Source organism: Ochlerotatus camptorhynchus, unplaced genomic scaffold, assembly GCF_037179485.1.
Source record: "Ochlerotatus camptorhynchus isolate MF236.1 unplaced genomic scaffold, CSIRO-AGI_Acam_v1.1 ptg000383l, whole genome shotgun sequence".
Classification (NCBI taxonomy): domain Eukaryota; kingdom Metazoa; phylum Arthropoda; class Insecta; order Diptera; family Culicidae; genus Ochlerotatus; species Ochlerotatus camptorhynchus.
The window spans coordinates 2,709,770-2,853,948 of record NW_027040870.1 but is presented as its reverse complement, the minus strand read 5'-3'; the positions used below and the strand labels follow the sequence as shown (position 1 = coordinate 2,853,948).

At 40.2% G+C, this 144,179-nt stretch overlaps 1 protein-coding gene and 2 non-coding genes across 4 annotated transcripts; 1 reads left to right on the top strand and 2 right to left on the bottom strand.

The window, feature by feature from the left end:
* Positions 1-27,762: 27,762 nt before the first annotated feature.
* dmrt99B (doublesex-Mab related 99B) lies at positions 27,763-126,559 on the top strand. 2 transcript variants are annotated; one of them, XM_065233046.1, is made up of 7 exons: positions 27,763-27,920; positions 50,845-50,946; positions 51,024-51,225; positions 51,326-51,403; positions 120,500-120,902; positions 125,841-125,960; positions 126,026-126,559. In XM_065233046.1, exons 1-7 carry the CDS (start codon positions 27,774-27,776, stop codon positions 126,312-126,314), a joined length of 1,341 nt encoding a protein of 446 aa, XP_065089118.1. In that variant the 5' UTR covers positions 27,763-27,773; the 3' UTR covers positions 126,315-126,559. The 2 variants fall into 2 exon arrangements, with proteins under 2 accessions (XP_065089118.1, XP_065089117.1); XM_065233045.1 differs by having other exon boundaries at positions 50,845-50,958.
* On the bottom strand, positions 85,562-85,633 carry TRNAH-GUG (transfer RNA histidin (anticodon GUG)). The gene has a single exon. It is a non-coding gene; the product is annotated as a tRNA-His (tRNA).
* TRNAH-GUG (transfer RNA histidin (anticodon GUG)) lies at positions 86,099-86,170 on the bottom strand. The gene has a single exon. It is a non-coding gene; the product is annotated as a tRNA-His (tRNA).
* Positions 126,560-144,179: the final 17,620 nt, after the last annotated feature.

The following is a 144,179-nucleotide window of genomic DNA, read 5'->3' as shown; positions in this document are numbered from 1 at the left end:
TTTCTATATTGATTGATGTTTACCTAGTGAATTTAGCATGCGGCTAGGGGAAATGGCTTGCAAAGGGTTTTTATTGTTGCTAAATAGCTTTTGTTGTAGCTTTCAAATGGTTCCCAATGCGTTCGTCATACAACCTTTTGCAGTAAATCAAGCTTGAAGAGCTTCGAGAATACACCCTTGAAAACCTTCTCCAGGGTGGGCCAACTAGACATATTCTAGTCTCAATGAGGTTTTGGTGGATGCATTAATGACAAAATAGCCTTGACCAGAGTTTTATGAATGTCGTTTTATAGTTGCTTTGTAGTATTTAATAAAACTTAAAATGTTACTTGGGTATGTGCCTCATTTTATCAGTGACTAGAATGTGCGCTATAGCAAAATCAATATACACCGCGTCTACTTGCCTTCTTTGTTCAATTTCACGAGACAGTTTGGTGACGTAACACATCAGATTTGTTGTTGTAGACCGATGTTTCATGAACCCGTGCTGGCTCTCCGAGATAATCGAGGAAGAGGCATTATACAAGACCTTGTGGACCAACTTTTCCAAAACCTTGCTTAGGCAGCAAAGTTTAGACACCCCACGATAATTATCCACGCGATTACAGTTGCCAGATTTATGGATTGGTACCATCGATGCCGTTTTCCACGCAGTTGGAAAAGTCCTGTCCTGCAGCGAACGGTTGAGCAATCGAGCGATTGGAGATTGGAGTTTGGACGAACATTTTTTCAAATACAGTAGAGGAAAGCCGTCTGTCCCAGGCCCTTTGTTTGTTTCTACAAATTCAAAAGATTTTTGAATTTGCTCTGAAGAAAACTGGACAACAGGAAGCGTGATGTTATGTGTACAGGTGACACATTAGTGAACACACTCTCGAAGAACGTCGCAAATAGGTCAGCAGCTTCAGCGTTGGTGCAAGCATGAGTTCCGTCGTAATGAACGTTACATGGAATCCGGGTGGAAGATTTCTGTGTCCTAACAAAATCCCAGAAAGAAGCAGGGTTTTGTTTCACACAAGATTCAATTCCCGATTCATAGTTTCTTTATGACGAGAAAAGAAGTTCCTTGTACGACGTTTCCACTTCGCGGAAGTTAACTTTGTCGCTATCAGTCCTTGTTAAGAAGAACCGTTTGCGTGATTTCCTGAGATTATTCCGGAGATGTCTCAGCTCGGTACTCCACCATGGTTTACTGAAAACTGAGGTAATGCCTTTTCCGAGGTACATGCTCGATAAAAACTTCGTACAGCTTTTCATACAAAACTGCAAGTGTTTCGTCCACTGTTCTGTTCTGCAGTAGAAGATCCCAGTCGATACCAGCAAACGCGTTGTTTAGGAGATCGTAGTCGCATGCTTTAAATCGAAGTTGAAACTCTCGTCTTGGTCGTCCATTGCAGCCAGATCGTCGCTGCTCTCGTCGAGTAGTAAAATGAATGGTTTCGTGATGATTGTCAACGGGTAACATTGGAGTAGAGGGTGCGATGACGTCTAGATGCTCAGGTAGGTTGACGAACACGAGATCGAGAAGTCTACCGTTCATGTTGACGAAACTGTTTATCTGCTGGAAGCCGTTAACAAACATATTTTCGATGAGGAATTGTTCGTGTTCCGAAGAAACGTTTGAGGGAATGCAATCATTTATATCACCATCCAAATGCCAGCGCAAATTCGACAGGTTAAAGTCACCCAGTGATAGATTAATGTCACCTTCTGAAGAACGGATTGACATATGCTGAACTGCTTTTGCATGAGCTGAATATAAGTCGGAGCATGAATTCGGCGCGGAAGGTAAATGGTAACAATGTAAAGCGAACGATGCCCCAACCTTACGCAAACTGCCACTTGTTCCAGTTGGTCGCAGTTCGGCAAAGTGACAGGTTCACAAACGATGTTGTTTTTGACCGCGACGAGCACTCCTTCTCCACGCGAGTACTGACTGGTCAATTCACTGCGGTCACATCTGAATAAGGTGTAATCCGAAAAGATTTCAGCGCTGCCGATGTCTTCTCGTAGCCAAGTCTCTGTGAAAACTAGCACGTCATAATCACAGTCAGACAGTAGTAAGCGTAGCTGAACAATTTTGGTCCGTAAGCCTCTGACGTTCTGATAATAAATAGAGATGAACTGTTCAGACGGATTTGGTTTTGATTTGATTCCAAGCGATGCAATTTGTTGATCGAGTTGACTCCGAATGGTGTTAGTTTGGATATGGATTTCCGTAATGCTTCCGTCACTTGAGCCGGTCAAACTTGATGGAATGTCAGTGGCGTTGCTGTTTAGAAACGTTCCAACGCCATCTAAATTTACATTAATTTTTCTATGTGTGTACTTTGAAAATCCATACCTCGTGAACCAAGTTATTCGGTCATATATCAAAAACGGTAAAAGACACTACTCCTAGGGGTATCCCACTGTAAAATTCGTATTTTTTGCGATAGTTCATACTTATATCTAAGATACCTATGTTTATTTTCTTCAAATACTTAAATATACTTAAGATATATCAAGTGTTAGTTAGTTTTTTGGTTGCTACACAAACTTCATTTGTTTGTTTAGCTGATGTCTGTGATTTTGTGTGAATATTTACAGTGATTTCAGATATTAATAGCGAAAACACTCTTCGAAATTCGCATATCCGGCTGACTTTCAGTGGTTATCGCTATTTGAGTCGAAATCCGAGCTACCAGCGAAACGTAAAATGTATCCTTCAGGTCTTACTGGTGCAGTACCTACATCGGTACCGTACAACTTATGCACCATCAAGAAGGTCACTCTTTGATCTGCAATCACAAGATTCTAAGAAAACAGGACTGCTTGTAACCAGAGCCCAATCTAGAACTGTCAATCGTGTGAAAGCATTGATCTAAATTCAACAGGAGAAACAACATTTGGACAACGGATGTTACAACTTACGAACCGTCGCACCGCCTTTACAGCATCACTGTGGAGAGCCGACCAGTTCGTTTCAAAGTACCAAGCCGATCGAGACCAAGCTCAGGTGCAGCTACGCATCGAGAACCTAAACGACGTGTGGACGGAACTGGAGGATGTTCAGTCGAAAATTGAAGATGAAGAGACCACCAATGAAGGTAGGGAACAGAACAACCAAACCCGTTACAAATTCGAATCCCTATACTTTAAAGTAATGGCTGCTCTGCGATCCTCCTTACCCGCCAATCCTATACCGACTCAAAGCGCAATCCCTGCCCCTGCTGGGTTATCTGGCATCAAGCTTCCCACCATTTCGTTGCCAGAGTTCGATGGCTACTACAATCAATGGCTGGCTTTCCATGCTACTTTTGTTGCCCTAGTTCACGCCAACATTGATGTCCCCGACGTACAAAAGTTTCATAACCTCCGTGCTGCCGTTAAGGGTGAAGCGGCACAATTAATCGAATCGATCTCCATCTGTTCTGCCAACTATTCCATCGCTTGGCAGACGCTGACTTCACGCTACGCAAACGACTACTTGCTCAAAAAACGTCACTTGCAAGCGATTTTGGATTGCCCTCGCATGAAAAGGGAATCTGCCGAGGCTTTACATAGCTTAGTGGATGAATTTGAACGATTCTTGAGCACCTACTGTGCATTCGCCTTGACGATGGAACCCTCAAAGCATGGGAAGATCACGCCACTACCGTCGATGATCCTAATTACGCTTGCCTCGTACAATTTCTCCAACGTAGGATCCGAGAACTTCAGTCGATGTCAGTCAACCACCAGTCGCAGAATTCTCACACACCAGTGAATCAGTTCCTTTCTAATAGGAGTAGGATGAGTATTCCTGACCGTCTAAGACTAATCGATACCAACCGTTTGTGCCAAAATTGTTTCCGCCACGATCACTTTGCCCGAAATTGCCAATCCACATACTCTTGCCGACACTGCCAGAGAAGACACCATACCATGCTGCACACCACCAATAACTACAACGAAGCTCCTAGCCACTCGTCTGCTCAACGCCCTAACAACTAAGTTCTTCATCCGTCTAGGCCATCATCGAATCGAAACCACGCTCCAGTCACCTCTACCACCTACACATGCACGAACTCCATCCCCAGTCAACAACTCAGCAACCCCACACCACTTTCCAATCGAATGTTTTGCTGTCCACCGTCGTACTTTTGGTCGTCGATTCAAACGGTGATACGCACCCTGCACGTGCATTGTTACAGCGAATTCGTTTATTATCGGGGTTGGAACCAGTTCCAACCCAGTGCGAAACCGAACTTTTTGTCAGTGCGACCTCAACCTGAGCTAGGTTTTAAAAACAAACGAGCAAACTGACGTTTGTCAGAAAACAAGCAGACCCAATCTTGATACCCGATCCAGGTTGGAACTGAATAATAAACGAATTCGCTATTAGATAGTGGCTCTCAGTCTAACATAATGAGCGAGAGATTCTGTCAGCTTTTGAAGCTAAGGCGCCGAAATGTGAACGTTCCCGTTCACGGTGTTGGTGAAGCGTCGTCCAACGTGAATCATAGCGTTCATTCTTCCATTCGCTCAAGGAAAAATGATTTTGAAATCGACCTCGACTTCCTCGTTCTACCTCGCATCACGATAGACTTGCCTGCTGTGACGATTCCAGCTAGAAACTGGCGTATTCCACAAGATCTATTCCTTGCCGATCCCAGCTTCAATAAGACTGGAGCAATCGATCTGCTCCTAGGAGCAGAGCAATTTTACACCTTTGTCAATCCTGGTACCAAAATTGAACAGGATCAGAAGCACATGCTCGTCGAGAGTGTATTCGGTTGGATTGTTGTTGGGAGGAATCAGATGCCAACGTCAGTTTCACCTGTCACGTGTCCATTTCAGATCCGCTTCAAGACGCCGTCGAACGTTTCTGGAAAATGGAAGCAGTTAGCAACACACCAAACCTTTCTGTTGAAGAACAACAATGCGAGTCGCATTTTGTTTCCAACGTCACCCGCACACACGATGGTAGATATATGGTTCGCTTACCACGTCACCCCGATTTTGATCCAATGCTGGGTGAGTCGAAAACAGTCGCCTTGCGTCAGTTCATGTCGCTTGAAAAACGTCTAGATCGAGAACCTGATTTGAAAATGGAGTACCAGAATTTCCTTTCCGAATACCAATCCTTGGGCCACTTGCGAATCGTTCCAAGCAGCGAGCCCGAGCCTTCTCAGGCATTCTACATTCCTCACCACCCTGTCGTGAAGGAATCAAGCACGACAACGAAAGTGCGCGTTGTTTTCAATGGATCGATACATTCATCATCTGGATACTCCTTGAATGATGCTCTCTTGGTATGGCCAGTAGTGCAAGACGAACTACTAGCCCTCATCCTTCGTTTCCGCAAGTACCCAATTGCATTTGTCGCAGACATTGAAAAAATGTACCGCCAAATTTTAGTCGATCCTAAAGACACTACCCTGCAGAGAATATTCTGGCGCTTTGTCCTTGGTGGTCCCATCCAAATATGTGAACTGCTTACGGTGACCTACGGTTTGGCATCTTCATCATTTCTCGCCACTCGTACCCTCAAGCAACTTTACGAAGACGAAGGGCAGAATTATCCACTAGGAGGACCCGCATTGCTCAAGAACTTCTACGTCGACGATTACATAGGAGGCGCCCAAACCATCGAAGAAGCAATCCAGACTAGGAAGGAACTGGACGAATTACTGGCGAAAGGTGGATTTAAGCTACGAAAATGGTCCTCGAGCAACCCGCAAGTTTTGGAAGATCTCGATCCGTCCCAAGTTGAAACTCAAGTTTTCCTGAAATTCGATCCCGAGAAACCAATCAAAGCTCTTGGTGTCAGTTGGGAACCCCGAACCGACCAACTTCGGTTTGACTCCACTCCCATCGAAAACAAAATTCATCCAACGAAACGTTCCATTTTATCCGATGTTTCCAAGCATTTCGATCCCCTCGGCCTTACCGCTCCAGTCGTTATTCGTGCTAAGATGCTCCTGCAAGAGTTATGGCTACACCCATGTGGATGGGATGACCAGGTTTCCGACAGCAGCTTATTGCTCCGATTTGCCGAAGCTATCCTCCTACGCAGTAAGCCGATGTGTGTTTCTCTCTAACACTACTGTGCAACTTTTTTTTTTTTTTTTTTCTTTTTTTTTTGTGATGTGCAACTACACACCTTTGCTGATGCATCCGAGCAAGCTTACGGTGCATGCACTTACGCCAGATCAACTTTACCCAATGGCCAAGTACACGTCCAGCTGCTCTCCGCAAAATCCAGTCCAGAGTTTCTCCACTTAAACGCCTATCGATACCACGGTTGGAACTTTCAGCTGCTGTACTAGCTGCCCAGCTGCACGCAAAGATTGTCGAAGCGCTCGATATGCCAATTTCTTCGTCTTATTTTTGGTCCGATTCCACAGTTACCCTCGAATGGCTTCGCCACACGTTTGGAAAACTTTCATCGCTAATCGTGTGTCCGAAATCCAAACCACCACCCAAGGATCGCAGTGGAACCATATCGCAGGAATCCAGAACCCGGCCGACCTGATAACGAGAGGAATGAAAGTGAATGAGTTTTTAGGCAGTGATCTGTGGCATAACGGTCCATATTGGCTTCGTCTCTCACAGGGAAAGTGGCCAACGTCAACAATAGAGTTGAAAACTTCTGACGAGATTTTGGAACGACGAGTAACGGTGGCGGCCCTTCAGAACACACCCAACGTGAACGAAATATTCCAGCGTATATCATCGTACCAGCGACTGAAACGTGTAACAGCGTACTGCTTACGGTTCATCAACGCATGTCAGCAGCGAGAGTCATCTGATCGACCAGCAAGCAGCAGCATACTCACCGTGGAAGAATTATCGCAGTCTCGCCTAAAACTTGTGAAATTGGCCCAGGAGGATTCGTTCACCGAAGAAATCAGGAGTTTGAGAGCAGGGAACCCAGTTTCCAAACGATCAACTTTGCGCTTGTTTAGTCCATTCCTCGATTCTTATGGCATTCTCCGAGTCGGAGGCAGACTAAATCTTTCTGAGCAGCCTTACCTTACCAAGCACCCCATCCTACTCCCCAGTTTCCATCCGTTCACACGTTCTGTTGCTACCGATTACCACCTCAAACTGTTGCACGGTGGCGGCCGTGCAACGTTAGCAACAATGCGACAAGAATATTGGCCAATTAACGGGCGACGATTGTTGAACAGCATTATGCGCAACTGTTTTCGATGCACGCGCGCATCTCCTACGCCAGCCACACAACAAACAGGGCAGCTACCACACCGAAGGATCACACCGATTCGACCTTTCACCGTCACTGGCATCGACTATGCTGGACCGGTGTATCTAAAACCACCCCACAAAAGAGCATCGACAATCAAAGCATACGTCAGCATATTTGTTTGCTTTGCAACGAAAGCGGTTCACATAGAACTAGTTAGCAACCTCTCTACAGTCGCATTCCTTGCCGCTCTACGGCGATTCATCTCACGTCGTGGACGTCCGACCCACATATACTCCGACAACGGAAAGAATTTCGAAGGGGCACGAAATGAACTGCAACAACTCCACCAACTACTGCACCGTGAGCAATCATCCGCAGAAATTGCTACATTCTGCGCGACAGACGGGATCCAGGGCACATGATACCGCCGAGAGCACCACATTTCGGTGGGCTATGGGAAGCGGCTGTTAAAACAGCGAAGAAACACCTCTACCGACAACTTGGGAACATCACTCTTTCTTTTGAGGCATGTCAACAATCCTAACACAGATCGAGGCTTGTATGAATTCGAGGCCTCTTACCCCGATGACTGAAAACCCGGACGATTTGGCAATTCTTATTCCAGCTCATTTCCTCGTTGGATCTTCGCTCTCTGCTCTGCCCGAAGCTGATGTCACTGTGGTTCCTCTCAATCGACTCGATCATTATCAGAAGCTTCAGGAACGAGTTCAAACATTCTGGCATCTGTGGCGGACGGATTATCTACAGGAACTGCAGAGAGAAGGCAAGCGAACAACACCGAACTATGCTTTCCAAACAGGAAAAATGGTTATCGTCGTCGATGAATTCCTTCCACCCGTTCGATGGCCGCTGGCACGAATCACCGAAGCACATCCAGGGAGCGACGGACTGATCCGCGTCGTTACACTTCGCACCAGCAAAGGAATCATCCGAAGACCGATCACCAAGGTTTGCCTACTACCCTACGACGACATTGAGCCTGAAGATTAAGAAAATATTTGAGTATTTTATGGAAGCACGAATTAAATTAGCATAAGATTATGCAATCTCGTTGAACTATGTAAACATTCAATCCAGTTTGACAGGAGGTAGAACAGTTGAAATTAGCAATTTCAGGTGGCGGCGATGTTTGTTCTCAACCAGTTCGCGCCGAACCCACCATTCTGGTACTACAAATGAGTGCTATACAAATGTAGTAGTATTGGAAATAATTAGAGTAAAAATTAATTACGTTAGTAGTAGTAGCAAATTAGGTTAAGAGTTAATTGAATTATTAGTAATAAATCATTCCAAAACGAGCCATGCAAAAAACCAGACCTAAAGTGTATCCCAAGTTAATAGTTTAATAAATCCAAATCCAAAAGAAGAAGTGACTCCTAGTAGCATAATTACAGTGCACATTTGATTTTCCCGCTGGTTAAATTTTTAACGGAAATCACGAACCTGCCCCAACACATATAATGTTATATTGTTTTTTTCTTTTATGCAAATGCATTAAATAATTAACTTTTGTGAAGAAACATACCGGTTTAAGCTTCAGATTTTAAAAATATTGTTGAAAAAAACGAAAAAACGGCAATTTTTTAACTTTATTATCTCCCAAAGCGCAAAAAATCGTAACCTGACATTTTCAGCAAAAATGAAGCTATACTCGATAAACAAAATATCAAAATTTGAGAGAGGTATATTTTGGTGTTTTTGATATTTCTTCATTTCAGTGGAACATGTTTTTGTTTTATTAAACATTTTTTAATGCATTGGAATGGCAAAGACTTGACGACTTTGGAAAATTTGTTAATCTTGATAAAATAAACAACTCTTCTTAAGACGTATAAACTCGTTAACCTATTGTTTTCAAATTCAAAAAGCTATTTAGAATTTTCATGCTGGCTAAAAAAATCTAAAAGAGTGAACACATACGAACGTTTCTCAAAAATATGTACATTTCACAAGATTGCACTCGAAAAAAATGCAACACTTTCTTTTGTGCTTAACTTTTTATTGCATGGGTAAAAATTGAACGAAATTTTGAGAAAAAACTACTTTAGAGTGTAATGTTTACATGTGCAAAATTTCGTCACAATTTGTCTAAATGTTATCAAGCGCAATCCGAACCTTTCGATTCGGAAGGTGGCCAAGAAGGTAAATTCTTCCGTCTGGTTCGTCCAGCAGACAATGAAGCGGACCGGACTTCATGTCTTCAAGGTAAGGAAGGCACCTAATCGAACCAATAAACAGGAAGCTGTACCGCGAGTGGTTGGTGCAGCCGAAATGTATCGTAATGGACGACGAGACGTACATTGAAGTGGACGCCAAGCAGATCCTCGGCCTGGAGTTTTCGTTGGCACGTCCCGCCTGGATGTTCTGGAAGAAGAAGGTCGACAAATTTGCCAAGAAGTACTTAGTGTGACAGGCGATCTGTGTAGGCGGCAAATTCAGCAAGCTGTACATAACGACCGGCACCATCAATGGCCTAATATATAAAGAAGAATGCCTCCTGAAGCACCTGCTGTCCTTCCTCCGGTCTCACGAAGGTGACACTCAGTTTTGGCCGGATCCAACGATGTTGTTTTAGTGCCGAAGGAGGCAAATCCGCCAAATTCGCCAGAACTTCGCCCAATAGAAACATTCTGGGCGATTATGAAGGGCAAGTTTCGGAAAACAGGGAAGGTCTTCAAAAACGGCAAGGATTTGAAGAAAGTGTGGATGAAAATGTGTAAGAAAGATGGCGCAAGTGTTGCACAGAATTTGATGGGTAGCGTTAAGTCCGAGGTGTAGGCATTTAGCCTAGAAGAGGAGGTTGAATAAACCAATTTTGCAAAAACATAGCTAATATGTATTTCTTTATTCATTTTCAAAAATATCCGAATAAAAATAAGTTTTTGGTGATCATTTTTGTCTGTTGCATTTTTCTCTAGAACAGTCTTTAAATATCACCATAACATTTTCTTGCGTCTAGACGAACTTTGTGTGAACTTACCTTAAAAAACTGCTCAGAATTACGATAGACCAAGGAGGGATCACGTATCGCCGGGGATGCTGGGTTTGAGCTTAGAACTTATATCTCTTTTTTTATTTTTTTTTCGTCGATCATGTTTTCCGTGCTGAGCACCAATGCTACTGACGCCAGGGAGGCAACTCCCACACCTGGACCCTACCTATCGACTCATCAACTCATGAACCGGGGACCAACGGCTTTACTTTCTTTCCAAAAAAAGGCGTGATCAGAGATGTTATGCCTCAGTACATCCCAGCGGCGCCGACTGGGATTGAACCCAGGCCTGCTGGAGTGAGGGGAAATCATGCTTACCACTACATCACCAGCGCCGCTGACTTATTTATCATGTAAGGACAATATTCAAAGCTCAATTTACTGTTTCAACTGTTCAAGATACAGGGTTGGTGTCTTAGACAGAGTTGTAGAAAATTTATTCATAAACAACTTTGTTCAAGACGCTTAATTAATATCTTTTTTACTTTTCAACATTTATTGCCAACGGTCCCTCAAAAATGGTTTTTTCATCATAACTTTTTGGTCTACATTTTTACGGCTTTGCCATGTTCTAGTAAGTTGTAGATAATAATAAAATACACTATATTGTAGAACACCGCATTGCAGTATCTTCTGTAGAAAAAAAGTTATTGAAGTTTTTGTAGATTTTTAGACCATAATTTATGAACTTTAACTTAGCAGGGGGCAAAATGGGGCAAAGTACCAATGGTGCATCTGAAACTTTAAGAAATTTACTTCAAAATGATAGCAATCATCTGTGAATGTAAGCTTTTAAAAGGTATGTTTCGTGTTAAAACTTTTTCTTCGTTATAGTAAAAAAATACGGCCCGCTAATTGGGTTCAATTTATTTTAGTTAAATTTAACTGATAATAAAAGTTATTCAACATGTATATTTCATGAAACGCTGCCGTCTTTTGGTTTCGTTGTCGTTCTCGTTGTCATTCTCAATATCGTAAGAAAAACTTTTCAAAAGGCTTTTCGCGTCCTCCGATAGCGATTTTTCGATTTTCTTCGGCCATCCTCGAATACCTGTGATGCAATCTCATTACTGAAATGCAGTCTCATTCTCTTTACGCTGTCGAATTTTGTCTATATCATTCATTTCTGTAGGCTTTGCTAGGCAGACAAAACACCTTTGGGACGTGTGAAAAATGATTGAAGTCTTGGGTCATGGCTTACTTGATATCAACAGTAGCATTATAACGTATACAAGATATCTCTAACACTAGGTGCGGCAATTCTGATGAAAAAGCATGCACATTTAGGCACTGCTATCACTATTTTGTTTAAATCATAGTTTACCAACAATCGCTTACATTCGCAGATGTTTACTATCATTTTGAAGTAAATTTTTTAAAGTTTCAGATGCACCATGGTTACTTTGCCCCATTTTACCCCCTGCTAAGTTACAAGTTCATAAATTATAGTGTAAAAATCTACAAAAACTTCAATAACTTTTTTTTTCTACAGAAGATACTGCAATCGATGCTGTACAATATAGTGTATTTTGTTATTATCTACAACTTACTAGAATATGGCAAAGCCGTAAAAATATAGACCAAAAAGTTATGATGAGAAAACCATTTTTGAGGGACCGTCGGCAATAAACGTCACATATCTTGAAAAGTAAAAAAGATATTAATAAGCGTCTTACGCAAAGTTGTTTGCGAATAAATTTTCTACAACTTTGTCGAAGACACCAACCCTGTATCTTAAATAGTTGAAAAAATAAATTTTCTATCTCACTTTTAGAGGGATTAATCTTTTAACTGAAAACATCAAAAGAAGCGCAGTAACATATTGAAACACTTCTCTCAAGACATCACTTCTCTTAATTTCATGATAAAGGAGCTATTAATTAAGCGCACGAAAATGCCGATTTCAACCACGCACTGTGCAGTGGAATGATTCTTACTGAAACATCTGATGAATTTATGAGTAAAGTATTAAATTTTGATAGCAATAGAAGAATGCTCAGTCAAAAAACTAAAGCACACTTACGAGCAATAAAGGAAAAAACTTATGTCAAAATTGCCGCTGTAGCTAGAAGTTTAAAGAAGTTTATTAGAGGATAGCTAAAAATCTCAATAATAAAGTTAAAAATAGTTTCACATTGTTTCATTTCACATTGTTTTATTATTCACTTCAATTGGTTTCTATTTTATAAAACGTGAAAATTAAATATGCTTACTAACTAGTACACCTCTTCATATCGAATCGAATAAATCGTTGGTCAACCCCGTCGGTAAAATGTACCAATCGCCGAACGGAACATCCGTCAGATCTCTCTCAGGCAGATAACATTTTACATCCCGCATGTTGCCACTCCTTGAAAAATTGTTAAATTGTATGTACTTTTCTTATAGGTCCCCTTTTTTTGGGCATGACCTCCGTGGTGCATGAAAGCATTGCCATCGAAAACAGCGCATCAGAATTTCCCAAAACTTTACGTTCCGTGTGTACCTACTACATCCACCGTTAGGTTCCATTTCCACTGAACTCGGAATACATAGCGAGGCTCTCGTTTCGGAGAAGTTTGCGAGAACTATGAAACTTTACAAAGTTTATTGCAACACAGTTTTCCCTAGCGTGGATGGAGAAACCTGCTGCCCTGCTCGGTGCTCGAGAAAGCTGCAACTATGCACAGTTGAACACAACACAGTATATATTTCTTCGATTAGAAATATACTGTTCCGTTTCGTTTATATCTTTCTTCACCACGTAGCAATCCAGTGTTGCTGCCGAGGATGTACCCATGAAAGCACTAAACTGCCAGTCGGAGATCATGCGCAGTACCACGTGGCCGTTTCCGACGAAGCGCGCGCATTCCTTGAAGAGCGTCTCCTCTGCCGCACTACTTCCGAGCCCAAGATTTAACAAGCACGTGTGAGTTGGTGGAGCTCTAAAACTGGTTAAAATGTATTCTTTATTATCACTCTGCGGTGTGCAATTTCTCGTTGCCAGAAACGGTCGAAACACTGGTTGTCTCGCTCGCTCTCACCAAGTTAGATATCATAGTTGTGCTATTTCACATGTTCTGTTGAAAGCATAATCTTCCATTGCTTTTTGCTCAATGTTTTTGGTTAAGGTCCCGGAAGGGAAAGCGGGAAGGGTGGGACTGGTAAATCCAATGTTATAACAGTTGGTCTTTTGGTCCTATGTATTTGTAATGAAACGATTCACTCTTCGGTTGGGTAAATGCGATGATGATGATATAATGTAAGCAGCAAACGATACGAACTGGTCCATGGAATCAGGAGCAGCATCAGGGAAAAAATACTAAGCTTCGCCAACCAAGGTGATGGGAAGGGGATTTGAAAGTTGTAGCTTCGAGCAGTATCAGTCTCTTCAGTGTATTCAGTGGAACAATTAGAAACAATCTGTACGATTTTCGCAGGGTTGAACTGACGTAGGTTAGATATATCGGCGATTTATGCTAAAATATTGAGAGTTACGGTGAAGACTGAGGGAATCTCTTATAGAAAGCGCATGCAGCGTAAAACACGCACGAACACTAATTTAAGCATTCACCCTTTCACAATAACAGCTACACAACACAGATTTACACATCGGCAGCGTAAGATTCCCAGTAATTGGTACAAGGATTATTAAAAAATATTCCAATCTCTTACAAACTTCCATGCCAGAAAAGAACAACATTTTTCAAGATAACGGTATTCTTCGACAACATTACATCGATTTCTGCGCAGTTCATCTTCCTGACCGGCATAAGTAGGGTTACCATATCAAAAGCTTGAAAAAGAGGACATTTCATTTGAGGTTTGGAGATTAAGGAGGACAATGATTCCTTTTCTTAACATTAAAGGAGGGCAATGAGTTTTTATCAAACGATTTAATAATATGTGCGCTATCACAAAATTCATGATTTGCAAAGGTTCAATTGAGATGGTTCATAACTTGTAGTCGTTACCAATTCAATTCATCTTCTCATTATACTTCTGAAAAAACCATCAAGACTAGCATTATTCATTTTTGATCCTTGATATTATCTAGTCTAGCTGATTTGCATGAAAACTACAGCTTACAGCCTTAAAACCATCCCAACTCATGTACAAAAATCAGGAAACATGTCTTCGCTGATTGAAACTAACATGGAACATCTAAGAACCTGTTAATTTTATCATTGATTCAGCATAGGACTCTAGGCCGCTGCCATATTTAGTGGGAGCGAAGAAGCGCGCTAAGCGTTCTATACAAAAGAATTCCTATAATTGATATTATTCCTTACATTCCGATTTCATGCTTCGCGTTCGTCTTCGCTCTCAGTATGGCAGCGGTCTAAACAAATCAAGCGTAACTATTCAGACCGACGTATCTGTTTTTGTAAACAATCTCTTCAATCGACGATTTGTCTTAACTGCTAACTCACCCACGCAAACAAACGCCATCATCAGGTAGGGGAAACTTTCGCCTAATAGCTGATGTTGTTAGTTTCTGTGAGTGAGCTTGCAGTTGTCACAAATCGTCGGTTGAAGTGATTGTTTACAAAATCAGATACGTCGATTGGGCATATAGTCTAGATACTGCGCAACACTGAGCTGTCAGACGACAGCTCACACAGAAATAAGAAGAAGAAGAAGAAACGTCGATTTGAATAGTTATGCTTGAAATACCTAAAATTCCATAGAACCAGAAAGTCAAAATCGAATACATGTTGGATTCAATCTAAATGTAGCGGGTTGACAGCTGTAGTATACTCCTAGTCCCACCATTGAATGACATTTGCTAGATAAGATGAGGTTGTGACGTTATTAAACAAATAAGCTAATTTTATGTATATGTTACTTGAAAAAATGCAAGGATTAAAAAGGAGGACATTTTCGGGCAAAAGGAGGATGTAGAAAAAATATTGAAAAAGGAGGACATGTCCTCCTTTAGGATACCATATGGTATCCCTAGGCATAAGGCTCTCGATCAGCCGTCTCGGTGTTAATCACGCGATCACATAGCCGGTTGAAACTGTTCCCAAGCAGCACACCTCCATTGAAATAAGTTACTCCAAGTAGATTGTGACTGGAATATGTTGCACACAAGTTACCACAATTTTTCAGTGGAAAGTGTGCTGCTAGGGTTGTTTTAGTGTGTGCTTTGTACATTTCCTGCATTTTCCCCCGTTGTATGCAAACAATTTGATCATGAAGTACACACTACGAAAATGTCAAAAATGTCAAAAAAAAATCAATCCTTTGTCGAACCTCTTAACAGAATCCCTTTATGAAGAACTGGGTTGGTTTCTTCTTCTTCTTCTTCTTCTTCTTCTTCTTCTTCTTCTTCGCATTTCAAGCTTATTGCATATCACATATTAGCTTATTGCGTGCTCTCAACTTATTGTTCTAGATGCACTTCCACAGTTATTAATTGAGAGCTTTCGATGCCTATACCATTTATGCATTAGTATAGATGTGTGGCAAGTCCAATCATACTTCTATGCCCAGGGAAGTCGAGAAATTTTCCAACTCGAAAAATTCCTAGACCGGACCGGGAATTGAATCCAGCCACCTCCAGCATGGTCTTGCTTTGTAGCTGCGCCTTTACCGACTGAGCTAAGGGAGGCCCCAAACTGGGTTGGTTTATTTTCTTATTGCTCATCTTTTGACAGATACGCGTATTTCGTCTACTACTTGCAGACTTCATCAGTGCCAAGTACTCAACACTGATGAAGTCTGTTGAGTACTTGGCACTGATGAAGTCTGCAAGTAGTAGAAGAAATACGCGTATCTGTCAAAAAATAAGCAATTATAACGGAATTTAAAGGAAATAACCAACCCACTCAAAGCTCTTCACATAAGAATCAGTTGAAAGAAACGGGAAAATCAATTCAATCAAACGTTCTCTTCATCGACTTGTGTACACACAAAATCACGGCCTCCCTGTTCGGTAATTTTTTACTGGGTTTTTGAACAGCTGAAAAAGTCAGTAAACTTAAAAAAATTGTAAAAAATTGTATAAAAGTGATTTTTTCTAGAAATTTATACAGACTGTGTTCTTATTACATTTATTTGATGATAAAAATAAAATATGTTAAAATTGTTCGTTGCATTACGTGTCACCGTTATTTTCAGTTTACTGACTTTCTCAGCTGTTTGAAAACCCAGTAAAAAATTACTGACCCCAGTAAAATAATCTCTGTGTGTATGTTTCGGTTTAAGAACAATTAATTTTACATGAAATGATGGTTTACGTTCCATGTTTTACGTTCAATATGGATTACGTCTCGTGTAAAAGTAGTTATTTCGAAGTGTGTAGAGGAAAGGGATGTTATGTAGGCCTAAATACCCCTAATTTGGGCCCATACATAAATTAAAAATCGACTAAATTTCCAGCGACCAAAAATATCCATTAGTACCGGCCCAATGACGAGTTCATCTAGAGAAAAAAGGTAAATAGCAGATTTTCAGCAATGGGCCCAATCTTAGATCCATGGCCAATATTAGTGCACATATTAATAACGCTAGATTTGCGTAATTTTTACACGATATGTCATATAAATTTAAGCTCAATATCTGCAGTATTGTATGCAAGCTTGTAAGCAATTAAGTTGTTTATGCCAACTATAGCTCAAAATCAAACGAGAGAAGATTTTACGCGACAGTTAAAATTCAGTAGTTTTTTCTGTGTTGACCATCCATAAATGACAGAGCATATTTTTGACCAATTTTTGACCCCCCTCGCCTTTCGTTGGGGATTTTTGCTATACTAATACATGGTCGGTGACAAAGTATGAATCCTCCTCCTCCCCCTAAAATGCTTCGTCATTTATGTTTGTTCCCTGATAGAAAGGCAGTGAAGATACATCCCAACAAACAATTCAAAGTCACAAATAAACATACATATGCGTAAATGTTGTTTAATAGTGTACAATGCTGAATAAAACGAGTTGTCGAATTATGTACTGAAAACAAATCGATAGATGCATCTTTATTCCACTGTTCTCTTTTATCTGATTAGTTTTTATTTAAAGCTATATAAACGTTGATTGTCTTCCCAATTCAACACCAGAAGTTTGATCTAATAACAAACTGAATAGGCGTAATTTGCACATACATTGACGCTTTAATTCGACTGTTTTCAATTGATTTAATAAAATGCTTTATTCGACGTCTAATAACTGTTTTCTAGCTCCATTAATATATTCCATTTCCGTGCCGATTCAAATTTCGGACACTTAAACTCGAATTTCGGACACTTTTAAAAGTTGATTATCTCGGTCGAATATGATCCACATGTCTTGTAAATTTTAAATTTTTTTGACTAGTGCCCTCCACGATTATCTAACATTATTACTTTGTTTCTAACTGGATGTAATATTTAATTAAAAATGAAAGTGTCCGAAATTTGAATCGGAACGGTACATGGCTTAACAATATTGCTGAATAAAGGAGTCAGCAAAATAGCTCTTATTCCACTATGCGTCCATGTTTTAATTGAATGCTTTGTAAATGCATTATTAACGACGTACTTACCTTACCAATCAGGCTAAGGCCTTGTTGTCCTCTGCTGTCCGAAGAAGTCGTCTCCACTCAACTCGATCCATGGCTACAGTTCGCCAGCCTCGTAGTCTGCGAAGGGTCCACAGGTCACCTTCTACTTGGTCGATCCACCTTGCCCGCTGCGCGCCTCTTCTTCTTGTTCCTGTTGGGTCACTTTCTAGAACAATTTTCACTGGGTCGTCGTGCGGCATTCTTACGACGTGCCCAGCCCACCGTAGTCGCCCAATTTTTGCAATGTGGACGATGGATGGTTCTCCCAGCAGCTGGTACAATTCGTGGTTCATTCGCCTCCTCCACGTTCCGTCATCCATCTGCACTCCACCGTAGATGGTACGCAACACCTTCCGTTCGAAAACACCAAAGGCGCGTTGGTCCTCCGCGAGCATAGTTCAGGTCTCGTGGCCGTAGAGGACCACCGATCTAATCAGCGTCTTGTAGACAGTCAACTTCGTGCGGCGGCTAATTTTATTCGACCGGAGCGTCCTCTGGTGTCCAAAGTAGGTACGATTCCCTGCCATATTTTGAATTTCTCTGCTGGTATCATTTTCGGCGGTCACCAGTGAGCCCAAATACACGAACTCATCGACCACCTCGATTTCGTCACCGTCAATCTGAACTCGGGGTGGGAGGCTAACATTGTCTTCCCTAGAACCTCTTCCTTTCATGTATTTTGTCTTTGTCGCGTTGATGGCAAGTCCAATCCGTCTAGCTTCAGCCTTCAGTCTGTTGTACGTTTCCGCCATCATCTCAAAGTTCCGTGCCATAATGTCAATGTCATCGGCGAAACCAAGGAGCTGGATGGACTTCCTGAATATCGTGCCACTCGTGTCTATCCCAGCTCTTCTGATCACACCTTCTAACGCGATGTTGAACAGCATACACGAAAGTCCAACACCTTGCCTTAAGCCCGCTCGAGATTCAAAGGGACTCGAGAGTGTCCCCGATACTCGAACAACGCACATCACTCGATCCATCGTCGCCTTGACCAATCGCGTCATCGTGCATAATCTGCCATAGCTGATCTCGATCGATTGTGGCGTATGCGGATTTGAAATCGATGAACAAATGATGTGTGGGCACGTTGTATTTGCGTTATTTCTGCAGAACCTGCCGAAACGCGAAAATTTGGTCCGTGGTAGCGCGGGCACCCTTGCATCCCGCCTGGTATTTCCCCACGAACTCTCTTACAAATGGTGACTGGCGGCTGCATAGAATTTGGGAGAGTACCTTGTAGGCGGCGCTCAGCAGTGTGATCGCGCGGTAGTTGCAGCAATCCAACTTGTCGCCCTTTTTGTATATTGGGCATACGACACCTTCCATCCACTCCTCCGGTAATATCTCCTCCTCTCAAATCTTGGAAATTACCCAGTGCAGCGCTCTAGCCAGTGCTTCACCACCGTATTTTAATTGCTCACTTGGTAGTTGATCTACACCAGTTGCTTTGTTGTTCTTCAGCCAACCGATCTCCTCCTCAACTTCTTGAAGATCAGGGGCCGGTAGCCTGTCGTCTTCTGAGCATGCTCCAAGGTCTGTTGCCGTGCCACCTTCGTTTTCTGCTGCTTCACCGTTGAGGTGCTCATCATAGTACTGCTTCCACCTCTCAATAACCTCACACTCGATCGTGAGAAGGTTACCGTCCAAGTCCTTGCACATATCGGCTTGCGGCACGTAGCCTTTGCGCGAACTATTTAGCTTCTCATAGAACTTCCGTGTGTCGTTTAGGCGGTACAGATTTTCCATCGTCTCGCAATCTCGGTCTTCCTGCTGACGCTTCTTCCTTCGGAAAACCGAGTTTTGTCTGTTCCGCCCTTGTCTGTATCGCTCCACATTCAATCTCGTGCGGTGTGTGACGTATTAGATTCATTATTCCACAACAATGGATCGGTTTAACAACAAGACGAAATCAATAGAGTAGTGGTTACGCTTTTCAAGTAGATGGTCGCGAGTTCAATCCCAAGCTCTCAACATTGCTTTCTGTTCTAAATTGTAATCATCGATCACATCTATCACGACAACAAATTCATTGATTTATTCTAATATATAACCCAGCATCCTTTCCTTGGAAATTGGAGAGGTAGAATTGGTCTCATGTAAAACAACGATAAATGAATTAATGATTCCCTCCCCCTTGGGATGATCGAGAGTGCTGATAGGCATTCAGTTTCAAGCAAGCATTTATTGAATATTAAGCAGCCCATATGATGTATTCTAGCATAGCTCAGATGGCAAGGCAAGCGGTTGGTGATCGGAAGATACATGGTTCGAAACCCATGCAACGGACATGTATATGTATAACATAAATTTTCTAGTACCTGTGTGGTGCGTGCTTCGTCAGAAATAATGAAAACAATTATTAAACAAATCTGTCGGTCTCTACCGTTCATTATTTTCGGATTGATTTCCCTGCAGTTGAATAATCGTTTAATAAATGTAATAATAGTGTCCAGGGTTGCTTCCACTCACTTGCTATAAAATATTGTTTTTCGGAATTATGAAATCATTAGATGTTATATTGGTAATTTGTATAGTAGGTTACAAGAACAGGTCATGAAGCATGTGTTTGACACATAAAACCTGTCAATATTGCTTTCAGTGCGTCACAATCAGCGATTTCACGATTCGTGAGCGCTCACTCTGAATGAACGCTCACGAATCATAAGATCGCTGATTGTGACGCTCTGAAAGCGGAATTGACAGGTTTTAAGAGTCAAACTCACACTTTACACCTTCTTCTTGTTACTTGCAAGTACAATATATCATTATATCATCCAATGATTTCAAAATTCCGAAAAACAATTGTTTATAGCAAGTGAGTGGAAGCAACCCTAATAGTGTATAATTTGAACGTTACTTTTCACATATGATACTCAAGCTTATACGTCATCACTGTTTAAGGAATCAAAGATGTCCTAAACACTGATTAATAAAAAAATTGATCGAGTAAGTTCTGTTACAACTCATGGAAGTCGAATAAAAGCTTCTCGACATACCTTAACCAACACCATATTGTGATTGAAAATTCTCCAACAGAACTTATTATTAAAAATTGTACAAGTATTATTAAGCATGCAGTTGAATAAAATCGTCCAGAAGTCGTTTCTTCAATAGGCCATTGTTTGTTGGGTCATTCTTGGCCCTCTGTGTAGTGGTAGTAAAGCGGTTTAATCATTAACGGATCGGAACAATCGACACAGACCTACGTGACGAAACAAGGACTACGGTTGGAAACTTGGAACATGGAACTAAAAATCGATCGGCTTCCCGGGCTGCGATAGGTTAATCTATGACGAACTTCAACCACGCAACTTCGAAGTCGTAGCACTGCAGGAACTTTGCTGGACGGGACAAAAGGTATAGAAAAGTGGGCATTGAGCGGCTACTTTCTACCAGAGCTGTGGCACCACCAACGAGCTGGGAACCGGCTTTGTAGTGCTTGGTAAGATGCGCCAACGCGTGATTGGTTGGCAGCCAATCAACGCGAGGATGTGCAAGTTGAGAATTAAGGGCCGTTTCTTCAACTACTGCATCATCAACGTGCACTGCCCACACGAAGGGAGACCCGACGACGAGAAAGAAGCGTTCTATGCGCAGCTCGAGCAGGTGTACGACGGCTATTCGCAACGGGACGTCAAAATCGTCATCGGTAACATGAACGCTCAGGTAGGACGGTAGGCAATGTATAGACCGGCAATCGGGCCAAACAGCCTGCATGCCGTATCGAACGACAACGGCCAACGATGCGTGAACCTTGCAGCCTCTTGGGGTATGGTAGTTCGAAGTACCTTTTTCCCCCGCAAGGATATCCACAAAGCCACCTGGAGATTTACCTGAGCACAGAAAACTAAATCGATCACGTTCTAATCGACGTGAAATTCTTCTCCGACATTATCAATGTCCGCACGTACCGCAGTGTGAACATAGATTCGGACCACTACCTAGTTGCAGTATGCATGCGCTCAAAACTCTCGACGGTGCATAACACACGTCGAAGTCGAACGCCACGACCCAACATTGAGCAACAATGGGACGCCGGAGTAGCCCAGGACTACGCGCAGCAGCTGGAAGTTGCACTACCCACGTAAGAGCAGCTTGGCGCAGCTTCTCTTGAAGATGGCTGGAAAGACATCCGTTCAGCCATGGTAGTTCTGCTGCAGTGGCACTAGGTACTGCAATCCCGGACCAAAGAAATGACTTGTTTGACGGCGAATGCAAACTGTTACTGGAGGAGAAGAATGCAGCACGGGCGAGAATGCTGCAACACCACACGAGATTGAATGTGAAGCGATACAGACAAGCTCGGAACTGACAAAACTCGGTTTTCCGAAGGAAGAAGCGTCAGCAGGAAGACCGAGATCGTGAGGTGCTGGAAAATCTGTACCGCGTAAACGACACAGGAAAGTTCTACGAGAAGCTAAATAGTTCGCGCAAAGGCTACGTGCCGCAAGCCAATATGTGCAAGCGCTTGGACGGTAACCTTCTCTCGAACGAGTGTGAGGTGATTGAGAGGTGGAAGCAGTACTATGACGAGCACCTCAACGGTGAAGCAGCAGAAAAAGAACGTGGCACGGCAACAGATCTTGAAGCACGTGCAGAAGGCGACAGGCTACCGGCACCTGATCTTCAAGAAGTTGAGGAGGAAATCGGTTGGCTAATGAACAACAAAGCAACTGGTGGAGATCAACTACCAAGTGAGCTATTAAAATACTAGGCAAGGTACTCTCCCAAATTCTATGACGCCGCCTGTCACCATTTGCAAGAGAGTTCGTGGGGCAATACCAGGCGGGATTCATGGGTGCCCGCGCTACCACGGACCAAATTTTCGCGATTCGGCAGGTTCTGCAGAAATGCCGCGAATACAACGTGCTCACACATCATTTGATCATCGATTTCAAATGTGCATACAACACAATCGATCGAGATCAGCTACGGCAGATTATGCACGAGTACGGATAAACTGACGCGATTGGTCAAGGCGACGATTAATCGAATATAATAAGCCGTTGCACGAAGTTGACTGTCTACAAGACGCTGATTAGACCGGTGGTCCTCTATGGCCACGAGATCTGGACTATGCTCGTGGAGTGCAGATGGATGACGGAACGTGGAGGAGGCGAATGAACCACGAATTGCACCAGTAGCCGGCATAAAGTTGGCTAGCCGAAATCGGTCTACTAGAGTGTTCCGTGAATTGGTTTTTAAACAAATGGCTTAAGCGCCACCTCCATAGAGGACCACTTGTCGTTTCGGATGCCCGGTAAACTCAAAACCCCAGGGCGAGTTCAGTCTAATGCAAACGATTGGAACGCGCTAGTAGACGTTAAGTACTTGGGATTCAAAAGAAAACACTAAATCCAACCGAATGAAAACTAACCAGAAACCGTCTTTCTACCGGAGCGAATGCACTGGACGACCTGTTCTCATCACAGGTCAAGCTCTTCCCCAAACACAAAATCTACGCGCTTCAGGACAGAAATGGTGGACTGAGATTCCCAAGCAGTCCGAGTTGGAGTAAAACCAAACAACGAAAACTACAACAACGAACGAAACATGAGAAACTTCTTCAGATCAGTGCACTCATTGAACGGGAAATTCTAACCTTACAATCAACACAATTATTAAGAAGAATCAAAAAAACATTTATATAAAAAAAAAAAACTAATAGAACGAAAATTTTATTCCTTAAACATTTTTATTCGGGAACCCTGCTCTTCTTCTCTTCACTCTCTCTAATTCCCTACCTAACTGTGCGGATTTCTAAACGGCTATTTATAACTGGCGCTTCATCCAGATTTAATGCATGCATGCGGACATTGTACGGTTCTACTCACGCTTCTGCTTTACCGACTGCTCCTCACCATCGTCTGTCGCCATTGCGACGCTCGCTGCACGGAATACAAAAGACTCACCTAATTGGGTGCGAGTCTTGATTCGCTAATTCACCAACTGTTTTCCGTGGTGATATCCTGGTGGGAAAACTGCTCACCTGGAGCGCGATATTGACGGCGCAGCTCCCTTCTAACTCCGGCCGAAGTTAGGTCCTTTAATACCGACGCGTGGGGTCAGGGTAGTGGTAATAACGAGGGGGCGCGGTATGCCGAGCGGAAGGTGGGACGAAACTAGAGACAAAAATCCGTCAAACGGCTGGATGAGCGCATTGTTGCAAAACCGCATAGCAAATCATTTACCTTTTTGTTGAAACTTAAATCACGCACAGTACCGCACTAGCCTACTAAACTTATTCAGTAGTAGCTACACCTCTACAAACACACCGCGAAACTATACAAAAAAACTTCACAGTCCTGCCTCTTCCACGGGTTGGATTAAAGTCGACGAGAAAGAACTTGGGATTCCTCAGAAGGGCCGCTAAAACAATTCTTGGCCTTCGTTCCGGAAACCGAAAAAACGATCTTATCAAAAGGCGATCTCCGATTACCTTCCGATTCGATCAGAGATACTATCTCTTTTCCTCCCAAGTATCCCACACATCTGCCTAGCTCATTCCAATCTTTAACCTAAAGTGTTTTTCTTATTATTAAATTTCCGACGACAAGTAATCCTACTGGGAGATTATACTCAATCCCACGGATCAAATTTCATGCCACCTCAAATAAGAAAACTTACGCGCCTAGTGAGCGGATGAACAAATAATGAGTGAAATTTCATGCAGCGACCCCGGCGTAGTGGTTAGCATCCATACCTCTCACGCCAAAGTCACGAGTTCACATCTCACCCCGGACAAGTCACGAATGACCCAGAAGCGTTAAAGTGACTATAATAAAAAAAAAATAAAAAAATACTCTTGATATGAGTTTACCAGTTGCATACAAGTAAATTGGGATAGTGCGTGTCGTTTCGAATAGTAACAGTGAACATTTGTAGCATTTGAACATCATGCTACATTAATTTAATATCTAATTAGAATACCGCTACAAACATTGCAAAAAATGGGCGACTACGGCTGGGCACGTCGTAAGAATGCCGCACGACGACCCAGGGAAAATGGTTCTAGAAAGCGACCCAACAGGAACAAGAAGAAGAGGCGCGCAGCGGGCAAGGTGGATCAACCAAGTAGAAGGCGACCTGCGGACCCTTCGCAGACTACGAGGCTGGCGAAGTGTGGCCATGGATCGAGTAGAGTGGAGACGATTTCTTCGGACAGCAGAGGACAACAAGGCCTTAGCCTGATTGGTAAGTCCGTTGTCCGATGCGAAAATGAGCTTCGATACGACATCGTTCTTAACTTAAATCTCATCCCATCGATCGACTCTCCACAAATCAAGCATAAAAATGCATTTAGTCCTAAGTAACATTAACAGATTCTCTCCGTCAAATTTCTCTTTGCATCCTCACGGCCATGTTAAGACATTCGCAGCTATTTTCAGCACATAGATCGATGCAAGAAGCTATTATCTAGCTTCTAATACGACAAACACGATAAGAAACGGTTCTGTACCCAAGTTATTAACGAAGGAGAAGGTTGATGAAGAGAATCGGTCAATTTTACCTAGGAACTAATGCATGGTTTAGCTTGAAACGAGAGAGCGAGATAAATATAGAAAACCGCCAGCCGGATTGGATAATATCGAGTAGGTGCGGATTAAGCTTAATGCAAAAAAGCTCGTTAAATAGGGAAGTCCTTCTACCCAACCGCTGGTTGTCAAGGTTATCCATTCATCGCACGACAGCAGAGGAAAAAATCCACCTTTTACCACTGACTTGCTCCTGGTACCACTCACCACACCGTCCGAAGCGAAAATGAGCGGAAGCACGACCAGTGATGCCACATTTTTTTGAACTTCAATCTGTATTTTCATCGAAAAAAATCTTTTCAATATGTATATGGCTGACAAAAATCTGTAAAAAATATCTGTGTATGGCTGACAAGAATCTGCAAAAAAATCTGTATAATTTATTTATTATGGTCTCAGTGTGAATTAACCTAAATCTTCATTGACTTTATTCATCGTTCAGAAGGAGTTTATTCAATGTTTAGAATGTTGAAAACTGACTAAAGTTTTCTTTTTAAAGAATTTGTCTTTTTTTTTTAAATCTAGAAATCGTAGGATCTTGATTTTTTAAAGTGATTCGTATCTTTTCTACAAGTCTGAAATTACAAAACATTAAGTTCCAGTAGTAGTGAGAGACAAATCAGCTTCCGACTGAATATTTCCTGGGTTTGTTTATTTTTTGTCAAATCGGTAAACAAGTTTAAGTTCAAGTAAAGTTTACTGATTTGTAAAAAAATATTGTTAATTAAGTATCGTACCTGTCACCATGTGACATGGTTAATTAAACAAAAAGAAAGGGAAACTAATATCCCTTGCAACGAGAAATCAGACCACAAGAATATCAGAAGTCCATTAAGGGGGGAAATACAAGTAACACGTCAAAAACTCGACGATTTTAGGAATTTTTTGTGAGCAAATAAAACAACGCAAACGTTTGGGGTTTTGCATTAAATTGCTTGAATCTTCCTCTACATTTGAGATTTTTTTCATTGGTGAAAAATACGTTTGCTCAAAAAGAAGAAACAATTATTTATCAAAAAAAAAAAAAAAAAAAAAAAAAAATGATTTTTATATTCATGTTCTTCTTACTTGAATAATCTGTATATTTAAAAAAAAAAAAATCTGTAATCTGATATCTGTATCAAAATATTGAAAAAAATCTGTATGTTTACAGATAAATCACTGGGCACGACAGCAGCGTTCTTTTATAACTTGTACGGTTCAAGCAGAATGATTTGCCACCAAGTGGTACTTGATTATGACGACTGGGTTTGGAGAAAACGTTTATTTTATGAAAACAGTGATAATTATTATCACTTTTTACTTGCACATCTGTTTTAATTGTTTAATTTTTAATTTTTTGAAAATTGTAAAAGCATTTATTTAAGCAAATTTGACGAGTTATTTCCTATCAATTGGTGTTTTTGGATTTTATTTTCTTCTATAAATAACAAAGTTCTAAGCATTCAAAACCTAGCACCTTTTCGTGACGGTTGCATAAACTATACATGCCGCGTGTCAGCACTTTAGAAATACAACCCTGTACAACAACAGTTTCATGCATCCGCTTTCAAGAGACTTGTTCGAACTTCGATCCGCTGGAGCGACAAAGGCACGTCATTGCATTTATGAGTAGATATATCTACATCTGTTTTCCTCCAGTCTGATTCTGTCCGAAAAATTCAACCATCCGACCAAGCTCCATACCTACACTCTGTTCAACGCCAGAGCAGCTGCTTCTGCCGCAACGTAATCCATATGGATCCACCATTCGTATGGCACCTTCACCGGTCGGCTGAGGCAGGACCGGAGGAAAGCCCCGGCAGAGGTCGATGTTATTTCCAATTTGGTTAGATTTGGTTGGCTGAGTTGTATCATTGTATTTCATTTATGTACATGACGAGGTGGTGGTGGTTTTCGGGTCTCTTCCGTCCTGTTCGGTGGGTTTGCATCTCTCTCGTTCTGGCATCCGTGTGGTCGGGTAGCTCGGAAAGGACCATGCAAACCGCCCCTTCGGTTTGTGCGTGTATTATTTTTTGTTGCTGCCTGTTGGGTGAGTGAGATACAACTATGATGTAGCATACAGTATCCGAGCGGGAAGATGGAAATTGTTAAAACATTTTGAATCAGTAGCATTTGATGATTTGGCCGGTTATGACGTTGAGGGGATGTGAGCATATCGGATTTTTGGCTTTCAATTCGCGAGAATACCTATTTATTTGCGTGTGGTAACCCGGACCAGGTGGTTCGAGTGGTTTCCTGGACAACGGTAGATTCCTGTGTTGAGATAATGTTTCAGTTTGTTTCAAGTGGAACCACAAGTGTGAATTGATATTTTGTTTTATGGAAAGCTGAAGTATTTCGTTGGTTGCGCGTTCGTGAATAGAAGCGTGAAAAAGGATCATTGTAGTGCAAAGATTAGGGAAACTGCTGGTTTTATCTGTTTCATTGGTGTAAACATTGTTGTTGAAGTGGTCAAAAGATTGAAGTGATTGGACGAAATTTGTCAAAGGTGCGTTTGAGTGCAGAGTAAAGTGAAGTGAAAATGAGTTTACCCAGCGGCGTTGATATGTCTAATCTGATGCAACAGCACCCGGTTCTGGGGGCGTTGCCACCAGCATTCTTCCTACGGGCGGCATCGGAACGATATCAGAGGACACCAAAATGTGCACGTTGTCGGAATCATGGCGTGGTGAGTTTGTATCAATAGTAGTGCATGAGATAAACCTTCATAGGATGATTTTTAAGTCACAGATCATTTGGGGAAATACACTTTGTTCGAAAATGAAGCTAATATAAAAATTACAAAATTGTTAAAAAAAACCTTCGGACGACCACTTTACAGAATCTGTTCATGCGATGAAGCATGACAAATTCTGCATGCTTTGTGTGCAAACCTCTAATAGAATCTTACATTTTACAGCTGGGTAACGGGTCTGTGGTATGGTCTGTTATCCATAGATGGACGTTGTTCAAAACCATTATGGACCATAATTTAAAAAAAAATACCATTAGCGAACGAAAACCCAAATAATAAAACTATTCCACAAATTGTTAGGATGATACCCCAAACACGTCGCTAAGCAAAATAATCACACAAAAACGTTGGAAAATATAAATACAAACAATTTGCTATCTTCATTCATACAGCCAAATGCTGTATTCGAGCGCTACGTGATATGAGGCCAAATTTACTGAACCTCTTTTTTTTTAAAACTCTAGCTAGCTTTGGTTTTTGGAATAATTTTTTACCCTACACTCGCCGACACTTCTATACAGCTGTTTTGCGTGTGTCTAAATGCACCTCAATTCCATGCAGCCTGTGTGGGTTTAGTGGTGGATGAAGGATATGCTTGCATTACCCGGAGTGCTCTCGTGATTTGATGGAGGCTTAGTGATCTAATAAAACTATGATCACTTATCTTATCTTACTATGAAGTAAGGTAATCTATTGTTCAAAGACGTAAATAGGAAAGACTAATGTTGTTATAAATAAACTCGTACACACTGTGAAAAGTCTCACCGCATCTTCCATTGCTCTTGAGTCATCTGGATAATGTGATAACATAAAATTGATTGATAACGCGTCATTGCTAACGTCTACAATGTTTCAGCTTCAATAACGATGCGAAAATTTCACTATTCGTGCTAATGTCGTCATCAACGAAGAAGTGACGATTGGTTCCATTTGTTTTTTTTTTTCGATGAAATGTCTAGTCTCACCGTGGAGGGAAAAATCTGCGCTGCATTACTGGAAATTAAATGGAACAGGAATTGATAGTTTTCAACACAGCTTCCGTGTATTTATCGTGGTTTTTCCTATTTCGAAATGGTTAACAAGTAAATAGTAGGTATAAATTTCCTTGTGCAATTGTGAATCTTGAAAATTTAATCGCATTATCTTTTTCTCCTTCACGAAAGAGCTACGATGTCACTGTCGCTGCTAAATATGCTGTCTCTGTTAGTAAGAAAATTAGAAGAAAACGTACCCGATCCGGTAGACGGCCACAGTGGTTTGTAGTGAAGTAAGGAGCTCGGTGGCCTAGTGGCGACCGTTTTTGCGTACTGAGTAGAAGAGTTGCAAAGTTTTGTATGGGGAAATGAGTGCGAAACGGAATGAAGCTATTCATTTGCTTGTCAAAAATATAGAAATTGTCAAAACTGGACGTGGATACACCCGAGTAGAATAAAGTATCTAACCAATAGCAAATTTTGATATTAAAAATCCTGGTTTGAGCAATATATGAGCATGAGCATGAGCATTGACGACCATACATTTCAGTAGTTGTTACTCCGTGATTGACCAGATTTAGTGAAATTTGCACAAATAACCATATGAATGGGGCTTGGGACTAGCAATCCATTATCAGTGTACAAAATCCGGAAAATCCATATTTTTTAAGTCAATAACGGCACCGGTCACGTCCTTACGGTCATCGGGGAGGGCAAGGATTGTTATTTCAACAACCGTTGCTACTGGAGACCGAGTATACCTCTGCTTCTCCACGGTTGTCACAGGAAGGATGTTTTTGTTAGTGGGAAGGGTAAATTAGATCTGGATTCACATTGGAAAGCGATGCGATCTTTTAAAACCTGTTAAGCAAATGACGCGACCCTATCAACTCAGTAACTTGGGTTTTAACCCACGATCTTCTGCTCAGTAAACAAAAACGGTCGCTCTAAGGCCACCGTTCCCCTTACATCACAACAAGCTACGACCGACGATCGTTCATTATCGGTTACAAGAAGCTATTACAATAAAATAAAACCATCCAAAGTAGTTAACAATGTCTTCCGAACCGATTCAGGCGCACATCACCTTTGTTTAAATATACTTATTACTTTTCTGAATCGTTCCTCCAATTTCTGTTGTTAACGATTTTCTACAATGGAGGCCTGGATATATGAACTTAGTAATGTAATGAATCTTGGGTTCTAACCCATGATCTTCTACTCATTAAGCAAAAACAGTTGCTCTATAGCCACCGTGCCCCTTACATTACCACAATGTACGACCGACTCAACAAAAAGTTATTCAAATGAAGCAATGCCTCTGAAAGCAGCCAACAATGTCTTCCAAACTGGATCACGCATACACCCTTTCCGAAATACATGGTTTAAACTATTGAACTTTTGGTTATTAACTGCGCTTTATGCTTTCGGAACCCAACGGTGGTGGTTTATTCTGTTGAAATATACTAACGGTACTGCCTACGGAGACTTCGACGGCGATTACGACCACGACTATGACGGCGAATACGACGACGCCTACGACGACGACAACAGCGAATTTGTAACTTACCATTTATCTAGGATATAACACATTCGCCCGGCACCTCTACGATTTTTTTTCAATATAGGCCTGGGTAGATCAACTCAGTAGTGCAACAAGGCTTGCACGGAGACGAAAAACGACCCAAAATTAAGTACTTTTCCCTCATTTGAGTAAATCGCATATAGTAGTTTCCATTTAACACTACTTTTAAGTATATTCCACCCAAAATTAAGTTTAATTCACGTAAATTTGAGAACATGCAATTTACTCAAAAGTAACTTATTGGGCTGAACTATATCGTTGGGTCGAATCTCTTGTTCCTTTTTTGACAACAATAAGTCAATATTAAGTAAAAAGAACTCAAACTTTGGGTAGTATTTTTTCTCCGTGTGGGCACGAATACACCCTTTCCGAAATTTTAAACTCAACATTCGCATCTAATCGCAACAACCGAACTCTTAAAACAAATTCTGGTTTGAGCGATATAAGAGATAAACTAACGAAAATAATATCATAAAACCTATGGGCTAGTAACTGAGTAATAGCAAAATAAGTTGTATGCATATTTCGTGAAAAGTCCCCAAGAAGGAGGATCCTACTGTATGCGACAACTGGCGAGGCATCATGTTACTGTGTATTGTTCTCAAAGTTCTGGGTAAAGTTATCCTCGGTCGGATACAGGAGAAGATCGACGCGACTCTCCGACGACAGCAGGTAAGATTCCGTGCGGGAAGATCCTGTGTGGACCATATTGTCACGCTCCGCATCATCTCCCTGTACTTGGTATTCATTGACTAGGAAAAAGCTTTCGACCGACTAAACCACGAAAACTTGTGGGGCGCTCTGAGACGCAAGGGAGTTCCTGATAAGATCGTCCACCTCATCGAAGCGCAGTGCGAGGCTTTCTCATGCAGAGTTTTGCCCAACGGAGCTTTGTCTGACCCGAGTCGGGTAATCGCGGGTGTGAGGCAAAGATGTATATTACCACCGTTACTGTTCCTCATCGTAATAGACGAGATCATGGTTGGAGCCGTTGACCGTGTACCGAACCGGGGGTTGCTGTGGCAGCCTATTACTATGGAGCATCTCAACGACTTCGATTTGGCTGATGATGTTGCGTTATTAGCACAACGGCGCTCTCACATGCAGAGTAAGCCCGACGACATTGTGGAACGCTCCTCTGAAGCAGCTCTAACCATCAAGGTCAACAAGACCAAATCGTTGGATGTCAACATGGAAAACCGTTCCAATTTCACGGTAGCTGGGCAGGCAGTGGAGTAAGTCGAAAGCTTCCAATATCTTGGCAGCCAGATAGTGTCGGACGGCGGCACCAAGAGCGACATAGGTGCACGGATTAAGAAGGCGAGGGCTTCTTTTGCCAGCGAATCAGATCAGTCGACGCACCAAAATCCAAATTTTTAACTCGAACGTGAAGTCTGTGCTGTTATACGCCAGTGAAACATGATGTGTATAAGGAACACTCAGAAGCTGCAGGTGTTTATCAACCGATGCCTGCGGTACATAATTCGTACCTGGTGGCCCCACAATTGGATCTCAAATTCCGAGCTTCATCGTTTGTGCCATCAGAAGCCGATAGAGACAGAAATTCGTGAACGGAAGTGGGTCGGAAACGAAATCTGCAAGCAAGCATTGGACTGGAATCCAGCAGGACATCGCAGCAGAGGCAGACCCAGAGGCTCGTGGCGGCGGAGCCTAAACAGTGAAATTAAGAAAGTTGACCGAAATTTGACTTGGGCACAGGTCAAGGCCAAAGCTAGTAATCTCCCAGGATGGAAATCTTTCACAAAGGCCCTTTGCACCCCTGGAGGTGCGCTCAGAAATTGATGGTAAAATAAGATATTATTTTGTTCAGGTATTGTTGTTCCCCTCTACCCGGGTAGACATAGAGAATGGTAATTGTAATTAATTTGAATCAATGTACAATTATCAATAACGCAGTAGCAACTACGAAATGTATGGTCATCTAAGCTCAAGTTCAAGTTTGTCTAAAACTATACTTTTCTTACGGTCATGATTACAGGGCTGGTAGCAATCACTGCTGTTAAAAATAGTGATTTTAGTGACCATTTTTATGAAATAAGTGACCAAATAGTGACTTATAGTTGTACAAATAGTGACTAAAAAGTGACCCAAAAGTAAATTTTAATGGAAACTCTAAGGAATTTCTGAGGAGCTTCAGAGGAAAATTTCAAGGGCATTCTGAGCATAATTTCATAAAGTTTGTGGGAGAAAACGAATCCGGAGCATAAGTCCTTGAAATTGTTTTGAAAATCCTAAAGGAGGATTACAATTAAATCTGAAAATAACTCCAGGACATCTTCAAAGGAATTCGGAAAATGAATTAAGGAGAGTTTGCCAAACAAATTATGAGAAGAAATCTAAGTAACTTGTGAGGAGAAATGCCAACGAATTCTTAGGAGACTTTCAATGTGAGTAGAATTCTAAGGGACGGAGTGAGATTGAAAATTAAATCTGAAATGAATTCAATGAATATTCGGAGAATCTTTCGAAAGGGTTTCTTATTGTGGAGAATTCCAAGGAAAACTAAAAGAAAATTGAATTCGGAGGATAGCTTCACCAAAATTTTGAGGAATGTTTCAATGGAAATCTCCGTAGAATATGGAATGGACTAATCTGATGTTTTCAGAACTACTTGAAAGTTCCCAATTTTTTACTGAAGTTAATGAAACTGCCTTGAAATTCTTTTGTAGTTTGAGAAACTAGCGTGAGACTCACAATACTTATCATCAAATTCTTAAGCTTCCCTGAACTTTTTAGGACTTCCTAAAGTTTCCTGAATTTTTCAATGATCATGGATCTCCTTTAAACATTTCTAGATAGAGCTGGAATTAGGGCGTAACAGCTTTTGTAAACAATGACTTCTTTCGATGATTTCTCGAAAGACATGACCCTCCCTGGCAAATCAACATTACCATCGAATACCGATGGATATGTTGGTTTGTGTAGGCGTGCCTTGAGTTGCTAGCAATCAACGAGAGAAGTAATTGTTTACAAAAGCTGTTACGCCCTAATTCCAGCTCTATCTAGATTTAACAATTCGCTGAAGTTCTCTAAACTTCTTTAAAATTCATGTGATTTCTCTAATGTTAACGGAACTGCTCTGAGGTTCTTTGTTCTTTTCTGAAATTCTCAAAACTTCTCTAAAGTTTTAGCAGTTCTCATGAATCTTGTTGTATTGCGCTGAATTTAATTGAACCGCCCTAAAAATGTTTAAGCTTCAGTGAGCTTCTGAACGTATGCGAAGACCTCAATTAACTTTATAACGTCTCTGAAGTTATCTGAAAATCTGGGAACTGCATTACACTTCCCACTAATTTTCTGAAACTAAAGGAACTGGCCCCCCCAATGTTCATAAAAAATACTGAAGTTCGCGGATCACTCCTTAAGGTCCATAGATTTCTATAAAGTATTCGAAATGTTTGTGAAGACCACAGTCCTTCTGTGAAGTTTTCGAAGTTTTTCTAAATTTCTGGAACTTTTATGGTACCGCAATTTTCATGGAATAAGAACGAAATAATTAATATAGTTCTATGATTTTCATTGAAGTTCTCAAGATTTTTTTTAGAAGTTCACTTCCCTTAAATTATCGACACTTATTTGAAACTTCTTCAATAGTCTAGACTTTCCTGGTGGTATTTAAACTGCCTAAACGATTATTGAATTTCTTTAAAGTTCTCTAGACTGCCCGGAATTTTCAGTATTTTTTAAGAACCCACAACTTTACTGAAATTCAATTATTTGCCTTAAAGTTTCGACAATTTCCCTTAAGTATTATAACCCCAATTTTCCCTGAACTTATCAGTGGTTACCTGAAGTTCTCTTAATTTGTTTAATAATCCGGCAATTTGTTTGATATATATTCATAATTCCCGGACGCATCTAAATTCTCTGAGATTCTCGCAACTTCTTTAAGGTTTCTACAATTTCCTTGAAATGGTTTGAACTGCCCTTTGATTCTATCTGTCTTGATGTTCTCGAAGATTCCCTAAAACTTTCAATTCTATTGAAGATCTCGGTTCTTCTGCTCGGAAATAAATGGAATTTCCGTAAAAATCTTTAAATTTCCCTGAAATTCTCTGGATTTCTGCGAAGTTTATGAAATATTTCTGAATTTTTCATAAATTCTCTAAAAGATTCTGTACTTCCCTGAAATTCTCGGAACATCTTAAGGGTTCTCGATTTTTTTTCAGCACATCATGGAACTAACCTGAATTTTTCTAAATTTACGATCATAGATATTTAAACTGCTCCAAAGTCTGGAGTAAAGCTCCGGAAACTGCTCTTAAGGTCTGAAATTCCCCAAAAAATCTCTAGATCTAGCTTTTCTGAGGTACTTAGAGCTTCTTAAAAAATGCACCATCCCCGTCATGTTTTCTATATTTCTCAAGTTCGCTTGACACCTGCAACTTCATAAAAGTTCCCGAAAATTTTCGGATGCTAAAAGAACCGCTTTGTGGTTCTTAAAGAAATAGTGACTTTAGTGACTTGGCCTTAAAAAAAGAGACTTTTTAGTGACTGGTTTGAAAAAAATTAAAAAGTGACTCGCTATCAGCCCTGTGATTATGATCCCAATTTTGGGAAGCTACTCAGAACCCGATTTGAAACCGTTTGAGCGCTATGGAGCGGAAAATTTAAATTTTGTATTAGTATAATGGTTACACTAAGAGTATAAGATATTTAGTATATCCCATATTGGTAATAAAACTTGATCATGACTCCACAAAACCTTAAGGTCTGCTAAACTTCACCCCCGTACTAAGTGTATCATGAGCAAGGATGGACATGAGACATAGACAATGCACAAGGAGCGTAGTGAGATAAATCAGTGTTTACATTTCCCGGCCATTTTTGGCTTCCCGATAAACAGGATAAAGCTATGACTCTTCCCGGGAATTTCGAAATATTTTAGTTCAGATACCAGAAAACTATTAAGTTTCTTCCATCGGAAAAAAAATCCGAGCTGCCTCGCAATTTTCTTTTGACCCAGAAGTCATTTCCAAATTCTCCTAGAAGTATTTTCCAACTTCCCCAGAAATATATCATTTCATCGGAAGCTTCGTTCAGAAGTCCTTCTGACTTCTAAAATAGCGTTTTTTTTTCCATAGTTCATTGAACAGATATACATTAGTAGGTACTATGCTTATTGTAAGACCATTGTTTCAGTTTACCTTCTTACCACTAGGGTTACCATATCAAAAACTTGAAAAGGAGGACATTTCATTTGGGGTTTGGAGACTAAGGAGTACATTTTTTTTTCTTTATTATATAGATTTTTAGCCATAGGCTAGTTCATCTCTTACTAAGGAGTACAATGATTCCTTTTCTTAACATTAAATTAGGACAATGAGCTTTTATCAAACGTTTTAAAAATATGTGCGCTATCACAAAATTCATGAATTGTAAAGCTTCAATTGAGATTGTTCATAACTTTTAGTCGTTACCAATTAAATTCATCTTCTCGTTATACTTCTGAAAAATTCATCAAACTAGCCTTCATAATTCATTTTTGATACTTGGAAATGATTTAGTCTAGCTTATTTGCATTAAAACTACAGCTTTACAGCTTTAAAACCATCCCAAATTTTATGCGTTCTTTACAAAAGCATTCCCATTATTGATATTATTCCTTACATTCGATTTGCCTCTTTAGTCTCAATATGGTAGCGGCCTAAACAAAATACCTAAAATCCCATAGAACCAGAACGTCAAAATTGAACACATGTTAGATTCAATCTGTGTGGCTGTGTTCCATTTGGTGAATTTTAACTTAAATTTTACAGATATGAAATTTTCAAATAAACCTGCTTTTGTACCACGCTTATTTCTGGCAGACCAGGAATCAATTTTGACAAAAACCTTCTTGAAAATCACACTTTCGAACATTAAAATATATTTCCGAATTGTCAAATTTTAGTAAAATAAATTATAATGTTCGAAAATCCCTCTGTTGTTGGCCGATTTTAGTGAAATTGTTTGTCAAAATTAATTCCTGGTTTGTCTGAAATAAGTCGGGTAGAATAGCAGGATTATTTGAAAATTAACCATTTGTCAAATATAAATGTAGAGGGGTTAATAGTTGAAGTATACTCGTAGTCCCACCATCGAACGGCATTTGCCAGATAAGATGAGGTTGCGACATAATTAAATAAATAAGCTCTGCAAAAAACGCTCTTTGAAAACAATGTTATGAATATGTTATTAAAGAAAATGCAAGGCCTAAAAAGGAGGACATTTTCGGACATGTCCTCCTTTAGGATACCATATGGTAACCCTACTTACCACAGACCATTTGTCGAACTGTTCTTCGTACATGGCCCATCGTCTTTTGCCCTGCTCCCACTTGTTTGGCTTACAAATCCTATTTCCGCTTGAAATCCTTCAGGTCAATTGCAGTTCCACCCTTTTTCTTCAGTATGTGCTTCACAATTGACCAGTATCCCTCAATTGGTATTAGTTCCGCAGTATTGGCCAGGTTCATCTCCTTAGGAACCACTGTGACGCCATTTTCGCTGTACCCATGTTTGGTGGAATTAGAGTAGTGGCTTGCCAAGTTCAGCCAGATTAGGCAATCCTCCTCATCCTGCTGCAGAAAAGGCAGTAGTCTCTACCGTAGCACTTATCCTGGTAAACTTTCTGGTTCATGCTCCCATAAGTAATGAAAGTTTAGCTTTTCAGCCCACAACTGCAGATTGCTTTCCAGAAAAGGAACTTTTTGGGGAATTTTGACTTCTCTTTGATTTTACATTCTTCCGGAGAACTCTCCCGGTCAACCGAGGTATACAATTGCTGCCCAGGAATTTGACCGAAAACTGCCAGGAGTGGATAGACCGGGAATTTTGTTTCGAGCGTGCAGGATCGAATCGCAATGTGCTTGCTCTTGTAAAGCCATGTTGTAAACAAACGAACTTATCCTGTCAACCAATGCCTACACTGATAATCATATCGAATGATTAAAAATTAATACTCTCTTTTTAAAAAATAATCATCGGATATTAAACCTTGAGAGGGTCTAGTGATTTCTAGCAACACTGCTAATAATGCAATCAAGATAGGCGCTGCTCGATTGGCTTTGGCTTTAACAGTTCTTTTGGCTCAAAACCAGCCAGTCCGCTCCTTTCTTATACTAGACCCTCTCTAATTAAACCCACCCAAGTAATCAACAAGCCCGCTAATTCGCCTTTTTGCAATATAAGGCTAATATGCGGCTAATATAAAGCTTAGCATGCACTAAGTTAGCCTTGCACCATCCTTATATTGCAAAAAGGCGAATAAGCAGGCTTGTTGGTTACTCGGGCAGTTTAATCATGGTTGATTAGATTGAAATTCATCTTTTTTGAATAAATTTTAATTATTTTTCATACTATTTTAATAATTATTGATGGAATTTGAATCTTTTTTAATTATGTATTAACATTAAAAAGAATAAAATTTAAAACTGGCACGATTATTTCAAATATAATCATGCATTACTACTGCCGAAGTAATCATGGCCCGGACTCAATAAGGTGAAGCGGGAAACTGCATACTTTTTAAGCTTTTTTGATTTAATTTATCTTTGAGTGTACTGTTTTGAAAAAAATTATTAAAAAATGCCTTAATGGCAGCGTTTTTAATGTTTTTCGTGTTCAACCTTTAGTCTAATTTCTTCCGAAAGTTTGTTTATACTTTCATTGGATGTTCCTATTCAATCGTTTTGAATATCTCCAAAAACAATTTTGGCATCCCGGAAGTATCGTCCGACTTCCTTGATAAGTCTTTTCGCTAGGCATGGAAATGTTTTCTGATTTCCCAGGAAGTTCATCCGACAACTCCTGGAACATTATTTTTACTATCCTTAAAAGATCATCAGATTCCTCTGTAATTTGCTTATAAATTTCTCCTAGGAAGCTTATTTTTTATTAATCCGGTAAATTTCTTGTAACTTTCACTCAAGAATACTTCTAAAAATGTTTCCCGGGAAATTGGAACAGATTCCAGGTAATCAGGAAAAGTGAATTTCGGTAAATTTCCCGGGATGTCCCGGGTAGGAAACAATAAACTACATGGTTATACCAACCGGTGGAAACTAACGATTCAAAATTGGCTCACTCCTTGACTAGCCTCTTGGTTCCAAGCAAATCGATTAACGTACCCCATTCCAGTTGGAATTCTAGCACTACACTATGCTTTTTTTTATTCGCTTTGAAAGTTTGACAGATAAAATGAGGGGTTCGTGGATTTTCCTATGTTTCCAGGGGTGCTTCGATTAGCTTGGGACCGAAGAGAGTACCAGAGCTGAGCCAAAAAGTTGAGCACGTTTCTTCGGGACCTTTTGGTCTTAGAGTTACTTCTATGGTTATACCAAGTGGAGGAAGACCTAAAAAGTGTGGGACGCTCGAGAAACTTTAGACAAACAGCCATGAACAGAGTTGGTGCAACATCGTACAGCTGGTGAAATCATCAGAGACGTTAGACTAGCAAAAGTAAGTAAGAACGACTAGAACTTGATCGATTTGGTTTTCTCTGTGTTGGTCAGATGATCTGCAAGTGGCTGTGGGGCTGTGAGGGGGAAGAAAGTACTGCCGACTACCATTCCATGAAAGGCTACAAATTCCACACATTGTTGCCTGATGTCGGTCGACATGACATGCAGGCTGTTCGTCCCGATTACCGGTCTGTATATCGCCTCCCGAGCGTTCATGTTGCCGATGACGATTTTCACGTCCTGTTGAGGGCAGCCGTCTTACACTTGCTTCAGCTGCGCGTATAACGCTCCCTTCTCGTCATCAGCTCTTCCTTCTTGCGGGCAGTGCACGTTAATGATGTTGAACTTGAAGAAACGGCGATCATTGGCTTGTTGGTCCCGCTGGAGGACCATCATGTACAGCTCTGTTTAGAGTCCCACACTGGCACGAGGACGATGATCAGCCGCTCCTATCATGGATAGCAGGCGCTTGGACAGGCAGCGCCCTCTGAAGAAAGGAGTCCCCCTCGATCTTTCTTATGGTTACTCGTACCACAGCCGGCACCGCGAGGAGGTAGGAGTTACTAGACAAGAGGCTAAGAACCAAAATGGCGTATATTTTATACCTGCAGGTACGTGAAGGACGTTTCGCCGAAGGATGTTTCGCCGAAGGATGTTTCGCCGAAGGATGTTTCGCCGAAGGATGTTTCGCCGAAGGACGTTTCGTCGAAGGACGTTTCGCCGAAGGATGTTTCGCCGATGGGCGTTTCGCCGAAGGATGTTTCGCCGATGGGCATTTCGCCGAAGGACGAGATTGATGTCTGGAACACACTTGCAAAACGTGAAGCAAACAGTTCGCATTTGGTTTCTACAGAGGAAGCAGATTGATCATCCAAGCGCATGGTAGATGCAAGGCCGCTTTCGTTTCGTTTAGAATTTACAAAATTCCAGAACTGCTTCGGATGTCTGCGTAAAATGTTCTGAACACGTCTTACATACCGGCCGTACAAGTAACGGATATAGCTACGATAGCTGCGACTAACTTGGTTGAATGCAAGCTTTGTGATCTCTGCCAGCGCTTCAGCATCTTGGATCGAATAGTTCAGGTACAGTAAACGTGAGTTCGACCAAGCAGGCTTCTTGCGAGGTCTTGACAACGAAAGACAGTGTGTGAAACAATCGCGTAGTATGCCAATGATGTTGCTAATAGCATCATCTACGTTGCTACATTGGCAAACAGTGGATCAATCAACTTGCGAAAGCATAGAGTTGAGCGCGTTAGTAAAGTCACGATCATGTTTGTCAATGTCTTCAACGACTGGAGTTATCGTCGAAGAATACACCGTGAAAACGAGTGCTGGATGTTGAGGGTCAGTATCGACAACTGAATCTGGTGCCTCGTCAACTGTGTTGCATTCTGTGGTGAAATCATTCGAGAATATTAAATCAAGCGTTCTGTCCAAGTGATTGCGAATCACATTCCGCTGTCTCAACTATGTCCAGACTATTTGGATGCCTGCCGGTAATCAGCCCGTTTACTTTTTTTTCCTTGATTTGTTTTCCGTCGATCTTGTTTTCCGTGCTGAGCACCAATGCTACCGACGCAAGGGAGGCAGCTCCCACGCCTGGACCCTACCTATCGACCCATCAACTCATGAACCGGGGACCAACGGCTTTACTTCTAGTTACTATAACGTTTACTGTAGTTACTATAACAAAAACAAAATGTAGATACATCTATAAGAACCTACATAAAAAAAAACTTCAAATTGACGTTCTAATATAACGAATAGCTTATTTGGTTACGGAGTAATCTCTACTGAAACATATTTTTTGACGTACACCTAAAATTGCGACCGCCACAAAAAGGTGTAAGATTTTGAACGCTTATAACTCTGTCATTTATAGATGAAATTAAAATCCAAATACACCAATCGATTGGAAATACCTTTCATAAGCTGTTGCAATAAACGCTTTTTACGATTTTTTTTTATAAAAACTGTTTTAAAAATGGACAAATAAAAAGTGATAATTTTATCACTGTTTTCATGAAATAAACGTTCTCCCCAAACCCAGTCCTCATAATCAAGTACAATTTGGTTGCACATCGTGCTGCTTGAATCTGAAAAGCTATAAAACAGCAGTAGGAAGGCGGTTCCTGTCAAGCGCGCAGCGTTCGAGTTTTGCATCTCGAACTTTGCGCGTCGTTCCCTTCAAGATCACTGGCTGCTGGTAGCAGCATCGCCTCGATGGCGCAAGCTTCTTGGCTATAACTACAAATCTCGATTACTTTTCGAAATGACATATCAGCTTTTGTAAACAACGCATTTTATCGTCGGTTTGGCATAACTAATAGCTCGCCCCACATACTAACACCACTATAACAGGTAGGGGAAAATTTCATCTATCTCATGGTAGTGTTAGCATGCGTGGATGAGCTACCAGTTACGCCAAATCGACGATCAAATGCGTTGTTTACAAAAGCTGATACGTTCCTTCGAAAAAGTAATCGAGAAATACTTCTTGGGCTGTGTACCAATTGCCGAGTTTTTTATCGTGACATTTCGAAAGGTATTTTCAATGTTCGAAAATGCCGGAAATTGATCAGTTTTCAAACAGAGCTCAGCCACGGCTACCAAAATTGAACTTCTAGTCGGTCCGAAATAACCACGCTCATAAGCAGAGTTATTCGATAACTCATCTGTCACTTTTAACCACGAGATAAATTTAACTCGCCCATTGTGACACAGCCTTGGAAGTAAAATTTGGGCCATTCATAAATTACGTATACTGTTTTTTGACAAATTAACCCCCTTACCCCTCGGAGCGTGTTTTGCAATATACCTAATACATGGCCGATCCCAACTTATGAAACCCCTCTCCTCCCTCAACTACAGGGTGCGTGACGAATTTTTGCAGTAAATGGCATTTTTGAGAAAAAATACACCAGTTAGGGTAAATGTCGGCTTCGGCACCCATTGACTGTTTTCGTCAATCAAAATTTAAACGTTAATTTCACTATGTTTTACCATCAACACACTTCCCTGAATGTATCCAAATGATTCTTCAGTCTTTCAGCTTCAATCTGATTATATTTGTAGGACCGAGCAATCCTTTTATGCCAGATTTTTCTTCAAATGAAGCATACGTAATACAAAATGGGGCTGATTTCGAGTTGCCGATAATAGAACAGCTGGTTAACACGCAGTTCTAATGGGAAGGTTGCCGAAGAAAACGAGGCTGCCGACAATAGTCACACTCACCTGAGAAGTTTAGAGCGTTGTAAAAACGCTTTCAAACAGTTTTGAAGAATTCTGTCGATTGGAATGGATAGAGAAGCAAGCAGCAGATGAATGTTAACAAACAGACACGTCATATATGTGCGTGACGCTGTGAAAATGTCAATAGAAGTGCGGACGCTGCTTAGATTGACGAGAATACGTAAATTCCCCTAGTTATTCTAGCAATGAATTTTGTGCGATTTATTTTCTTTCGCAACATATGGAAGTTGTAAGTAAATTTATTCAAAAAAATTGCCTTCCCTTTCGACGACTGTTGTTAGACGCTTCCGGAAACTGCAGTATGCACGTTTTAAAATGTTTCGATCCATAGATGTCATCAATGCCTTGATTTTAGCTTTTAGCGACTTAAGTGTGGTGTGAGGGGTTCTATTGGTATTCCGTTGGACTATGTTTTATATATACAATAGGGCATTAATAATCCAACGGATTGATATCGGGACTGCTTGGGGGCCAAATTTCTTCCTCCCAAATTTACGAAATATTTTCCGTAAGCCATTTCTGTGCTTTATTAGCAGTATGAGCAGGTGCTCCGTCTTATAACTTTCCCAAGCCTTTTTTGATATTATACACTGTTCTTTCAGACACATTTACCGACCGAATTATTTCTTTCATGCATACTCCGGCGCGCAACAAAGCGACAACGGCTGACAGATTGCTCTCTTGTTTCGACATATTTACGTTTACTCAACATTGTTTGTTTAAATCTTACACCTAACAGTATAAGCTATCCAGTGCTGCCAAATATATCTAAATCATGACGCACAAGCATGAGAAATTACTAATTGAAATTTACTGCAAAAATTCGTCACGCACCCTGTACTACGTTATTTTTGAAAGTTCCCACTTAGCAACACTGAAAATCAGCAGCACACCACACAAAACGGGTTGGACAATTTCGGTATTGATCATCAATATTTCGTAGTCGGCGCCGGTGGTGTAGTGGTAAGCGTGATTACCTTTCACCCCAGCAGGCCTGGGTTCAATCCTAGTCGGCGCCACAGGGATGTTCTGATAACATCTCTGATCACGCCTTCCTTCGGAAGGGAAGTAAAGCCGTTGGTCCCCGGTTCATGAGTTGATGGGTCGATAGGTAGGGTCCAGGTGTGGGAGCTGCCTTCCCATTGGTGCTCAGCACGGAAAACAAGATCGACGGAAAACAAATCAAGGAAAAAAAATCAATATTTCGCGATCAGAAAATTTTAGCTTGAAATCCCTCCATTTAATTATCGGTAAATCTTTAATCTATTGATTGAATTAAAAAAAATCTTAATATGGTTTTTAAGATTTCGGGCGTTTTGTGAACGCACATTCATTATTTTGCATAAGAAAACAGGAACGGGGTGTTTTGTGGTGATGAGAAGGATTTTCCTACACAGATTGCAGTTTTCTGTTCCAAGCACTGAAATTATCAGACGGTACCTCTATTTATGCTTTTAGATTAGCTGTTTTTTTACTGATGGAGGCGAGGCATAGCCAGCCGTTCGATTGCATAATTCTTCAAGTAGGAGGGACTTGCAATGCTTATCTCTTAGCATAAATAGAGGTACCGTCGAGTTTTTTTCAGTGCACATCATTAGCTGCTTGAACGTCAAGCAGTACAGTTCGGTCTTTGCTCGCTCTGTCGAGTTGTTCGATTAACCTATAGTTTGTTACAAACGTTCGCAGATATACTGCACGTCGCGTCGTCAGTAGTGTCGGTCGCATAGCGTGATGGGAAGACAGCGCTCTCGGAGCAGACTTCGTGACCAAGCGGAGAAGAAGAACAGTGGTGAGGGTAGCTCGGTACCTACCTCAAATAGGTACGCTACTCTGCCCACCGATGTTGGAAATACCAACTCAGTCACGGTGAGGCGGACGAAAAAGAGGAAGAAGAATCAAGGACAGTCCGATGGTACGAGCGGACGCGACGATGTTACCGCGACGAACGCCAGCGACATCGGTGATTTCGGCGACGCCGTCGAAACCGAGAATTCTGCCGGCCCGAGTGCGGTGAAAATCAAGCTTCCTCCACTGGTGGTGAAGCAAGTACCACTCAACACGCTGATTGGCGATCTCTCATCGCTGGGCGTTGCCGCTGAGTTTAAGCTCGGCAGGATCGGCACCAAGGTGATGCTGCGAACAAAAGCGGAGTACGAAGTGGCCGTAAAATATCTGAAGGATTCCAAGGCGGAATTCTTCACGCACGACATCCCCGGTGAGAAGCCCTTCAAGGTAGTCATCAGGGGTCTACCAAATTTCGACCCCAAGATGGTCGAAGATGAAATCAACCGGTACAAGCTAGCCCCAATCGCTGTATTCCGAATGACAAGGAGAGACGAAAACGTGAAGACGTACCCGGATTGCCTCTTCCTGGTGCACTTCCAGAAAGGGACGGTGACTCTCAATGCGCTGCAAGCCATCCGATCGATCTACTCCATCATCGTACGATGGGAGCCATACCGTGGCGGCCATCGTGACGTAACGCAGTGCCAGCGGTGCCTCAATTTTGGTCACGGTACCCGCAACTGCAACATCAAGCCACGTTGCAGCAACTGCGCGCAAGAACACGCCACTTCCAACTGCCCTGCGGATGGAGCCGTGGCGTTAAAGTGCGCCAACTGTGGTGGTGCACATCAAGGTTCCGACAGACAGTGCTCCAAACGCGAGGACTTCAAACGCATCCGAAAACAGGTGGCAACTAACAACCAACCAGGAGGCAAGAAGGACAAAGTCCCGGCATTTCGGACGGAGGATTTCCCGCCTCTTCGTGCTCCTCAGCAAAGACAAGCGAATTCGCGGGTGCATCCCGCTCAAGCAACTTCCGGTGATTCTGCTGGCCAAAGCTCTCCATCCCCCCCTGGATTCTGGAGACAACCAACAGCGCAAAACAACAACCCCGATCTGTTCTCAGCGGATGAACTGATGGAAATTTTCGTCAACATGTCCGGTGCTCTTCGTAAGTGCCGCAATAAGCCCGAACAGATCCAAGTGCTCGGTAAGTTCATCATCCAGTATGGCGTCTAAACCGCTAACTATCGTCACCTGGAATGCTTGCTCCGTAAGAGCAAAAAAGATTGAGCTTGCCGACTTCCTCCGCAAGCACAGCATCGACGTGGGCCTTCTAACCGAGACCCATCTAAAGTCCGGCGACAGCTTCTGGTTGCCTGACCACAACATTATCCGGCTTGATCGCACCAGCTCCAGGGGGGGTGGTGTTGCGGTCGTCGTCAAGAAAGGAATAAAATACCACACTCTGTCCCATATCCGCACCTCTATCATCGAGGCTCTTGGTGTGGAGGTGGAGTCGTCGACTGGATACGTCCAGTTCATCGCCGTCTACTGCCCTCGACAGTGTGCCGCCAGCAGTGGACTAGCGGCTAAATTTAAGAAGGACCTGTCCACCATCACCCGTACCGGTTCCCGCTTCGTAGTTGGAGGAGATCTGAATGCTCGCCATGAGGCCTGGCGGAACTACCAGCAGAACCAGAACGGTCGTCTGCTGTTCGACCATTCACAGCATGGGCTGTACTCCATTTGGTTCTCGGACGAGCCAACATTCATCTCACCGGCAGGCAACCCATCGACGCTAGACCTGTTTCTTTCAAATACCGGCTTGTCCAAGCCGGTAGCCTTAAACGAACTCAGCTCCGACCACCAACCGGTGGTGGCTGAACTGGGCTGCAACGTGGCTCCTGCTTCAAGCCTGCGCAAGGACTACCATAGCGTAAACTGGGCCCAGTTTGGACGCGTGGTAGACAGGTACATCATCGACAACCCGCCGCTTGACACCGTGGAGGACATCGACCGAGCGTTGGAGGGACTCCACCAAGCCATAACCGTGGCTGACGAGGTGTGCGTCCGACGAGTTCCTGTGAGGGGTAAGTTTATTGCCATTGATTCCCACACCCAACTTTTGATTCGCCTGTCAAATGTTCGTAGACGCCAGTTTCAGAGGACTGGAGATCTGGGCAAAAAACGTGAAATGGCTGATCTGAACAGACATATTGCTTCCAGAATGGACTCACTCCGAAATGAAAGTTTCGGGCGTGTTGTCCAGAATCTGGACGACCGCTCCAGACCATTCTGGAAGGTAGCCAAGGTCCTGAAAACTCATCCCAAACCCATTCCACCTCTCAAAGTCGAAAATGATGACGATCGGCTTCTAATCACCCCACAGGAGAAAGCAAATGCGATTGGCGAGCATGTCGCTTCATCGCATTTGCTTGGCTCGAATATCCAAAGTCCGCTCGAAGATCAGGTTGCGCAATGCGTTCAAAACCTAGATGCCTCCCCTTGTGTCGTGCCTCCGGCGGATATGATTACAGTACAACAGATTTGCTCAGCGCTGAAATGCACCAAGAACATGAAGGCTCCCGGGTTTGACGGTATATTCAACTTGATCTTGAAGAGACTCAGCATGAAAGTGCAGTCTCTTCTAACCGCTATCTTCAACAGATGTTTGGAACTGCACTACTTTCCAAGCATCTGGAAAATAGCAAAAATCATACCAATCCGCAAACCCGGTAAGGATCCAACATTGTCTTCAAGCTACAGACCAATCAGCCTCCTTTCAGCGCTGAGCAAATTGTTCGAGAAACTCATTCTCAATCGTTTGCTCAAGTTTGTCGAGGAAAATAACATTCTCCTTCCGGAACAGTTTGGGTTCAGAAAGGGGCACTCCACCAATCACCAGCTAGTGCGGGTGATGAATAACATCCGAAGTAACAAAGCTGTATCCAAGTCCACAGCCATGGCATTGTTAGACGTTGAGAAAGCGTTTGATAATGTCTGGCACAATGGGCTTGTATACAAGCTTTGTAACTTCAACTTTCCATTACATCTGGTTAAAATCACCCGTAACTACCTCCAGCAAAGGTCGTTTAAGGTATCGTTGAATGGTTGTCTTTCCGACACGTTTTCCATCCCAGCAGGAGTCCCGCAAGGCAGTCTGCTGGGCCCCTTGCTTTACAGCATTTACACTTCCGACATTCCTCTCCTTGGAGACGGTTGCGTGTTTTTCCTGTTCGCAGATGATACCGCAATAGCCGTCAAAGGAAGGATGCCTCGCGAAATAACGAACAAACTTCAACGATGCCTTAACGCCTTTGCTGATTATGCCACCACGTGGAAAATCAAAATCAATGCCTCCAAAACACAAGCGATTATGTTCCTCCATCGGCAATCGCCCAAACTGAAACCGGCTCCATCTTGTACTGTAATCATGAATGGCACAAGGGTTGAGTGGTCTGCCGAAGTTACCTATCTCGGGATGTTGTTTGATGAAAAGCTCCTCTTCCGTGCGCATGTAGAGAAAACTGTAGTTAAGTGTTCTGCCTTGGTTAGGTGTCTGTATCCGCTGATTTGCCGCAGATCCCGCCTCTCAAGGGTGAACAAACTGGCCGTCTACAAACAAATCATAGCACCTGCGATCCTTTACGCAGCTCCGGTGTGGGAATCATGTGCACAGACTCACAGGAACAAAATCCAGGTCGCTCAGAATAGAGTGCTGAGGATGGTACTTGATCGTCCTTTTGACACTAGAATAACAAATTTACACGAAGAGGCAGGCATTGCCAAAATAGATTCCAGAATTAATGAAATTAAGACTAAATTTGCACAAAAATGTAATTTATCAGAACATGCTTTGATAAGCAATTTGTATATAGTAGATTAGGTGTATATAGTAGTTGTAGGTTAGTTGTAGTTGTAAATAGTATTTATAAGTAGTCTCCTTTTTCAAATTTTAAAACAAACCAATCCCACCAAGGTGGTCATTCTCTAAAACAGGCCCGATAGGACTAGGAACTGTAATTAATAATAATTGAAATTTCACAGGAACTAAAGTTGAAAAGACGCATCTGTGTCACTTGATAAGTTATACATGTAAACCACACAAATTCAAGAAATATAGATCATTTAAAGTCAAAGTCAAGTTTTTTCAGTGCTAGGTTCTGAAATTCGAAAGTGAGCGTTCAAAAGGGGCTACTTGTAATGTTCGATTCTCTTCATCGATTTTCTGTTTACATTGCTACAGCTAAGCGAAACAATTCAAGCTGAACATTGCATTAGGTCCTAAGTAACACTGACAAGATTCTCTTCATCGACTTTTTCCTTGAATCCACTCGGCCCAGGTATTTTCAGCACACATATCGATAAAAGAAGTTTTTATCTAGCATCTAATACGACAAACACAACAAGAAACGATCCTGTGCTCAAGTTATTAAGGCTGTGTTCCATTTGGTGAATGTTTACTTATATTTGACAGATGGAAAATTTTCAAATAAACCTGCCTATCCAGCAGACTTATTTCTGACAGACAAGGAATCAATTTTGACAGACGCTTTCTCGCAAATCGGCCGATGTACAACAGAGGGATTTTCGAACATCTTAATTTATTTTCGAAGTGTCAAATCTAAGTGAAAATTTTCCAAATGGAACACAGCCTTAGTATATTTTTTTTATTTGTTCAATCGGTAGATAAAAGATGTACCGAGAACTTTTTGGAGGGATTCATGGCTTATTGATATCCCGATCAACTATGAAATGTTGCATAACATTGTTGCGAAATTGTGCACTCCGTTTAGCGTTTTGAAGTTGAATTGCTGAGGAAACCTTATTTCTTATCAATCTCATTACCATATAAAAGTTTCAAGAGTACAGATATCAGCCCTCACAAAATTTATTACATAGAAACTGGAACTTTACGTTTGTTGCAGTTCAGTACACAAGAAGTTTCAATTTCATGAGTGATGTCACCGTCCAAGATTTGTGCCCTAGAAATCTTGAAGTGATAGGGAATATCAGCCATCATGACGGTCATTGTTGAACGCTTCAATGCATCACCTGAAGAAAGCCTTACTCATATCTGATTGTTATTTAGGAACCAAATTTAATAGAATATGTATTAGCATTTTTATGAGGTCCTGAATTTAACCAAGTTTTACTGAGTAGGAAATCCAAAATATGTACATAGGACCGAAATCATAGGTTACTTCTACTGTATTTTAAATCAATATCTATAAAAACGCACGAGAATTTCACTACACAGCTTAACGTAGTCTAAGTCAACCATGCGGTCGTGTCTTGTACACAACCCCACCATTTTTTTTTTTAAATCTCGAAAATCCAGGGTTGTAGCCCAGAAGGATCTAGGCCCTTTAGAGCAAGATCAAAAAAGCCGTTTGTTCAAAATGCCAAAATAAGCGTTTTGTCCAAGTTTGGCTCAAATCGGTGACATCGACTACAACTTTTAAAAATTCTGTACCCACTTCAGCTGCAATGATCCATATGGTAACTGTTATACTTACCCGTTTCTATTTAGATGCAGCGGAAGCAGGGCTGGTAACAGGTCACTTTTTAGTGACTTGGTCACTTTTTTCAAGTCAGTCACTAAAAAGTCACTTTTTTCATCAAAAAGTCGTTTTTTTAATATTAATTTACTAAGTTTTTTTTTATTTAAGTTTTTTTTCCTTAAAGTCAATTTAACTACCTACGACTTATTTTCGGATGTCATCCTGTGATCTGAGTGCTTTCGTGTTATGATATTTTGAAAAAACATAATCAATTTTTTTAATACGCCTTTTTCAAAAGTTACTGTAAAGAAAAAAAATCATATTTAAATGAAAAATGCAATCATTGGTAGCAGGAAACATATGAGTAATGTTTCATTCAAATCGGAAACACTGATGTCCAGTATTAGTATTAGTATCAGTTCCTGGAGGGCCAGATGTAGCAAAACAACGCGAAGGGGTATTGTCTATGAATGCGATGACGAGTGGAGGATATAAAACACAAATCTCACGGAATGACAATAATTTTAACACATCGGCTCAGAAAACAATCAACACAATACGAAAAATAGGCACTTCTCAATAGATGTCAAAAATTACACTGGGCAGCAAAAAAGATGGGTCGAAGCGAATCAGTATTGATGCAATCATAAGATGTTTTGCGTGCAGTGTATGCAACCTTGTCGTTGTGTCGGTGTGATTTTTATTGTTTGATAGAGTGAATTACGCCTTCATCAGTAGGAAAACTCTATTTCAAGCTTCGGTAAACCAAAATATTGCCGCAGGCTGTGAACCAATTGAACAGCCAACGAACGTTTCCTACAACTCTTTACCCATCAACATTCACTTCGCATTACGACTGTGAAATGGAAATTTCTTCAAAGTAGAATTTGAATCTTTTGAAACCTTTCCTGCCTCTATTGTTTCCCAGCTTTTCAAAGAATAAACTGCAAGAATTTCCTCACATTGTGCCGGCGTTTAATATGCAGTTAGGCAAAAAGAAAAGCCACGACAACGACGAAGCGACTCAGTGCCCCGTAAATTTGCCTCCCCTCAAATGCCATATAATGATTTAATTAAAATTAAAACAATTGAACCCATTGCGCCCTCTCTCGGTGGAGAGGTGAAGCGTGGCACTCTCGAGTGTGTGACCGTTGCCGTGGCCTCAACAAGGGCTAGGTGTTTTATTAAAACAGTTTTTCACTCTGTAGATTTCCACTTTTATGAAACAAGGATTCAAATTTCTTCTTTTTCTTGTTTTCGTCCTTCTACGACGCATTCTTTAGGTAAGCGCCCTCAAGGGTCACAAACGGTACTGCCGCTGGCGGGATTGCGTCTGTGCGAAATGTACTCTTATCGCCGAGAGGCAACGGGTCATGGCGGCTCAGGTAAGAATAAATGTGCGATTTCTGCTGATTTTAAAGTCGGTTCCATGTGGGAAACTAATTGCTTGTTTTCCTCCTAGGTGGCCCTCCGTCGGCAGCAAGCTCAGGAAGAGAACGAAGTGCGTGATTTGGGGCTTTTATATACCGGCGGAGTGCACAATGTAGGCCAACCGATTGCCGAATCCAATGGGCAGCCCAATGTGGGACAGTTTCACACAGGGATTCCTTCCCCACCGAATGATTCCGACGGTGGCAACCGAGGGGGCTACGGAGCAGCTGATGGTAAGTTACAGACATTTTTGTGCACTCAGTAAATTCTTTCGATGTCTTAGATCTCCGTTGGTTCTAATAAGTTCTCTTTTTCTACCTCCAAAAACCGCAGAAACAGACAATCCCCGACTCCGACCGGAGCGCATAAACTCCGCCTATTCACCCGAGCAGAGCGAACCGGACAGTCCTGGTAAGTACCGGTATTTATAACACTGCAGTGTAGTGTTGGTAAAACACAGTCGATGAATTTATTATTACACTTTCAAGCTTGTAATAACTTTTGATTAATGACACTCGATAAACACCAGCAGTGCACAGCACTGGCAGTTCGGCGAGCAACGTTTTCTCCCTGAAGTGGATGTTGCTCCGGAATGATTGTTGCTACTGCTGCTGCTGCTGCGCCCATGCCGAGGTTCGGTGGAATAATAAATGACGTTAATATTCTGGCACCGGTGTAAAATTGCTGAGCTCACCACTTTGTGCACTAGAGCAATGGTGACACACAGAGTTTTCAAGTGGTATTGGTTACTGTAAGCAGCACTTGAAGGGTCACAAACTTTATACATTGTAAGCGTTGAGTCGCTCGTTGATATTGTTGCAATTGACATATTTTACAATGAATGTTGCGAGCTTCGCTTGGATTGAGCTTGTGAAAAATTTGATTTTCATGAAGAAGTTCAAAGCATTTTTTTCAGCAATAAAAAATAATCTTTGATCTTGTTCGGATACTTCAAACCTGATTACTGATACCTGTTTAATAACTTTCATGTCATTTCTGGATAGAAATTGAAGAATTTGATGTTTAGGTGACTGTGTTTACATTTATTCAAATTTATGGAATGCAAAGTAGTTAAAAGCTTTAATTCTTCTTAAATAATTTGTTTGCAGTAATACAAGTGGAAATCAAAATTATTGGCATAGTATCTATTTATGTAATGTTTTGAGAGAATTATATCAGGATTTGCAGCAAGGTCCTGCTCACAGAAATAATTCAATGATTTGTTATGGTTTATCTAATAAAATTTCCATGAGAAAATAAAAGAGATCTTACAAGGCACAGCACAGTGGGCTAATGATTTTTTTTGTTTAAATCGTAACCAACATTCCCTTTTAAGAATTAGGCTGCTTCTCAATTCACACTTTGGTTTCAAAATGATGTATTAAAAAATCTTTTTTTTTAACCATCCTGAAGGTTCTGCCGTTTTATTTAAAATATATCATGTAAAGTTCACAATGATAGTGGCATCTTTTTCTGGGTCGTTGTCTATATTTGTTTTAATATAATTAACATTTAAGGCGCTCTACAATAAGACAACATCTAAACCCTAGTGACACAAACTTGAGCAAAATGTGGTCCATATATTTAGAAAGGTATGTGTGTGTATTAACAGTCTAACACCCACTGACTGACAGTGGCATTATGGATAGAACCCTCCTGCAACCATCTTTTATATAAATAATTGCAAGAAATCATTTTTCATACTGCCGTATTCTAACGGAACTATCCACTTACTCTCTTCTAAAAGATCATTCTCTAGCTAATAAATTATCACACTTAAGGGGGTATTCCCAATCTTTTGCCTTTTTTCGGCCTGTTTTTCAATTAATTTTTTTTCAAGGAAAATGAATAGTAATGCGCCTAACTCTTTGGGATTCTTGTTTATTGAACATTAAAGTTTACAAATAAATTTTTTTCGACATAAAAAAAGACATTATTGACGTCACAAAATGGTGGCAAACAGACCCCTGTTCGCCGCAAACGCCTGGACGGGCGAAGACTTTTCTCTGGAACGGCTTCATCTGAAACAGATTTCGTGATGAAATTATAATCTGCATAAGATTCTCTGGAGCTTCTCCCGTTGGCAGCAAAAAATCTTGCAAATTAACAAAATGGCGGCCATATGAAAAAACAGGCGATTTTTAGCCCGCTTTTTTGCAGCTTTAAGGTGCTTCAAACAATGTTAAATGTTAATATTTTTGGCTGAAAGTGGGAGAAGCTCCAAAGAATTTAATAAGGAACAAAATGCGCAAAGATTCAAGTCAATATCTCTTATAGTTTCTGAGAAAAATCTTCGCCCGATAAAAAAAATGTGGTTTCGAGAAAAACGCGTTTAAAGTTTTGACTTTAGTTAAAACCATTTGGGGGTTCTTACCATTAGTCAGCTATGCCTGGACACCGAATTCGCTGATCGGAAAACGGCTTGGGGGGATGAAAGTATATAGTCTAAAGTACAAAAAAACGTGAAAAAAAAAAATTTGATTTTTTGAAAAAAAAAGATCGGGAATACCCCCTTAAGCTTCATGTAAGCATTTCCAACCAACTCTGAATTGCAAGAAGCTTAAATCCGGGAGTTAGAAGGTGACAGTTCTATCGCAACTAAAAAAGCCCATTTCAAGAACGCAAGCATTCCGAAGCTATTTTCGTATACGATAAGCCCCGCTCCAGATACATTTCAATGTGGGAATCATTAATAATGTACCGGAACTTTCAATGAAGCTGTATTGCTTGATTGACGCGTAATAGTAATAGTACTCGGAAATTAAGTATGAAAATATTATAAAGGACAAAATGGAACGAATTCGCCAAATCTGGCCAAGTGAACCCAACAAGCTGGCCTGATGTGTTAGAAGGGAACTCGCAATTCTAGACGGTTCGCTTTATTACCCCGTGAACGGTTTGTGGTAGAGCTTGCACGGAATGTCTTGAATGTAGTCTTGAAACACCTCTTGGCCGTCCGACACAATCCACACACTGTGGAACTTGATTCAGGAAATTCAAGTATCCGTTCGTCAACAATATCACTTTGGTGTTAAAAACAAATTCGGCACAACGCAAAATCCAAACAAAAAAATTTCGCTTCCAAGCACAGCACTCTTCGATCTTTCTGGTCCAAATTTTTGGCTGTATTTCATTTGGTGAATTTCCACTTAAATCTGACAGATGGAAAACTTTCAAATAAACCTGTACCATACTTATTTCTGACGGACCTACACACTTAGAAATTATCGCCGACTTCGGTAAATTTTACCGAAATCTGAACAACTGAACTATTCGGTAAAATTTATGCAATTCAATTTCATTACTTTTCAGCTACTTTGAAACTAAATATCCACTAAAATGAAAAGACTTGATCATTTAAACAAGGTTGAACATGTTTTGAAATTATTTTCAAATTCAAAGAACTTTAAAATGAAGGTCAAAGTTTTACCGAACGTTCAGCTGTTCCTTTTTAATTTATTCGATAAGGCTCAACCGAATTTACATTACAGAGCCGAGGATTCTTGGTCACTATAAAATACATCTTAAAACTATAGTCAAAAGGTACAACACAATAAACACTTTATCTTCCGCTATCCAAAAATCCTCCTCCTTCCAGTGGTTTCATTGTATGGCAGTTACGCCATCGTGGGGCAAAGCGCTTCCATTGCAACAATTGACGCAAAATGTGGTCAACACTCACACACTCATCACGAAACGGTTGCTTTCCAAAGTCGACGACGCATCGACCGAAAGAACTGCTGATGAAGAACAATGAGGAGGACCACACAATGGTTGCTGCCGAGAAAACAGACGATCGCGTGGCACACATCGAGAGTGGCCTGCTTTTGTCGACAGCCGAGTGAACACTGAGTTCAGCTGTTCTGATTTCGGTAAAATTTACCGAAAACGAAAACAAAATCTTAGTGTGTAGAATCAATTTTGACATCAGATCATCACCAACAGAGAGATTTTCGAACATTATTATTTATTTTCGAAGTGTCAAATGTAAGGGAAAATTCACTAAATGGAACAAAGCCTTAGACAGTACAAACTTCATATTGACGCAGATTGTCATATTAGGTGCATTTTAGAGTTGGAAGCCTAAAAATCATTTTCAATGTTAAATTGTGATTTAATGATATAATGACTGTATTCGAAAAAAAAAAATGAGACCAACATTAATGGTCGCCAAAAATTCTATTAAGTCCGATTCTCTTCAAACTTTCAGGAAATAAAAAATAAAATTATGGTTATGTTTCAATCTAATCTTTTTTTTTTTTTTTGTCAATTACTTTATTTGTACAGGCTCAATCGAATAAACTTTACAGAGCCAAGTTATCATTTTCTTTATACATTATAAATGTCTTAAATCTAAAATTAAAGGATTGGAACCGATTACTCGCGGTCTTCTCGAGGTTAGTGGATGACAATTGTTTGGATCGGGAGAGGGAAAAGGAGATTTGGAATATGATTTATGATTCAAAAATGTCACTATTTCTAAAACATATACTTAATCCTATCGACGTTATATCAACTCTGTAATTATACAATTATTACAGAAACAAATCTACAAAAAAATACACACACACATATAAAATACAAACTAAACACAAGGTTAATCAAACTTACAATCTATGGTTAATATTCTTCAAGAAAACATATATGAGTTGCATAAACTCCAGATCGCGTCTAGCCAAAATATCCCGAACTGGAACATTAGGTTGTCTACCTCGAGCCCGAAGGGAATCGTACAACTCGGATCTGACTCCACGGTGCTCAGCACATGACCAAATAATGTGATCTGCGTCCTGGTAACCTTGTCCACATTCACAGAGATTACTGTCCCCCAGCTCAACACGGAACAAGTGAGCGTTTAACGAGTAGTGATTGGACATGAGGCGAGACATCATACGAATGAAGTCTCGACCCACATCCAACCCCTTGAACCAAGGACACTTCGACACCTTAGGGATGATTGAATATAACCATCGTCCCAAACTCCCTTCACTCCATTTATTTTGCCAGCTGGCGAGTGACTGTTGACGGTAAATGAAGAAAAATTCGTCGTAGGCGATTTGTCGATCGTAAATATCGCCTTCGATAGCGCCCACCTTTGCAAGTGAGTCAGCCATCTCATTGCCCGGAATCAAGCAATGAGATGGGACCCATGCAAAGGTGATGACAAAAGATCTTAAAGATAAAGCACTTAGAAGCTCTCGTATTTTCATGAGAAAATACGAGGAGTGCTTTACCGGCCTCATGGAGCGAATAGCCTCGACAGAACTGAGACTATCCGTAAAAATAAAATAATGATCTGGTGCAAGTGAGACGATCGTTTCCAGCGTATAATGTATTGCCGCCAGTTCAGCAACATATACGGAACAAGGAGCTTGAAGCATTCGAGAGGCGCTATGAAATTCGTTATAAATACCAAAACCTGCGGACGCCTCTATTAGTGACCCATCTGTGAAGAACGATCTTGCGGAATCAACTTGGCCAAACTTTGCAGCGAAAATTGACGGAGCAATCATGGAACGATGATGCTCTGAGATTCCGCGAATCTCTTGCGTCATGGATAAATCAAAATGAACAGAACTGTCGAAGTCGGAGAAGCAAACACGATAGGGATTATGCTGCGAAGGGCTGACATCCTGTGTTATGTACACGTAGTACAATGACATAAAACGAGTTTGAGGGTTTAGCTCAAGAAGCTTCTCAAAGTTTGCAATCACCAGTGGGTTCATAATTTCACAACGGGTGAGGAGCCTGAGGGATAATTCCGAAAACCGATCAGAGAGTGGCAACATGCCCGCTAACACTTCGAGACTCATCGTATGAGTCGAGTGCATGCATCCTAACGCGATACGAAGACAGCGATACTGGATCCGTTCCAGTTTGATGATGTGCGTTTTAGCCGCCGACTGGAAGCAAAAACTACCGTACTCTAAAACCGATAAAATCGTTGTCCGGTACAACGTTAGAAGATCTTGCGGATGGGCTCCCCACCACGTTCCGGTAATTGTTCGGAGAAAATTGATCCTTTGTTGGCATTTCCGCTTCAGATACTCAATGTGGGATCTCCAGGTGCATTTTGAATCGAACCAGACCCCAAGATATTTGAAGGACATAGAATGAGTGATCGGTTTACCCAAAAGTTGAAGCTTTGGTTGTGCTGGGCTATGCTTCCTAGAAAAAACGACCAACTCAGTTTTCTCCGTGGAGAATTCGATACCTAGCTGGATAGCCCAAGTAGACAAATTGTCTAAGGTATCCTGTAAGGGTCCTTGCAGGTCGGCCTCTCTGGGTCCTGTCATAGACACTACTCCGTCATCTGCAAGTTGTCTCAACGTGCAGTTGTCCCTTAGACAATTGTCAATTTCTCTGACGTAGAAATTATACAGAAGGGGGCTTAAACATGAGCCCTGGGGGAGACCCATGTAGCTAAATCGTGAAGCTGTAGAGTTTCCATGAGAAAAGCTCATATGTTTCTCTGACAGCAAATTGTACAAAAAGTTATTAATTAATGGAGAAAGGCCACAAGCGTGGAGTTTGTCTAAAAGGACTTCAACCGATACTGAATCAAAAGCCCCCTTAATATCCAAGAACACAGAAGCCATTTGCTCTTTATTAGCAAAAGCCAACTGAATTTCAGTGGAAAGCAACACGAGACAGTCGTTCGTTCCCTTGCCCCTACGGAAACCAAATTGAGTATCTGAGAGTAGGTGGTTCAACTCAACCCATTTGTCCAGGCGAAAAAGGATCATTTTCTCCAACAATTTTTGAATACACGATAACATCGCAATGGGACGATACGAGTTGTGATCTGACGCGGGTTTTCCAGGCTTTTTAATGGCTATAACTCTCACCCGCCTCCAATCATCCGGAACAATATTAAGCTCCAAGAACTGACCAAAACTTTGTCCAATCGATATTACGGGTAAGATCGTACGCGACGTTAACGGGTTCCGACGGATTGAACCCACTGGCAATCGAAATTTTGATCGGCAAGTGATCACTACCGTGGGGATCTTGGATCACATTCCACGTGCAATCCAACGATAATGAGTTAGAGCAAAGTGTGAGGTCTAATCTACTTCCATTCGAGGATGGGCCAGCCAAACGAGTTACTTCTCCATTGTTAAGAATTGTCATATTAAAGCTGTCGCAGAGGTCATATATCAAAGTAGAACGGTTGTCATCATACAGTTCCCCCCAGCCTGTACCGTGGGAATTAAAATCTCCCATAATCAACCGTGGAGCAGGAAGTACCGAACAGATATCTGAAAGTTGTTTGCGATTAACAACGGCTCTAGGAGGAATATAAACAGAAGCAATACAAAGGCTCTTACCTTTAAAAATAGCCTGACATGCGACAACTTCAATACCTGGAAATTGTGGAAGATTCACTCTATAGAAGGAATGGCACTTTTTGATCCCCAAAAGTACTCCTCCTCCACGCGAATCCTCACGATCCAGTCGTATAATGTTAAAATCATAAAAAGGAAGATCGATATCTGAAGAGAGCCAAGTTTCACAAACAGCAAATGCATCACAATCATTATTGTGAACTAAAAACTTAAAGGAATCTAATTTAGGAATGAGACTTCGACAATTCCACTGTAGAACAATGATCAAATCCCCGACCTCGTTTGGAAAATTATCCATCGAAGGAAATGATTGCTGCAATGAGGGGCCACTTCAATGTCAATTGCTTCAAGAGGGTCTTCACAGAAGGAAGCATTGTCAGAACAATGCTTTTGAGAGGATCAGAAATATTGAGGTACTTGAGAATATCGTCCACAATTTTATCAAATGAGAACAACCCGGATGAAGAAGGGGCTTCTGTTCTTAAAAATGGGCCATCAGGGGTTTTTGATGTCCCCGGGAGAGATGGAAAGTTCTGGTTATAGTCAGTTCTGCGGAAACCAGGAGGAGTTGAAACTTCCTTTTTTCCATCACTCCTTGATTTGGGCAAGCTGATTTGGGGTTCCTTATCTGCAACTTTCCGCGAACGGATGCGTTTTCGTTTCCGTGCAGAACCTTCCGGAAAACTGAAAGAAACTCCCTCCTCAGCCAAGTCAGAGTCAGACTCGTCATCAGACAAAACAGCAAAGGGATTTTTGTCGTTGGTTGATGGTGTGGCTGTCTTTAGCATTGCTGCAAAAGACTGCCTGGAACGCTCCTTAAGAGAGCGTTCTAGTTTCTCCCCGCGTTGTTTGTACGCCGGGCACGACGAGAGACCATGAGGAGTTCCCTTACAGTACACGCATTTTGGTGCAGTGACTGTGCAGGCGCCATCCTCGTGCTTCTCCCCGCATTTGGAACAGCGTGCCTTGCTGCCACAGTGAGAGGCCGTATGTCCCAACTGTTTGCAGTTTTGGCAGTTCATGACCCGAGGAACAAACAAACGCACAGGTAGCCGAAGTTTTCCCAACTCGATGTAGTGAGGAAGGGCTGAACCAGAAAAGGTCACCCGAAACGAGTCTGTGGGGGTAAAGCTCTTTTTACCCTCGCTGAAAGATACTGAGTTCAGCTTCTGGACTTCCAGTATCTCAACCGTGGGAAGCAAGGGGTTCTTGAAACGGCCAACCGCTTGCTTCGCCAAGATCTCGGGGGTCAGACTCGCTTCGGTGACCACACCTTCGATCTCCACATTACGAGCTGGGATGTACACTCTATACTCGAGTGTAAAGAGCTGGGAGGCAGCAATCTCGTTAGCTTGTTTCAGGTTAGAGACGACAACGCGAAGTTTATTGTACCTCACCTTCGAGATTTCGGTCACGGCCGAGAACCGCTTCGTCAGATCATTAGTAATTTGCATTACATTCAAAGGTTTCTTTTTGGGCTGAAAGTAAACAACCCATGGGCCAGTCGAGTCTTCTGGGTAGGCTCGCGATCGGGGGCTTATATGTCCCTGTCCATTACCAGACTGAGATGACGAAGCAGGGATGGCATCATCTGATTTCTGGGATGACAGACGTTTTCGACCCTTCTTGCTATCGCGTGGCAAAGAAGTGTCATCTTCCGACAAAATGGCCATTTTGCCGTACTAGTGGGAGCGAAAAACACTCTACCACTGCAACGATAATCAAAATTAATCGGACACAATACACGAGAAAAAAAAATACAAACACAGAAACACAAACTTAAAATTTAACTGATGGGAGAAAGAAAGAAACAAGAACAAAAACTTATCTGATAATCCTATACTACTACCACCGAGCGTTTACACAGCAGCAGCGGAGCGACGCGCAGCTTTGATGATCTTCGATCCGCGTGTGCGGGTGGTCTTCGTTAGTGTGTGCTTGTATGAAGCTCGGCGCTCAGCTGAACACACGATGATGGATGAGCGGTTTGAATGTGGAGGCAGATGCTGACACTCGATGACGATGATCCGTGTGCACGCATACCGCATACCGCGTGACCACGCACCGATGGTGCGCAAAATGATTGGTGAATTGCCAATCGCAAACACAATTTTCGATGATGCCGAAAACACACTTTCTTCTCAGAAAAAACTCACTTTTTGATAAATTTATCCGGAATTATGCCAGGAATCACTAAGCGAGAAAAACTGATTATTTACGTCAGATAATAGCGAGAAAACTTCCAAATTAACGGAGCACGAAACAAGTCGACCGTACTTCTTGCTGGGACGCAGTGGTGTGACAATCTAATCTAATCTAATACAAACGCAGCCAGTACGAGAAAGCATCCTGGAAAATGATTAGGTTAGATAAGACCTAATCATTTTTCTTGACAACATTGATGTTTGTAGCATATCAGAAATATGACACAAACATCAAAACGACCAGGCCTACTGCGTTGCATTTGCCGCACAGATGATTCTGTGAAAGGATTCGAGTTTAAATAAACAGTGGAGGTATCATTTTCGAAGCAGTTCCTAAATCGACGCAATCAATAATGTTCGACTATTTTCAATCACTATTTTTTAAATGTTGCTTCTGCAAATATATGTTACAGTCAGTGCTCTAGGGACGATGGTGTAACAAGATTTTAACAAATTCTTGTCAAAATCGAGATGCGATCAAAAATATACGAGTGCGTTATCATTAGGAACGTGTCAAATATGGTTCTGATACGGTATATTTAAACAGCGATGCATTTCGTGAATCTTAAGGGGTGGAAGGATGCGTGGACATACCGTACCAAACGCTCCGAGTTAGGTTAAGAGTGAATGTAACAGTAATGTGTAATTTAATGAATGTAATATAAAATATAGTGCTATGGAAGGATCTCACCAAATGCCTCCAATGTTAACCAAATTCCCTATTTATATTTGACGTTTGTCAGCTTTAAGCTTCTGGCACTTGAAACACTTGAATGAATTGAGCTGCTCGTGCAAATTACATCTTGAATCTCGGCGTTGGTGGCAACCCAGAACCGGGCAATCCAGGTCCATATCTATGGCAGTTGATTACCGGATCAGCACCGATGTATAAATACAACACGGAACAGCACTATTTCATTTTAACAGGTAATCACTGGCAATTCGAATCGCGGAAAATGTGCTCCAATTACGGGACAGTTATAAATTTTAAATTTTTCCAAATTTCGAAACGCGCCAAAGAAAACAAATGTCACGTCCATACGCACGTCGTCAAGTGGTTATCGAGATGGCATCCAAGCAAGAAGTGCTTCGACAAAAAAAATATGGGAGTGGTCGTGGAAAATCAAGGCCAGTACCGCAGGTGGATCACGAAACAGTTTGGAATCGACAATTCGACCCGTGTCCCGTGTGGTAAAACCATTCAAGGAGAGCCGGATGACCCAGCGGCGAAGACAACCGACCCCGTGTACCCAAGGAAGGTGAGGAATTACTTCATGCGCAATCCGAACCTTTCGATTCGGGACGTGGCCAAGAAGGTCAATTCTTCCGTCTGGTTCGTTCAGCAGACAATGAAGCGAGCCGGATTTCATGTCTTCAAGGTAAGAAAGGCGCGTAACCGAACCGAAGAACAGAATACGGTGGCAAAATTCCGCGCCAGGAAGCTGCACCGCGAGTGGTTGGTGCAGACGAAATGCATCGTAATGGACGACAAGACGTACATTAAAGCGGACGCCAAGCAGATCCCCGGCCTGGAGTTTTTCGTCAGCAAGTCCCGCCTGGATGTTCCGGAAGAAGAACGTCGACAAATTTGTCACGAAGTACTTAGTTTGGCAGGCGATCTGTGGGTGTGGCAAATTCAGCAAGCCGAACATAACGACCGGCACCATCAACGGCCAAATATATGAAGAAGAATGCCTCCAGAAGCGCCTGCTGTCCTTCATCCGGTCCCACGAAGGTGACACTCTGTATTGGCCGGATCTATTATCGTGCCATTACGCAAAACCGATGATGTAGTCGTTCGAAACCAACGATGTTGTTTTTGTGCCGAAGGAGGCAAATCCGCCAAACTCGCCAGAATTTCGCCAAATAGAATTATTCTGGGCGAATTCCGGTCTTCAAAAACAAGAAGAATTTGAAGGAAAAGTGGATGAAAGTGTGTACGAAAGTTGGCGCAAGTCTTGCACAGGATTTGATGGGTAGCGTTAAGTCCAAGGTGCAGGCATTTAGCTTAGGAGAGGCTAAAACATACACACTACGAAAAAGTCATGTAAATTTCGGTTCCCTGAAACCGACACATGTAAGTGGCCTTTTTGACATAAGAATCAGTTGAAAAAACGAGAAAATCAATGCAATCAAACGTTCTCTTCGTCGAGTTGCTTATGTTTCGGTTTGGGGACACTTAATTTTACATGAAATGTTTGTTTATGTTCCATGATTTACATCCAATATGGAATACGTGTGATGTAAAAGTAGTTATTTCTAAGTGTGTAGTTAATATTTGTTATTTATTCCCAGAGAGTTTCAGAAATATCCGACTTAAAATGAATTTTTGGTGATCATTTTTGTCTGTTGCATTTTTTTTCGGGTATAGTTTTTATTCAAAATGTAAATTAGTAATTTTTCAAAGAGATTCACGCTCTAACATTCCTTTCCCATTCCCGCCTGATTGCAAGGACGTGGCCTGCGACATTATTGATCTTTAAATATTTGGAATCATTCAAAATTGTGCAGTGAGAATGAATGGCCACTTCCAGTCAGCCATTCAATTGATTCATTGTGCAATTTCACTGGTTCTGATCAATCACGGAGTAGCAATCAACAATTTGAAATGGGCAGTCAGTTTAATCTAAGCTTAATTAATGCCTAAATCGTGAGTGTAAGGAATCTTCAATCGTGTTTATCTCCTTAATTAAGGCCTAAATCGCGATTTGAGATGTGTTTGAAGGTTCAAAATCTTCATTTACGTTTTTCTCCTCAATTGAAAAAAATCATCGTGTTGATGAATGGTGTACGTTTTAGCGCGTATTTTTTTATATAGAACGCGAAAGGAAGGAAAGATAATAAGGAAAGATTTGTTGAACGGAAATCTTCAACAACTCCTTCTCAAGAGTAGTTGTTATCATTGTAACAGCAAGTTGAACAGAAACTTGGTCGTAATTGTTATGTGATACAAGCAGCTCGGTGGCCTTGTGGTGACCGATTTTGCTTACTGAGCATAAAATCATGGGTGCAATCCCAAGTTCCTTCACGTTATAGAGTTATACTTTAAATCGAATTTCTTTCATAATATGATATAAAGCGTATTGAAATTCGGTTGATGGGTTCGTACAAGAAGTAATATTTGAGTTTTAGAAAAACGTGTTGATCGGGAATCCATATCAAATCCATTACAAGAGCAGTTGTGGTCGTCACCGGGATCGAATCCTAGTAACAACAAGTTGAACGGAAACTTGATCGCAATTGTTTTGTGGTATAAGAAGCCCGGTGGCCTAGTGGTGACCAATTTTTCTTACTGAGCAGAAGACCAAGGGTTCAAACCCAAGCTCCTCTGCGCTACTGAATCGTTAGGGGATTAATTCAGCATATCGTTTACCAAAACGAATTTTGCTACAACCCCAACGCTTTTATTCAACATTCCAGTAATTTCTAGTGAAAGTCCAGTTTCTTGAACAGCATTTGGAACTGGCTGGCGCTGGTATTGTCTAGTTTGAGATCACCAGTTTTTACACATTGATGATGATTGCTAGTCCCAAGCAACGTCTATTGGTTCTCTGTGTAATTACTGTTGATCTAGCAATAAAGTAGTTGCATGTTCATGCTCAAAGTTGTAGAACTATTTAAAATATGAATCTTTGTGCACGATTCCGAATTCGTACGTAAAATAGTTTTGGAGATATGGACCATTTTTCATGGTAATTCCCTTAAAATAAGTTTTTTAATGAAAGTACACACTAATCGAGTCAGTACGGTTTTACCGAGTTTTTGAATTGCGGAACTGTTCGGTAAAAGTTTAAAAATCTGTGGAAAATTTATTAATAAGAAAATTTGTTCTGAACTTGTACATACTTAGTTCTGTTAACCCCATTTAATGATAGAAAATAAAATTGGTCGATTTCATTGATTCCTTACGGATAACGGTCATTTGAATTTTTACCGACTTTTTCAGCAATTCAAAAGCCCAGTAAAAAATACTGACTCCTGTAAAAAAAATCTTAGTGTGTATGTAGTAATATGCATTCCTTGAAAATTTAAAGCTCTATTTACCTTTATTTACCCTAACTTTAACTGCGTATAGGGGAGAAGGTGGCAAATTCCTCAGTCCGTGAAATTTTCTCCAACTACTCAACTCCGGCGCCAAATCCACTGCCCTTCGCACTGATTTCTTTTTAGAGGATTAAGTAAGGCATGCAATTTATAATCTATGTTGATGTAGCATTAAATAGCATATATGCCATCCCTACACAATAGTGCAATTTAAATTTCGAACCGTGTCAGCATCCTGTCCATCATATAATAGTCTATAATAGTTCACTAGATATGAAGTGAATTGCGCGAATCGCCAGGGCGGGATTTCATTTTAATTTTGATTACTTGGAGTGGCACAACTCCAAGTAATATTGCCAGTTCATCTTTGATCTGATCCAGGGCTTCACCACTGGGCAGTCCTTTCATGAGAACATTGAACATGAAACACGACATTCACCCCAACGGCCAATTTGCAATGAAAACTTAAATTTTACGAAGTTCAAAAGTTCCGTGCGAAGAGCATGGAATTCGGAAGTGGTTATCACAATAGGGGGAAGCTTTTCCTTCTTGGCATTAAGCCGGGAAAGTTTACTAGACTTTTTCCTGGATGGTGGAGCATTCTCATCATCCGTGAGCAAATCAAATTGATTGCTCAAATAAATTTCACTAGAAGGGGGATTAGAGATTACCCGTTTCTTTTGCGCCTAGGCGCCATTGCGGCAGTAATTTTTTTTATCCAAATCGACTTCCAAGCAGATTACTATAAGAATCTGAAGGATCGAAGAGGATTTCCATATCCAAGAAGAATTACCTCAGGTAGGGCCAAACAAGGATCGAAGAGGAATAAAAGTCAAACAAGGTAGACAATTTACAGGTATATTGAGCACTGAAAAGTGTTGTGTCTTGTCTCGCGTCGCGTCTTGTGAATGAAAAGTGCTGTTTGAATTTGTTGTAGCTTTAGGTAGTAGTAACACATCCTTCAGCAAAAAGCAAATAGATCCACACGGTAAGAGAGCATCATGTGGACTCAAATATACAATGTTTCGACTTATGTTCCACATCACCACAACGAAAAAAGAAATATCACCATTCACAAACCACAATATCTTGGTGTACTTCTCAATCATTATTGTTAGAAAGTCATTAAAAAAACTGCCTTAGTTTCATTTCATCAAAACGAATTAAATTTAATATGCTCAGATCACGACGATTAAACTGTCTTTTAATGCCAACTTGACAAGAAGTGGCAATAGGTGAACAGCACAAGAAGCATGTGTTAGGTAACGTAAACGTGCATTATGTTACACAAAATTTAGGAAAATCAAGCATTCTATTTTGATTAATTGCTCCTATGTCAAATTTATTACTTTGTAAGCGTGATTGCCTCTCACCCCAGCAGGCCTGGGTTCAATCGCAGTCGGCGCCGCCGAGATGTTCTGAGGCATCATCACGCCTGATCACGCCTTCCTTCGGAAGGGAAGTAAAGCCGTTGGTCCCCGGTTCATGAGTTGATGGGTTGATAGGTAGGGTCCATGTGTGGGTGCTGCCTCCCTGGCGTCGGTAGCATTGGTGCTCAGCACGGTAACAAGATCTACGAAAAACGAATCAAGGAAAAAAAATCATGGGTTGTGTCCTAGACACGACCACAGTATGTCGTAGAACTACGCAAAATTGATGTATGTCATGCATTTTTGACTATTGTACTTTGTCTTAATTTTTTCAAGCCGTTTTATATTTTGGAGTAGCACCCCAGTATAGTCCACAAAGACGCGATTCATGTTGTGGGATAATACAATTGCCAAAAAATATGTTATTTTTTCAGTAGCTAAATCATTAGTATTAAATTAGGTCTCTGAATCAGAGAAGAGAGTGAAGGTTGCATTTTATGATAACGCAACAGGCAGTTGTTTTCCTTATCAGAAGACGGTACTTCAATATTGAACAAAATGTTGGTTCATATGTCAACGAAGAAGGGGAGGAAGGGGTATAACGATCCTACAGGGCTTAAGCACTTTGTTCTCCAATTTGGAGGACAACCCTAACATGTAGTTTACAGCGTTTTCGTAGAATGATGCAAAATAGAATACTGTGACTTTTCTGAAATCAAACGTTTGGTTTCCAATAAGTAGGTGCTTAGTACAACATTTATTGAAAATTGGTGGATTCAATTATTGAATTTCAAAGTCAGAGCAAACGTTCGTATGAGGCATGAGGCAAATTGCGACACATCTGGCCATGTTTCGATCCCGGAAAAGTGGCCAGTTTCTAAATATGGTCTAAAACCATTGAACCACATTAAAATTCAACAACCAGTTCAATGACAGCTATTAGGAATAACCAGAATCCAGTCGATTTCCGGAAACCCCTAGGAAAGTAGCCAGACTTGGATCAAAATTCATTATACGATGCTTCAAATCACATGAGAATTCATCTACTTCCTCTATGCTCTGTTGAAGAATGTTGAGACTTGGAAAGTAAACGGAAAATTATGTTGCTGCGCGCGAAGGAAATTGTAAACAAACCGAAGCACACCTGACAGCCAATGCAGGAAATAGCTAGGTCCAACCATGCTACAAATATACATTAGGAATTTTGCCAAATATTCAAACTTTTCAATAAAATTGATGCAATAATAGTCTGCTAGCATTAAATTTACATATTTTAGTAGTATTATACTGCACAAAAACTTTAAAAGTGTTAGTAATTATTCCTCTTGTGGACGTTCTAAATTGAGCCATGTTGATGGGAAAATTAGTTAAAAGTGAGCTATTTTTTATATTTAATAAAACTAAAATTATGCTAATCATTAAAACAAATCTTTTTCTTCATAGTAATGAGCTTTTAAAAGAAGTTTCTTAGACTTTCTTGGACTACATTAGCGCTGGTTAAAATAGGTCCAAATGTTGTTACAAATTAATTTGGGGTGTTAACATCTATGCGGATTTGCTAGCGCCACGCCGTCCGAAGCGGCAATGAGCAGAGACACGACAGCAGCGTTGTTTTATATCTTTTCAAGTTCAAGCAGAACGATGTGGAACCAAGTGGTACTCGATTATGACGACTGGGTTTGAGGAAACGCTTATTTCATGGAAACATTGATATAATTATCATTTGTACATTATTCAAAAGATTTAAATGGAAAATTTGAATATATCTATTTCAGCAGATTCGTAAAGTAATATCCATTCGACTGTCGTATTTCGATTTTAATTTCATCTATAAATGACAAAGTTGCAAGCGTTCAAAACCTAACACTTTTTCACCATACATATTTTTTGATTTGCACCCCAGTATAGTCGGCAAAGACGAAGTTCTACGTCAAAAATCATTACTTATCACATATAGCAAAACCTACCCTACACGATTGCTTTTATTGACAATAATCGTATTGTCAATACATTCAATATTGGCGTCAAAACATCGATATTGACAATATTTCTATGTTCACATAATCAATATTATTGTTATATTGATACGTGTGGGGTTCACTTTTCACATTCTCACTTAAAACCGCAAAAAAAATCATCCCACTCATCAAAGTCAATTTTATTTTGCTTTATTAAATACCTTTTAACTGTTGTCATTCGGGTCTTGTGACTTCAAAGTTATAGTATAATATATAGATTCACTTTTGTTATTCTTGCCTAGCTTGCTGGAAGAACACTGTTATTTTTTTTCCATACTCTCCCTGTAGTGCGCCAGTGCTTCCCTTAAGCTTGTTCAAATTCCAATTGAAGTTCTTAGGTGATCTAGAAAAGTCCATTGATAGAGGCACGGTGCCGCACGGGACAACTTTAGCGCGGCAACCCAACCGCAGAAACCGAACAATAGATCTCACACGATCGAGGTTATCCCGCAGAGTAGCAAAAGAGAATCAATAATAATGTTAACCGTCATAATATCAAGCGCACACAAATGCGTGTCGATGCTGTGCACAAGCTCGCTTCTCGTCAACGGGATATGGTGCAGTAGAATCTCACAAGGCAAAATTCTTACGCGAATAACCTTAAGCATGAGATTTGACTATTAGAGTTTTTTGCAACACTGATGAAGACATATGCAACCTCAATCATGTTAATCTTTTCATGACTAGTCTAAACAATTAACATATTTGTAACGGACATTGTTCAGTACATCTTGATTTTTTAAGTTTTTCGTGTATGTATTGATTATTATTTTTTGAGGAAATTTACAACTATATTGATGATGTTTTATTTCTTTGTTTAGAACACCAATATAATGGAGTCTTAAAAATCCGTAGAAATAGATGTAACAATACAAATGGGTGATGCAATTAAATTTGATTTATTTCATCACACATGCCACTTGTCTGGTTATCCAACACATACCATTTTAAAGCGAAATAATAAAACAAATCGCAAGTGAACCATATTCCTTAAGTGAGTTGGTACAGCAGTGATTATGTCAAGCTCGAATAGTTCGTACCGTTGCATTTGGCGGCATTCCTCACACAGCCTTGTTGCATTGTGTCCCGGTGGAGCAAAAAATGTTCAAGCATCCATCCGTAAAAAATAATTACACCAGCAAGTGAACGCTTCCAGCGTCAAATGAAGTGGGGAAAATGTACTCTGATATGTTTGTACCAACTCCGATTTGGATTGTTATTTTATCGCTCTTTTCGAACGGAAATAATAATAACACCGGTGAAGTACATTTTCCACAATACTGTTCCATTCACTCGCGATATGGTGTAGGTTTGCGACGCTTTCCCAGACATATCATTCTGTGTTTAGCCGTCAATATATTGAGAAATTCTTAAGAAAAACTCTTGTGAATATTTGAAATATATATGTGAAGTAGTCATATTTGATTTACGTTTAATATTATGCATATTCCACTAAAATAAAAACGTATCATTTAATTCACCACAAAGTCACAACGAATAATAAATAATCATTCAGCTCTTCATCAAACAGCAATACTTGAAACAACCACCAAGTACCAATTCCCACTTTATTGAGGTTGGAAAATTTGTTTTAATTAGCAAACACTCAGAGATCCATTTTCCGGCAGATTGCTTTATCTGTGAGGGCGAAAGAAAATTTGAAAGGGGGATTCTTGCATTCACCCTATTTGTCTCACGATTTCACAGAAAATATACCACAAGCTGTTTGTTGCAGACTGCGCTTCCCCTATCCTAATATGTATAGCCATTCAGATAATGATAATGATGGTGGTAGTTCTTCATTAAATCATCACCATAAAATCTTCGGCACACGCCAGGGTTAAACTAAGTGCTGAATGATTCTCCCGTTTTGGTAACGAGCGATCAATCAATCTTGAACGTTGCAAAGTTAAACCACTAATTAGTTTAAAAAATGCAGCCTCAGATAATCTAGTTACGGCACAGTGAACACCAAGCCGAAGGCGGTGGGTTCGATTCCTGGTCCAGTCTAGAACGTTTTTTGGTTTGGTAATGATCACGACTTCCCTGGGAATATAGAGTATCATTGTGCTTGACATAACATATAAACAATCGTAAATTTGTTGGCATTGAAAGCTATCAATTAATAACTGCGGAAGTTCTTCAAAGAACACTATGTTGAGAGTTGGCAAAAGCTAGTGTAAGAGTGACAGTAAGATGAGAAAAACTAGCTTTAACAAACCCGCCATAATAAAGAGGGATAACTATGACTGGTACAACTATACTAGCCAAAATACATATCAAAATATTGACTATTTGATAAATATTCCCATTTTTTCTATGAGGACTATAACTATTAAGGAATTCTTCATTAAACATAACTTACTTAATCAAGCATTTTGCGAATATAAGACATTAGTTCAGTGTGCTCATGATAAGGAAACGGTGCAAAAGAAGTAAAATATTCTGTCCCCTACCAATGTCTATGAAAAAAAAAATCACGAGCCCTCTCAGTTTCGCATGGTATAGGAAAAGGATTTTCAGAAGTAATTACTATTACCAACTTCCATTCTTCAAACGTGTCGGTTTCCTGCTTGAGCGACGATATCCTCGTCCCACACTTTCCCGAAGGACCTTTCGCCTCAAACGAACGAATCAACTTCATTCCGGTGACAAATTTCGCTACACTTCGCTCGTCCACTTGAGCAGTGTATTTCTTTTTCTAATAAAATTTCTCCACTCGGGTCAAACACTTGGCAGAGCTTCAGCCCAACGACACGGGTTCGAATTACTGTGTTGCGTTCGGATTCTTTTTTTTTCGCATGAAATTAAAGAACTGCACACCGGGCAACTGAAACATATACCTACCTACCTACCCGTGTTCAAAAGGATCAGGAAAAGAAATCATTGATATTATACGAAACGAACCAGAGAAAGGTGAGTTCTCTCAAGTGCTCAGATTTCTGTTTCTTTATACTGTTATAGAAAACGGCTCTTGGCTTTTTCGTCGTCTTGAATTGTATATGTTTTCGACTGTGAATGCGGAGAAAAGAATCATATTAGGTAGGATGCGAGGAATGAGTCAAGCCGTCCTTCTGGTGCTGATCTCGTTACCCTCCGGATATAGGCTTCTAAAAAAAATGTAAATCGAAAAGGAAAGAAAAAAACGTTTCGAATTTATCTCAAGTGCCAGTAAATTGATGGTCCTGGAGGGAAAAAAAAAATCGAGATTATTATTTGCAAAAGGACGATTGATGGATCAAAAGTGAGGATATTTATCTACCGACAGTCAAGTGCCGGTTCGTCTTAGGAGAATATTTAACTGCCTCTATAATAACTGGGGAACTGAACTGAGATATTTTTTAATGAACGGCAATTCCAAAAATATTACAGAAATTGTATTGTATAACCACAGACAAACAGACATAACATCTCGCAAGTTGTTCATCGAACACGCATTTAACGGTCACTTTAAAAAAATTTAAGTTAGTAGTCAATTCCCTTGCGTTTGACGTTAACACACTACCGCCGTTCAGCGAACTGCGCATCGCAGTATGCTTAACAGATGGCGGTGGTGTTGTAGCGACGATGTTTTATAGTGAAAAATATTCAATGGGTTATGTCTGTTTGTCTGTGGTATAACCATTGATTGAACATTTATATTAATGAAGTTAATCTAAAAAAAAAAACATTGGGCGAAAAATAAAATAAATTTAAATTGAAACACTTTTGTGTCCAAAAACCCTCATTAGAGCTGCCCACTTGAGACAACCACATCCAGACAAGCTTATATCAATATCTGTATTCAATTTCCACCCTCTTTCCTTAACGAAAGGGTAGCAACCAATTGTTACCAGATATAAGTTTGGAATTTCCTCCTGAAGATGAGAACCCCTCAACTGGATGAATGCTGCTGCAGCAGTTTGTTTGAAAATAAAATTGACAACGAGGGTGGAAAGTATATGTTTATATCTTTTACCACCGATTATCCGCACATTGAGTTTGACCTCATGCATTGAATTTTCGAGCAAACCGTCGACGGATAACGATCTTTAACTTTTGCTTTTCTTTTCATTTTGTGTCTATCGTTCATTGTGAACCTGCTGGAATGGAACTTTTTCAAATGTGGTATAAAGGTAGAATATATGTATTTTAAAAAATCTTTCAATTTCAGTGGATCCTGGGGCTGCCCATGTACCACGTGGACAGTTGCAGTGGAGGTTATATTGGAAAATATCCACGGCCAATACAATTAAAAAAAAATATGGGTGATTGTTGAAGAGATAAATAATCTTCTGGCGTGATCAAGCAGCTGTTTTGTGGGCAACGCTGTATTCTGCCGTGTGAAGTAATAGCCATCAGTGTTGGAAATATCGCCAAAAGTTCACTATCGCAAGCTAGATGTTTTTACTAGGGAAATTATCAATGAGAATTTCACAAAGCGTTATTTCCCGAGTGAACTTTCTTGTTTGAGATTGAGAAGAACTAATATCACTCCCTCTTTGACTCACTTGCAAGAGAGAGCGTATGTTAAAAAATATGTTTTTGCTCTAGCTTCCTTGCACAACTTTTCGTTCCCGGTAAGTGATGAAATAGATCGCGAGCTATGCCTCGTGAACTTTTTGTTTTATTGGTAACTCGTGAGCATCTATTGAAGTTTGAATTGCTGGTATGCGTAACGTAAAACAAGAGTTATAGAAAGTGAAAACCTTATAAATGTGTATTAAATGCATCCTAAATGTATACGCACGGGTAGCTCCTACATGCATGCAACCTAAATATCATCATGTATAAAGTATAACACCGAAGACATCATATCAAGAAGACTGACCACTTTGCCAGAATCCAAGCTATAGATACAGTAGCACTGCGCTTGAGTGAAGGTGGAAGCAACACATAAAGGGTGATACGGTCAAAATTTGGTCAAGGGAAAACGCGTGTAAATCGGTGAAATCGTTTATTTAAAAAATCAAATTAAATTTCTTTTTAAAGTTCAATTAGTATAAAATTCAGGAAAAATATTCAGTTAGGCTTCCGCTTTTCCAAATCCGAATTTCCGGGCCTTACGCTTGACCCCTGCCATCAGATTTTGTACAGCCACCTTGTCCACCTTCTTCGCCGCAGAAAGCCAGTTTGCCTTGAACTGCTGCTCGCCCTTAGCAGTTTTTTTGGTCTTCTTTAGGTTCCGCTTGACAATAGCCCAGTATTTCTCAATTGGGCGGAGCTCTGGCGTGTTGGGAGGGTTCTTGTCCTTGGGAACCACCTGCACGTTGTTGGCGGCGTACCACTCCATGGCCTTTTTACCGTAATGGCAAGATGCCAAATCCGGCCAAAACAGTACGGAACAACCGTGTTTCTTCAGGAAAGGCAGCAGACGTTTATTCAAACACTCTTTCACGTAAATTTCTTGGTTGACAGTCCCGGAAGCTATGAAAATGCTGCTTTTCAAGCCACAGGTACAGATGGCTTGCCAAACCAGATATTTCTTTGCGAACTTTGACAGTTTCATGTGCTTGAAAACATCTGCTACCTTTCCCCTTCCTTTTGCCGTATAAAACTCCTGTCCCGGAAGCTGCTTGTAGTCGGCTTTGACGTAGGTTTCGTCGTCCATTACCACGCAGTCAAACTTCGTCAGCATCGTCGTGTACAGCCTCCGGGATCGCGCTTTGGCCGTCGTATTTTGTTTATCATCGCGATTTGGAGTCACTACCTTCTTGTAAGTCGATAGTCCGGCTCGTTTTTTGGCTCGATGCACGGTTGTAGACGATACACCCAGCTTATTTGCGGCATCTCGGAGAGAGAGGTTAGGGTTTCGCTTGAAACTACCGGCAACTCTCTTTGTCGTCTCAGCGGCTTCCGGTTTTCGATTTCCCCCCGATCCAGACTTCCTGGCTGTCGACAAACGTTCCCCAAACACTTTAATTACATTTGTAACGGTTGATTTGGCAACTTTTAGCGATTTTGCCAACTTTGCGTGCGAGTAGCTCGGATTTTCGCGATGCGCGAGCAAAATTTTGATACGCTGCTCTTCTTGCTTGGACGGCATTTTGACAACTGAAGAGTGAATTCCAAAATCAAAATAGGAGCAACATTCTACACTCACACACCTTCAAAATGAGGGGTGTTCAGGTTTTTTAAATGCAAAATTGAAAGAAATACGTCAAGTTGATATTGACCAAATTTTGACCGTATCACCCTTTAGAAAAATGAGCAAATATACAAACCGTTCTTCTGAGGATGTAATCTTTGCTATCAAATTCGTTCGAAGCATTTACCTTTGAGCGGCAGATGACGCGATTGTACCTGTCTCATAGCGCTCGTATGATAAAATGGAAGAGTTGGTATTGGTAATGGCGAACGTTATAGTTTATTTCGCAGTGCTGTGATAAATATTCAATTAATTAAGTGTGAAATTGTGCTTGTGCCGCGGTAGAATTGATCCTACCCGTGCCCCGTAGTGATAATTTATTGGATAAGTAGGAGAACGGTTGCTGTTGCCGCTGGTTCTCGTTCATTTTTTGTATTTTCCTTCGCCCGGCAAGCTAATTGGTACCCTTTTAGTAAGCTACGGCATTGTAAATTTTTGCTTTCGTTCGTTTTTACTTGTGTCTCTGTAGTGTTGCATGTCAAGTTTATGTGTATAGGTGATATATATGGCTGAGTGTGCAATATGTAATTTGAGGATTTTGGTAAGTGATTTGCCGGTTATCTGTGTGGGTAAGTGTGCTCGTGTATTTCATTGCAAGTGCACTACACTCACGCGGACTCAGGCAAAGCTTATCACAGATATTGCAAATGTTCTATTCAAGTGTAGTAATTGTCTGTCAGATCAGAGTTGTGACGAGCAGAATGTATCGGTTTCGGATACCAAAATGCTGGGGGACGCAATGAAGCAATTGTCTTCTGTTGCTGACTCTATCACTGGTATACGAAACAACGTTGCTGCTCAGATAGACAACGCGTTGAGAATTGGCATGGAAAAAATGCAACAAAATTTGAACGATTCATTAAGTTGCTTTGAAAAATTAATTAGTGAGAAATGGAATACGAAAACTAGTTCATGTTTTGAAATTAGTACAGAAAAAAATTTAGCTGCAACGAATGGCGCATCTAGGACGGTTCATTCTGAATCGGACCGAAATCCCAGACGCAAAAAACGTAAATTTCAAAATAGTGACAACGATTCGACTGATGATGTTTTTCAAGAAAATGCGAGTTTTGCCGATGTTGTAAAAAGATCTAGTCATGCAAGTAAAAGTAAAAATATTAGTAACAGTAACAGTAACATTAACAGTAACAGTAACATTAACAGTAACAGTAACAAACAGAGTAATCGTAAGACTCGTCCGGTCATTGTGATCAAACCAAAAGAGTCCAAACAAGCTTGCGAAGATACTCGTAAGTTTTTGAAAACTCAGTTGGATCCAAAAACACACAAAATTAGTAATTTTAGGAATGGTAAAGATGGCTCTATTATTGTTGAGTGTGCAACAGGAGCTAAGCTAAATGATGTAAAAGCTGGTATTGAAAGCAATCTGGGTGAAAAATATAGTGCTGTTGTTCCCACTTCGGTGCCAAGATTGAAAATAGTGGGCATGAGCGATCAGTTTTCCTCCGATGTCTTCATTGACTACTTAAAAAGTCAAAATGAAGACATCGCTATAAATGATGTAAAAGTAGTGAACATGTTTGAAAATCCACGCTTCACTTATAACAAGTTTAGTGTTGTAATTGAAGTCGATGTCGATACGTATAAATGTTTGTTATGTGCGAAAAAGTAAATGTAGTGTTTGATCGGTGCTCGATAGTTCCCGCGATTAATGTGTTGAGATGCTTCAAATGTGGACAATTTGGGCACAAGAGCATGGATTGCAAAAATTGTCATAGATGCTCTAGGTGCAGCCAACAACACAAAACGTCGGAGTGTACGTCAACTGTATTGAAATGTATTAATTGTTTGAAAATGAATAAAGAACGAAAAATGAACTTGTACGTCAACCATGCCGCATTTAGCTCGGAATGTTTACTCTGTAAAAGACTTTTTGATCAGAAGAAAAGCAGCTTGCGTTTCAATAAATAGCAGCCAAGTTCCACGAATGTGAATCAATTTGATTTTTATATTTGAATATTGCGGGGTTGTCAACAAACTACGTAGCATTACGTCAGATTGTTGGGGAAAAACGTCCTCTTTTAGTTTTCTTATCTGAAACTCATATTGTAGAAACTGAAGCTTTTGATCAGTATAGTATTCCGGGATATATTGTTGCTGCTTGTTTATCACATTCTAGACACACTGGCGGTGTTGCTATTTATGTCAAAGAATCAGTTCAATTCAACCTTCGTACCAACGAAGTTATTGATGGCAACTGGTTCTTGGGCATTACAGTTGTACGTGGCATGAAGATGGGTAATTATGGTGTTTTGTATCATTCTCCCAGTTCTAGTGACCAGCGTTTTGTTGAAGTTTTAGAGAACTGGTTTGAGACATTCCTTGATTCAAGTAAATTAAATATATTGGCTGGTGATTTTAATATTAATTGGCGGGATAACCATAATTCGAAACATTTGAAGCGTTTAGCTGTGTTTTTTAATTTAAAGCAAACGGTAAATGAGTATACGCGTATTTCCAGGCACAGTAGAACTTTAATTGACCAAGTTCATTCCAATTTTGATTCAATTTGTTCAGTTACGGATACTGATTTGAAAATAACCGATCATGAGACTTGAGCGATTAATGTCTTAGACCATGTTAATGTGATACTCTAAGGAAGCCTTAGCGTGAAACTTTCAAGGCACAAATGTCAGCTTCCATAAAACTTACAAATTTGAAATTGCTACTCCTTGTTTGCTGTGCTACTACAAACAGAGAGTAGCAATTTCAAATGTGTTTGTTTTGTGGAAGCTGACATTTGTGCCTCTGAAGTTTCACGCTAAGGCTTCCTTAGAGTGTCACCTTAACGATAACGATAATTTTGTAAAATTGAAATGCTGTAGGAAATATTCGATGCAAGCTGTTTCGAATCTTGTTGAGAGAAGCCTGGATTTTCCATTCGCGGCCGGTAACTTAGATGAATCTACAGCTGTTCTTAATAACGCTTTGAAAACGTGTACCAATAAACTAGTTGAGCAAAAGTTTGTTTCTTTGAAAAATTCGAACAACTGGTACAATTTGGATCTTTTGCGTCTTAAACGGAAAAGGGACAAATGGTACAAAAAGTTTTGTAAATCTAATAATGATAATCATTGGACTAGGAACAAAACTCGTTGTGAATATGTTCAAAGGAAGATTGATCAGCATCAAAACAACAGCAAAGAGTTATGGAAAATTTTGAAATCTTTATTAAAACCTAGTAATTGCAAACCGCGGTCCGTAACTTTTAATGGCACATTAGAACAGTCAGAACAAGTAATTGCAGCTAAGTTTAATGATTATTTCGTAGATAGCGTTTAATTGATTAATCAATCTATTGAATTGGTCGATGAACCTGACGAAATAAAACAGCCAGTTAAATAGTAGTTGTAGATTTGAAGTTTTTCACCCAATCACATTAGATGAACTTAGAGTTATTTGTTTTTCATTAGGAAAATCGGCTGGAGTAGATAATGTTAATGAGTTATTCAAGATTGCTTTCATGTCATTGGCCACATCTTTCTGGACCTTATTAATGAATCATTACAAACTGGACATGTGCCACAAATTTGGAAGGAATCCTTAGTGGTCCCTATTCAAAAAGTTGCTGGAACGATTAAAGCCGAAGAGTTTCGTCCCATCAACATGTTGCACACATTAGAGAAAATTTTAGAACTTGTTGTTAAAGGCCAGCTGTTGGAGTATTTAAATAGTAATAGTTTGTTGATACCAGAACAGGGGGAGAGGTAGCTCATCGATTCTTCCGGTTCGCCTCCTAGCATCGTGCTATAAGGTACCAGGCGATAACCAGGGTAGTTGATCGATAGCTCGATGACGTCATTTCGTTGGCGTCTGCAATGGGAAATTCTCATAGCAGGCGTTGACGATGGGACGTTGTTGAGTTGTTGAATAGCAACTATCGTGGTAACTCACCGATTACCTGTCGATCTGCCAAATTTGGAAAGACGTCTGCATTGAATTGTCTCATATAATAAGATTCCGCCCACTATATCACAAGAAATTGCGAGTAGCTGAGTGGAAAGGAGATAAGTTAAGCATTGGGTACAGGACCAAGTCTCCCCTGGGTGGTGCCAAAAGATGAGCGCAATAGAATCATCAAGTGTCCATAAGGCACGGAATGAGACTATTGCATGGCTGGGTAGTCAAAGTCTTCCATTCGTTAGTCATTTCAGGTGGATTAGAACAGGTTTAGGTTTAGGGTGGGCGTTGGCCAGATTTGGATTTTTCAGATGTAATCCTGGATAGGACCCTGTCATTGAACGTCGCGTGAAAGTGGAACTTAATGAAGGCCTAAGTACTTTTTCGTAGTTTTTAGTTTTCGGATTTGAAAGATCGTCGGTTACAGTGGCCTGCTTACTGAGCAGAAAAACGCGGTCCCAGGTCCTTACATATCAAAGAGATTTATGGTAAAATCGCTTGTGTATCGTGTATTTTGCGAAACTCGTTGTTGTCGTTGGTTCCGGGTTTGAATGGATACACAAATTTGAGCAACGGTATTATGTGATATGAGGGGCTCGGTGGCCTTAGAGCAACCGTTTTTGCTTACTGAGCAGAACATCATGAGTCTAATCTCAGGCCCATCCCCATTCAAGATTCGTCAATCGTTTTATTTGTTAATATGACTACATGGTAATAACAGCAACTCGGTGATTAAAAAGGTGCTCGTCTGCCTAGTGGCAAACGTTTTTGCTTACTGAGCAGAAGACCGTGGGTTTAGTCCCAAGCTCCTTCGCGTTATATGATCGTTAGGACATCAATTCAGCTTATCGTTTACCAAAACGAACCCTGCTGCAAACCCAACCCTCTTATCCAACATCCCAGTGATTCCTCGTGGAAGTGCAGAGGTGTTCTCGGCTTCCATCAAAGCGAGTGTCATGTCAACACAATCCTTCCCATTCCTTTCTTGACCTGTGTTCGGGCGCGGCCGGCGCTGGTATTGCCTAATTTAAGATCACCAGTTTTTACACATTGAGGATGATTGCTAGTCCCAAGCATCGTCTATTGGTTCTCTGTGTATTTAATTACAGCTGATCTGGCGGTAACAGAGTAGCAACCGTGGGCGGTCAATCAAGCTCAAGCTCAAGCTCAGTAATAGTTTGTTGATACCAGAACAATCGGGATATCGGAAAGGTCATTCTTGTGAAACTGCATTGAATTTGGTGTTAGCAAAGTGGAAAGACAACTTGGAGCGTAAAGATACGATTGTTGCTGTTTTTTTGGATCTGAAACGCGCTTTTGAAACAATTTCTAGGCCCTTACTGTTAAGTACAATCAAGCGCTTTGGAATTACGAGTACTGCATATAAATGGTTTGAAAGCTATTTGTCTGACAGAACTCAACGGACTGTTTTTAATGATTATGTTTCCAGTCCCGCGGGGAATACCCTTGGAGTGCCCCAGGGAAGTGTATTAGGGCCCCTGTTATTTATTATGTATATTAATGACTTGCGACGTGTTTTACGGTTTTGCGACATTAATCTTTTTGCAGATGATACTGTGTTATTCATTGCAGCTAAGGATTTAGATGATGCCGTTTTACACTTGAATGAAGATTTGCGTTCTCTAAGTAGATGGTTGAAGTATAAGCAGTTAAAATTGAATACAAGTAAAACTAAATTTATGGTAATTTCGCGGAATCGAGTAAATGAGAACGTCTCTGTTGTAATTGATGATGAGACTATTGATCGCGTTCGGGAGATTAAATACCTTGGCGTGATTATTGATGACACACTTAAGTTCAACTCTCACATTGACAATGTCATCAAGAAAATTGCCAAGAAGTATGGAATTCTATGTCGACTGAAAAATGATTTAACTATTGCCAGTAAAATACAGCTATACAAATCAATCATCTCTCCTCATCTTGACTTTTGCCCTTCCATTTTATTTCTGGCCAATGCAACACAAATATCGAGATTACAGCGCTTGCAGAATAAAATAATGCGTTTGATTTTGAGATGTAATAGATTCACTTCCTCAACTTTGATGTTAGACGCCTTACAATGGTTGTCGGTGAAGCAAAGAATTGTATATTCGACTATGGTGTTCATTTTTAAAGTAGTTAACGGTTTGCTGCCTCGATATTTGTGTGATCGATTTGAAAGAGGAAGTGATATAATACTAGAAACGCGGTTGAAATAAGAACACCACATTTCTTGACTTGTGCTTCACAAAATTCATTATATTATAAAGGAATAAATGTTTTCAATTCGATGCCTAGACATATCAAACGTTTAGCAACACTTACAGAATTTAAAAGACACTGCATTGCACACGTTAAAACTGTCTTTTGAACAGTTATCCAGTGATTTTTTTTATGAATTGACAAATTATGTATCTTGATGAAGTTATCTCTAACGGATTATTTTATATGGATAGCTGTCATAACGACTTTTTAATAATTATTGTAGCACTGCAAAAACTATTTCTGTTCGCCACGAGGGTGATGATGGATTTTTAATATATGATTTTATAGTAGATTAATTAAAAAAAAAGTAGTCTACAAAGGTTTGAACCTCGCGCGCGTATTACGGATATAGAGGACTGAATTTAACATTTGATAAAAAAAAAAATGCAATTTTGAAGCTTATTTGAAAGATACCTTGAGTTAGTAGTAAGTTTTCTGGCAAATGTTAGGGGTTCGTGAGCATTCCTGACATTGCTGAAAATTATGATAGCATCAGATTGCGGGGTTGCTAGTGTAATAGGATGCTTTGTTGATTGTTCACTAACTCTTGATTACTTGTAATACTTATGAATATTTTAGGTGGACAAAAAGGCGAACTAATTAAAAAAAAAAAATTATATCGCTGTGAAGCAACTGTAAACTTTAGAGGGAATTTATATCTGTAACTGAAACCAGTTCGATTTTGTTTGCCAACCTGGTTAAAATGTCATATTCAATTATCTTAAAGATAAATCGTCCAGCTCAAACCTTTGTAGGGGTAAGAGGTGGGACCATCATCATCATTATGAAAATTGCATGATATAATATCAAGCTTTGTATGAAAAGATGGCGGCTCGCTGGTACTATGGTGGAGTGAAGAGATAAGACAAAGTCATCTAGATTTCATGCACTTATTTTCATATGCTTATGGGATTTTACCATAGGAGTAAAGAGTTGCAGGGTCGTCGTCACCGTCAATGCTTTCTGAGCATGCAACCAAAGAAAAGAAGTGAATCTCGTGTAGAAAACCAGTTTTTCCTACTTTCACCAACAGCCTGGCGTTAGCGGGCAATCTTTTTACACGGAAAATATGTATAATGTGGCAAGATCGGACTTTCGGATTTATGCACTATAGTCTTAGACAGTTGAAAGTAGAATGTGAGTTTATTATACCGGGTTCTTCCAATGAAAACTAGCATGGAGGGAAGCGACGCGTTAGGCTGTTTTGTAAACTATTTGGCGTACATACGCGCGGAATTTATTGTGTACATATGGTAGCACTTAAATGGTCTCAAAATAAGGAAAAGGAAATGGTTTTGGTGCTGACTGAGTGTTTTCTCAGTAGGTTAAGAATTTGGGTAATTGTTTCTATGTCAAGCTGAGTGAGTATTTAATTTATGATGTGTAATTGAATTATACTTTCCATGTGATGCATGGTCCGTAGTAAGGGATAAGGAATTATTCAAAAGGGTAATTTGTTAAGGGACAAGGAATTATTCAAAAGGGTAATTTGTTGAGGTTAGTATTACTACAATAATGTTTGTTAGTTTTAGACAAACCAACTCAAGACCAAGGTTGCAAATACTCATTTCAGCTAAAATAATGTTTTTCGGAATAATAAAACCAAAAGATGGTATGATAGCATGTTTTACTTGTAACTTACAAGAAGAGGTTACACAGTATGCGTTTGAAACATAAAACCTGTAAATTTTGCTTTCTATGAGTCACAATCAGCGATTTGCTGATCGCTGAGTGAGTGAGTGAGTGAGTGTGTGAAAAATCGCTGATTGTGACTCTCATGAAGTGAAATAAACAGGTTTAATATGTCAAACACATTCTTTGCAACCTCTTCTTGTATCCTACCAATTCAAAATATGATCATGGCATCTAATTATTTCATAATTAAAAAAAAAAACATTGTATTAGCTGAAATGAGTATTTGCAACCTTGCTCAAGACAAGAGTAACTAGAACTTATTTCCGAATATCACTACAACAAATCGGCAATACCGATAAGCGAACTGTATTGCTTCTCATCCAATCGTTATTATTCATCTGAACAACTATCTTCAAATAGAAACTGTGCCAAAATGACGCTTCAAATTTGGGAAAAAAAAATCGATAGGGGATGAAATTGATCAACCCCTTAAATAACTTTCCAGTGCATTTATAACAAATATGCTTAATAAATTTGGATTCCCTGATTCCGAATTAGGTGCTAAACTCCGACTAGTCGAGTATTAGTACAAGACACTAAAGAAGTCTGCACATTGTAGACGAAATACTCGTATCTGTCAAGGATAAGCAAATAAAGTAGTGGAATTAAATGGAAAATACTAATCCTTCTCTCTCTCATTATGCATTATTCTTATTAATTGATAATGTTGTCATAAATACCACTTTAAAGTTTTGAAAACCTGATTACTGATTACAACCAGTCAGCACTCGTGTTTATTTCAGTTACCGTGGGGACGTAATTTGTGATTAGCCCCAGACCCTTTCAAATTGTATAATTATTTATGTACGGTCCTTATATTTGAAATGACGTTTCACATTCATGATGGCCAATTTTCATTCGAATAATTGATTAATCAATTAAAGACACGAAAAGTAAAATTTTTGTAATCGGTTATATCATGCCGATATAAGCATTAACTTCTCCAGAGGACCATCATTCATCGTTTCGAATATCTGCTACACTCTAATTGGTGAAAAAATGACAGCGTAGCTACGAAAAAATAATCGATTAGTTGTTAATCTAGTAACTAAGAAATGGGACATCTCTGAGTTTGGTGTGATTGTTTTGACAAAAAAGCGCAATATTTCATTTCTACCGAGGGGGCAGCAAAACCACAAAATTACATCACATAAGGAGAGTATTCATTGGATGAAAGGGACCGTGAAAGAGGACACTAAATTAGAAAGATTTTCTTCCGACTGTTTCATCTTAGTATTCTTCTTTGGTGATACTATATGCTTTTGAACATCTGCTAAATAAACATGAAATTTATGTAACATAGGGTTAACTATCCGATTTCCAGCCTATTAAGCATAAACCGCAATTATTCTTTATTAATCTATCGTAGTTGAGCACCAACCGGAATGTTATTATGACTGATGGCTTCCAAATGTATTTACCTTTCCGTACGTACCGTAAGATTTGATAAAGACTAACAAATTGTTGAGATATTGTTAAAAGTCCAACACTGCTTCTTGACGCCAAACTCAACCTACACTAATACAATTTCAAAGATTGTTTTTATTTAAGAGGTTCTAGGATAAGAGAGAAGCGGATTCAAAATAAACTGCCTTGGCAACCTATGTTTAGATTCTTTCTAGCAACACTGCCAATGCAATCAAGATAGGCGCTGTTCGATTGGCTCTGGCTTTGACAGTTCGTTTAGCTTAAAGCCAGCCGAGCCGCTCCGCTCTTATACTAGACCCTCTCTAGTTTTTATGTGACCCACACATGAATTTTTGCAATGTGATCAACAAATGATATCTATGTGTCGGACACATACTTAATATGTGTAGACGTAAAAGCTATGTGTAACCACACATACTATTCATTTGACTCATACATTTCATGTGTGCTTCTGGGTGGATTCTGTTTATGTGTGGTCACATGAAAATCATATGGAATTTCACATGGAATTCGTCAATAAAAATGTGTGGAATTGTATCAGCGTACGTATTCTAAACTTGTACGTTAGTTTGCGTGAAATCATCGAGAGCAGTCATTGTTTACAAAAGCTGTTATGCCCTAATTCCAGCTCTATCTAGATTTGTTCTCTCATGTACCAGCCAGCGTGACGTCAACTTTTATTGAAAAGTGAAGGAATGTAAAAGACGGCTAGTTTTACAACACCCAGACCTGCTAGTCCTTCCCGCTGTTGACATGATGCCACTGCACAGCGGGTACATCCATCAAATTAGCGATGATGATATTTTTATTGTCTCAATTAAAAAGTCTTTTTTATGTTTTGTTTCCCTTGAACAGAACAGAAGAGAAAAAAATCAATGAACAAATTTGCGAGGAATACCGCTCATTTGACTAATAACTATAGAAAAGAGAGTTTAGAAATTGTAACCATAGAAATTTTAATAATGATAGGTCGCACCCTTTTTGCACTTGATTGTTCTTTTAGACATTTTTTTTCAAATCTGATGCACTCATATTTAAAAAACCATAAAATGTGTTCCCTTTTGGAAAACCGTTGACAAGTTGCTCGGTGCCAGCTTTCGCTCGATCGAAGTTTCACTCCTTTGATGCAACCATATATCTGCTTATCTTTCATAAGAGCTTATGTCGCAAACGAAAACTTTTTCTTCGAATTTCTCGAGATTGAACTACACAACTACACGTAAACTGCGTAGGGAGAGAGTCCCCCTATTTGATGGAATTGGTGGCTTACATGGATTGATTTTGAGCTACAAGAAATATACGAAAGAAGCCATTGTTTACGTTTTCGACATTGGTCCTTATGAACGCACAGTGTCGATCACGACAATTTATTTTGACCAGGCCGTGCAGTATACAAGCTTGTGTTCAACATCGCATTCTATTTTTGAACCGTTCATTGCAAGCGGTTGTCAAATTCAGTTCCCTCTTCTTTCTCATAAGGCAGCGTAGCCGTAAGATTGAGCGATATTGAAATTAATTAAATATGTTTCTGCTCTTATTTGGAATATCTCTCCACCAAAATAAATTTAACTGACCAGAATAAAGATTAGTGATAATATCATTAAAAGGAAGTAGAAAGTGTATGAAGGCAAAGCAAAAAAGTGGTTGAATATCCCGCATAAAAAATAACCATATGAAGCGCCTAACCACCAATTTGGGTTATCATCCGAACTTTATGTAGTATGGTCGTACCATCTATGATATCGTTAGTGTATGGCACCAGATTATTATGGATTACATCGAAACTTATTCAACCAGGTCGTTGATCGATATTAAATTTTTTTTTGCTGTGCTGATCACTAATGTATGAACACACTATACTTCTGACATAAGTTCAAGCTCGCACCACCTTTCGGTAAAACATAACCTCAAATTTTCCACTCCATTAGAAGCGCAAAACAACAAACGCGAAGTACGATCTCGCCAGTAAACGACGTAACTTGCGAATGCAAAGGAAATCAATCGGATTCGTTTCGTTTTCGCTGGTCGTTCACTGCTCGCATTTATTGCCATGTTGCATTCGATTGTGAAATACAATCCGTAGGTATAGAGCGTGTACTATAAAAAAATTGCTACCTCTCCGTGACAATGGCTGTTGGGAGCCATTGCCGTGACCAGGATTCGAACCTGGGTTACTACGGCCACAACGTAGGGTCCTAACCACTAGACGATCACGGCTATAGAGGATTGGTGATCGAAGAGTAATCGATGCGTCTAGATATTCTGCACTTTCAAGGTCATATGGAACGACTACCGACTAACGAAAGAAAGATGGCTAATACATGCTATTTATGAGCGCTTATAGGGTTTACAAGGTATACATAGGTTGTATTTCACCCAGTAAACTAAAATGGTATTTAAGATGTTAAACATTCCTACTTAGATAACTTTTGATTTTTTTTCATGAAGGCTTTTTTTAACATTGCTTTATAAGAGCATTGCATTTGAAATTACACAAGGTCTCACTGGCGCACCATTTAACGGTAGCCTTTGATTTCCATTTCATTGTGTTGCGTTCAGTTGTGAAATGCAAACCGAAGGGTAAACGCTCCTATATCAGTAACCTAACGCTTCGAATGCATCGCAACTGTGCTATTTTGTTAAAAAATCTAACCTCTCCGTGACAATGGCCGTTGGAGCCATTGCCGTGACCAGGATTCGAACCTGGGTTACTACGGCCACAACGTAGGGTCCTAACCACTAGACGATCACGGCTATAGAGGATTGGTAACGGATGAACAATCGAATCGTGTACACGGAACCGAAAAATTATCCAAAATTAAGTTTTTTTCACTCATCTCCCATGTTCCGTTCAATAAGCTAATTTTCAGTAAACCGCTTATAGTAGTTTACATTTGACTACGGCAAAAATAATTACTTACTCGTGAGTATTTTCTACCCAAAATTAAGTTCAATTTTCTCAAATTTGAGAATATCTCATATACTCACTAGTAGCTTATTGAACGATAGTCATGAGAAAATCGAATCTCTCGTTCCGTTTTTGACAACAACAAAAAGCTAGAGTGGGATGCAAAACTCAAAATTACCCAAAATTAAGTAAAAAGAACTTAAATTTAGGGTACTTTTTTTTCCCTGTGTAGGTATTTTGCACTTTCAAGGTCAAACAAAACTGCTAATTATGTTGACAAAGACTCTGGCGGTGCGCTTCAACTGGTATGATCCTGGGATCAAATCCCGCTCAAGACTGTCCAGCTGCTTGATGTCGACGTCAGATCTAATCAACGCGATTCTAAGCAAACACTTTCCAGATCATCCAAACAAGGACGGGATTAAAAGTTAATCCGAGTGGGAGCTTACCGCCATTAGAAGCATTTCGTTTATATTTTTTATGTTCATTTTTAACATTGCTAAGAGAATGCCGACAGTAGTGGGATCAAATCCCGATCCGTTCAAGTTTTATTTGTATATTGATCTGGACGTAATGTATTGCCACAGTCAGTTGTGAATATAAAGTACCAGTTGGGAGGACGTTTTAGCCAAATAAGATGAAGAATGTGTAACTGAAATGTAAAAACCCATTGACGCACTATTTAACCACAGACAAACAGACATAATTCTCACAAGTTGTTCATCGAACAAGCATTTAACGGTCAATTTAAAAGTATCGTAGTGGGTATTACCGCCACCTGTGGCGCGCATAGTCAATTCCCTTGCGTTTGACGTTTACACGCTACCGCCATCTGTTCAGCGTACTGCCCACCACAGTGTACTCAACATATGGCGGTAATGTTTTAGCCACGATGTTTTACAGTGACAAATATACTATGTTTTATATATGTTTGTCTGTGATTTAACGGTAAATTTGATTTTTGTTATCACCATATGTTGCGTTAGATTGCGAAATACAAGTCACAGTAGGTATGGACCGATGCAATCGGCGTTTCTTGTTAAAAAAGTATAACCTCTCCGTGACACTGACTGCTGGAGCCATTACCGTGACCAGGATTCGAACTTGGGTTACTACGGAAACAAAGTAGGGTCTTAAAGCACTAGACGATCATGGCAATAGAAGATTGGTGATGGAAGAGTAATCCGTGAGGAACGACTCTATCTACGTTGCAGGAAAGATTTGTTTTGCTGTGGCTAGCTGCGTACACGCTGAATAAATAGATAGAATGAAGATTAATGACGATTCTGAAGATTTCCTGCAAAAAGATGCAAGTAGATGCAAGTAGATGCGAGAATTTAAAGAAGAGTTTTCGAAGATTGATTCGCTAGTGTGAAATTTTTTGAGCATCTACTATTGAGATTTAGATGTGTCGCCCCCCTCGGAGTAATCGATTCGCATAGATATTCTGCACTTTCATGGTCATATGGAACTGGTCACAGTCCATTTTTTTTGGACTGAATATATAGATACAAAAGGACTAACCGACTAACGAAACAAAGATGGCTTTTAGGCAATTACATGTTATTTATGAGCGATTATAGAGTTCACAAGGCCTACATTAGTTGTATGTCAGTCAGTAAGCTAAAATGATATTTAGGATATGAAACTTTCCTATTAAGATAACCTGAACTTTTACGAAGTTCTTCAAAGTTCTCGAACTTTAACGAAGTTCTTCAAACTTAAACTTCTACGGACTTCCCTGACCTTTAAACTTCTACTTAACTATGAAGTTAAAAGATTGTACCCGACCGAACTTATATGAAGTTTCCTGAAACTATGCAAAGTTAGCTTAACTTCTATGATGTTCCCCAAACTTGTGCAAAGTTCCCGCTTCTTTAAAGGTCTCGCGAATTTTTACAAAGTTCTTTAAAAAAATATAAAGTTCTCTGAAGCTCTACGGACGTAAAACCTCTGAACGACAGCTAAGTTCCCCAAATTTCTATGAAGTTCGCTAAATATATATAAAGTTTGATAAATGTTTGCAAAGATTGATGAAGTTCTACAAAGTAATCTGTACTTCATCAGAATTTGATGAACTTTAACAATATGATCTGCCCTTTGACGAAGTTCACTGAAGTTCGATGAAAGTTACTGAAATTCTACAAAATTCGCTGAGCTACGATTTTTTTGCCGTTCTACAACGTTCCTTGAACTTTAACGAAGTTCTTCAAAGTTCCCTGAGTTCGCCGAGCTTTAACGAAGTTCTCCGAACTTTAATGAAGTTCTCCGAACTTTAACAAAGTTCTCTGAACTTTAATGAAGTTCTCTGAACTTTAATGAAGTTCTCCGAACTTTAACGAAGTTCTCCGAACTTTAACGAAGTTCTCCGAACTTTAACGAACTTCTCCGAACTTTAACGAAGTTCTCCGAACTTTAACGAAGTTCTCCGAACTTTAACGAAGTTCTCCGAACTTTAACGAAGTTCTCCGAACTTTAACGAAGTTCTCCGAACTTTAACGAAGTTCTCCGAACTTTAACGAAGTTCTCCGAACTTTAACGAAGTTCTCCGAACTTTAATGATGTTCTCCGAACTTTAACGAAGTTCTCCGAACTTTAACGAAGTTCTCCGAACTTTAACGAAGTTCTCTGAACTTTAACGAAGTTCTCCGAACTTTAACGAAGCTCTCCGAACTTTAACGAAGTTCTCCGAACTTTTTCAAACTGTCCTACGTGTGTAAGTTTTACAAATGAGTTATTCTCGATGAAACCAGGCCGCCATTGACACATGGTCTTTAAATATTTAATTATAGCCACTACCTGATGATAACTGATGAAAAACTGAAATTGCCACTTTCTTTAGTTCAAATTGGACCCCTTACTCACCAAGGGGCCATTGCAAAGCGTCCAGCATAAAAGTTGAGGAAGTGAATCTATTACATCTTAAAATCAAACGCATTACTTTATTCTGCAAACGCTGTAATCTCGATATTTGTGTTTCATTGGCCAAAAATAAAATGGAAGGGCAAAAGTCTAGATAAGGGAAGATGATTGATTTGTGTAACTGTATTTTACTACAAATAGTTAAATCGTTTTTCAAGCGACATAAAATTCCATACTTCTTGGCAATTTTCTTGATGACATTGTCAATATGAGAATTGAACTTGAGTTTGTAATCACGCCAAAATATTTAATTTCCTGAACGCGATCAATTGTCTCATCATCAATAACAACAGAGACATCATCATCTACACGTTTTCGCGAAATTACCATAAATTTAGTTTTACTTATATTCAATTTCAATTGTTTATACTTCAACCATGTACATTTAAATTTTATCCTTTTGCACACTCAACAATAATGGAGCCATCTTTCCCATTTCTAAAGTTACTGATTTTGTGTGTTTTTAGATCCAGGCTTGTTTTCAAAAACTTGCGAGTTTCCTCACAGTCTTATTTGGACTCTTTAGGTTTAATCACAATGATCGGACGAGCCTTACGGTTATTAATTTTTTTACTTTCAACCTTACTTTTATAATTTTCAACTTTATTTTTATTCCTATCCTTACTTTTACCGTCCCCTTGTCCGTTTTTCAAAGCATCCGCGAAACTAAATTTAACATTATCATTAGTAGAATTCTCTTCGTCATGACTATTACTATTACCATCGGGGATTTGACCCGCTTCAGAGGGAATCGGCCCAGATCCACTGCCATTAATTATTGCAACTAAATTGTTGTCCGCAATAATTCTCGAAAATGAACTAGTCATATTTTCCAATTTTTCATTTAATAATACTTCAAGTCCACCAACGGCTTCCTTCAGGGTACCATTTACGTTCAAACGGATAGCTTCCATACCGGTTTTCAACGCGTTATCAATTTGAGCAGCAATCGGATCTCGCATGTTTGTGATCGAGGCCGAAATAGAAGATACCTATTCTCTTCACTTCTTCCTCAATATTTCTAACAAGCGAGATCGAATCACTCGGCTCGTCACAACTAGACAGACAATCGTCACACTTGTATAGAATATTAACATTCTCCATGATAACCATTGCCGTACTCCTTGTAAGTGTAGTGCATCTCATGTGGAACACACGAGAACACTTACCACTACAGGTTAACGGCAGATCGCTTGCCATTACCCCCGACTCGCACTTTGGACATTCCATTTCTACCTAAACACAGTCAACAGACGCTGCATGCAACAATACACAGGGTACAGAAGAGACAATTAAATATCGATTTCACCGCCGCAGCTACTATAGGAAAGCATTTCATTCGGATTGGACATTTTTTAGGCGGCCATCTTGGGTTTGACCACCATATTGGTTTTTTTTTCAGAAAAACGCATTTTTAACTATCCATTTGCATCCATCGATTTTGATTCTGAGGTCACTATCTGAAAGCTGAGAAAAAATGCCATCAGATATATTCAACAATAAACGGCGCCGGTGGTGTAGTGGTAAGCGTGATTACCTCTCACCCCAGCAGGCCTGGGTTCAATCCCAGTCGTGATCAGAGATGTTATGCCTCAGAACATCCAGGCGGCGCCGACATTAACACTATGAAACTAGCTTTTATTGCGAGTCCCAACATTGCAAGTTTTATCACCCTGCAGAACCCTCATCATACCCAAATTGCTACTTGGGGTGTGTGGTATATTTGTGTGCGTGGTTCTGTATTGTTGGCTCATTGTTCGCGTATATGAATGCGTTCATCACAATAATTTTGACGTTTGGTTTTTCTCGACGGAAGTTTGTTCTGTGTTCCAGATTCACTAAGGATGTTGAAGAATCGTGCAGGCAGTCCGTGCTGAAAACCGCTTCTGTTCTAACCCTTTTGCAAAAGCTAATCACACAAACTGGAGAAAAGCTTCGAAACTTACGAAAGTGACACCAAACCTCGTGGCTTGTTTTGAATCGATCGGATCTGCGACCGTTCTGAATCTCGAAGACAAAATATGTGCTTGCTTGCAGCAGAATCGCCCTTGTCAGCCAGTGATAGAGACTACCATAAGATGGCAGATATTCCATTGCGACTTGAAATGCAGACCGTCGGTGAGCTCGGAGAGCTTCGACTGGATGGTTCCCGGTGAACTCTGGCGCTGCTTTGACGTTGATGGCACGTTATGCGTAGGGTTACGATATGGTGTCCTAAAGCAGGACATGTCCTTCTTTTTCAATAATTTTTCTACATCGAGAAAAGGAAACATTGTCCTCCTTTACCTCTAAACCTAAAACGAAATGTCCTCCTTTTCAAGTTTTTGATATGGTAACCCTATTTATGCGTGGAAAATTGTGAAACTCGTCATATAAAAATGTAGATCCCTTGAAAAAGATTGAATATACCATTCAAACGTTGGGAGTAGAGGAAAAACATCGTTTTACTCGCTAAAAGACTGAAAGCCGATAAAATTCATTAACAAAACAGTCTACAAGTCGATAGCATTACTATAAAAATGGTTGTTTAATAGTTTTAATGTCGCTGCTCACCTAATCTGTTGTATGTATTTTTTCTCAGCTTTCATATGGTGACCTCAGAATACAAAATCGGTGGTTGCGAACATAGTTAAAAATATTTTTTTCTGATAAAATCCAATATGGCGGTCAAATTTAAGATGTTCGCCAAAAAATTTCGATTGCAAATGAAAGCCCTATCTTTACTCTTCACAATAACGTGTTGTTTGCAGGAGGGTTCGATATGAAATAACAAAGATTTAACATAATAAATATGTCAAGAATAGCTAGAAAATCTTTTTTTTTATACTAAATGGGCCCTTGGCGAGCGAGGGGTCCATGGATTTGAGCTAAGAAAAGAGGCACTCTCATCAGTTTTGACCAACAAAGCGGATATATTTAAATATTTAAAAACCATGCGTCAATGGCGGTCTGGTTTCAACGAGAATTACTCAAATTATGAAATATTGAACACTTGAAAAGTAGAAGTGAAGATATGTGAAGGCATTTATTCGATCTCGGGTTGGAAATGTTTTCCAAAATAAACCTGACATCGCTGCATGCAAGTTAATGGATGGTCAACATTTCAGCTTCATTTGAGTACTAGGCGACGCTAGAAAAACCCCAATTGCTAATAACGCGTGAAAGGGCTTCACGCAATTAACGACAACTAAGCAGCAGTGTGCTCTGTTAACTTGAATTTCCGATCATTTAAACCTGACCCGTTTTCCGTTTGTGTACCTTTCCCAAGCAATGCGAAACAGTTGCCACCAGCCATGCAAAGCCATTTCCGTGCCTCTCGGACAAGCTCCGGTTAGTATCCATCTGAAACTGTCACCGATCACGATGCAACTTGGAAGTGTAAATATTTACCCGGTCCTTACCCGCTGCGGTCGTGCCATCATCAGGGCTGTCAAGTAGCTGCGAGATATGAAGAGGCCTTCGCAACCTGTCGTGCTTACCGTTTTGTACAAGTTTTAACTTTATAACAAAGTCAACGTGAAACACTTGATTTGCATCTTGCCAGTTGAACGATCGTGGGTTGTTTCGGGGAGGTAAGATACATGATATACATTTTGAAGAAGTGGCATATGACAATTGCTACTCTTATAGACAATTGATTATTGGATAGCTCCCAGAAACTGAAATGGAAATTATAAAATTTTCATGATTGTTTAAAAACATATTGCATAACATATTTTCAAACTCAACAATAAAGAGTTCTGAAAGCATACTAGACATTTTCACCAACTGCAAGATAAGTCACTCAAGTGCACATATTTAACGCATAGCAACTGGATCCGAATGGAAATGCTCCATGAATTGCGCTCCTGTAAACCAGGAGCGGTCAGTAAGTGGCCATCATCCATAACAGTTCCCATTTCCCGGGGTGAAACTTTTTCCAACCAAGCGATAGTAGGTATGTATTCCGTCAGTGGACGACGATCAAAAGATTTATTTTTGCAAAAAGAGGCTTAAGGAGCCGGAAAAATTGCAAGCTTGTTTTATTGCAACGGTGGAGAAAAACAAAAACAAAATATGAAGTGGTGGAAATAGCAATGGAACATATTATAAGCGTTCGGATGCTGGCTTTTATATCCATTCGTTGCGGGAGTGGAGGAGTTGGTTTTTTTTCAGCCGGTCAGTCGGGATGGAAAACGTGTGGTCGACGTCAATTTGTCCAACAAACTCTCGAGGGCTCAAGCGGAGGGCGAATAAAGCAGGTTGCACATTGAAAAGAAATAATCTTCGGACACGGTCAAAGGCACATTCATAATGTTGTCGTTTGTTGAATGCACGATGAGAGGAAATTAAAATTGAGCAACCGTAATGGCCATTGGAAAATCTTTGCTTAAAAAAAAGTAAAGAAGCCAGTGGAAGAAAAGCTGTAAAAAGTACAAATTTGCTTGGTGAAACCCACTGGAAAATACATCACGAAGCACGTTCAAGGGCTCAATCATAATTTTAATTTTTGATTTATTTAATCTATCCATTGAGGTGAAGCGAGCCGGTATATCTGATCCGTATTTTAACCGTCAATTCAAGTGGCTTCCCGTTGTTAACGCTCACTTGTTTTTTTTCTCTCTCTATAGAACATCGGGGAATCCTGTAGGGGTTTTTTTTTATTATATTTTCATTCTTCTCTATGCCACAATTGCAGCATCCCACGGTAAACTGTATATTTATTGTATGTTTTCTATATGTACACAATTTCTAAAACGGCCGACCGCTCTCCCATCCCCAGGTTTCGGTTCAGAAAGTTTAATTTTAATTAATTTTTTCCACTCGCGGTTGCACACGGTTGATTTGAAGGGCAATTGAGCAGAGAGAGTGAGAGGACGAGAAAAACGCACGCGTCGGTGTGGTTGTCCATGGTGGGTGCAATGCTGCAGTACAGTCAGTGGTCAATTGGTGCAATTCATTCATGAGTGGTCAACCAGATTGGTAGGGTTTCAATCATCATTAGCTACCTAGGTGGATCATTTATTTATAATTGATGCTAAAAACGAGTTATTTTCATTTCACCCAATCGTTTAGTCGTTTACAGAAAAAGGTGGGTGATTCTGATAAGGCAAATGGCTATAGTACATCTATTTTAGGATTTTTTCTCATCTAGAGTTTCCAATCTCGGGATTTTGATATTGCCAGGGGCTTTCGAATCATAACAAACGCGAAATTCTGCTCAATCAAACATATTTTTCATCGCGCAACGAACTTTTCAGTATAATGAGAGAGAGAAGGATTAGTATTTTCCATTTAATTCCACTTCTTTATTTGCTTATCCTTGACAGATACGCGTATTTCGTCTACAATGTGCAGACTTCTTCAGTGTCTTGTACTAATACTCGACAGTCGAGTATTAGTACAAGACACTGAAGAAGTCTGCACATTGTAGACGAAATACGCGTATCTGTCAAGGATAAGCAAATAAAGTAGTGGAATTAAATGGAAAATACTAATCCTTCTCTCTCTCATTATACAGGTATTCCACTAAGACGCCCACATTCATCAGGAACTTTTAAGTTTTGGAGCACTTAATTTTACATTTACTAGGTGGGGTGAAAAGGAACCTCCTTGATCGCCAGAATGCGCTGCTACTGCAAAAAAGGTTATGGTGCCTTGTAGTCCGTTGTGCCTTGTAGTGTAATACTGTCTTTAGTTTTCTTTTGACAGATGATTGTTGTTGACGTGAGGCATCATGTTGAGTATGGATAAAAACGATTTTTGTTCTCTCATAAAACATTATTTTTGAGGGGCAAAACGGCGAAGGAAACAAAAGAAAAGTTGGATAAATATTATGGGGCTAATGTTCCGTCAGATTACACCGTCAAATATTGGTTTTGAGAGTTTCGTGGTGGCCGCAACTCCATTACCGATCAAGTCCGCAGCGGCAGGCTCTCCAATGCGGTTACAGAGGACAATGTCAAAAAAAAAAAACATGAAATGATGTTGGCTGACCGGAAAGTGAAGGTGCGCGAGCTAGCAGATACCGCAAAGATTAGACGCCATATTTTGGGCGAGATTCTGCATATGAAAAAGTTATCCTGCCGCTGGGTGCCGCACAAGTTCACTCCTGACCAAAAACACGAAAGCAAGAGTACTTCGAAAGAGTGTTTGGACTTGCTGATGTGGAATCGGGCGGACTGTTGGCATCGATTGGTAACTGTTGATGAAACCTGGATCCACTTTTACACCCCAGAGAACACCCCAGAGTGCCCGGCAATGGACTAAAGTCGGCACGAGCGCTCCGAAGCGGCAGAGAGAGGCTCGATGGGTCGGAAAGGTTATGGCGTCGGTTTTCTGGGATTGTCATGGCATACTCTTCGTAGACTACCTCGAAAAAGGAAAAAAAACATCAACAGCGAGTATTATTGTGCATTATTGGAGCGATTGAAGCCTGAAATCACTGCAAAACGGCCTGACATGAAGCGAAAATAAAATTGGGTTTGCAAGACAATGCGCCGGCGCACAAGATCATCGCAACCACGGCTAAAATCAATGACTTACGGCTCCAATTGCTTCTGCATCCACCGTATTCACCCAACTTGGCTCTCTCAGACTATTATCTCTTCCTGAACCTCAAAAGATGACTCATCAATAAAAAATTCAGCTGACGTGAGGAAATCATCGAAGCCACGGAGAAGTATTTTGCAGACCTTCCGAAAAATTACTTTTTGGACGGGATCATGACGTTGGAAAATCGCTGGAATAAGTGTATCGGGCTAAAAGGGGACTATATTGAATAAAATAAGAAAACATAAAAAAAATCATTCCCAAGGTGGTTACTTTTCACCCAACCAGTTACATGTTTGTTAACAAATCACTCTTTATGTCAAAGATGGATTCTGTCACGTGTAAAATTAGTAATTTCTAACTGTGTGGAAGTGGAATTAAAGCCCGAGACTTCAAACGTGAACAGTGACTAATTAATCTCTAAAGGGTGATACGGTCAAAATTTGGTCAATATCAACTTGACGTATTTCTTTCAATTTTGCATTTAAAAAACCTGAACACCCCTCATTTTGAAGGTGTGTGTGTGTAGAATGTTGCTCCTATTTTGATTTTGGAATTCACTCTTCAGTTGTCAAAATGCCGTCCAAGCAAGAAGAGCAGCGTATCAAAGTTTTGCTCGCGCATCGCGAAAATCCGAGCTACTCGCACGCAAAGTTGGCAAAATCGCTAAAAGTTGCCAAATCAACCGTTACAAATGTAATTAAAGTGTTTGGGGAACGTTTGTCGACAGCCAGGAAGTCTGGATCGGGGGGAAATCGAAAACCGGAAGCCGCTGAGACGACAAAGAGAGTTGCCGGTAGTTTCAAGCGAAACCCTAACCTCTCTCTCCGAGATGCCGCAAATAAGCTGTAAGGTGTATCGTCTACAACCGTGCATCGAGCCAAAAAAACGAGCCGGACTATCGACTTACAAGCAGGTAGTGACTCCAAATCGCGATGATAAACAAAATACGACGGCCAAAGCGCGATCCCGGAGGCTGTACACGACGATGCTGACGAAGTTTGACTGCGTGGTAATGGACGACGAAACCTACGTCAAAGCCGACTACAAGCAGCTTCCGGGACAGGAGTTTTATACGGCAAAAGGAAGGGGAAAGGTAGCAGATGTTTTCAAGCACATGAAACTGTCAAAGTTCGCAAAGAAATATCTGGTTTGGCAAGCCATCTGTACCTGTGGCTTGAAAAGCAGCATTTTCATAGCTTCCGGGACTGTCAACCAAGAAATTTACGTGAAAGAGTGTTTGAATAAACGTCTGCTGCCTTTCCTGAAGAAACACGGTTGTTCCGTACTGTTTTGGCCGGATTTGGCATCTTGCCATTACGGTAAAAAGGCCATGGAGTAGTACACCGCCAACAACGTGCAGGTGGTTCCCAAGGACAAGAACCCTCCCAACACGCCAGAGCTCCGCCCAATTGAGAAATACTGGGCTATTGTCAAGCGGAACCTAAAGAAGACCAAAAAACTGCTAAGGGCGAGCAGCAGTTCAAGGCAAACTGGCTTTCTGCGGCGAAGAAGGTGGACAAGGTGGCTGTACAAAATCTGATGGCAGGGGTCAAGCGTAAGGCCCGGCAATTCGGATTTGGAAAAGCGGAAGCCTAACTGAATATTTTTCCTGAATTTTATACTAATTGAACTTGAAAAAGAAATTTAATTTGATTTTTTAAATAAACGATTTCACCGATTTACACGCGTTTTCCCTTGACCAAATTTTGACCGTATCACCCTTTATACCTCTTCCCTTTGTTTGGAATTTATTTAGATTTGCCGTTGATGGTATTACACATAGACATCACTTTTTTATTATGAGTGTTATAACACTCTCGATGCTTATTAATTGAGAACTGTCCACGCCAACCATTTCATGAATGTGTATATTGTGCGGCAGCACAATGATACTCTATGCCGAGGGAAGTCGAGATAATTTCCAACTCGAAAGATTTTCTCTCCTCCGGCTTGGTAATTCGGCAGAAATGGGAAGGATCGGACTGTACTTTTAATGGCTAACTCGATCTATAATTAAAAGTTAAGTCTTTTTTAGTTGGCAGTATGCTGCGTTGCATATACTCGACACTCCTCAATGCTGTCACTGTAGACCGCATTGCTTCCGAAGAACTTCCAACCGTATTCGTGCTAGAAGTTTTGTCAGAAGATCCGCAGACATTTTTTTCCGTGGGGCACTACTCATACTTGATAACACCGTTCGTCTTCAGGTCCTTGTAGTAGTGGAACTTCGTGAAAATGTGTTTCGTGCGGCTTCTGAACTTTCCCAAGTAACAAATCTAGAGTTGCTTGGCTATATTCAAAATTTATAAAGGTTTTATTGCAGCTCCACCATTACCTACAGCTTTATGATGGTCGTATAAAATGCAAGTCATGGAACATTCTTATAGCTATCTACAAAACCCCTATAAAGCTTTTAAAAAACCAACTGATGCTTATGCTATTTTCACTTATGAAAGGTTTCATGATTGCCTTGAAGTATACAAAAATCAATATGAATTGCCCTTATAAAACCCAAAATAAATCCTTATATTGCTATATAAGTAAGCACAATAAAACTATTTGCCAAAGTAACAATTCAAGCTGAACTGTAAGATCAGAAGTTGATTTTTGGTTGATTTAAGGTGTACAAAACTGATTAACACCACGCTGAATATATAGTTGGTTAGTAGTGCATAAAGTAAATTGTATCCCCATAATTCAACCTCATTATGCTAGCTGATCTAAAGATTAAACAAGACTTATTCAAGCTTAACACTTCTCCACAAATCAGCAATGCGCTACAAATATTTTGATAGCCTGATATAAGATTAGTAATCTTTTGCAGAATTTCGTAAAATGTCGTCAGTGTCGCTCGTTGCATTTCCGGCATTTTAGTTATTCTAAATTCACTGCCTGCCTTACTAATCCTAAGCAGAGCCAGCACTTGGAGACAAGAAGAACAAGCTTTTTTTTTAAATGGCTCCAGATGGAAGTGGACTACGACGTCGGAAGTATTAATATTTGTATTTCTGTGTTTTGACTGTACGTCACTTTATATTACACTGAAATTTCAGGCCGTATTCCAAAAATTTAACTCAATTATGGCCTCCAAATGACCTTTAAAATAATTTGCGCACTTGTGTCCACATTTATTGCTTACAATTCTGTATAGCTGTTTAATACTCTCCGGTTACTATTATTCAACTTAAATTTGACGTGCTTCAAGTTAATGATCATACCTTTTGCCACACATATGGCTAAGTGGTCCAGTAAGTATAGTTGACGTCTGCGACTACTGGTTCGAATCTCGAAATGCAAAGGTAATTTTTAGACTTATAATATCAATATAAATATGTAAATCCAATTTGTCAGCAACAAAATAAAGCAGTCCCATAAAAAATATTAGATATGAAAGTGTCTTCCATTCCATTTTTTGAAATAAAACTGGAAGCCTGAACAAGGGTTGGAAAAACTGTTATTTAATGTCTTAAAAAGCTTATTATTTTTGTTACTGTTAAGCTTTCGGCTGATTAAAATCACCAGATTTAGATGTTTAAAAGCTGAACAAAGGTAAACGTGGTCTATGTACAGCAGTTATTCAAATTAAGGCTGCATTGAAATCGATGAAACAATACTTGTTAAGCATCAAATTGTTACCTGGGTGGCCATGAAACAATTATTTTAAAACAATTAAAAGCATTCAGTTGCAACTTGTCGGAAGTATAAATGACAATGGGCGGTTTATTTTTCCAACATAGAAAAGAGTCAAACCTTTCCGGTATTTCCAAGCGGAGCGCAAAGAAAATCAACAAAATTTTTATCATGAGCCCATTTATTTGTTACAGTCAACCGCAAACCTTCGTGAATAACTCCAACCAAGAAAAAAACAATGCCGCTGCATTTTCTGCGGATGTCACAAAGGAAGCTGTAAAGAGTGTGCCTTTTCACCATTCGGAACCATCTTCACTTCGAATGGACACATTGCTACACCAAAAATGAATCATGAAGAGGAAATATATAATTATCTGGAGTCCGAGGATGATACCTACGCCAAACTTGCGTCTCTTATCAGATTTACAGTCGTGGATGGTCACAACAATTCAACAATCAGCATTGAAGACTTTATTTCCTTTTGTAAATACTCGCTTATCGGACATTCTGTCACGCGATCCTAGACCATTGATCAAAACTACTCTAGCAGTGGACCTTATAGAACTTGTGAATGGACAATACATGGAATGGTGACAGTTCTAGGACAAAAAAGTTGAAATCACGCATAACTTTTCATAAAGGTTAATTTACCATTCCAAAGTTGTCCAAATGTTTGTAAAATTCATTGGGTGCACCCGTAGAATAGGAATATACATTTGCCCTCAAATTAAAAAAAAAATAAATGCTCTTGTAAAAAGAAAATAGTGCTCGAAATAAAATCATGCATTATGCTTTTCTGTTCTGCCAATACTGGTGTACTACCCCTTTACGATTTCCTAAGTGTCCGACATTTTATTAGTTTTAAACACAAGATAAACACAAAGAGATCCGTCCTACAGCCATCGGTTCAATGATATGAGTAATTCGTACCCCTCAAACATATACGAATATTAACAATATCCATTAAGAATAACAAGTAAGTGCGAGTAGGACTACTTGCACCATAGTACCGGGATGAGTGAAAAGAACTTACTTTTGGGTGCTTTTTTCTTACCTTATACCTTATACGTTGGATTGGAGACTGACTACACGGAAAACAAAACATAGGTTTTGAACATTTTTCAAGATTACTAAGGTTGTGTTCCAATGACCGATCAGGAATCAATCTTGACAAACACCTTCTCAAAAATCTGGCGATCAACAACAGAGGGATTTTCGGTAGGTCTGGCCACCCTGATGCAATGGTTCTGCCGCAGTATTTGAATACATATCCACTATTAGACTGCCGATCGTCGTGACTTTCTGCCCAATTGGCATCGGTGTAACCAACCAGACCAGAAGAATCACCACTGCTGCTCAGTCGAAGCTTCAGATTAATCAAGCCCCTTCAAGTAGCGAACCTTTCGCTTCAGCTCGTTCCAGTCATGTTTAGTTGGACAACTCACCTTACGACTCAAGATCGAAATTGCCGCTGCGATGTCAAGGTCTGCTGTTAACTGCGATGTACAACAGCTGCCCAATTACCACTTGGTATTCTTGATTATTTGGGAGCTGGTGGTCTTCGTTATCTTCTGTCTTGATGTACCCAGGATCATTTTTGCGTCCTGTACACCAACAGAATAGATAATTTCTTCGCTGGTTGATAAGGAAATCTCCACTATGGTCCAGTTCGACTTTGACTCCGAGATAAAACTTGACGTCACCGAGGCAGCTTATCTGGAATTTTCTCCCATGAGTTCGCTTCAATACGTCGATCATCCGTTCATCCTCGCTCGCTACGATGAGATCATCCACATACACGAGTACGTAGCACCACTTGCTATTATCTAGCTTTCTTTACAGGCAGGGATCTGCCTCACACCCGCTCAAATCCATCCGGTTCCAACACCTGCGCTTCAATTCCATGGACACTTGCATCGCCCGCTTCTTCATCTGGATTATCCCAGACATCGTCGTCATCAGATTCGGTTGATTCTTCCTGTTCACTGGGTCCACCCGTTCGAAACTGATAGATAGAACAATCAGGCTTTCTTTCACCGACGCTTGCGCTGTCCCAAAAGTAGTAAGATATTTCCCATCACGCCAATTGCTACCTTTCCTGTTGTCTCGTCGACCAGGCGGTATGAAGAACCTGAGCTTGACAACCTTCCGATCCAGTTTACCTCGCACTGCATTTAGTACATGACAGTGTGCGTCCACACCAAACCGCGGAATGTTTCCGAGATTGGGCTTTTCCCCGAACCACCGCTCATATGGGGTTTCACCGATCGACCGTGACGGCAGCCTGTTCTGCATATAGTTTGCTGTCACCACTGCTTCTCCCCAGAAACACTTGTCCATATTTCCGTCGATGATCATGCACCTGGCTATTTCGACAGTATAGCGATTCTTCCGTTCGGCCACCCCATTTTGCTGAGGGGTGTATGGTGCTGTGAGCTGGCCGATGATACCGTTTTGCTTGAGGAACGCATTGAATTGCTTGCCAGTGTACTCACCACCCCGGTACGAGAGTAAAATATTAGGGTCCTTCCGAACTCCGCCTCGGATGGTTACTTTTGCTCGGTGAATTGCATGGACTGGTGGCGACACCAACGCAACTGCTGCTACTGGACGGACCGTGCTGAAGTGTCCCTTCTGGTCGTTCCATCCCGCAGTCGTCAGCAGCAGCACCATCACCGTCATCCTCAGTATTTCACTATCTTCTGCATCACAATTGTCTACTAAGGCTCTGAACCATTTGGCGAATTTTTTAAACATTTGTTTTAAATTTGACAGATAGAAAGTTATCAATGAACCCTGCTATCCGAGAATGGTTATTTCTGACAGACAAGAAGTTAAATTTTGATAACCGTGGATCAAAAACCGGTCGATCGACAGCACGGGGATTTTCAAACATAGAAAATAACTTTCGAAATGTCACTTTTAACCACGAGTTAAATTTAACTCGGCAAATGGTTCACAGCCTAAAGTCTGTTCCAGTTAGTATTTGGCCGCTTCTTTTTAATTACTGACCATCTAGACCAATCTCATCATGGTGCGTCAGAGGTCAAGTATCATCGTCCAGCATCTTGTCGCGAGTTTTCAGGCAAGTTGTTCTGGATACGCTACAAATGACTCCTCGTGGTTGCTTGTGGGTCATACGGCACCAGTTTTGTGCTTGACTCGGGGATCCATCATACAGGATAATAACTTTTTGGTAAGCTCGTCGGAAAACGGGGAAATGTGTATCTGGGATCTGGTCGATGGCAAGTGTACCGAGAGTATCAAGATGGCTCAGGTTCATACGAACATCCAGGCTTATCATATGGCAAACTGCGACGATATTCGATTATTCTGCAATGTATACTACGCGAAAATCATGGTGATGGATCCGTTCAGTCTGGAAGTGCTATTTTCCCTAAGCTCCAAGGTTAATCCGGATTGGATTTCTGCCTTGAGACTGTCTAAGCGTAAGGATGATGTTGTGCTGGCAATCACCACTACAGGGACCGTCAAGGTTTGGGCGTTGATTGGAAATGAAAATAAGTATTCCGAACCGATCTACGAAAATGAATCGAATGTCATATGCAAAATATTTATCGGTCTCAATGCCATATGCAAAATATTTACGATGTTGGAGATTTTACTGTTCTGTGCAGCGTGATCTCGCCATCGGGAGAACGTTGTATGGGAGGTGATTTCCTGACAAATGATCACGTTATATTGTGGTCCGACGAAGGAAAGGGATACATGTACCGATTGCCCGCGAATAGCATTCTGGATAACAACGATTTCCATGGACCCTCCATTGGGAAGGTTCCACCGTTCCTGTATTACGTGTTGTCGCAAACAGGCGAGAAACCACTGTCGTGTCCTCCAGCTACGAAATTGGTTACGTCGAATCGGGCGGTAAACCGCAAAAGTATCTCCGGAGAGGTGATCCCGAAGGGTTCATCAATATTTGGGCCGCACCGAACATTACTTTGGAGCAGATTGAAGTAATTCAGAATGAGAAGAGACTGCCTGCAAGTAAGTACCTATGGAAGCTGATTACATAAAATATCTTTTCCTAAATGATTCGCACAGCTCTTGAATCGACCATCTGTACCATTTTGGAAGAGGCGTGGGATAAAATGAATCCACTAGCACTACCATGTGGGCATGCTCATCGTCATCTTCACCATCGAAATGCTGCGCGGCAACGTGAATAGGCCCGCCTGGCTGGAGAAGATATTCGCATCTACGTAGTACTTCTCCGGATTGGTTTCGTACGGTTCGCAGGGGGTGATTTTGGCCAAATTGAACTGTGACGAATTGATTTCCTGCGTCATCAATTTCGTCTCCAGTTGCTCCTTGATGGTGCTCCGAGTTTTGGGATTCTTGTACAGCAACACACTCCAATTCTTCGCTGATTTCTTGCAGAATGATCACTTCGGATTGTAGGACTTCCGTGGCAAGCGCCGTACGGCCACACTGCATATACAGGTAGACGGCGCTGCAGTCTCCGACCCCGTAATCGTTGCAGATAAGCTTGGCGACTATTTCGCTGACCTCTATGCGATTTCCAAGTACGAGGCGACCTTTCAACGGCTAGCAAACCCATAGACTTCGTCCGTAAGCAGTTTTCGAGTTTCTCCGGACACGAACAACCTGAGGATCAATCACGATTTCACCTGGCAGGAGCTTCAGTTCGCGCTTAGTAAAAGCAAAGGGAAATCAGCCAGCCCAGATGAGATCGGCTAACCGCTGCTCAAGAACCTGCTTATCCCGGGTAAAGTAAAAATGCTGGAACTCTTCAACCAACTTTGGCAGACAGACTCGTATCCAGAGCATTGGAGGGAGAGCTTGGTTGTCCCCATCCCCAAAGCAAACGAGCCGACACGAGACGTGGCGAAGTTCCGACCCATTGCGCTCACCTGCTGCATGGCAAATTTGTTCGATCGGATGGTCAATCGACGACTGAAGCAGTTTCTCGAATCTGGCGGCTTTCTAGACCATCGCCAACACGCATTCCGGCAAGGCCACGGTACATCCACGTATTTTGCGATGTTAGGAGAGCTCCTCAAGGATGCCAGGGATAATGGTCTTCATACGGAGTTAGTTTCCCTGGACATTGCGAAAGCCTTCAACCGTACATGGACGCCCGCGGCACTGAAGCAACTCTTCAGCTGAAGCCTTAGCGAGTCCTTCCGAGACTCGGTAGGTAATACCAAATCCCGCACTTTCTGCGAGAAAACTGGCGTTCCTCAAGGTTCAGTGATCGCTGTCACTTTGTTCCTGGTAGCCATGAACAGTGTCTTCGGGTGGTTACCAGCGAACATCTACATTTTCGTGTACGCAGACGACGTGCTAATCGCAGCCACATGTCAAACTCCGGGACGAACGAGGATTAGAGCCCAAGCAGAAGTTTCCCGTAGCCAGATGGTCCTGATCCTGACGGACTCCCACAGTGTTATTCAGGCCCTTTCGTCGGAAGTCCCGGTCTACCCCTGGATCCAGGGCATTCTGAAGGTTGCGCCACCAAACACTACATACGCATGGATTCCCGGACACTGCGGGATCCCAGGGAACATCGAAGCGGACAACCTAGCCGGGTCAGGCCGGGTCCTCGGTACTCGCACAAGGTACCATTGCAGGACGTGAAGAGATGGATCACTTGCACAGTGCGGACAGCGTGGGCAACGGAATGGTCCAGTGCCAGACTTCCATTTATTAGAAAAATTAAATGCGACATCGGAAAGTGGACGGACCTTGCAAACCTGCGAGATCAGAGGATTTTTCCAGACTCCGGACAGGACACTCCCTAATCGCACGGGATTTCAGCGGAGGACCCTTCATGAAGACATGTTAATTCGACGGTGGAGCACGTGTTATGCGTATGTCCACAATTCCAGCACCTTCGTTGCCTCCACGGTCTGCCTGCCAGCGTACGGGATACGCTAGTAAACGTGCCCTTAACTCAAGCAGCTTTTTGAAGGCGGCGAAGCTATACTGTAGGATTTTGCATCATAGATTCTTTCGGCCGTCCGGACATCCCCGCTGGACGGAGCTCTCAAAGACCTCCTACAGTGGACCTATGTTTTGTTATTGTTTTTGTTTTGTTCATTTTATATTTTGTTCTTCTTTTTTTGAAGTCTGTCTTTTTCGTGTGCTGTTTACTGTGTAATTGTACTAGCTGTTTATATGTTTAGCTAAGTAGATTATCAAAGGTTGAAGTAGTATGATACTCAAGCAATGTGGCTGGGGGACCTCTTTCTAAGGCTTCCCACCCTTTACGGAGATGAACTAGCCTACACCTAAAAATCTCCTAAATAAAAAAGAAAAAAAAAAATGTAGGACTTCCTTCAACGTCCACGAATAGGTTCTCGAAGAACATCAGCACGTACGATATTCCTATCGCTCGCTTTCGGCAAGTAAAACAAAACATTTGAACTGTCAAAATACCGGGTTGCCAAACATACAATTATTCACAAACAAAGTCAGTCCGATGACTGGTACTTCCGGCACAGCGCGGCACACTGAGAAAAATGTTGGCGCAACATTAATGTGTAGAATGACCACCCATTGAGCTTTCACCATTTTTATAATATTCGAATGGAACTGTGGATTGAAGTTTTAGGCATGAAAAGAAGAGACATTCCCAGTAGTGTAATATGGTCTGGTTATTTGAAATCGAATCCGCTTGTGCATTTTCACTTCATCTATGCATGCATATTCATTTTTGAAAATTCGAATGATTCCTACTTTTTTTTATAACGGTTCAATAAAAAATGAGAATGATTTCAGTGCCGTCCAGCGCTCTTGTGAGCGTACGGCTGATCAGGGTCCCTTCTCCAATATTCATTGACGTTTTTTTGAAGAATATTATTATTTGTTATTAATAAATTTAATTATGTTTTTTAATAAAAAATTCTAAATTCTCTTTTACTAGCTATATGACTGAACAAAATTTCATTATTGAACACCCGTTAGATACGAAATTTTCTTATTATGAATCATTCGTTCCCATTACGAGTGTGACATTTATTTCGAAACTAGCTTCATAAAAATTACGAATCTATTTCGTTGCAGAAAACACACCGGACTGAAAACCGAATTCACCGCCTGCGGCTTGATAATGCCGTGCCTTAACTGACTAGACTATCTGAGAACTCTACATTTTTATGAATTACCCTTATTCCACTCACTCCACTTATTTGAGTTGATCACCAAAAACTCTAATGGCGGTAAGCTCCAACTCGGATAAACTTTTAATACCGTCCGTGTTTGGATGATCTGCAAAATATTTGATTTAAGTCCCATTGATTACCTCTGATGTCGACATCAAAACATTCGGACATTCTTGATCGGGATTTAATCCGAGGATAATACCGGTTGGAGCTTACCACCATAAAAGTGTCTTGAATGCATATTTTTATTAAACCAACTTGTCAACAGTTAATTTAATAAATCCCAGTACCAATTGTCCACTTATAATTAATAATAATAATAATATCTGTCCAATCGATATAAGACTCAAAAGGATCGAATGGCATTCAGAAACCGAAAACAAATGTAGCTGGTTTATCCTAAACTGCTAAAAAAAAAAACTGAGTCAGTGAGTACATACGGTTTAAGTATACTAGCAAAAACGAAGATATGATCATGTGTTGAAATGAACAAGATACCCAAAAGAACTGCTACCTGTTACTCCTGCTCAAGAGGATCCCAATGCAGCTTCACCGTAGCATTCATATGGAGTTGAACGGTGAGCGGTTGCATCATAAAATTTGTTAAGCATATTTGTACAACAAAGTACCGTTTTGAAAACCCCGGAGAGCACTAAGCTGGATACCTGTGCATGCGCACCTGTACGACCGCGATCTGCCGTCGTCAGCCTTATTCAAATGGAGCCGCTTCAAAAGCATAACACATATTTTGTTTCGAGCCTCCATCACCCAATAAATCAGAGGCGGAAGCTGTGTGGTACTTTTCTGTGACGAAGCTTCCATCGTATTTTTTCCGTAGATTGTCAAATAAACTCAACTTCCATCGCAATGGCTCGCTGCAGATGAGATCAAATTTAAACAAAACAGAAACAGTTCGGCTATACTTTTCTACCGTCTTCCATGCGGTCAAAGATCGGCCGGTAATGGGAGAAACTAATGACGATAGTTTGTATTTTTCCTACCTCGACCTCAAAAGCGGGCGGAAAGGAAAGAAATATTTCAATCGCAGATAAATATTTGAAGACCACTTGAATTTTTCTTTTTCGGTGAAGATTCAACTATTGTCATTTCTAGCCGTCGTTTTTGGTTGATGATGAGACGGAATCCTAATAAAAAAACTTCGGTAAGTCACAAATATTTGCCAACAGAGCGGAGCGTTCCTTCACCATCTTCGTCGGCAGCAGCGAATGAGTTTCTTGTAGCTTCTGTAGAGTAAATTTGTGACTTCGAATCTTTTAACCCACCGACTCTGTTCGCCTAACAATTAACATATATATTGTGAAACACTTCTCAATATACAGATAATTCTACCTATTCTGCAAAGATCTCTGAAATTCTTCACCACCCATCATTCCGGGTCTGTATTTTGTCAAAACCACCCTTGCGTAAGCGAATTTGAATAGTTTCACGTTATCTCTTCAGATTAGAACTGTACCTACATGCGCTTCCATGCTGTCCTCCTCCGGGTTACAATTGCTCTCGACACGACAGGGAGCGGAAACGGTGAGGACATCTATTATTAGACTTGCAAACAGACAGACACAGAGTCGCAGACAATAGGGTGGTAGAAAATCGGGTTAGGTTTTAATAACTTTCAACAATGGAAAATTGAATTTAAACTTGTATTACTTCGTGGCATTTTCCCATCCTGCGGCGAGGTGAGGGTGCGACAATCCCATGGTAACGGAATTTTGTAGCAGCGTGGAAAGGGAGAACAGATTAGATCTGAACGCATGTCGACGACAATGACAGCCAGCACCCAGCACTGAGAGGAGTGTTTTGGTACTTGGTATTCTCTTCCGGGATTTGCGTATGGTGAAAGTGCTTGACGGGAAAGGTAATATTGTTTGTTGTTTGTTTGAGCGCAGGTCGCCTTTTGATTATGATTAAACTTTGGGCGGTCTTATCGACTACACGGTTCACTGGGTGGAGGGGGATTTCAGAATCTGTGGTTGTATGCGACTATCTGATGGCAAGAGCTAGTTTGTTTCAATCCGTTAAATCTGCTGTCATTGACAATTAATCGGGGTTTGTTCAATTTTAGCTAATTGGTTTAATTATTTTTCTTTTGACTACAATCTTAGGTGTTGCCCAGAAACATCGTGGACTGATTTTGGGAGATTAAAAGTAGAAGAGTCTGTGCCTAGGGGCATTTGTTTTTGGAATTGATTATATTAATTGTTCAAAAATCTATAGTTTTTTAAATGGTAGCCCATAAAAGGGCTGTTTATTGTTATTGTTGCAGTGTTAAAGAGGGCCCCGAATGATTAGGCACTGTCGACCACTGTTGCTAGGTTCTGTAATCAAGACAAGTTTGTTACTTTTATTACTATTCAGATAATTGTTTCAACAAGCTATAAAAAAAAGGATATCAACAGTAAGACCTGTAATTTCAAAGTTTTTTAAAGGTAGGGCTTTGTTCAGAACGCTAAAAAAAAACTCACTGAAAACAGGATGTCCAATTTTGCATCTATTTTATGCGAAACTTCGTAATTGATCACGAATATCTCGCGATCAGAAAATTTTAGCTTGGAATCCCTCCAATCAATTCTCGGTAGGTCAACAGTCCAAAATGCACCCTGGGTAAAACGCCCGATGCATTTTTCATAGCAATCCCGATTTTAGTTCATAAAATTTGACAAGTCACAATGCTAGTTTAGTACTTAACCTACTTTTATAGTATCTACCGATTGAGTAAGCATATTTGACTAAATATTGCTTTTGACGTAGACTACGTCTTACGGGAAGGTACTGGGGGTAGATCGAAAATCTAAAATTGTGATCGTCACGAAAAGGTGTAAGACTTTGAACGCTTATAACTTTGTCATTTATAGATGAAATTAAAATCAAAATACACCAATCGATAGGAAATAACTCTCATAATCTGCTACAACAAACGCTTTTTTTTCTTTTCCATAAAAAAAAAACTGTTGAAAAATGTGCAAATAGGAAGTGATAATGTTATCACTGTTTTCATGAGATAAACGTTCTCCCCAAACCCAGTCGTCATAATCGAGTACCATTTGGTTGCACATCGTGCTGCTTGAATATGAAAAGTTATAAAACAGCCCTACTTTTGTGCCTCAACTCATTTTCGCTTCAGACGGTGGGTGAGTAAAGGGTGATACGGTCAAAATTTGGTCAATATCAACTTGGCGTATTTCTTTCAATTTTGCATTTAAAAAACCTGAACACCCCTCATTTTAAAGGTGTGTATGTGTAGAATGTTGCTCCTATTTTGATTTTGGAATTCACTCTTCAGTTGTCAAAATGCCGTCCAAGCAAGAAGAGCAGCGTATCAAAATTTTGCTCGCGTATCGCGAAAATCCGAGCTACTCGCACGCAAAGTTGGCAAAATCGCTAAAACAGCCAGGAAGTCTGGATCGGGGGGAAATCGAAAACCGGAAGCCGCTGAGACGACAAAGAGAGTTGCCGGTAGTTTCAAGCGAAACCGTAACCTTTCTCTCCGAGATGCCGCAAATAAGCTGGGTGTATCGTCTACAACCGTGCATCGAGCCAAAAAAACGAGCCGGACTATCGACTTACAAGAAGGTAGTGACTCCAAATCGCGATGGTAAACAAAATACGACGGCCAAAGCGCGATCCCGGAGGCTGTACACGACGATGCTGACGAAGTTTGACTGCGTGGTAATGGACGACGAAACCTACGTCAAAGCCGACTACAAGCAGCTTCCGGGACAGGAGTTTTATACGGCAAAAGGAAGGGGAAAGGTAGCAGATGTTTTCAAGCACATGAAACTGTCAAAGTTCGCAAAGAAATATCTGGTTTGGCAAGCCATCTGTACCTGTGGCTTGAAAAGCAGCATTTTCATAGCTTCCGGGACTGTCAACCAAGAAATTTACGTGAAAGAGTGTTTGAATAAACGTCTGCTGCCTTTCCTGAAGAAACACGGTTGTTCCGTACTGTTTTGGCCGGATTTGGCATCTTGCCATTACGGTAAAAAGGCCATGGAGTGGTACGCCGCCAACAACGTGCAGGTGGTTCCCAAGGACAAGAACCCTTCCAACACGCCAGAGCTCCGCCCAATTGAGAAATACTGGGCTATTGTCAAGCGGAACCTAAAGAAGACCAAAAAAACTGCTAAGGGCGAGCAGCAGTTTAAGGCAAACTGGCTTTCTGCGGCGAAGAAGGTGGACAAGGTGGCTGTACAAAATCTGATGGCAGGGGTCAAGCGTAAGGCCCGGCAATTCGGATTTGGAAAAGCGGAAGCCTAACTGAATATTTTTCCTGAATTTTATACTAATTGAACTTGAAAAAGAAATTTAATTTGATTTTTAAATAAACGATTTCACCGATTTACACGCGTTTTCCCTTGACCAAATTTTGACCGTATCACCCTTTAGGTAGCAGCAGCAGCAGTAGGAAGGCAGCGGTTCCTGTCAAGTGCGCAGCGTTCGAGTTTTCCAACTAGAACCTTGCGCGTCGTTCTCGTCAAGATCACTGTCTGCTGGCATCACCATCGCCTCGCTGGCGCAAGCGCTCCGAAGTGGATCAACCTCTTTGCCTGAATGATAACGATCCCGCGTTTTACAAATCTGGATAACTTTTTCGAATGGACATATAAGCTTTTGTAAACAACGCATTTCATTGTCGGTTTGAAGTAACTTATAGCTCGTCGACGCATACTAAAACCACTATAGCAGGTAGGAAAACATTTTCCCTATCTTATGGTAGTGTTAGCATGCGTGGGTGAGCTACCAGTTACGCCAAATCGACGATCAAATGCGTTGTTTACATAAGCTGATACGTCCCTTCGAAAAAGTAATCGAGAAATACTTCTTGGGCTGTGTCCCAATTTCCGAGTTAAATTTAACTCATGGTTAAACTTGACGAAAGATATTTTCAATGTCCGAAAATCCCGGAAATTGATCGGTTTTCAAACAGAACTCAGCCACGGCCGTGCACGGTTGCGAAAATTTAACTTCTAGTCGGTCAGAAATAAGCAAGCTCGGATAGCAGGGTTTTCGATAACTTATCAGTCACTTTTAACCACAAGTTAAATTAAGCTCGCCCATTGGGACACAGTCTTGGAAGTAAAATTAGGGTCATCCATAAATAAAGCAGGCTTTTTTTTACCAATTAACCCTCCTTCCCCCTCGTAGCGTGTTTTCCTATCCCAAGGAAAAATTTAGCAGCCTTTTGGCTTTCACACTGATTTATTGTTGTTTTATAATGGCAATAAGAAATCTTTTTAGTTTAAATACAGCATTTAAAAGTACAACACATTGTTGGTCAGTAGTTCAGCATTCTGCTGTTTTAAAAACCTTTAAAAATCTGACGATAAAGTCAAAACGGGTCTGTTTTAAAAAATGAATTTAATGCAGCACTCTATCCCTGCTTAAAACTGTTCAGTTAACGTTTGCATTTAAAAAAAATGGACCAAAAATTTTCATGGTATTACCTTCACCCGCACTGACGAAACTAACCTTGCAGCATCAATCATAGTAACCCATGAGTCAGCAGACAAAACTTGACAGCTCTATCAGTCGAACTCTAACCGTGCCACACAGTGAAAAAGTACCTGGTGAACATGAACATACATGTCAGGAAGCGGAAGTCACGTCCACTGGTTTCGGAGCTGCAGGCAATGACGCAGCGGCTGAATAAGATGGTCAACTCGTTTTTCCCGGCGAATCGTGACGTGGCGGTGGTGATGGATGACGAGACCTATCTCATCCTGGATGGCAATGACTGGCAGGGCACTTCGTATTTTACTTCCCCCACGAAAGAAGTGAGCTCCGAGGTGAAGTTCATTTCACACACCAAGTTCCCCAAGAAGGTGCTGCTGTGGCTGACAATCAGCGAGAAGGGGATGTCAAAGCCGCTCTTCTTTCGTTCCGGACTGGCCGTGAACGGGGAAATTTATAGTACGAAATGCCTGCCGGAAGTTGCGTCGTTGATCAAGAAATACCATAAGGGCGAAAACGCGGTGTTCTGGCCGGATCTGGCGTCGACCCACTACTCGAAGCGATCGTTGGAGGAGATGGAGCGGCTGAATATCGATGTGGTACCCAAGTCGGCAAACCCGCCCAACGTCCCCCAGCTGCGTCCCTTCGAGAATTTCTGGGCCAACCTGAAGCGTAAGATCTACTCCAACAATTTTGTCGCGAACGGCGCCGGTGGTGTAGTGGTAAGCGTGATTATCTCTCACCCAGCAGGCCTGGGTTCAATACCAGTCGGCGCCGCCGGGATGTTCTGAGGCATAACATCTCTGATCACGCCTTCCTTCGGATGGGAAGTAAAGCCGTTGGTCCCCGGTTCATGAGTTGATGGGTCGATATGTAGGGTCCAGGTGTGGGAGCTGCCTTCCTGGCACGTCGGTAGCATTGGTGCTCAGCACGGAAAACAAGATCGACGGAAAAACAAACCAAAGGAAAAACTGAAACGAAAACTGAGGAGGAATTGATAAATAAAACGAAGAAAGAACTCAAAAACATGCCTACATGCATGTTTTCGTCCGCCATGGCGAATGTTCCGGTTAACTGCCGGAAGGCCGCTCGCAACGGCGTAGAATTTTTCTTGCAAGTAAGCTTAAATAATTACCTTCCATGGGAAATTTATCAAAAAAAATTATCGGTTTCAAAAGGGAGCAAAAAGCATATGTTGCTGCTTTTCAGTGTCAATAAAGCTTATCACAAAACACCCTACTGTTTACAAATTATACTAAAAACATTGATCCGCCTAGAGACACGGAAAAAATAAACCGATTGGAGAAATGCCAAAGGATAGTCGATAGTGATAGTAGGAGGAATAATTCTAGCGATGCTGTCGACGGAAAGGAAAAGGAATCCAATTCCAGAAATTCTTGGGAGGCCCAGCAGCTCCGACTGAACCGGTCAACAATGACAGAACTCAGTCGGCTGAGAAGAGTGAGTGAATGTGGTTCACGAAGCACTGGAAGCCGTCAAATTAGACGCCTAAAATTTATGGAAATACCCAAAATAGTGTCAATGGCGTTTGCGTCACGATCTGAATAAACACAGACTAACCTTCTCCAGAAGTCGCGTTTCGATGATGCTTCGAATAACATGCATCAGTGCCAAACTGAAACTGCGGAAAACTGCCGACAGGTAACTTCAGAAGCTGTTAATCAGCTGTCTTCCGAACCATAGCAGCGGTTTCATTCGGCGAATTGGTCAACTGTTCCAAAAAATCCAAGCAAGCGCACATTAACTTTCTCGCATTGCATCCGGGAAAAGGGAAACTTATTGGGAACGATTGAGCTTCCATCTATTCCATGCTATGCAGATACACTTCCTGATTAACTGCTTCCAATGGATGATAGTCGCCCTTATCGAGGATGCCAAGCCACTTGTCGATCCAACGTAGGAGTATAAGCTCGGTGCAATGATCGCGCAATAAAACTATCGAAATCTAAACAAATTTTGACGTTTAACTTTTTCCAGGCACCATTAAAGCCGTCATAAAACTAAACGGAATAGGATCAAGCAAAATGGCCTTATATAAATACAATTAATTAAAGTCAAATTAAAACGTTTTGTATTTGTAAGCGATTTCAAAAAAGCAAAATAGCTTTTTCACAATTAGCCTCTGGAAAATCAATTTGTATGCCACCGTCATATTGCTATTATAACATTTGTTTTTTACTATCTTCGTGTTTCATGATGTTTTTCCATGAAAGTAACTTCAATCTCATACATCCATAAATGAGCAGTAATAGAGATTCCGAAAATCATTAACTTATCGCGGCTGTACGCAATTAATAATATAAAACATAACTATACGTTGTTTTCTAAATTAAAAATAATAAGTAAAATCAACGATTTACAAAGGCGGACCTATTTTTTCGGTCTTTCGAAGCACATTTCACGTTAAATTTAATCTGTCACCTAAAAATAGACCACAAAATGAGAACTGCTTTGATAATTTTGGTAAGTCTTTCACATTAGATGAGATTCATTCTTGAACAATGAATTTGGCAAGATCTGATGATATTTATGTATCCCTTTTTATCTTGATTAATGCTTTATTTTCAGTGCGGTTAGCAAGCGTCAAAGGCAAATGGCACAAGTATTGATGCCAAATGGTTTTTATTGTAGTTTCAATAAGGATTTCAAATGGTTTTCAATGATTTTCCGTATAACCTTTTTGCAGCAAATCAATCTTGAAGTGCCTCGAAAATATGCCCTTCAAAACCTTCTTCGGGGTGGGCCAACTAGACAGATTCTAGTCTTAATGACAGGGCTGGTAGCAGGTCACTTTTTAGTGACTTGGTCACTATTTTGCAGCCAGTCACTAAAAAGTCACTTTTTACACCAAAAAGTCACTAAAGTCAATATTTCCCTAAAAATAGTCACTAAAATCACTTTTTCACTACTAAAATAGAGTGAAATTTAAAAATATCAACAAAATGTTAAAATTGAGTACTTTGCACTAAGGAAGTCTACAGTAGTTTTAACCAAGTATACATATCTGTTAAAAAATTGAAAATTATAAATAGGGTGACCAGTGAACCGAAAAACTTTAGAGCACCAGGAAAACTATTAGGAAATGCCTTCAATTTCGATTAAAAATCGGGGAAAATATACCTCCTTCCCCAGAAAATAATTTGTAAACCTTGGAAACTTTCCAAAGGGATTTATTTGTGATAGATCTTCAAAAGTCTTTCAAGGATGATTAAGAACTTTTAAAAATCCCAAGTAAATTTTAAGAGAATTTCAAAGGATTCTAGGGATGACACCAAGATATATCAGAGAAGAATACCAAAGTACAGACTACGAAAGTCTAATGTAAAATTTAGCGCTCTGAGAACCGATTTCTTCATCTCCGCTTAAATCTTAAGTCAGATTTACCTATCTACAGTGTGTCTCAGAATAGGTGTCACCTTTTTTCACTCTTGGTTTATTTCAACTGGGTTATTTTTACAGTGAAATTGATTATACCCATTGTAACGGTCACTCCATGTTGCAAATATTAAAACAGCCAGTCACTCATTGTTGTAAATATCAAATTAGCTATAATTAAAGTAGGATGAAATGGATCTAATCCATACGTCAAAAACTACGCCAGTAGCGAAACGACACTGGTCGATTTACTATAAAAATAGAATATCTCGTGAGTAAAGCCACACGACCTTGTGCAATTTCTCCCAAGGCCGAGTCCAGTGATATCTTCGGGAAAGTTGGGAAAAGAGAGAGTTGTGGCTACACCCGACATTGAACGAAGGACCAGCGATCGGAATAATCTCTCGCATTGCCGATCTAGTTCGAAGAAGTTCGCGGGAAAATCGAACTTCCGTTAAGTTCGGCCGAGGTCACCTTCCCTAATCTGAGGGTCACGGTTTCGCCTCACTTTCGTCCGAACCGCAGATAACAGTGGAAGTGTGTCCTTTTTTTGTTCGCGTTATTTGATAGTTTTGTATAGCAACGTGGTTTTACTTTATACTTGAATTCTAATTTCTCGTCGTTGATTGTTTAGTTATAGCTATCAATCTAAAAGTAGTGTGCGTCATAGGCTAGACTTTGTATGTGCAAAAGACAAGCTAGACCAGGTAATGTGCTGCTCGGTAAAGAAAATCTGTGCAATGTGCTTAATGGTATTTTCAACAGCCGACGGCTACATCCTCTTCCAACGCCATCATCTGCATCCCCGGGGCGAAAGATTCCGGCAACCGTCACCTTGGCCGGTGGAAAGCGATCTGCATCCACATCGCTTGTCGGGGCTTGGTGGTTGTCAAGCGCCACCTGTGGTAGAATTACCATCCGTCCAACCACGTGGAAATCGTTGATCAGTCCTATTAAAACTTTTGAATGAAAGGAAGAAAGTGTCTTCACGTTGTTTCGGGTCCGGGTAATTATGTTGTCTTCCGCGTGGTAGGAATTTGACTTGTATGTGGCGTACCTCTTTTGTTGAAGCTGCACCTCTGGCGGAAATAAGTGGAACTACCGATGAGGAAAGCTTGACGTGTAACGTCGTTTAGGTTTGTGTGATCTCTTACCGTGAGCTTCGGGGAAATATTTCGGGGTGTGAGAGATTATGCTGTTTTAGCAATATGGTTTTCTACCCGATCAATTTCGGTGGTAGTGAAGCTGGCTCGATCTCTTCTTTTTAGGAAGATTACACTTGGACTCGCCCTTGAGGCAGTCTCATCCGGGCAAACTCAACATGGTATGCGGTCTCCTTTAACGGAGTGGCGCTTAAGCCGCATACTTATTCGAGATCGACCAGTGACGGCTACACCATTTTGAGTGTATCCTTTTGACAGTCTATCGCTGAAGATAAATAAGCGACTCCGTTGTTTATATTTATCAGCCAACATGGAAGCCATACGCGAGCAAGTTGTGAAATTGCATTTGAAAAATTTTAGACCTTGCCAGATATTCAATAACTTAAAGCAGTTCGGAGTGAGTAAGCGGTTTATATTTCGTACCTTGAAACGGTTCAAGGATACTGGGAATGTCCATATTCAACATAAAGGAGGTGCCAAACGAACTGCCAGAACGAAGGAAAAGATCAAATGTGTGAGGGAGCGAATAAGACGTAATCCGGCTGTATCTGGCCGTAAACTGAGTAAACAATTTCAAATGTCCCCTGCTTCGATGAACAGGCTCCTCAGACATGATCTGGAATGCAAGAAACAACGAGTGCACGGATTGACGGAGCGTCAAAAGCAAGTCAGGGTCCAAAGAAGCAGAAATCTCTTGGTTCGGCACGGTGACTGCGAGATTTTATTTTCGGATGAAAAACTCTTCCTCCTGCAGGACAGTCATAACCAACAAAATGATCGTGTTTATGGTAAAACTCTTGCCGATATTCCAAGAGATAAACTAGCTGTAGAACGCTATCAGAATGTATCGCAAATCATGGTATGGGGCGCCGTATGGTATGGGGCGCCGTATGCTATGGGGCGCCGTATGCTATGGGGCATGGGGTATGGTATGGGGCGCCGTATGCTTCAACGCTGTATGGGAATGCTCCATATTGTTTCCAGCAAGACTCAGCTCTAGCTCACAAGGCAAAGAAGACACAAGCATGGTGCGCGGAAAATTTGCCCGATTTCATCACAAGCGAAGAATGGCCTGCATCTTCACCGGATCTCAACCCACTTGACTTCTTTGTTTGGGGTTATATGCTTCAGCAAATAGGCCCTACGAAGGGGCTTACTTTAGATCGATTCAAGAAACGTTTGGTTGATATTTGGGACCAAATTCCTCAGGAAATCGTGCGTGCCAGCTGCGATGTGTTTACAAAGCGTTTGCGCAAAGTTATCAAGGAAAAGGGCGAGAGATTTGAATTGAATTAATATGATTTGTTTTTATAACATGTATCTTTCAAATGAAAAATAAATGCTATGGTTTGGTTGATTTGTTTTGCTGTAATCCAATTTTGTTTTAGTGACACCTATTGTGAGACACCCTGCAGTTAAACTTGGTTTATCACATACGAGCGTCGCTTTTGGTTATTGTTTAAATTATTAGAGACGCAAAATTCAGCTCCGAAACAATTTTGAAAATAATATAATTGAGGGTGGATTTTAACGAAAGTTCTGAGAAGAATTCTATGATGATTGGATGAGGATTCGAATAGTAATTTAAATATGAATTCAACATTATTTCTGAAATTTTGCTTAAGGGAGCTTTGATGAAAATTCCATGAAAATCCCGTGAACTCCAAAAATGGTCTGTACGGATAGTTCTAAAAGAATTCTGGGGTTAATAGAATAGAATTCTAAAGAGTTCGAAATAAATTCCGAGAAAAAATCCAATGGAAGCGAATTTTGAGGGTTCAATTTCAAAGGAATTCTGAGAAGAGTTTCAAAGTTATTCTGGGATGGATTTTTGTTTTGAGAATTCTGAGGAAATACTATGGGAATTCTGAGGGGAATGAATGCCGGAGAGCAGTCTAAGGTTATTCTAAGCAGAAATTGATTAAATTTCTGAGGTTAATTGAATGGAAATTCTAAGGGGCAGCGAGCAAGGACAATTTTGAGGAAGGTACGAAACGGGTAGTTGTTTACGTCAGATGGCGACTTGAGTGTGAAACAATCGATAGAACTGTTTTCGCACATCGGAGGTACATGAGCAAATCGGTGATCATTCCTTTTGCCAGTGGTGGCAGGGAGAAACACCCCTCACCATCCCTCATTAACGGATGAGCTTGCTAAAGCAGATTCTCTACTCGATTCGTACCTTCCTCAAAATTGTCCTTATCGCTTACTACTTTCAATACACAAATTTCACACTGTCTTACTATAACGGAACTATCAACTCTTTACTTTCATCTCCTCATCATCAAATGTCCACTTTAATTCTGATATTTGATGTTAAGCATTTCCAACTACGAAAACAATCTATTTCCACGAATTTTGTTGATTGTTTGGCAATACATTTCAAGAATGCAATATTATTTTTGTAAAAGTTTATTTGGAAAATTATTCTAAAAAAGTTCTTGAGAACATTCTGAAGAAATTCTGTGAAAAGTTCTTAGCGAATTATCAAAGTTATCAACCTAGATATATCAAAATTTTAAAGATTTCGAACGCAAAATCAAATTCAAGCTCATACAAAAAATGGGAATTACTATTTGCTAGGTATCATGTATAACGTAAGCAAAAGTAAATTATTCAAATCACTTCAAAAGCACTTCACGTATTTCAATTTCTAAGTTACCATATAAATGGTTACTTATAAATTATTTACAAGTCACTATTTGGTCACTATTTCCGTAATTTTAGTCACTAAAGTCACTACTATTACATCGCATCAGCACTACCAGCCCTGTAATGAGCAGCACTCACACAAAACGTGTTGGATATTTATGTGAATTTTCGGTATTGGTCGTGAATATCTCGCGATTAGAAATGTAAAATACTTTGCGTAGAGTGATTCGCTAGCGTTAGATTTTTCGAGCATCTAGGATTAAGATTTAGATGTTTCGCGCTTATTGCTGCTTACACTACACCGGTGCAGTGTAGCAAAAACGGAAACGACATTAGAAAGTAATGATTTAGGAATACATCAAATAGACTAATCGTTAGTTTTCTCTAAATCTCAGATTTTTCTGCTCAAACTTAAAGAGTCGAACTAAGTACTGAACCATCATAATTAATAAACACATGTCAGCGTTAACGCCTGCAATGGTGAATATTTAGACGTTATCGTCGGTTATCGATTAACAAACCTGTTAATAAAACTTATATCCTAAACTCGTATGTCAGCCGTTAAAGTTCAAAGCTATCAATGGTTCATAACCTTTAGCCCTGCCGGTGCGCTTATTGACATCATCAGGCACAGGTGCACAGAAATGGACTCATCCGCCTATGAGCAAGCTCAAGAAAAATAACATTTGCTAGTCTTGGTGAGCTTTTCCCTGAACTGATTGTACCATGCTGTTTGTCAACACTTTCAGCTAAAGATTTCTTGCCTCTTCATTTTAATTTCCAAGAACAGCCCACACTAATTTATGTGGACACGCGTTTAGGTGTTTTTATTTTATTTTTTATAAATCCCGCAACAACGCACACCTGACATTGATTTGTCTGACATTTTTGTGGACACTGTTTTCAACAATCATTCAGCTATCGCATTATTGTGTTTGCTTTTCGGGCAATGTTTTCTCGACGCGATTAGACAACATTGACCATTTTTGAACGCGAAAAAAATAGACAAATGACATCAAGCCAAAGTGATGTCTTCACCATATTGTGAAACCACCCAAACCAAGGGTACTCGACTCAACTATTTAAAACCCAATTTGAATATTCGAGTCGGTGGGAACGAACACAAAACAACAAACTTTCGAAACAAAGTGTTTTAGCTGCTGATGACGTTTTTATTGCTACTTCATCTTCCTCGGGCGGCAGTTGAATGGCTTAACTTTTTATTAACTTTTATTTCATTCTCTCTCTTCTCGGCACACAGGATCCAAACGGCAGCGATTGTCGACGGAAACAGATCATGACACAGGCTCGGAGTCATCCCCGAGCAGTCCCCGGCTGAAAGCTGGTCTCTTCTCCCTTCCGATGAAATTGTCCCCCACCCGCAATGGACCACCGAGCTCCCCAGAATCGGACCTGGATGTCGATTCGGCACCGGATGATTCTGCGGCACCGGAAAATCTCAGCCTCAAAAAGGATAGTACGGCGCAGAACGGATCACCGGAACGTGGTTCCTCGCCAGTGAATAATGGGCACGGAAATGGAAGCGGAAACACCGCTAGCAATTTAGGTTTCTTACCATATCACCAACAACCGCAGTATCAGCATGGGCTGGGCGTAGCGGGCTCGCCCAACCCGTCGCGGTCACCGGTGGATGTTTTGCTGAGGTGAGGTCAATTTTATTACGCCTTTACAAAGACAATGTTTCAAAGATTTCGCAATAGTTTGTTATTGGAACGGATACAACGTAATAGGGAAAAATGGCTTAAATTTGTATACAGTTTATTGCAAAATTGATCGTACACCCTAGATGACAATTATTTAAACATGGTGAATAGATATTTTTTTTAAATCGTGGCTGGTGGTTGAACAGATGTTTATTGATTTATTGCTATATATTTGGAAGAGCCTGTATGAAGTTAGATTTATTGAAACGCTCGATTTTCAACTTTCTATCTAGTGGACGAATTTTAGTAAAATTAGTGGCATATGAATGATCCTTACTACGACTAAAAATGAGCAAAATTATAAGAAGTTGTTTCCTTAAATTGCTCTAAATTTTTGTCAAATCAACCAAATATGCCTAATACTGAGACAATAATTGATAAATATATGTCGCCAAACATTCAGAGCCGTATCTTTTTAACTTGTGCTTTTAGAGCCGCTTTTCTATAATTTAAATACAGCTGAACGATCAATTTAAAGATACACTGTATATACATATATATTTATCTTTATATATCTTCCCTGGTTACAGGATTGCTGAACCTCCTCAAACTCACCGAAGGTTTTCAAACACATTTGTCTTGCGAGTTTAGCCAGCCCTCACCTCGAGTAAGTGGCGGCAGGAATATGGAAGACTAAGTAAGCAAAAACTCCTCGAGAGAGAGTGGGAGTGAACTTCAGCGAGAGGTGCGCTTTTCGAGACTCCGGATGACTTTTTTGTTCGACGCAAGAAGCTCAGAGTACACACAGAGTGAGAGTAAAGCTGGGTTTAGACTAGGCAAGTCAAATGATCAACTCAGTTGAATTCAATTGGCTTGAAAAGTTAAGCCTGGTTCAATTTTTTTTAATTCAAGTGAGTTGATCAAGTCAGTTGAATTGCGTGGTTTACACGTTCAATTCTCGTTCAAGTCAGTTGAATTCAACTGACTTGATCAATTGACTTGCGCTGTCTAAACCCAAATTTACCCTGTCTAAACCCAGCTTAAGAGCGTGTGATAGAAAACATGAACATGAATAGCAACAAACCTCACCTCTCATTTTATCCCCTCTCGCTCACAAGCTCTGAAGCTCAGTGGAATGATTTGGCAGTAGGCATTCTACTCCTCAGAAAAATGCAACGCTTGGCTCATTTCAAACTCACGAGTGAGGCTCCATCAAGCCTGCCTGGCTACGCTAAGGAAAGCCCCTACTTGTATGCTTGACGTAATTCATATGAACAGTTCCACGCAGGGCTGAAAAAAAAAATCACTAAAATTCATCAAAGTTCACTATGGATGATACATTCATTTCATAAGGAATGATGGTGATTTTTTCAAGCCTGGTTCCACACCAGATGACTAATCGGTAAAACTCGTCCTTCTCCGATTGGATAAAACTGCATAATTGTGTGTTATGGACATTCATTCACATTTCTACAAAAAATTGACATTTTGGATGCTGATTTTTTTTCTAAAATGTTATCATCGTAATTTTTCAGTTGTAGCACATAAACGTCACTTCTGATCAAAATGGCGTCTGGGAAAAATATACACGGTTAAAAACTCAAATATTGAAAAAGGATATCTTATTTTTCAATGCTAAAAAAAGCTAGTTAACAAGAAATTTAAAAATATCACAGTTGATGCTCAACGATTTTTGTCAATTTTCAAGTGTCTATGCTTGGGGCCTCCTTTTCCTCAGTCGCAGGGTTGGTAGTAATCACTGCTGTCAAAAAAAAGTGATTTTAGTGACCATGTTGAAGAAATAAGAAGTGACTTATAGATGTAAAAATAGTGACTAAAAAGTAAACCTGAATTGAATAAAAAGTAAATTTTAATGAAAACTCTAAGAAATTTCGGAGGAGCACAACTCCTGTGAACTTCAAAGTAAAATTCCAAAAGCATTCTGCGGATAATTTCATAAAATTTGTGAGAGAAAAAAATTCGGAGCATAAATTCTTGGAATTATTTCGGAAATAATAAAAGGAGGATTACAATTAAATCTGAGAATAACTCCAGGACATCTTCCATGGAATTCGGAAAATGAACTCAGGAGAATTTCCAAACAAATTATGAGAAGAAATCTAAGGAATTTGTGAGGAGAAATGCCAATAAATTCTTAGGAGACTTTCAATGTGAGTAGAATTCCAAGGGAAAGAGAGCGATTCAAAAGGAAATCTGAAATGAATTCAATGAATATTCTGATAATCTTTCCAAAGGGTGTCTTATTGTGGAGAATTTCAAGGTATTACCGAAGAAAACTAAAAGAAAATTGAATTCCGAGGATAGCTTCATCGAAATTTTCTATTGAATATGGAATGGACTATTCTGAGGTCTTCAGAATTTCCCAAATTTTTCCTGAAGTTAATCTTCTTCTTTCCATTATTTAACGTCGGTTCCGCAATCTACTGCCAATCGCCGACGGACATCGATTGCCATCTATTGACGGCAATCGAATGTGCAGGAAGGCAGCTTCCACACCTGCGTAGGATAACGCACCCATTCAGCATGCATGGGCCGGGACCATCGGCTTTACTTACTGACCGGAGATTTTTATGCCTCAGAAAAATCCTACCGACCTAGTCTGGGATTGAACCCAGACCCACTGGGGTTAGAAAGCAGTCACGCTTGCCACTACACCACCGGCGCTGGCTTCCTGAAGTTAATGAAACTGCCTTGAAGTTCTTTTGTAGTTTGAGAAACTAGCCTGATTCTCTCAATACGACTCATCAAATTCTTAAACTTCCCTGAACTTAATAGGACTTCCTAAAATTTCCTTAATTTTTTTAACGATCGTGAATTTCTTCTAAAGGTTTAATAATTCGCTGAAGTTGTCTGTACTTCTTGAAACTTTATATGACTGCTCTGAGGTTCTCTATTCTTTTCTGAAATTCTCAAAACTGCTCTAACGTTTTTGCAGTTTTCATGAAATTTGTTGTACTGCGCTGCCTGCAGTTTGCGGATCTCCCCTTAGGCTCCATAGATTTCTATGAAGTTCTACAAATGCTTCTGAAGACCACTGTCCTTCTGTGAAGTTTTCGGAGTTTTTCTAAATTTCTGGAACTTTTGTGCTCCCTCAATTTTCTTGGAATAAGAGCGAAATAATAAATATATTTTCATGATTTTCACTGAAGATTTCATGACTTTTGTGAATTTCATGAAACTTCCATTAAATTATCAACACTAATTTAAAACTTCTTCAATAGTCTAGACTTTCCTGATGTTTTAAAAACTACCCAAACGATTATTGAATTTCTTTAAAGTTCTCTAGACAGGCCTGAATTGATCAGTATATTTTAAGAACCTGAAACTTTACTGAAATTAACTGATTTGTCTTGAAGTTTTGACAATTTTCCTTAACTATTCCAACCATTATAAACGCTTACTTATTTTCCCTGAACTTATCTACGCTTCCTGAAGTTTTCTTAATTTGTTTATTAATCCGGCAAATTTTCTGATATATATTCAAAATTCCCTGACGTTTTTGGATCAATCATAAAATTCTTTGAATACCCCATAATTCCACGAAATTCCTTGTAAGTCGCTGCAAATTTGTTTAAGTTAATGGTATTATTCTGAAGCTCTTTGATCGTCCTCGAAGTACTCGGAACTTCGCTAAATATTATGAAACTATCTAAATTCTAAGTTCTCTGGAATTTCTTGAAGATATTTATCGCTTTTATTTAACTAATGGAACTTCGTTGATATTCTCTAATCAACTTAGCTAAATTTTTGCATTTTTTAAAGTACTTGAAATCTCCATGATATAACATCCTTAAAATACTCTCACGTTTTCCGAATGTTCATATACTTTTTATCACTTTCCAGAAATTCTATCGGAGCTTTCCTGAGGTTTCCGGAACTTCTTTAAGGTTTCTACTATTTCCTTGAAATTATGTCTGATCTGTCTTGATGTTCTGTAAGCTTCTCTAAAGCTCTCAATTCTATTGAAAATAAATTTCCCTGAAATTCTTTGGACTTCTGTGAAGTTCCTGAAATATTTCTGAAGTTTTCATAAATTATTTGATGGTCTCTGTTATTCCCTTCAATTCTTGGAACATCTTATGGGTTTTAATTTTTTTCTAAATTTACGATTATACATATTTAAACTGCCCCAAAAACTCTGAACTAAATTCATGGGAACTGGTCTTAAGATCTGAAATTCCCCAAAGATTTCTAGATCTAGCTTTGCTGAGGTGCATAGAACTTCTTAAAATTTGCACAATATCCCTCAAGGTTTCTACATTTCTCAAGTTCGCCTAACACCTGTGATGTACACTTTAAAGATATTTGATCAAAACTACAAAAAAAAAAAACAACCGTGTATATTTTTCCCAAAATCACTTTAATTTTTTAAACAATTTTGTATCAGACGTCATTTTGATCAGAAGTGACGTTATAACGTTAAGTAGTCATTTTCAGCGAAAATTTTCCAAAAGCTGTCTTTAAACTTTGTACAGTTGCGAAAAAGCACCTCTCACACCAAAGTAACAAGTTCAAATCTCACCCCGAACAAGTCACGAATGACCCAAGAGCGTATATAAAAAAAAATACCATAGAATCATAGAGCCATTCAAAAGGTCTTGTACACCTGAACTAGTTTGCCAGAGACAGCAATATTCTATCCACTCAATTATCGTTACATAAATCAATCAAAAAATACACCCTCAGAAAATATCATCGATTTATTAGTTAGAAAGCTTTATAGCCTTCAAAAATCGCCCGTATCAAAAGATACGCATTTTTTCGTCATTCTGATTTATTCAAACATTAACATAACATTAGACTATGGTTTTTAAAAATAACGGATAAAGTTTTCCCTCAATCGAAGATATTTTCTAAGTGCGTTTAGTAATGTAGCTTAAATTTCAATAGCAGCCATTTTGCTTCGCTTCGTTACAGAGTATTCCCAAACCGCCGTCGAACTGAAGTGGAACAACTGTTACAGCGCTACCGAGGCGATGTTGTCCAGGCAATGGAAGCAATGCTGTGCGGTGACGATGGCCTTCATTCCAGCATGAAGTGAGTATTCATTCTCAGTGAGATTATTCAAAATACATACTCACTATTCCATTTCTCCAACGCAGCATCCCCACCCCGTCACCACCCTTCTCGGTGAAATCTGCCTTTTCCCCGTTGATGCCTCCGGGAGCTTTCGGGGCTCCAGCCGTCAGTCGTGGATATTCGTTCCTGCAGGCTCAAGCACACGCCAAGCGCTTCCTCACCGCACCGTACAGTGGCACTGGCTATCTGCCGACGGTGCTGCAGGATACCGAACAGCAAGGTGATGCTGTCAATGGAAATTCATCGGCGGCAAATGGTTCTTCTTCATCATCGACCAGTGCTGGAGGGAACTGCGGCGATGGACAGGAATAATATACATTTATCAATTTGTAAAATCTAGACGCATAAGTACTTTAGAGAGTAGCTGAACAAAATTATCAATATCGTACTTTTCTTGTGTTGCAGTTGACATTCGTTTGCAAGAAGCAAATTTTTCTTGAACTATTGTGTACAGAAGAGATGAGAAGTTATCAAAACAATCAAAATAGAACAAAATGTTTCAAGTTAGGACCTCTATATACGTAAGCCAAGTAAATAGTTCAATGGTATGCTTTGGATATATATATATATTTTGTTGTAAATAGTTGAACAAACATTGTCGTTCTAGAATTTAAGCGTGATCAATTTTGTCATTTTGTAACTCTCCATTGTTTTAAAGTAACAGGTATTGTTTAGCAAACGGGTCACGTCAAATCTAATATCACCAACTGTATCAATGAACAAAGATAAGCATAACCTTAAATCTAGTAAATCTACAAAGACAGATCTATAACAACTATTCTCACACTCACACGCACGCACTAGCCTGTTTATGGATATTAGAGCATATATGATAAACTCCTTCAGCTCCACTAATAATCCGACCGCCCAGGAATAGAATATCAAATATAACAAAATATGCTTACGATGTAGCCTTAAGACACATTTATTCGAAAAAGTGAAATAAAGAAGGTGCCATAATCATCCCAAAAATATTTACCAAACTTTCCCATTCCGAAAGCGAACCGGAGAAACATTCCTTGAAATTTAATACAGTTCCCTTCTCGGTTGCCCATCTGGGCCGGCGCGCACCCTTGCCGGAAACAAGATTCACCCTTTTCCCCTCAGTTGGTTCTTTTATTGTTCGGCTAAATTTTGGGTTTTCCGTTTTTCCCCGTTTCGGATCGACAACGAGAATGACGACAAATGATGTTTACTAATAATAATAATCTGCCGACGCTCTTATGTGTCAAATTAATTCCTCATAATAGCAAACAGATCACAGACTGAGTGAACGCTCGGAAGGAGGGCTCATTGCGAAGGCAGGGGAAATAGATACGGTTTATTACTTTATTCACTCGGGCTCTGTTTGGTTGCGACTGGTTAGGATGTGGTCACCCCTGATGGAAGACAGAACGGAAGGGATGCTTGGTATGTAGGTACTTTCCACCACGCAGGCCAATGTGTCATTCGTTGTTGAAGCTGGTTCGGGTTTGGAGTACCTTGAGGTAGGTATTTTAGAAACAATTTGCCTTTTGTTGGGATTGGAATGTTTTTATCCGGAACAGCTGGTTGATCTCTTTATATGATGCTCCAGTATACTATATTAGAATTAGAGAGTCGGGGAAATTAATCAAATTTGTATCAATCGTCAGGGTGCTTCATATTAATTATAACATATTGGCCCCTTATTTGTTGTGGAGAACAATTTAAATGTTAATAAGAGGAAGCTCGAGGATTATGTTTAGAGGGTGTCTATAAGCTCGGGGCAGTACTGTATTTGATTCTTGTTGTTTATAATGATGACGAAAATCCCACCACTTACCCCTTCAAAAGTTAAATTTACCTAGATATTTTAATAAAATCATTTTTACAAGATTTGCAAAATAGTGCATTGATCGATGCTACTCGCTATTTTTTTTCTCACTATGCTGTTTATTTATTGTTGTCAATCAGATGTAGACCATTTTGTTACAATAATAATTACATTGTTTGTTTTTTTTTAATAATAATGCATTAAAAAAAAAAGACACAAAATTAACAATAGTGTTCAAATTACGAGCCAAATTGAAGTGTTGCTTCAATTTGGTTTTTGTTAATAGTTTCGCATTGCTTGTTGTAAGTAGCCATCATTTGATTTTAGGGTCCAAATTTAGCAAAAAAGAAAAAAATATTCCGATTGCGCAGTTGTCGGGAAGGTACATACAAATTTAGATTTGATAAGAGTTCTACTGAATCAATACGATGCGAAACGATATCGTTTACAAATGAGACCATTGCAAATTCACGACACTCTTTCAATGTTTGAATGTTCATGAGCATGCACCGTGCTTCATAAGACGGAAGAGGTAATCTTCTTCTCTGTTCCGCAATCTAGTGCCAATCACCGACGGACATCGATTGCCATCCATTGACGGCAATCGAATGTGCAGGAAGGCAGCTTCCACACCTGCGTAGGATATCGCACCCATTCAACAATACACATGAACCGGGACCAACGGCTTTACTTCCCTTCCGAAGGAAGACGTGACCAGAGATTTTTATGCCTCAGAAAAATCCCACCGACCTCGGCTGGGATTGAACCCAGACCCATTGGGGTGAGAAAGGAAGAGGTAATCTTGGCCAACCTAGTTTACGAAGTGCAAACAATAAGAATTGTTTTTGTACCTGTTCTATTCGTTCCTCGTGCGTTATTGAATAAGGTGACCAAACTTTGCTGCAGTATTCTACACAGATAAAAATTCTGAATTTTAATAGTGATGTAAACATTCATTCACGTAAACTTGTATTTCATTTCACGCAACCAAGCAACTTGTAAACAATGTTGTTTACAACAATGGGCTTTTGTATACACTATTTGCTACATTGCATGAAATGACTCAGAACTTTACATGATATATAATGTAAACTTATATGATATGTGACGCTCCATTTATGTGCATCATACTAGACAGAAATTTACACTACTTTTTCGAACTGTGTAGTATTGACTTCACAGAGGCAATGTACAGCGTTTTTATTGTGCACGGATCATGAAAATTACAGCTTTCTTTTTCTTATTGATTTATTTTATAAGGCTCAATCAAATTAGCTTTACAGAGCCGAGTATTCTTGTTTACTATACAAAACATCTTAAGGTGATACGATACGTCACGCTTTTTTTGCTTTTTTTCTCTCCTTTCTATGTGTCAGTGAATTGATTATCATTGATGCTGTAGTGGTGTGAGTGTACATCATGCACTATCGCAACTACCGTAAACATAGCTTCTAGAGTTCGTTATTATCAGGGTCAAATATGTAAATGTTAATTAAAAAAATTAGAAAGGTAAAGAATAAGTTATGTCCATATTATTGTTAGTTTCAACCTTCGTGATTTTTAAAGCGATGAAGATATATTTTTATCATCCAATATTGAAACTATCACTACATTTCTATTCAATTTGCCAATTTTATCGACCTACCACTTCCCAGGACACCCCTTCCTATAAAGAAAATAATTATGCGCCTAGCCACCAAGACCAACATGTCAAGTCATCATAGTAGTTAATTGATTCAACATCACACTTTGTACACTTTTGTTACATACAACCTGTCCAAAAGTGGTTCCAGAGCTCAAACCTGCGGGTACACGGTAAGAAAAAAGATCCCAAAGTGACTCATTTTCACAAATCTCGCCACTATATTGCAGGAAGCCAAAAGTAGGTAATGTGGGTCGAAGAGTTTTCATTTACTTGTGTTCAATAAGTATGGAATTGACAATTCTCTTCTACCCAAAAATAGTTAGTTGTACCCAAAAGTAGGTGTATATGATTATACTCAAAGTCAAAAGTAGGCAAAAATGAACTGGCCGTTGGATATTTTTTTCTTATCGTGTATGTTTTTGTTTTAGAATCATCCTTTTGCCGCCTTTTGCGTATCAGCTGATTGCTTCGAGCAGTGCACCCAGAACGACACATATGTTTTCTATAGAAGATTTCTAGATTTATTTACTTTCTTTTTTTGTCTTGAGAAACAAAATAAGAAATTGTTTAAAATATTTATTAGTGATGGTTTCTAAACTGAACACATTTTAAGCACATTAAAAAGCAATAAAAGCATTGTTTTTACACAATTTGATTCAATTAAATCGACAACACTGGATACGATGATAGATGATTCGTACACACACCTTCGCAATGCGGTGTGTAGAAAAAAAGGTAAACAAAACAGTTTCAGCTTGCAAAATTATTCGCGGCTCGCGTTTTTAACGATGCAAATGATATTATTTAAGTAAATATCGTCTTTAAAATTTAATTAACTTGAAAGTGCTTGTAGAAGCACGTGTCGTAATTGTTTTTAGTGTGGTTCTGAGAAGTGAAAACTAGTGAAAACAGTTATTGAAATTTGATGCCCTGGGCAGAACAAAATCGACCGATCGTACATTTTAATGTAAAAATTACCAATGCGTGAAGGAATTGGCAATATTTTGGTGGAAAGGTATCAAAATATGTATCCAGATCTTATTCATACAATTCAGGCCCATTTTTTAAGGTATGTAATTAGTAATTTACTGTTTTGTAGGAAGATGTCTTTCGTACGCATACCAAAACACGTTTATTTAATGATTGTAGGGACAGCCATTGTTGGATGACGTGCCGTATCACCTTAACACACAGTCAAAAGGTATAACGCAATGAACACTTTATCTTCCGCTATCCAATAAGCATCCTCCATCAGAATGGGATCCGCTTCCAGTGGTTTCATTGAAAGGCAATATCGCCAACGAGGGGCAGAGCGCTTCCATTGTACCAATGGACCGAAAACGTGGTCATCACTCACACAATCATCACTAAACGGTTGCTTTCCAAAGTCGACGACGCATCGACCGAAAGAACTGCAGATAAAGAACAATGAGGAGGACCACACAATGATGGTTGCTGCCGAGTAAATAAACGATCGCGTGACACACATCGAGAGTGGCCTGCTTCTGTCGATAGCCGAGTGATAACTGAAAAAAAATACAGTCAGAAATCCTTATTGCCGGGCTATCCACGAATAACGATACCCACAGCTTATGGGATTTTCACTAATCGGGCTGTGGTTGATTATCTCATTTGTTTCAATATATAGAGCTATACTGTCTTGGACAAAATTGTTGTACTGGGATAGATCAACAAGCCTGTGTCAAAGGATTAAGGTTTAATTGGGAACTACGCCGCTAGAGGCGCTTCACTTTTATGTTATTTATGACGGGTGCTATAATATAGGTCCAACATAGAATATTTCGTGATCCTGGCCATATAGAAAGTTCTTCAGCAAAGTTGTTCAAGTGACCAAGTCCTTTCGGATGGTGGCCATATGAGTTCTGAACTCTCTCGCTACGCAGCGCTAGTGTGCATATGAGCTTGCTATATAAGCTGTATCTCAACATTAGGATCAGGCAATCTAGTTGATTTGTTGAGGCAATATTCGAGGCCTACAAATAATCCAAACATTCAGAACTTAGGGGATTCTGGTTTGTAAGACAGTTCGAACAAAAAATCGTCCAACCTGGCTATCATTCTCAGAATCACTTCAAACGAACTACACTCCCGAACTACACTTACCCAAATCAAGGAAGAAGTGTAGGATTGGTTGAACCGCCCGCGTACTATCGTCGACCACACTCCTCAGAGCAAAGAATCAGTAAATAATTTGTTTTTGCAAACCCCTTCAGATAGCAGATAGCAGAATCTCGTGATCTTTAATAATGCAGCCTATGGGCATTTTTTAACTTGATCAAGAGCAAAAGACCGTCGTTTATTATAGTTGAATTGAATTTAACCTCGCATTTTGGTACTGAGGCAGCTCTTGCTTCAACTATAGAAGTAGTCAGAGATTCAAGAGCACAATTAATTTCATCTTTGGTTTGCAAAGGAATATTTGGATCGAAGTTATGTTCCATAAATGTCCGATATTGCTCCCAATCAGCTCTATGGTAATTGAAAGTAGAGCTGTTGGGATTTGAAATTATTTCTTGTGGTATTTCTAAAGTTACTGGAAGGTGATCACAACCGAAGTCAGCATGGGTAACCAATTGGCTACAAAGATGAGCTGGAACAGTTAACACAAAATCAACAGCATTGATTTTCCACCAGAAAAGCTCAAAACTACCACTAACTCATCTGGTCATATCTAAAAAACTATTTGTCCGAATCATTTGTTCTTGTCAACACATCAAGTAGAAGAGTTTTCCAAAGTGTGGTGAAAATTTTAGCCCAAAATATTCAGAAATAAAAAATAGCCGCCGGTAATCAGCCTGTTTACTGTTGTTACTATATCAAAAACAAAATGTGGGTACACCTAAACAAATCTTCAGTAAAAAACCTTCAAATTGACGTTCTAAGATCAATAATAGCTTATTTAGTTGTAGAGTAATCTCTTCTGAATGATGAAATTTTTAAAAATCTCGATAATCCAGGGTTGTAGCCGAGAGAGATCTAATCACTTCAGAGTTAAAAAAGGCGTTTAGCGGCACCGGTGGTGTAGTGGTAAGCGTGATAACCTTTCACCCCAGCTGGCCTGGGTTCAATCCCAGTCGGCGCCGCCGGGATGTTCTGAGGCATAACATCTTTGATCGCGCCTTTCTTCGGAAGGGATGTAAAGCCGTTGGTCCCCGGTTCATGAGTTGATGGGTCGATGGGTAGGGTCCAGGTGTTGGAGCTGCCTTCCTGGCGTCGCACAGTGGTTTGAATGCTCAATATCACGAACTTTTTATTTGCGCCTTCAATGTCGGTTTTTTTCACTATGGTGTCTTTAAAAGAGTTTTTGCATAAAATAAGGCGCAAAGACTAGTGATAGGTTTTAGTTCGGAACTCCACCACAGGCGGCGCTGCAAAATCTAACTTTTTACATTTACAAGATAGGTATGTGGTGTCTTGAGCAAAGTTGTAGATAATTTTACTACAAAAATCTTTGCTGAACACACAAAACCTCTATATTTCTTAGTTTTTGAGATACGTAGCGTTTAATATGACTGTTTAACAAAATTTAATTTTTTTCACTTTTTATAACATATTTAAAAAACTATAGGTTTTAGAAGACTATAATATTCAACAAATATATGTATTTTATCACAATACAAAACTTTGTTAAAGACGTCCAAAAGGTATAGATTACACAGACTGAGTTATTCACAACTTTAGTAATTTTTTTTACATATTTTGTGCCCTCACAGACAAAAATCCGGCAAAATCCGGCAGGTGAATCTTGAATAGGATGAAAGCTTGTTCAAAAGTGATCTCAAATTCCATTGAAACATTTGTCCCTTTTAGTATCCTCGTTGATTGTTTTGTATTTTTAAAAAGTCGTTCCGTAGTTCAGTGTCAGCGCGCATTTGTCAAATACTGAATCAAAGTAGGCTCAGTGATAATATAACAAAGTTTGATCACACATTGATCGGTTTTGCAGCATTAAACGCATATTCCTTAGAAAATGTGAAGGTTGTTTTTTCAACATTTCCGTAGCAGATCCCAAAAGTGAGAAAAGCATGTCTTTCAACAATGAAAGTAAGTACAACCATGTAGTTAATAAGGTATTCAGTGTTAATTTCCAATTCATGATATAAATGAGTTATCTATGGAAGTTATTTGTTTGTGACAATTTCAAAAATAGTTTAAATTATATGTTATCAAATAAAATTTCAGTTGAAATCGACAGGCAAAAGCTTTTTAAACTGTGGAAAGAATTTAAGGGAAACGACATTGATAAATCAGACGTTGTGTCGAGAGAACTTTTTGACTGTTACGGCATTGAAACATAATCAATGCCGTAACAGTCAAAAACTTCTCTGGACCAAAGTGGCAGCTAAAATCAACCATTTTGTGAAGGCGGCATGCAAATATTAAAAAAAAAACTGTGGGAAACCCACAACCGGACTATGCTTGAAAGCAGTCGTGGTTATTTCGATAGCCCCTTCAAACTACCACAGAAAGCTGTTGATCGTTTCCCTTGTACTTCTGGATCTTCCCGTCGTGGAAGAAAATCTTTGGAGGTTGTTAAGAGACGCAAGACGTCTGCAATGCGGTCTAACTACCCAACAGATGAACTTGCATTTGCAACCCAAATGAAATTACGTGAGGATGGTAAAGAAGATACAGCGTTCATTGTAAAACAGGCAACGCAAACAACTCCGACAAGAGTCGTGAAAATGGGTTCGGCTATGCAATCATCCAAAAATGGCTTTGTACCCTATTCGGAGACGGAAGCTCTTGCGTTAATATTGGATCTTAATTTATCGAAAGACCAATACGAAAAGCTTCGTAATGGAGCTCTGGATCGGAATGTGCCTTTGTATCCGTCCTACTACAAAGTGCTGCAAACTAAAAAGTGCTGTTATCCCAATACAGGGTTAGTAGTTTTGGAAACGTCTGCAGAAGTGAAACTAAAGGATCTCTTGGAGCACACGACAATGAGGATTGTTGATGCAAATGCGTCCACGCTGTAAAAGTTTAGTGATGACGAATCGGAGAAAATGATGATTAAGTGGGGATTTGATGGCACAACTGGATTAAGTGAACACAAGCAAGCACTTGACGATGATGACGGAACTAAATCCGATGCAAATATGTTTATTACATCCATTGTGCCGATCAAATTGGAATCAAATGGGAACATTTTCTGATCCTCTCATCAGCAACTTTAGAGCATCTCGAGACAAGCCGATTAATTACCTCTGTAGCGATGCGAAATACATGCTTGATGTGGAAGAGAAAGATGAAAATGTTTTTGATAACAATATTGTGTAACCTTCGTTAATATTTTTGATATATTTATATATATGTACATGCATACAATGATGTATAACGTAATACGTTAAATCATTTAATTATAATATAATAATAGCTAACTGAAAATTATATATTACCTTCAAGTAGACTACTGTGATTTATGATTATGGCAATTACTCTGATGTCCGTGGTCAAGACCTTTTTGAAATGCAAAATAATCAACGAGGATACTAAAAGGGACAAATGTTTCAATGGAATTTGAGATCACTTTTGAACAAGCTTTCATCCTATTCAAGATTCATCTGCCGGATTTTGCCGGCTTTTTGTCTGTGAGGGCACAAAATATGTAAAAAAAATTACTAAATTTGTGAATAACTCAGTCTGTGTAATCGATACCTTTTGGACGTCTTTAACAAAGTTTTGTATTGTAATAAAATACATATATTTGTTGAACATTATAGTCTTCTAAAACCTATAGTTTTTTAAATATGTTATAAAAAGTGAAAAAAATTAAATTTTGTTGAACAGTCATATTAAACGCTACGCATCTCAAAAACTAAGAAATATAGAGGTTTGTGTGTTCAGCAAAGATTTTTGTAGTAAAATTATCTACAACTTTGCTGAAGACACCACATACCTATCTTGTAAATGTAAAAAGTTAGATTTTGCAGCGCCGCCTGTGGTGGAGTTCCGAACTAAAACCTATCACTAGTCTTTGCGCCTTATTTTATGCAAAAACTCTTTTAAAGACACCATAGTGAAAAAAACCGACATTGAAGGCGCAAATAAAAAAGTTCGTGATATTGAGCATTCAAACCACTATGCGTCGGTAGCATTGCACAATGGTCCCAAAGCCGTATTTAGGAAGACAAAAATGTTTGCGCTAAAACCGTTGATTTTAGGCATATGGTGTCTTCGGAAAAGTTTCTTCATATTTTTTGACCGATCTTTTCATGTTAGTGAAATTAGGGTGGTCCATAAAATTGGTGAATTGAAAATGCAAACTTTTTTATTGTTTGAGATAGACCAATGTAGTTTTCTACAAAGTTGCCAAACAATCAATTTGCAGCAACTTTGCAGAAGACACCAAATTTCCATCTCTTATGGTTCATAAGTTATGATTTTCTTAAACAAGCAGGTTAGGGTGGTCCCTGAAAAATTGGTTTTCTATGAATATCTTTTCATACGTTCGTTTCTCGTAAAAATAATGTTCTAGACACTTTTAGAACTTTTAATGGCAAATATTTTTGCTGAACCAACCAATTTGCTATCTTTTTTTTATTGGAAAGTTAAAGGCGATTTTCTTCAAAAAATAACACTTTTCAATGGTCAATATCTCTAAAAGGAGCAAACCGATTTTCAAACTTTTAATTCCATTCGAAAGATCGTTTTTTTATTCATTTGTGGTGGGAAAACTGCGAGAGCGATTTTTGTTTAAAACATTTAATTTAATTTTTAAAAATTCATATTTTTATGCAAAAAACTGCCATAACTCTTCAAATGAAGGAGATAGTATTTTGATTACTTACTAAAATAAACTTTTAATTGTCAACTATTGATACTTGTCAAACTTACTGGGTATTTAAACAATAAATATTATTTAATTTATCCTTGCACTCTGTTTTTAATATTTATGAATCATGAACTTCAGGGAAAATAAACCATTGTAATATTTAATAAGGTTTGTAACATAGTCCCAGTAGGCCATGTTTAATGTTTTATAATATAAGCTAGGGTAAACCGTATAATAAAGGTTATCTTTAATTATCTCTTCATACATTGATTTCTCGCAAAAATTTTGTTCTGGACACTTTTAGAACTTTTGATGGCGCACATTTTTGCCGGAGTAATCAAAATACTATCTCCTTCATTTGAAGAGTAATGGCAGTTTTTTGCATAAAAATATAAATTTAAAAAAATTAAATTAAATGTTTTAAACAAAAATCGCTCTCGCAGTTTTCCCACCACAAATGAATAAAAAAACGATCTTTCGAATGGAATTAAAAGTTTGAAAATCGGTTTGCTCCTTTTAGAGATATTGACCATTGAAAAGTGTCATTTTTTTGAAGAAAATCGCCTTTAACTTTCCAATTTAAAAAAAGATCGCAAATTGGTTGGTTCAGCAAAAATATTTGCCATTAAAAGTTCTAAAAGTGTCTAGAACATTATTTTTACGAGAAACGAACGTATGAAAAGATATTCATAGATAACCAATTTTTCAGGGACCACCCTAACCTGCTTGTTTAAAAAAATCATAACTCATGAACCATAAGAGATGAAAATTTGGTGTCTTCTACAAAGTTGCTGCAAATTGATTGTTTGGCAACTTTGTAGAAAACTACATTGGTCTATCTCAAACAATAAAAAAGTTTGCATTTTCAATTCACCAATTTTATGGACCACCCTAATTTCACTAACATGAAAAGATTGGCCAAAAAATATAAAGAAACTTTTCCGAAAACACCATATGCCTAAAACCAACGGTTTTAGCGCAAACATTTTTGTCTTCCTAAATACGGCTTTGGGACCATTGTGCATTGGTGATCAGCACGGAAAACAAGATCGAAGGAAAACAAATCAAGGAAAAAAAAAGGCGTTCAGAATGCCAAAATAAGCGTTTTGGCCAAGTTTGGCTCAAATCGGTGACATCGACCACAGGTGGTGTACCCACTTGAGTTGGAATGACTCATATGTCGTTTGGAACTAGATTGTAGGATCGCTTTGTGAGTCTTACATTCCCAAAAATTAGATGTGTGGTTTTCTCCATAATTTGAGCATTTAATTTTCTTAGGATCTTCCTTCACAGGACAGATGTCTATTCAAATTTTCAAATATTATATATCTGTCCACATAATATATGGACAGCCCCCAATCACATGCTTGCTTGCTAAGACTTTCCAAAGAACAGCAGGGAATCAAAAAAATCGATGTTCTGCGACGATAAAAACGTTAGTAAATGAAATCATGGATGTGTACCGATCATGGATTATCAATTTTGTTAAACATCACGATCGGTAACAAAGCGATAATCCACTGATATGTTATCAATTACTATGTAATATATCTCGAAATTTCTTCCATTTAGGAAGTTGCTGTCTGTGGCAAACTCAAGGCCATTTGATGGGTATGTTAGCCCAGAATTATGCCCCCATGTGGCACTAGTATGCACGTGTACTTCCAGTGTCTGCTATATATCTCGATCCTTACCAACTATGCTGTTTGCGAATTAGGTGATCAGATTGCCAAAACCTTGCGATTGATGAGTAGATTAGTTCAGAATTCTGTTACTATGGATCCTGAATATCTGCGAAATTGCTTTTTTCGGCAAACATTTTCAGATATATCAAACCTTTCGAGTGTTCAGTATTGACATTATATCAGAATTCTGCCACTCTACAGCGCTAGTGTGCATGTTACATTTCTAAGTGTGCTATACCGTGAGATCTTCTCTATCAGGCGGACTTTGGTAAAGTTGTTCAGATAGCTGAAACTTTTCGGTGGGTGGGTAAATTTGTTCATAATTCTGCCACTACGTGCATGTGAAAACACAAATCGTGCTATATCTCGAGATCTTGACCATTTGGGAAGTTGCTGATTTCGGCAAAGCTGTTCAGCTAACCAACTTCTTCTACATGGTACACAGATTGGTTAATAATAACTTTGTTTATGACAGAAATTTCCCAAATGGACAGAATCTTGAGATAGCTTAGCTTAGACTGACTGCATATATCAATGGTTGCTACTCCGTGATTGATCAGAATCAGTGAAATTGTACAATGAATCAACTGAATGGGGCTGGGAGTGACCGTCCATTCTCATTGTACAAGTTTCAGTGACTCCATATTTTGTAGATCAATAACGGCGCCGGCCACGTCCTTGCAATCAGGTGGGAGTAGGGAAGGAATATTAGTGTGACCTTTGTTGTTTGTGGGCCGTGTTTACCTCTGCACCCCAACAAAAGACACAGGAAAGGAGATTTTGTTAGTAAGTTGGGTTCGTTGGATCAGGATTCACCTTGATAAGTGATGTGACCATGGTTTTAAATGAATCAGTGTTATCATGCATTATACTTGGATTTGCCTGAAGCCTAAACAAAATGGTCGATCATTATTATTTAAATCTGAGACGTTCCATCATCGAAAAGCTGAAAATAAACTTAGAGCATGAGCATGAGCAAAATTGACCACCCGTGACTGCCAACACCAAAGAGCTGAAACCAATTCAAACAAATCAAATCAACAGACAAAACCACGGTGAAAGGTGTAAGAGTGAACCATTACAGTATAAACACAGAGAACAGACATTGAGGCTCGAACAAAATTTCTCTAAAAACTTGTGTAAAGATTCCTATTTGACTTAAGCGTCACTAACGGCGACTTCCCCACTTAAAAACCGTCATTGACAACATGATGGCGCTGACGTTGCAAATCTTACACTAGACACTAAGTGCTGGTAGCGCCAAGTGGCAATTTTCAACAGATAATTTATCATTACTAGCGCCCAATTGGTCGAAAGTAATAAATTTATAGAGGAAATCAGGAAATGCTAACGGTACGTAACGGCGACGTTTCCAGTTATCTTTACACGAGTATCTGATCGAACTTGGACATCTGTTCTCTGTGGTATAAATCTAATGATGTTCCGTTATAGAAGAGCTGGAAGAAAACTTAAATAGATGCAGTCTGAAGAAGGCTGAAAAAAGAGAATAATTATACAGCAATGACCCCATTTTGGCAGCTAGCAAAGTATGTGTATCTTAAACATCGATGAATCCATGAATTCCATGAGGAATATATGAAATCACAATTATGTGGAGTTAGTGTCTGTCTGTCTGTCTGTCTGTCTGTCTGTCTGTCTGTCTGTCTGTCTGTCTGTCTGTCTGTCTGTCTGTCTGTCTGTCTGTCTGTCTGTCTGTCTGTCTGTCTGTCTGTCTGTCTGTCTGTCTGTCTGTCTGTCTGTCTGTCTGTCTGTCTGTCTGTCTGTCTGTCTGTCTGTCTGTCTGTCTGTCTGTCTGTCTGTCTGTCTGTCTGTCTGTCTGTCTGTCTGTCTGTCTGTCTGTCTGTCTGTCTGTCTGTCTGTCTGTCTGTCTGTCTGTCTGTCTGTCTGTCTGTCTGTCTGTCTGTCTGTCTGTCTGTCTGTCTGTCTGTCTGTCTGTCTGTCTGTCTGTCTGTCTGTCTGTCTGTCTGTCTGTCTGTCTGTCTGTCTGTCTGTCTGTCTGTCTGTCTGTCTGTCTGTCTGTCTGTCTGTCTGTCTGTCTGTCTGTCTGTCTGTCTGTCTGTCTGTCTGTCTGTCTGTCTGTCTGTCTGTCTGTCTGTCTGTCTGTCTGTCTGTCTGTCTGTCTGTCTGTCTGTCTGTCTGTCTGTCTGTCTGTCTGTCTGTCTGTCTGTCTGTCTGTCTGTCTGTCTGTCTGTCTGTCTGTCTGTCTGTCTGTCTGTCTGTCTGTCTGTCTGTCTGTCTGTCTGTCTGTCTGTCTGTCTGTCTGTCTGTCTGTCTGTCTGTCTGTCTGTCTGTCTGTCTGTCTGTCTGTCTGTCTGTCTGTCTGTCTGTCTGTCTGTCTGTCTGTCTGTCTGTCTGTCTGTCTGTCTGTCTGTCTGTCTGTCTGTCTGTCTGTCTGTCTGTCTGTCTGTCTGTCTGTCTGTCTGTCTGTCTGTCTGTCTGTCTGTCTGTCTGTCTGTCTGTCTGTCTGTCTGTCTGTCTGTCTGTCTGTCTGTCTGTCTGTCTGTCTGTCTGTCTGTCTGTCTGTCTGTCTGTCTGTCTGTCTGTCTGTCTGTCTGTCTGTCTGTCTGTCTGTCTGTCTGTCTGTCTGTCTGTCTGTCTGTCTGTCTGTCTGTCTGTCTGTCTGTCTGTCTGTCTGTCTGTCTGTCTGTCTGTCTGTCTGTCTGTCTGTCTGTCTGTCTGTCTGTCTGTCTGTCTGTCTGTCTGTCTGTCTGTCTGTCTGTCTGTCTGTCTGTCTGTCTGTCTGTCTGTCTGTCTGTCTGTCTGTCTGTCTGTCTGTCTGTCTGTCTGTCTGTCTGTCTGTCTGTCTGTCTGTCTGTCTGTCTGTCTGTCTGTCTGTCTGTCTGTCTGTCTGTCTGTCTGTCTGTCTGTCTGTCTGTCTGTCTGTCTGTCTGTCTGTCTGTCTGTCTGTCTGTCTGTCTGTCTGTCTGTCTGTCTGTCTGTCTGTCTGTCTGTCTGTCTGTCTGTCTGTCTGTCTGTCTGTCTGTCTGTCTGTCTGTCTGTCTGTCTGTCTGTCTGTCTGTCTGTCTGTCTGTCTGTCTGTCTGTCTGTCTGTCTGTCTGTCTGTCTGTCTGTCTGTCTGTCTGTCTGTCTGTCTGTCTGTCTGTCTGTCTGTCTGTCTGTCTGTCTGTCTGTCTGTCTGTCTGTCTGTCTGTCTGTCTGTCTGTCTGTCTGTCTGTCTGTCTGTCTGTCTGTCTGTCTGTCTGTCTGTCTGTCTGTCTGTCTGTCTGTCTGTCTGTCTGTCTGTCTGTCTGTCTGTCTGTCTGTCTGTCTGTCTGTCTGTCTGTCTGTCTGTCTGTCTGTCTGTCTGTCTGTCTGTCTGTCTGTCTGTCTGTCTGTCTGTCTGTCTGTCTGTCTGTCTGTCTGTCTGTCTGTCTGTCTGTCTGTCTGTCTGTCTGTCTGTCTGTCTGTCTGTCTGTCTGTCTGTCTGTCTGTCTGTCTGTCTGTCTGTCTGTCTGTCTGTCTGTCTGTCTGTCTGTCTGTCTGTCTGTCTGTCTGTCTGTCTGTCTGTCTGTCTGTCTGTCTGTCTGTCTGTCTGTCTGTCTGTCTGTCTGTCTGTCTGTCTGTCTGTCTGTCTGTCTGTCTGTCTGTCTGTCTGTCTGTCTGTCTGTCTGTCTGTCTGTCTGTCTGTCTGTCTGTCTGTCTGTCTGTCTGTCTGTCTGTCTGTCTGTCTGTCTGTCTGTCTGTCTGTCTGTCTGTCTTATAGAATCGGAAACTACTGAACCGATTGGCGTGAAAATTTGTATACAGGGGTTTTTGGGGCCGTGGAAGGTTCTTATGATGGTTCGAGACCCCTCCCCCTTCTGTAAGGGGGGGGGGGGGGGCTCCCATAAAAATGAAACAGAAATTTCTGCATAACTCGAGAACTAATCAAGCAAATGGAACCAAATTAGGCATGTGGGGGCGAGTGTGGGGGTATAAGGAGATAATCATAGGGAGTAGCCCCTTAGATAATAGGGGGGAGGGGGCTACGTACAATATAGCATGCTTTTTTTTTAAATCGGCGCATAAACTCAAGCTAATATTGAATCCCGAGCAAGACCGGGCACACTCAGCTAGTAATAATATAAAAGGACCTGTGATTTATTCAAACTCAAACTCCACGTTGGTGCCCTTTACACAAGGATAAGCCTCTTCTACCGATGATCTTCTAAACATAGAGACAAAAAAGCTACGCAAAAGCGCTAATGCTTTCATTAATTTCTACTTTTACTCGACGTTCATTGTTTCGATTTGGTCTTCATTAAAAGCCCGTCGTGCCGGGAACAGAATCCATAAAACTTTCACATTTTTAGGCTACCGTGCCCCTTTCTTCACGCTTGCCGATTTTACCAGCGTACACATATTGCACATCTTCTAAGCTATCTCGACCGAACTCTATTGCGTTTTAAAACAACTATTTTCTCCTTTCATATTTCGTCGTCAAAACCACCAAACCCACCACGACCCTCCGTGACTACCATCAGTCTTCAACCACGACCCTCATGATCATGTTAAGGACACACCTAACAACACAACAATAACTAATCGGTCAAGTGCCAAGCTTGCATGTTCAATCGCGACATTTATTTTCTTAACGAATCATGCTTCAACTTGAAAAAAATATTCACAATGGTAGACAACTAACCGTAAAAACTCAATGAACATGCTTCATGCGATCGAGGTCATCCCTCTACAATCTTCAACTGGCACGTACTCACCAAATCAATATATCCGGGAGCGCATTCCCGTTGCTTATTTTTCTTTAGTCATTTTAAAACAATTCCTCCTCCAGCGATTCCAACCGCACAACAACCAAATACCTATCACTTTCCTTTTTCAAGTCGATTCGTGCACAAGAGCAATGCACATCACAAAAACCTAATAATAGATCAGCGCGGTCGAGTCACACGGGGAACAAAGGGAAGCGAGAGTACACTGAGGCAAATAGACTTAAAAATTTCATAAGACTCGACTTATGAACGACAAATATGAATTTCATAAACGTGACTTATGAAAGATTTTCGTCTAACATGAGGTAGCTGTTATACGCCTTTAGTCCTTCCATTGTCTCAGGCGTTGAGAGACGAGTGGTGAACACACGAGCTCCATAATCTCAGCGTCCATGGTTCGGTTCCAGTCTGCTCCCATTTATTATTGTTTTGTCAACATTATTTTTCATAAGGCAAATCAATGAAATGCATTCTGATTTCTTCTGGCTAAAATTCAAAAGTGTTTCTTATGGAATTCTTACGTTCTTTTGCCTGCATGTACACCAGGCACCTAAGCAACAGGGGGGGGGGGCTTACATCAGCACAAACCATTCTAAATCAAATTATCGCGCGTGGGACACAAAAACTATTCAAATGCGAGCACCAAAAAACTTCACGCCAGCCCAAAGATAGCCCGAGCTCTAAAAAAAAATAAAAGCACGCAGCGGAACAAAAACACACAACCGTTCTCCAACGCTTCTTAAAGCAGACTCCCAAATGGACAGGATCTTGAGATATAGCATTTAGTGGAAGGTCATATGCAGAATTCTGAACTTATTTGAGGGGGTTAGAAGGAAAGGGGTGTAAGTGACTTTGATCGATTCTCTTCATCGACTTTCTCTTTTGATAGCCACAGCTTTATAAACAGGTTTTGCGCTATTTTTACCACATAGTTTGACAAAAGAGGTTCTCATCTAGCATCCAGAATGGCACACGAATCAAGGAATGTGTTTGCAGCTCAAGCTGAAGTTTCGACGACAGATATTTACGTGATGGTCAGAATTTCAGCCCATTTTAGAAGATCATATGTACATTAGCGCAAAGTAGTAAATTTTCGACTGACTTGTCCAACATGTAGAAGGCCTTCGTTAACCGAAAGGCTTTGCCTAAAACAGCATTTTCCCAAATAGTAAAGATCTCGATATGTAGCACAGTTTGAAATTTCAGAGGCACACTAGCGCCACGTGGTGTTTGAATTCTGAACTAACTTCTATTGCTATTCGAAAATTGTTAAAAACATACTGAAAATTGACTAAAACCATTAGCGCAGTGAATTAATTAACATCTAATATCTCCACCATCAGAAATGCATTAGCTTCCTGGTCAACTATGCCGAAGGCTGATATTTTGTGAATGGCCAGAATTTCGAGATCAGCACAATATTCTCGCCTTATATGGAGAACCTTCAATGACTACACACTTAAAAAAATTCATGTAAATTTAGGTGCTCTGAGACTGACATATACGAGCGTCATTTTTGACAT

Bases quoted from the DNA above. Each gene is read 5' to 3' on its own strand.
- dmrt99B (XM_065233045.1), top strand. From the start codon at position 27,774: ATGAGTTTACCCAGCGGCGTTGATATGTCTAATCTGATGCAACAGCAC. The intron at 27,921-50,844 runs GTGAGTTTGTAT...CGCATTCTTTAG, and splicing joins GTTGTCGGAATCATGGCGTG to GTAAGCGCCCTCAAGGGTCA. The intron at 51,226-51,325 runs GTAAGTTACAGA...CAAAAACCGCAG, and splicing joins GGGCTACGGAGCAGCTGATG to AAACAGACAATCCCCGACTC.